The 144179-nt window shown below is 39.7% G+C and overlaps 2 pseudogenes; one reads left to right on the top strand and one right to left on the bottom strand.

Moving 5' to 3' along the window:
- Positions 1-27047: 27047 nt before the first annotated feature.
- LOC149261252 (potassium channel SKOR pseudogene) lies at positions 27048-27978 on the bottom strand (annotated as a pseudogene).
- An 8993-nt stretch (positions 27979-36971) lies between these two features.
- LOC149261251 (WAT1-related protein At2g39510-like) lies at positions 36972-98935 on the top strand (annotated as a pseudogene).
- Positions 98936-144179: the final 45244 nt, after the last annotated feature.

Genomic DNA, 144179 nt, shown 5'->3' with positions numbered 1-144179 from the left:
ATTAAGACCACCAATCATAGACACATCAAGTAACCTGCAAGTGAATTAATAAGGATGCAACCATATAGCTCAAGCAACTCATATTGATTGTAGATACACAAGTTAGTTGATCAACCAAAACTATATAATAATTAAACATTCTTACATAAACATTACACGATTACTCATTAGTCATCCATGGCACAAATATTTACAAGATTTAACAACCCTAGCGAAAATTCCATGTAATAAAAGTTAAAAACAATAACCACGGTTGATGGGACACTTATCCAAGCTGAATGTTGGGCAAGACATCCTAGGGGGGTGTTCATTTGGTTATTTATGGCTAAGGAAATTGGCAAAGGCAATGGCTAAGGCTTTGGAAAAGAAAAATGGCATTTTTGGCACAATTGTTTATGAAAATAATGGAAATTAGGAGAAAAGGAAGGTGAAAGGTCACATGTCGCAAGTGAGGAGGAAAATGAAGGAAAATAATGGAAAATGAAGAAAATAAAGGCCTCATACATAAAAAGGCTTCTAAGGATCATTTGGTAACCTTTTTGTCATTTGAGTCTTAGAGCTCTCTCATTACTCTCTCTCTCTCTCCCTCTCTCTTGGACACTTAGAGTTTTTTGTAACACTTGGGAATTGGAGCAAGAAAGCAAGAGGAAGGAATGATCAAGCAGGGAAAGACAGGATCAAGTAGCTACAACAGGCTTCATTGCAGGTATCAACTTGCATGTGTATTTTCCTTGCTAGATTTGGCATGCATGGGATTGCATGTGTTTCTTTTCTACCATGGCATGGGTTTTGCGAGGTGTGAAAGTGTTTTCAACTTAGCCTTTCCATTTCCTAATAGCTTTGATGAGATGGGTTCTCTCATTCGGTTTATGTGGGATGGCCGGATTGGATTTGAAATTGAGTGGGGTGGATCTATGAATTAACAAACACATGGTCTGAGTGGTCCCTGAACCAGACTGAGGATCACGAAGCCATTGGCCAAGTAACCCCTGAATTGGACTATGGGTTGTGATAAAGCCAGATTGTGTGCCTCAGTGGGCCTAGGAATCCTTGTCGGTGAATGGAAGGATATACGGTAAAGCCAAGAGGTGGATTTTCTCCTAGTGATCCCGGGATGGGATGCATGGTAAATCGTGGAGAGTATGTCTCGGTGTAGGGCCTAGTGGTCCTTGGATCGAACTATGGATGCACGGTAAAGCCTAAGAGACTAGGATGCACTCAAATTCCTCACAGTGTAGGCGGGGAACTGTAGTGGCATTCATGTTTATTGGTGTTTTTTATGTGTTCTATGAGTCCCACATTCATACTTGGAATATGGCATGGGGGTGATTGGCTGAAGAGAGACTTGGCTCAACCAATCTATTATTGGGTGGAATGTGGTAGTCCCATCTCCGGTATGTTCATTGCATTCATTAATGAGAAATTCATTCCCTTAATTTTTGTAGAAATTCCCACTGTAGATCACCTAGTAATGCAATGTACTAAAGCAAAACACTTGATATACTTCTACAAACAATTTAACGGAAGCTTAATCGAACATGACCAATATCAAGCATGAACTGATATAACTGAGAATGAGAAGTAATCAACCATAACACAAAAGATATATCACTGGGGAAAGCACCAGCCTAAAACCCCAACTCTGTATTATCATACAAGTGGAAATCTTGTTCAAGTTACAAAAAGAATCAACTCTCAAGCTATCCTGCTCCCTTTGTACCCAAACAATACAACTCACAGACTCAATAGACATAGAATAGATCTTCCTCAAGCCCTCCAAGCCTCCTATTTCCTTGCGCATTTTTGATTGGGGTCCAATGATATCACGTGTGTGAATTGGCCTCATCACACTCACTGTAACCTCAGGTCCAACTGTGCAATCCATAAGGAATAATATTCCTGCCGCATGCAAGGAATATCCTAGCAACTGATAGTACATTGTCCTTCCATCTGATCTCAATTGGGTCTTTGATTGAACTGACATGCATGAGTTATCCATGAGTGAATCTTCAATTATCTGAATTACAGTCGTTACATGCATGCAAGCATTAACTAACTGAACTTTCATTAATTTAACAAACTGTTAAATTAATCTAGTTGGACTTGACTAAGTTAAACTAAGTCAACTAATTACAACTCATCCTTATCTCTTTAACTGAAGGTTAAATTCCTCAATCAAAGGAGAAACTGTTGCATGTCCTCACATAAACTTCAAGTTTGATTTTCCTTAACTAATTAACTCAATATGAATTAATTAATTAATTTCCAAATTGCTGTTGATATCAAATTCAAATTTTACTTTTTATGTTTAGTCCACGGACTGACTAAAATAAGAAGGGATCCCGAAATGCTATTTTTAGAAAAGCTATTTTTAGCACTTTCACTTTTCACCCATTGTTGTTAAGATCTCCAATGGCTGAATTGCTATTTATAGCAATGTTATTTTTAGCATTTCTTGTTGCAAATCTCAACACTCCCTCTCAACAAGAAAGGAATTATCAGCAACCCCGATCTTGTCTCTGTGGAACTCAAACTTGCATTTTGACAATGCCTTTGTCAGAATATCTGCATCCTGCTCCTCGGTCGAAACATACTGCAACATCATGATCCTTTTGACCACACAGTCCCATAGATGATGGTAACAGATATCTATATGCTTGGACCTATCATGAAACACTGGATTCTCAGGGAGTTTTATGCAACTATGATTATCACAGTGTATCACTGTAGGATCCATCATCTGACCAAACAATCCCATTAGAATCTTCCGCATCCAAATGGCCTCGCATGCTACCTGACTGGCGGCCATGTATTCAGCCTCTGCTGAGCTAAGTGCAACTGATCTTTGTTTCCTGCTATACCAAGAAATTGCAGCTGAACCAAGGTTGAAGATTCCTCCAAAAGTGTTCTTCTGGTCTGATGGACTACCTACCCAATCCGCATCCGTGAAGTCTTGCAACTTCATTCCCTCTGTCCGTTTGTACCATAATTTGTACTATGTAGTTCCTCTGAGATATCTCAGCACATGCTTCGCTACCTTCCAAAACAGCTTGGTAGGCTGAACCATTGCTTGACTCAGCTAGTTCACCGCAAAGCATAAGTCGGGTCGTGTGTTCACCAGATACATGAGTGAACCCACCAGTTGCTGATAAACAGTAGCAGCTACTACTTCACCTGAAGTAGCATCCTCCTTCCTCTAGTTCCCAACTAGAGGAGTCTGCATGGGTTTGCACTTATCCATGTGAAAGTGCTTGAGTATCTCATTGGCATACTTGCCTTGAGACACAAATACTTCCCCATCTTTCTGCCACACTTCCATGCCTAGAAAGTAGTGCATGAGGCCCATGTCTTTCATCTCGAACTCTCTTGCAAGGTCCTCCTTGCTAGACTGTATCAGCTGCTCATCACCTGTCAAAATCAGATCATCGACACAAAGTACAATAATCAATGGCTTACCATCTACCATGATGTGGTATAGGTTCACATCTGCTTCACTCTTGGTGAAGCCTGATGGGTCCAGCCCTCGTAACCCATGTAATCTGTTAATAATTAATATATTGATTAACCCGATAATTACATTCACAAATGCTTTGGATATTTGGTGGTTGATTCGTTTGATTGTGTAATTAATTAAATGGTACAGGTGGTTGGTGTGAGGGGGACACTTGTCCCAGCCTCGAACTTCGTTCACCCACCTGTTGCTCTTACGCCCTAAACCCTCGTTTCATTTGGCATTTGCGACATTTGTTTGTTGTTACTGTGAGGGTTGTTACTTTGTTTGTCTGTGGTTCTGATAGTGGTTTAATGGCGCTCTGTCTGCGCTCGGCCACGGGCTCTGCTCTGCCTGGTAGTATGGCAACTCTGTTTGTGATTGCCTGCTTGCTGGTTCTCCCATCGATTTTGAACCTCAGCGCTGTGGTCGCTATTTTGTTGGCTCCTATGGAGGGTTTCCTCCATTCCACAAATGGTGTTGATTACCCTCTCGAGGGCACTGTTTCTGCTGGTGTTGATTCAGGTTTCTCTGAGTGTGTTTACTATTTTGAATCTTCAGTTCTCTGTACGGTCGTTTCTCTGTTTAAGTGGTTGTTTTTATACCGTCTCAGGTTGTGGCCACAAGGTGACCCGATCCTCGTCTATAGCTAGTCAATTTGGTAAGGTAAGCCTTGATTCAACTCCATGTTTTTATTTAGTATATTTGCTAAAAGATCTTGCTCCTTCTAAGCAGGGGTCCTTGGTGGTTCATGGTCTGTCGAGGTCTTCTGCAATTCGGCTCCTCCTTTGGTAAGTATGAGCCAGCGAACCCTTGCTTTGTTCCTTAAATCCTTCAAAGTGTAATCTTTTCTTCCTAATTTTTCGGGCAATTTCTGTAAGCTTTTAGCAACGATTCTATATGCGGAAAAACTTAAAGAATCGTAAAACTTAATACCCAGAAATATAAATTACCTCCAGCCATTGGTGACGTTCTTGATGCAAACCACAGTCCACTTGCTTCTTGATGCAAACCACGCTCCAGCTTCTATCCAAGAAAAAGAATGCAGAAACTCTGAAGGCACTTCCAAGCTCTGCTCTCTCAGCTAGATGGTGTAAAAAAAAAACTGAAGGGGATTGAGATACAAGCTTGGGGACCAAACAGATAAATTTATAGCCAAGCTTCCATCAAGCTTCTGATGGCTATGTGTCAGGTGTTCCACAGATCAAGGTAGAGAACTCCAGATGGAGTAATGGACCACTTCAGAAGCTCCCAACAAGAAAATTAATTAACTGCAGTTGATTTCCTTAATTTAAGGAAATTACTGCAGTTGGTTTCCAGAAATTAAGGAAAGACTGCAGTTGGCTTCCACAATTGTAGGCAGCAGTTGGTAAAGAACTTAATGGAGCTTAACATTCTCCTAGTTGGTCCATACTTCCAAACTTAATGTCTCAACTTAAAACCCATTGTTAATCTGTATTAAGTAATAGATACATGAATCATGGCGATAAGTCCTATAAAGACGAGTATTATCTTCCATGTATTACTATGTATTTATTCTTATTATAGTTTATGTGGAAACAATTTCTTAATGAATAAACCTTATGTTTATTCTTGGTCCTTCTTAAATGAATTTTCTCAAATCAACTTAAGGTGCACATAAATATGAGAAAAAACATCACAATAATTAAGAATTTCATTAAAATAACATTGTCCATACAATGAGAAACTACATAATGGAACCAAGTCCCATATTCATTACATGATCCTTGAATTTAAATGGTGGCATGCCCTTATTCAAAGGATCAGCAATCATCAACTCAGTGCTGACGTGCTCAATGACCACTTTCTTTTATTTAACATGTTCCCTTATAGCTAAATACTTAATGTCGATGTGTTTATTTCGACTCCCACTTTTGTTGTTTTTAGCCATAAAAATAGCAGCTGAATTATCACAATATATTCTCAACGGCTTAGAGATAGAATCCATAATTCTAAGCCCAGAAATGAAACTCTTAAGCCATACACCATGTAAATTAGCCTCAAAACAGGAGACGAACTCGGCTTCCATAGTGGAAGTGGCAATCAAGGTCTGCTTGGCACTCCTCCATGATACAGCTCCACCGGCCATCATAAAAATGTAACCTGATGTTGATTTACGTGAATCAACACATCCAGCAAAGTCAGAATCTGAGTAGCCAATTACTTCCAAGTTGTCCGTCCGTCTATACATAAGAATGTAGTCTTTGGTTCCTTGAAGGTACCTCATTACTTTCTTTGCAGCTCTCCAGTGGTCTAAACCTGGATCACTCTGATATCGTCCCAACATTCCCACAACAAATGCAATGTCAGGTCTTGTGCAGACTTGAGCATACATTAGGCTTCTGACAGCAGAAGCATATGGAATGTACTTCATTTGTTCCCTTTCAAGGTCGTTCTTCTGGCATTGGTTCAAATTGAACCTATCACCCTTCACAATGGGAGCTACACTTGGTGAACAATCCTTCATCCAAAATCTCTCTAAAATTTTATTAATATAGGTTTCCTGTGACAGACTCAAGATGCCTCGAAATCTGTCTCTATGGATCTTAATGCTAATGACATAAGATGCCTCACCCATATCCTTCATATCAAAATTTTTAGAGAGGAATTATTTCACCTCATGTAGCAAACCCTTATCATTGGTTGCTAGCAAAATGTCATCCACATATAAAACAAGAAAACAAATTTTACTCCCACTAACTTTCAGGTATATACATTGATCCATAATGTTTTCTACAAAACCAAAAGAAGAAATTACGTTATGGAATTTCAAATACCATTGGCGGAATGCTTGTTTTAAACCATATAATGACTTCTTGAGCTTGCAAACCAATTGCTCACCATCACTAGAGGGGAATCCTTCAGGTTGTTTCATGTAAACTTCCTCCTTTAGATCTCCATTAAGAAAAGTCGTTTTCACATCCATTTGTTGCAACTCCAAGTCAAAATGGGCTACTAATGCCATAATTATGGGCAAGGAATCTTTCTTAGATACAAGAGAAAAAGTCTCCATGTAGTCGATTCCTTCTTTCTGAGTGAATCCCTTAGCAACAAGTCTTGCCTTGTATCTCTCAATGTTGCCCAATGAGTCTTTCTTTGTCTTAAAGACCCATTTACATCCAATGGCTTTTGCACCATTAGGCAACTCAACAAGATCCCAGACTTCGTTACTCTTTATGGAATTCATCTCTTCCTTCATGGCATTGTACCATAGTTCTGATTCTTTGCAACTCATGGCTTGTGAAAATGACTCGGGATCACTTTCGGCTCCAATGTTGTAGTCAGATTCTTGTAGATACACAACATAATCATTAGGAATTGCTGATCTCTTTGGTCTAGTAGATCTTCTTAATGTTGTACCATCATCTTCCTGAGAAGTATGTGGTTCAACTTGTTGTTCAAAAGTTTTTGGCAACTCTTGAACTCCTTGATCTACTGGAATATCGTCAACAGCTTGTGGAACTTCAACAGTTGGTTGTTCAACACCAGTTTGTACTTGAGGGGTGTTATGAATAATAACCAATCTATCACTTGAAGTGGAAGGTTGAGATTCTGAATGATCCTTCTCAAAAACTATGTTTCTGGTTTGATCGCTCCCACTGATCAAGTCATTTTCAAGAAACTTTGCATTTCTTGATTCCACAATCCTAGTGCTGTGAGATGGACAGTAAAATCTGTAACCTTTAGACCTTTCAGCATATCCAATGAAATACCCACTAATGGTCCTTGGGTCCAGCTTCTTCTCTTGTGGATTATAAATTCTCACTTCAGATGAGCATCCCCAAACGCGCATATGTCGCAAACTCGGTTTCCAACCTTTCCATAATTCAAATGGCGTTTTAGGAACCGCCTTGGTTGGAACTCGGTTTAATATATACAATGCCGTCTTAAGTGCTTCATTACACAAGGATTTAGGAATATTGGAGTTGCTAAGCATACTCCGCGTCATGTCCAATAATGTTCGATTTCTTCTTTCTGCTACACCATTCTGGTCGGGTGAACCAGACATGGTGTATTGGGCAACGATCCCATGCTCTTGAAGAAATTTAGCAAATGGCCCAGGTGCTTGTCCATCTTCTGTGTATCTACCATAATATTCTCCACCTCTATCTGATCTCACGATCTTAATTTGCTTTTCGCATGTTTCTCTACTTCAGCCTTAAAGATCTTAAAGGCATCTAATGCTTCGCTCTTTTTATGAAGCATGTAGAGATACATATACATATATCGTAAGTAATCATCTATAAAGGAGATGAAGTATCTCTGACCATGTGAGTCCATGTTTGGACTACATATATTAGTATGTATGATTTCTAATATGTCCGAACTCTTATTGGCACATTTCTTTGACTTGTTGGTCTGCTTTCCCTTTATGCAGTCCACACAAGTCTCAAAATCAGTAAAATCTAGAGTATTAAGTATTCCTTCATTTACCAATCTTTTAATTCTATTTATGGAGATATGACCTAGTCTCCGGTGCCATAATTTAGAGGAATTTTCATTAATAACACATCTTTTAGTGCCAGTGTGAACATGCATTGAATCATAAGTGACATTGTTTTGTAAATTAATGCAGTAAAGACCATTAGACAAAATACCATTCCCAACATAATCAGATTTATAGAATAGACTGAAAGACTTTTTTGAAAAGTTTAAGGAATATCCAAAAGGTACAAGCCTTGAAACTGAAATCAAGTTTCTAGAAAAACTTGGAACATAAAAGGTCTTCTCTAATTCCAAAACAAAACCACTACTTAAAGTTAAATAACATGTTCCTATAGCTTCCACATGCGAGCCCATCTTGTTTCCTGATAAGATGCTTTGCTCACTTCCCACTGGCTTCCTTAGGTTTTGCAAACCCTGCAAGGAATTCGAAATGTGAATTGTTGATCCAGAATCAATCCACCATGTGTTAATATTAACATTAACCATATTAGATTCATAACAAACAAATGAGATTAAATTACCTTTGTCCGCAAGCCATTTCTAAAATTTGGCGCATTCCTTCTTCATGTGTCCCTTCTTTTTACAGAAGAAACACTTGGAATCCTTCTTGATATCGGCTTGGGGAGGTACTTTACCTTTCCTTTTCCGATTGGCTTGAGATTTTCCCTTTCCACGCGTTGCCAGCATTGCACTCTCTCCTAGTTTCATCACCAGTCTCTCTTCCTCTTGAACACACATGGTCATGAGTTCATTAATTGACCATTTATCTTTATGTGTGTTGTATGAGATTTTGAAAGGTCCATATTGGTGCGGAAGGGTGTTCAGGATGTAGTGCACTAGGAAGGACTCCAATATATCAACCTCGAGTTTCTTCAATTGAGCCACAGTGTCCCTCATCTGCATGATGTGCTCGCGCACACCTTTCACACTGGTGAGCCTTAGGGATGAGAACTTCATGATTAGGGTGCTTGCTAGTGCCTTGTCTGAAGTGACGAATTGATCATCAATGGCCTTCAACAAGTCTCAGACCTTTTCATGCTGATCAATGGAACCACGAATACCAACTGAAATTTTAGTCTTAATGAACATCATGCTTAGACGATTGGATCGCTCCCATCGTTCATAAAGCGTGATGTCCGCTGCAGTGCTGGTATTAGTGAGTGCCGATGGTTCATCTTTCCTAATAGCATAATCTATGTCCATCCACCCTAAATGAAGGAGAATCCTCTCCTTCCAAATCTTATAGTTATCTCCCTTAAGTTCGGGAATGTTACAATGAATTCAGAGAAATTTGCAGGTTGTACTATTGCATCAAAATAAAGAATCACATGCTTATGTTAAAATTGAGGCTTAATAAACTTTCATGTTTTACCAATGTAAATCATGCTCAAAAATTGAATCTAATGACATAAAAATTGCATGTGGGCTAAATTTTCAATTCAAACAGATTCAATAAAACTTTATAATAAAACTTATTAATTCATAACTCCTGTGGGTAGGTTATAAAATTTTATCCTAATTAATTACATAAATATAATAAAAATTCCTGTGGGATAAAATTTATTATATTTAGTCTAATTAATTACAATTTAATGTCTAAATAATCTTTATGTGATCTAACCAATCAAAATATATAATTTTATTTAATTAAAGATGTTGTGGCTATTCTCTAATTAATTAAAATTATATGGATCACTAGACATTATTATTATTATTAATTATTTTGCATAAACAAAACTTAACCAGAGAGGAAAAATAATGTTTACTGAAAGGAGTAAGTCAAAATGACATTTTAAATAAACTCCATATAACTATAATAATTATTCACAAAATCAAAATTAAGGTTAAAGCAGTCAGCATTACCGTAAATGACTGCAAATTGATTGTTCAATTTATAAACAAAACAAAAAAATAGACCAGCAAACAAGCTATTTTATTTCACAGATCTCTGAACCATGATATATATCAACAACAACCTTTATTCACATGTATCCCAACACACAAAATATTGCAAATAAAAAGGCAAAACAATGAATGCAATTAACTTGTTTAAAGTTAATCGCCATCTCATAAATAATAACCAACAATCGTAACCTATGTATAAAACTTTCCTCCAAGGTAAGGAACATTCGTCTCTAAATGAACCTCCATAACCTGTTTCTATTTTTTATTGGTGGTGCGAATCCTCACTTCAGAAAATGACAGAATGTAATCGAAAACGACATGTTAGAAAATTTATTTGGTTGGTTATCTACTTAAAATTTCGTATTTGTAATTATTAAAGAGTTGTTGCAGGAATTTCTCTGCCTCTATTTTGCGGGGATATGCCATAATATTTCACACGCCCGTGGTTCGAATCGAAACCACCACTCTCTGAAAACCCGCCATACATGTCATCATATCCAACGCTCAGCTAATTTTGTGGGGACTGTCTCTGGTTTTATTTATTCCGTCAATTTTACAGTCAAAAGACAGAATATTAAATTAACCGGAATTACAACGATAAAAATCTAACAGTAACTGATCCGACTTCCAACAATAGAAATTAATAGTAACCGCCATTGGATTAGCACCAAAAACTGTTTTGATTATGATAACAATGGTAAATCAAAACTGTGTGAGGGCCGCGAGGATGAACCATGGTGGAACCCTAGCTAGGGTTTGTTACAGGGTCCCTGTTTCATGGCGGTTGGCACCTGGAGCTACTTGGGACCGACAACATTGACCGCTTGAACACCGACAGAGGTTTCGATTTTCACGGATTTCTTTTTGTCTTCTACGCTGCGGTCCCCTCCCCGTTTACTTTCTGGCGCATTGACCTCCGTTCTTCTCGCTGGACGGTCCCCGGCTCGATCTCTGTTTCTGGCGCTATACTCCGACAACAACAATGGGTGACGAAGACTTAGTGGATTATGAGGCGGACCCCATGCCCCACCAGGAAATCTGGGCACACACTAGTAGGCCTCTCTTGATACCGAGGAGTGTAGCGCTCGGGGTCGCGACAGGTGCTTCTTCGCGGCACCCGCACTTGCCGCTCAAAGGGAAGGATAAATCCCCCGAGTATACTCTCGCGGACGCCACCCCGCTGGATTGCCCGCCGTTATCTCCTGCCACACTACAGATTCTGGGCTCTTGTTTCCAAACCTCGCCATCTCTGGACGCCCCGCTTCAGCTCCACAACAGGCCTGACTTCCCTCCACCCCCGCCGCCTCCGCCCCCATCTAGCTCTCACTCTCCCTCAGTCTCCTTTATGCCGCAGACCCAACGGCTCCCCCCCCACTCCTCCCTACCCTTCCTTCCGGGTACTAGTACCTCGGCTCCCCGCTCCCCTATTCGTTCTGGCTGTTTCACGACTCCGCTGATACCTGCTTGCTCTGCGGGCTCCGCTCAGAACAGCTCCTCGGACCCTTGTCGCAAACTTCTGAAGGAGACCCCCTTTGGCAAGCGCTCTGAGAAGGTGACGAAAGGCAGATGCCTATGTGCTATTGAATCTGATTTCAGTGTTATCTTTGGGCCTGAAGCCCCACTGCTAGACGTGATGGACGCCACTCGCAAGGTCCTGGTTGGTAGGGTCCGTGGACGCACCTACACGGCAGAACGATTAAAGCTCTGGGTGGAGGAGATATGGGGCTCACTTCTTAAGGAATTACCAGAGGTTATGGTCCTCACAAGGGGCTGGTTTGCCTTACACTTTAGTCGGCCTGATCTCACCCAGTGGATTTTTTCACAATATTGGCACATTGAGCTAGCTCCAGTCATGCTCAAGCGATGGGATCCTTTATTTGATCTTGAACGAGAACAATTGGGGGCCGGCCCCATCTGGGTTCGTCTACCTGGTCTGCCATGGTAATTTTGGAGCACGTATGCATTCAAGAGGATTGGGAACACTCTGGGCACATACTTGGAGCACGACCGATCATATGAGAATACGGGCAATAGGACCATGGCTCGAATTCTTGTACACCTGGATACCAAACCTGGCCTAGCGGAGAAAATCACTCTGCACCACGGCCATGTTTCCCGGAAACAGCTACTGGATTATGAAGGCGTCCCCTTCCGCTGTCGCAGATGCCATAAAATTGGCCACCTGTATAAGGATTGCCCATTGGTTACAGGGGTGAAATCGGAGGAACCCAAAGGACCTCGACAGCAGGCTTCTGTGGACCGAAATGCCGGAGATAACATACCTTCTGAAGGTGGACTGGCTCATCAGGAGATTCCAACAAAACAGCCGGGTGATAGTGCAAAAAAGAGTACTCAAAGAAAGGCATTGTCTTCCTCAGAGCCGCCGCGTACATGCTCTAAGACTGCAGAGGCTGCACCAAAGTCGGCGGAGGCAGCACCTACTCATTCGGGTAATGCTTCCACCCCTATCTGTAATCCATTTTTTTCTGATGAATTGCAATCTTTTATGCACTCTTCCTTTCGGACCTCCTTCACTGAAAATGTCTCCCTTCCCTCCATTCTGTGTCCCATTGCCCCTCCTCCGCCCACCTTCTCTACTACCCCCCCCTCCCACAATCCTGCCTTGGATTGGCCTGACTCCCCTCCCTCCTCGGTTGTCTCTGGAGCACATCATTACCACCTACGGTCGCGGGCTCGCACCAAAGTTCTGGGCCTGGGCTCATCCCCTGGCCGTCACCGCAAGCAGAAGCGCGGTCGACCATCTCATATCTCTTCGGCAAAGCTTAATGCGGTTGCGGATGTCGCCATGGGACGACAGTTTACTATTGAACGGGCACTTAGAGCAAATGAGCCCCTGACCTGTGTTACCCCATGATCTGGCTCTCCTTCAACTGCAGGGGACTAGCCAACCCCAAAAAGCGACTGGCTCTGAAGCGGCTCATTCAAGAATCTAGATGTGACATTATCTTCCTACAGGAAACCCTCTGCACCGCTGAGTTGGCGGTGAAAACTCTTCAAGCTATGCTCCCTGGATGGGTCTTACATGGGTTGGATGCCTGTGGAAGATCTGGTGGACTACTTATCGGTTTAAACCCTAGAAAAAGCAGGCCTCTCTCGGCATGGGGGGGCTGTGGATTTCTTGGGATGGACATTATTATGGGAGAGCTCGACATCCCAATCAGAATAATTAATATTTATGGGCCAAACCAGAACAAATTAACTTTTTGGCAACATTTCCTATCCGGCCACCATATCACTCAGAACACTGTCATTGGGGGCGATTTCAATTTCTCTCCGGGGGCTGGGGAAACCTGGGGTCATCAGGCGCAGAGTGATCCTCTTGCGGAGCAGATGAGCATGTTACTTGATGCTCACCACCTCGTGGATATCCCCATGAACAAGAAGCTTCCCACTTGGCACAACCAAAGAACTGGAGAGGCTGCTCTTGGAAGGCGACTGGACAGATATATGATGCATGAAGATCTGATACAGATGTTCCCCTTATACAGACAGTGGGTCTGCACTGGGGGCCTCTCTGATCACCACCCGATTCTTCTACAGATTAGTGACAACAATCCCAAGCCGCGCTCTCCCTTCAAATTTTTTGCTGGTTATCTCCAAGAACCAGAATATATCAAGCTGGTCACGGATTTCTGGGCATCTCAACCCCCATTGAGAGAGCAGAGGAAAGCGATGGATTTTTGCGAAAGGCTAAAGAATCTCAAATCTATGACTGAGATATGGGCAAGGTCAAAACGGAATAGAGATGATCAGATTCTGAAGGATACGGAAGAACAGATTGCTAAACTGACTGATGAGAGAGGAGCTGGATTTCAATCCGATGCCACAAAAACACTTCTATGCCAGTTGTTTGAGCAAAAATCGAAGTTATTGCAAGAAAAGGAGGAACTATGGAGACTCAAAAGCAGGGCCATCTGGCTCAAAGCCGGGGACAGTAATACAAAGTATTTTCATAATCTTGCAAACGGCAGAAAGGCATCCAATACCATTTGGAAGCTACCAAAGGAACCAGATGGATGGGCTACCACACACCAACAACTTGCTAGATTGGGGGTTGATCACTTCAAGAGACTCTTCACGGCCCCAAACAACGTCAATCTGCCAGATATTATCAGACTTGCTGGAAAGTTCCCTAGATTTGTAGGGCAGGAAGACAGAGAAGAACTCAGTCAACCGGTCACAACTCAAGAGCTGGAAAGTACTCTCAAATGGTTTAAGAAGGATAAGAGTCCAGGGCCAGATGGATGGCCAGTGGAGTTCTACCTGGCCTTCTATGATCTGTTGGGAGATGACTTATTGGCTGTCGTCGAGGAAAGCAGGATCTCAGGGCACATTCATCCTCCTATGAACCAGACCTTCATTGCCTTGATACCTAAATCAGATGACCCCACATCCGTCAATGATTTTCGCCCTATCTCCCTCTGCAACTGCCTTTATAAAATTATCGCCAAAATCATTGCTAATCGCATCAAGCCTATCCTATCCTCGCATATCTCGGCTGAACAATTTGCTTTCCTCCGCAACCGGCACATCCACGAGGCCATTGGCACTGCCCAGGAAGCCTTACACTCCATAAAACTGAAGAATCTCAAAGGTATCTCATTAAATATTGATCTTGCAAAGGCTTTTGATAAAGTTAATTGGCTCTATCTCAAGATGATTCTTACACATCTGGGATTCCCTCACCTTCTTATTAACTGGATTATGGGATGTGTCTCCTCTGTTTCCTTTGCTATTCTTATCAATGGTGCAGCCTCGGACAGATTTAATATCAATAGGGGGATCAGGCAAGGATGCCCCCTCTCCCCACTACTCTTTCTCATTGTCATGGAGGGTTTGAGTAGGCTCATAGCGGAAGCTAAAAGGAATGGTGATATCAGCGGTCTCAAAATCACTGAACAGTTTTCACTTACCCATTTATTGTTTGTTGATGACATATTAATCTTCCTTAATGGAAGTGTCCGAGACATTATTGCTTTAAATGATATTCTGCTGCTCTTTTGTAAAGCCACGGGCATGGAAATAAACAAGGACAAATCCACCAGATCTTTGATGCGTTGCTCTCAACAGGAAACTCTGCTGGCTGCTCAGCACTTTCCCTTCTTGGAAAGCCAGTTGATGGATGGCATAAAATACCTTGGCTTCAGATTAAGGCCGGATGGTTACAAAGTGGCGCACTGGACATGGCTCGTAAATAAAATTGAAAAGAGGATTATTGGCTGGCAACACCGTCTACTGTCAAAAGCGGGCAGACTTCTATTGATCAAATCAGTGCTCGAGGCTACTCCTGTCTATTGGATGTCGCTTACTTGGATTCCAAAAGGAATACTACAAAAAATTCAACAAATATGCAATAGATTCCTGTGGAATGGCAACAAAAAGGGTAAGATTTTCGCTTGGACCAGATGGTCTCTTGTTTCCATGCCAAAGAGATGGGGAGGATGGGGGATTAAAACACTGTCAGCTTTTGCACAAGCCTTAACTGCAAAGCAGGGTTGGTCACTCATTAAGATGGACAGCTTATGGGCGGAAGTTGTACACCACAAATACATATGGCCTTCCAGCATTACGGAATGGCTCCGCAGACCTAATTGGAACCTCCTAGGCATATCCTCAATCTGGAGGGCCACTTTAAAAGATATGCCTCTAATTCGCGATAACCTGCTATGGAAAATAGGGAATGGTGCACAGGTTCGCATTGGTTTAGATCCATGGCCTGGCTCAGGGAATGCTCATCTACTGCCTGAAGGATTAATCCAACATCTCAACTACAGAGGCATCAAATATTTGGCACAGATCGGTGACCCCCAACGATCAACTATATTTACACAAGCTTGGGTCACGGATCAGCAATGGCATCTGCCAGAGGCTTGGTCTGCACTTTGGCAAGGTTACATTCAGGCTCTTACTGAAACTCACATCAAGTTACAAGAGGAGGAAGATGAACTAATTTGGGCACCAGCCAAATCCGGTTCATATGCACCAAAGCTCGGCTACTTAAAGTTAATCGAAGAGAAGAAGCCGGACATTCTTAAAAGCTGGTGGAGAGATGTCTGGCAGCTACAAGCACAGCCCCGTGCCAGACTTCTGATGTGGAACATCATAGCTGATAAGCTTCCAACAGGTGTCACTCTTAGGAAGCGGACTTTCTCAGGACCATCTTGGTGCGTCCTCTGTAAAAATGAGGAGGAATCGACGGCCCATCTTTTCCTTCACTGCGAAGTTACAAAGAACATATGGTTTCAAGTCACACAGGCGCTCAATATTAACACTGTCTGGCAGGGTGTTGATATACCCTCTGCCTGGGATCAATGGTGGTCTGCGGTGTCCTCCGAAAAGGCCAGGAACCTTCCTCCGGTGGTGTCCTGGTTCATTTGGAACAACCGCAATGCCATTATTTTTGAGGATTATAGAGTAAACTGGAATCATCTTCCGCCATCTATCTGCGCGGCCTACACTGAAATTCCTTTTGAGCATAAAACTAATGTTCCTAGGAACATCCAGCCTGAAATCATCAACAAGGAAATACCTTGGGCTTTTTTTGACGGGGCTGCGCCTCTACAAGGATGTGGGGGGGGTATTGTTTTTCATCTAACAGATTCTCATTATTTTCACCTGAGAATGGGATTAGGGACAGGCTCAAATAACTTTGCTGAGCTAATCACTTTGAGACATCTCCTCTACTTTGCTCTTACCAAACATTGCAGACAAATACAAATTTTTGGGGATTCAAAGATTGTGATTGATTGGGCAAACAATAAAACTTTATGCCATGCATATTCTTTGAAACATATCTTGGAAGAAATTGTTTTTCTAAAAACACATTTTGACCAGATCACTGTTTCTCACATCTACAGGGAAAGAAATGTGCTTGCTGACCGGATCTCGAAAGAAGCGGCGGATCGGCCTATAGGAGACTGGCAGATTGAAGAGTACACTCCAGAAGGCATGCACAGATTCTACCACCGCCCATACATCGACGGCCTGCAACAGGGGGATCCCCCCTTTACTTAGAAATTTTTGATCTACATGTTCATATTTTGTATATATCAGCTATGCACTATTTCGGCACTATATCTATCTTTCTTTGCAGGAGGATGTTATGCCTCAGTTACCTGTCTATTTACCGATACATGATACACTGTTATTCTGGTTTCTTTTTGTGTTGGATACTGAACACAGTATCTACAGTTTTGGACATTTCAGGATGTTATTTTGTAACCTTTTGATCAGTGGTTTATACCACATTACAGCATATGCTTCGGCATCAACAACATGTAATCTCTGTTATCTTTTTAATAGAAATTACGAACTCTATTTCCTTGGAAAAAAGCACCAAAAACTGTTTTTCCCGAATTTAAATGCATAGATAAATTTGGCGCATTGGCCTGTCTAACCACAGTTGCGCATTAGTTTAGTAAGATTGGATTTATTGTGGCTCACCAAGATTCGGAGATTGAATCTGGTATTTTTTTATTTTTTTTTATCCACCATAGAAATTTAAATTTAGAGATCGCACACCAAAGCAGAGATGAGATTGAATCTGGTATTTTTCAATATCTCCATAGAAATTTAAATTTAGAGATCGCACACCAAAGCAGAGATAAATGTTTATGCTCTGATACCAATGTAAGCTTTTAGCAACAATTCTATATGCAGAAAAACTTAAAGAATCGTAAAACTTAATACCCAGAAATATAAATTACCTCCAGCCATTGGTGACGTTCTTGATGCAAACCACGTTCCAGCGTCTATCCAAGAAAAATAATGCAGAAAGTCTGAAGGCACTTCCAAGCTCTGCTCTCTCAGCTAGATGGTGTAAAAAACTGAAGGGGATTGAGATACAAGCTTGGGGACCAAACAGATAAATTTATAGCCAAGCTTCCATCAAGCTTCTGATGGCTATGTGTCAGGTGTTCCACAGATCAAGGTAGAGAACTCCAGATGGAGTAATGGACCACTTCAGAAGTTCCGAACAAGAAAATTAATTAACTGCAGTTGATTTCCTTAATTTAAGGAAATTATTGCAGTTGGTTTCCAGAAATTAAGGAAAGACTGCAGTTGGCTTCCACAATTGTAGGCAGCAGTTGGTAAAGAACTTAATGGAGCTTAACAATTTCTGGATCTAAACTTCTATAGTTCACCAGCTCGTGTTATATCTTTAATTAAAACTTTACATAGGAATTACATGGCAATTCATATTTTCAATGCAAAATGTCATTCAGTTGTCTTACTCATTTGAAGAGAGACGACAACTTTAGTATTCCTCTGCAACGCCAACGTTACGAAGCACACTCCACCCACACGATTCTATTGCAGCAACAAAGTCCAAGAAACAACAACACAAGACACTAAGCTTCCATAAAATATGAAATTCGCAAGCATGCAAGTGTTCTCATCATCCACGATGATGGGAACCCACCCCACCTGCTTTAGCATCACAATAATCACTAAAGGCTTCTCCAAGTAGTTACCTTAGTCGAGAAATAGAGGAGTGGAGATAATAATGTTTTTTTTTCAAATTATCTATTCTAGCAATAACCTTTCCTTTCATTAACCTTTAGTAAAAAAAATTAACTTTTAATAACTTTTACCGACTATAATTATTTTGGTGATTTTATAATTAGTTTTTCCATACAATTAAACAAATTAAAATATCTAAAAATGAAGAAGTTTTTATTCATAATCATATTTTTTATTTATTATAAATTAACATTTAATTTTCAATTCTAGTATGTTGTTATAAATTATAAATTATTTTTTTAAAGGCCGAGTCTAATTGGAATGCTCTCTCGGAGGTATTCAGCGTTATTGAATTCATCAACTAACTTTTAAAATGTGTTTGGAAACATTTCCAAAGTAAATCTTGCCACGTGTCTCCTTCTTTGCTTTTCCCTTTTGGTAGTAGACGAAGAATATGTTTGGCATATTCGCTCTTCATGAAATCCGATTATCAATAATAATAAAAAACAAAATTCAACCAACCCTCCTCCACCGAAAGTTCACATATTTTTTTGCTTTTCCCTTTTGGCAGTAGTCCATTAAACACTCACACGAAGAATATGTTTGGCACATTGGTTCTTCATGAAATCTGATTATCAATAAAAAACAAAATTCAACCAACCCTCTTCCACCGAAAGTTCACATATATATGCCTATCGGCGAATTAATAATTAGCCTTAGGCTTCCTATTTCAACTTAACGTGGATGAGGATTTGTTGACCTTTTTTAATTTTTTTAATTTAGGACCTAGATTGATTCTCAAGGGAATATGCTCAGCATATGCTTTGTCTGAATTATTATCAATGGCTATAGTGTGTTAGAGAGTTTGTTAGGTTGCATTGACTTCAAATAAATTTTAAAAATTTGATGTCTGAATGACCACCAATTTCCTAGTGATTTTCAAAGCATACCTAATTTTAGAAAAACCACCTTATATCTTGGTTGTAAAGGTTAGAAACTCTTCAACACTTTCGTTTTTTATCAAGACTTGGGATTCTTAAGGTTAAGTAAAATCAATGTTGATAATAATATTTTGTTGCAATAGTTAATAATAATATTTTTGTTACAATACTTTATTTTGTTTTATATTTATCAAAAATAAATTCAAATGAAACTTTTGACTATATCAACCACATTAAATAATAAATATAAATACACTTCCAACCTAAAAAATATAAATATAAATAAACTTCTTACATTTCATCAAAAACATACCAAAATATTCTTCAGATTATTCACTGCCATATAAATTGGGTCGCAAAACAATGAATTCATGCAATACACGAGGTGCAAAAAGCAAAAAATTCATGTATGTTGTAAAAAGCTTTGACTCATTCGGATAGCTACAAATACACGTGGCATTACCAGAATGGATTCCAATTCGGGGAAGGGACGGTGTCCACCACTACTTAATGGCCATTGCTGCAAAAAATTCGCACTAAACATGTGAACGGTAAAAACGGAGTCCACAACTTTCGCGTGACCTCCTCGGAGTACCGGTCCTCTTCACAACAAAATTATGTGAAACCTAACTGGCTATTCACGACAAATTTATGAGAGAGTTGAGACCAACTGGGAACTTGCAACTATCCTCTACAGGTAACAGTCCAATACACCGAGAATGATAAACCGTGTCACGTGTGTAAAGCGTGAAAACTAAAATCGGTAACTGCTTAGAAAAAATGACCCAGTTTTCCACTTCCAACACAAAATGATATCTATATTTTTGCGTTGACTCAAAATTTTTGTACCAACGATTATGATGTGATTCACTAAACTCAGGTATGGACTAGAATGTTTTTAATAAGCATAGTATGTTTTTAATATTTTGCTGGCCAGGTGTCACGCTAATAATGTGCTACATCAACATTCTAGTCAAACTTTGTAAGTGACAACCACCTTAGGTCCCTAAATCACTCTTATACATCCCAATAGATTTGGCTCTAGTTCCACATCTAGCCCCATGCCAATCTTTCCCTAGTGGGGCCCATCTCAAATACACTTCTCTCAAATAACATCCACCTTTACGAAATTTTACACCATGCATTGCCTCCCAGAACTCTCTGACCTTGGATTTGCTTACCCATATGAATTAACAACCAACTCACTGAAGTATTTCTGTGAGCGTTGACAACCTGACCACCGAGATGCCTGAATGCAATTTTCACTTGGGGAATGTATTTCGCTCAAACACTTATCCAACGCTTCTCCCAACTAGCAAATGCGTTGATTACCTAGATGTCCATGTATATGGAGGAATCCACTAGACAACGATGTATCTGACTCCTCCAACCTCAGATACAAGTGTAGAACCCCTATTATACTTAAAAAATAAGAAACTTTGGGAATTCTTCCAAAATTCCTTCAAAATAGGGCTTTGCCGAGAACACAAAACATTCAATAATAGGGTCCAGATTCGAAGGTAGATATTTTTAAGAGACTCTATCATACTCAGGGAAGGGTAATTGATGTCTACCACCAACCATAACAAGATAATAAAGAAGACTAAGCAAAAGCTCTAGAAAACATATTTCCTTAGGAAACCTCACAAATCATGCTTCCTTTGAGCAACTACAACATAGCTTCATTGTAAAACCTAGTTACTTTCTCCTCCCAAGATAGAGGTTATAACCTTTAGCAAGGTTATTATCCATGTCACTTATAGCACATCAAATAACACAGTGATAGACCATAATTGGTTTAACTACAAACATATCGTACAACCATACAACTCATGGATATCTTTCATAATTTGCTAAGTGATTTACACTCTCAAATAGGGAAAAGAGGCATCAAAATTCACAAACACATTAGATGATGAAATCACATGTTATATCATGCCACTGTGGAATATGAAAAACCATGTATATCCATGTAAATAACTTTGTATCTCATGCAAATAACAACAAACACAAAGGTCAACGAGCCCCACATAACCATGAGAATATACTAGCAAGCATTCCTCAATATAGCAACAGGCATTCCTCATAGACATACAAAGTTATCAGTGGTTCCTTCAGTGGTGGAGAAAGTCCACTCACACAACATATAAACTAAACTACTCATGAGACAACCCAGAAACATGCCAATAGGGATCTGCCTCAAATTCATAAACATAGGAAATAGCTAAAACATGCAAAATAATAGGTCAATTATGATTTATTTAAGACCACAAATCATAGACACATCAGTTAACTTGTAAGTGAATTAATAAGGATGCAACCATATAGCTCAAGCAACTCATATTGATCGTAGATACACAAGTTAGTTGATCAACCAAAACTATATAATAAATCAAACATTCTTACATAAACATTACACGATTACTCATTAGTCATCCATGGCACAAATATTTACAAGATGTAATAGCCTTGGTGAAAATTCCATGTAATAAAAGTTAAAAACAATAACCATGGTTGATGGGACACTTATTCCAAGCTGAATGTTGGGCAAGACATTCTAGGGGGTGTGATATTTATGGCTAAGGAGATTGGCTTTCCCTGATCATAATATCGTAGTTGGGGGTCATTATGTATCTATGCTAAGTCAAAGTTGCAGTGGGAATTGAAACTAATGAAGGAAAACTATGCTACAGGTTTTCTACATGCGTGCTTGTAATGCTACAGGAGGGCATTCGAGTGGTTTTTAAAGGTAAAAACATTGTCTTGAGGGTATGGAGAGGTGGATGGTAGTTGAATAAAATGAAAGGAGGTTGGTTTAAGCCCCTAGCCAAGCTCAGGACCTCTTGGAGGTCTGTCTTGCACTAGTATGAGTGGTCTCGGTGACCTAGGAAGACTGGGTTATAAAACATGGTTTTTGGACAAAGTTTGGAAGTGGGAGGAGAAGATGAAGGACATTAGGATGGAAGTGGTGAAGGTGCCCTTCCCTGTAGATCAACTAACCCTGCAAGTAATCACATTCATGCATCCATTTATCATTAACAAAATGAAATAAACTATGATGGAAAAGATGAGTTGAATTTAAATAATATCTAATTCATGCAATACCACTGATCTAATCACTAAACTGACTTGTAAACTACAAAAAGAAAATGTAAAACAAGACAAATAACACTAATATATTTCCTCTATTTATGATATGGTTGTGAATCCTTCCACTCGTTCTCCCACAAGAGAGGTGACGTAGAGGATGCAACCACATGATTTTATAGGTTAATATCTACTGAAATGCAAAAAACCATTAACTGCTTGGAATTAAGAAGAAACATAATACAAGAAGAGGGACCAAAGCCTCTGGGTTGGGCCCAAACCCAAGGGTCTTAACCCTCTAAAACTAAGATGCAACTCAAAATATAACTTCTCATTATCAAAAAGTGGAGGTTTAATACATCACATAAAAGTTGAAAATAACAATGTCAAGCTTGAAGCTCAATAGCTACACCTAGTTGAACAAAAAATTCGAATCCTAATGAGCTCTTCTTCTAGTTTATTTATACAAAAGGGCAGCTGAAGCAACTCCCTTGAAAGTAGGAATGGTTCCCTCCTTGATCTTGAAAATGGTGGATCTTGTCCCTCTTGATCTTCACTTAGACTAGGAGTCACTCGGTTGCCAACGAACTCAACCTAGTGAGAGGATATGGAGATCCCAAGCCGAGTTTAGGGACTTAAGGAGGTGGACAAACCCCTAGATTCTCTCCTAGTTGTCTCCATTAAGCCCATGCATAGTAATAACCTAAAAAATGCCTCATTTTCCTGCAATTAAACCACATTAGGCCACATACTATGACAAACACCTTTTTATCCTCTTATTAAGCATAATATAACAAAAAATGTGATCTAATGTAAGAGAATGATAGTTTTAAGGCTGGAGGATGGCATATTGATATTCAAAATGTACCTATTGATGGGACTTATCAATGATGATGAAGAATACTGTAAGTGTTCATATTGTAACTCTAGTTAGGAATTGTAGGAGTCAGACCTAAACATTAGTTGTCTATCAGGTTGTGTTATAACTAGGTCACTAGGAGGAAAAGGGGTATATTCTCTTTTAGTGCATATTGTTCCATAGACGACCATATTATTCGAGAGGGGTAGAGAGAGAGAAAATAGAGAGTATTTGTGCACTATAGTAGCCCATGGGCCATAGGCCTTATGTCTTTGTACTCACAACCATTTTCTATTTAGAGAAAGAAAGCAAAGCAACCTCACCTTCCAACTGGGTTTTCTCCTATAAGGGTTTCCAAGGTTATATCTTGTGTCAATCATGAGTTGTGAATTTTTATTTCATTGTTATCTATGTTCTACATAATTATATTTTGCATGCATATGCAATAAACAATAATTTGCATATCCAAAAATCTAAATAAACCCTCGTAGGGTGTATTTTGGTTTAAGTATGTTTTCTCATATTTGTTGTGATGAATTTCCCAGTGGAATATCTACAAAAATTTATCGATAAAAAATTCTCCTTTGCACAAGTATGAATAAATACCTGATCCAGGTGGATATTGGTGGCCACCTGCCAAGTCCACCTAGACCCCCACCATTGTTTTTCTCAGCATTTTCAGTTTCCTTAATTGTAGCACAACTTACTATTTTTAGCAGTTTTTCGGGTCCTGAACTTCCGGAGCCGTTTTGAGGCCCTAAACGACATTTTTTGGGAAATCCGGGGGCAACAAGGATGGACCAATGTTTCCCGTTCCAACAATGGTAGTGCTCGGATAGATCTTTCTAACGAGCTATTGTATGCGTCAAACGGAGATCATATGCCAAAGTTACGACCCCGCATAGTTGATGTACCAATTTACCCCAAACGGGGCCCATAGTTTGGCGTTTCATCTCCTAGGGTTAGGTTCTGGAATGTTAAGGGTTTTCCATTGTTTCTCAACAATAAATAGGTCTTCGAGCCTCATTGTAACACAGTTCAGAGGCATGTAGCCACCACACCTCTTCTCAGAGATAAGCTACCATCGCCCTCGCTGGTTTATTTCCATTTCTGGTTGTAAGCATATTTCAGTATTTTCCATTAATGAAATGAAGTATTATTTCCGCTGCATCTTTGTGTATATGGTTATCTCTGTAATTTGTTGCGTTCCTGTTTAAATCCGGACCAATACCTTCAATTTCGTAGTTGGCATTTAGGATCTGGATATCCAACCATGAATGTTCAAGTTTAGATTTGATCCCTCTTGAGACGTGATAACTTCAGAGTTAATATATATGTATGTTTTATAAAACAAAGTGAGTTTGAACTATGAGAAGATGCCTTAACAAAATGAACCTAAAAACCAAACTAAGGTGTATATTTATTAAGTGAAAATATCTTTTCATAACTTGATAATGGATATGTGGATGCAGGTAAGAGAAAATTTTATATTTCCCCTAGAAACTTTGATATCAAAATTCTAGATATTATAAGATGATTGCTTAAAAACATTGTAGGATTTCCTTGTGGTATTAGGATTATTCCAAGGTGATTGGATTTTATATTCCATATAAGAGGTAAGGATATTAAAATATATATAGTATTAAATGGATTTTAGTAACAAGCATTTACAAGTAACATGTACCATGAATGTGTTAAAATCTTGTGAAGATATTACTTTGCCATTAAATATGGGGAAACTCAAATGACCATCAATTATAGCACATATTGAGTGAGCAACATATTCTTTGATTTTCATGCACTCCAAACTATTGATTCTATCTCACCCATTTTTTTCACTAAAACTTTGCATTGGAAACATGGTGTATTTCACTGCCCTCAATCAAAGCCCTACCCTTTTGTACTTTAAATGATGGGGTTGTGCAAGATGTGAAGATAAAGAAGTCACGTTAGCAATGTTTATCCATGTAGACAAAAAAGATAATCTTGCCTCTTCTATAAGGCCTTGTCATATTTATTCCATTTAACATCTCTCTAGCAATATGCTAGTGTCTTCCATGATTTCTACCTATACAATCTTGCTACATTGTAATCTCACAAGTACGTAAATGGATTAAGATGAAGAGACTTTTTGAATCCATAAAATTGTTGAAACTAAGTATGGAATTTTTGGGTTGGTGATCGAAACAATCTTAACTTATGCTATTGTGCATGGTTAGGCTTATAATGAGATAAATAATACAGCCCATAAACATACAGAAATCCATCATGAAGATAAGTATAGCGAGGCTTTGAAGGAGTCTTTGTTGAGTTCCCATGGCTCAGGTAACTGGGTCTCCTAAAAGAGGGCACAAATCTTTTGATAAATAAAGAAATTGATTTCAAGGAAAATAATAGGTGGGGGTGTGTTCATTATCTACAATTGTGATGCATGACGTGTATTCATAGAAGGGTTTCACTTTGTTGACTAATAAATTTCATGTCCATTCATAGAAGATTTTTTTAAATAGTGATAAATAAAGTCAAATATATTGCAAATATTGGGAGGGGGCATTGGAGGTACAAAATAATTTATAGGTATTTGGGGCTATAAAAAAGGGTATATACTAAAAATGAGAGGTTTTTTTAATTGGAAAAATGTATTTGGAAGGTGGTCCAACAAAAGGATTTTGGGAGATATTTATCACTATCTAGTAAAATCAGGCGTATTTTCTAAGTTTTATATTTTTAATGGGAAAGATGTATTCGGAAGGGGATTCAACAAAAATATTTTGGGAGATATTTATAAATATTTAGTAAAATGAGAGATATTTTCTAATATTGGATGAACCTACTTGCTATGTCACAAGTTCAATGAGTAAAGACATCATGTGCAATCATTTTTATTTTTATTTTTTAATTTTTAATTTTTATTTTAATTTTATTTTTTTATCTATTAGATTAATCTAAGTACCCACGGGGGATTTGAACCGGTGACCTATCGCAAGGAGTGCCTTAACAACACACTCATTCACCGTCAATCCAAAGACCCATGGGCTTCATGTGCAATCATTACTTACCATGCTAAATTACAATTAAGTTGCCTATCTATAATTTTTATAAATTGCTTTGTAATTAGAAATTACTATATCATTAAATTCACAATTTTCATATTATTTTTAAAATATTTGTATTTGATTTTTTCCCAACTAATTTTTTTTTTTTGTTTACAAATTTCTCTTTATGTATATATTTAAAATTTTCCCAACTAACATATATATATAGATTAATTCCCAACTAATATATATATATATATATATATATATATATATATATATATATAAATTAAATGAAATTTTATTTATTTCCTCCCTACATATTCATATAATATCATATAATAGCCATACAAGATAAAATAAATTGTCCATAATCATTTAATTAAAAAGATTAACCTCACATTCAGACTTTTAATTAAAAAGATCAATCACATATTGAATATATAGATTAAATGAAATTTTATTTATTTTCTGCATACATATTCATATAATATCATATAATAGCCATACAAGATAAAAATAAATGGTCCATAATCATTTAATTAAAAAGATTAACCTCACATTCAATTCAGACTTTTAATTAAAAAGATCAATCACATATTGAATTGAGATAAAATTAAGATAAAGAAATGACTTTTTAAATATGAAATTACATTGAATTCATACTTCTTCCAACTCTCGATATAAGTGAGATTTCAATAAAAACCATGCCAACGTATCCTTCATATTGTCACCAGTTCAATGAGTAAATACCTCATGTGCAATCATTATTGACCATGCTAAATTACAATTAAGTTCACTATCTTTAATTCTTTGGCTAACAATCTCTTTAACAGCTCTGCATTCCCATCTGCTATGGCTTTACGGAGAAGACTACCAGCATCTTCAAAGCCCAGAGTTGCTCCATTATGTTTAAGTATAGAAGCAATATTATCATGCCCAGCCTTAACAGCCTCCAACAATGGCGTATTTCCAAATTTGTCTATAGCATTGATTTCTGCTCCAGCTTGAATGAGAAAAACTGTGATATCTTCATATCCTTTACATGCAGCTAAATGCAAAGCTCTCCTTCCATCATAGTCAGTCCCATTTGGATCTGCACCAGATCTAATCAAGTTCTTCAAACTGTATATATCACCATAATAAGTTGCACTGTTAACTCTCAAGGCTAACTCAGCTTCTTGGTTTCCAATAAGAAGACTGATGTCAGATTCTAGCTGTTTAATTCTCAAATCTGTATCCTTTCCCTCAAGAAGATTAGTGAGGATTTGCCTTCCATCCTTGAAGTAAATTTGTATAATGTTTGCAAAATAGTGTTTATCTAGTCTCAGCAGCTTGCAGAGATCACGAACACGAACATTATATGGCTGAGGTATGTTACACAACACAACGATTTCACCAAAGATACCATAGGGTTCAATCTGTGCAATGATCTCCTCATACCCATCCTCTCCAACAATTACCTCTTCCAGAGACCCATGAGAAACAATGTAGAGCTGATCTATGCATTTCCTTGTTCCATTATCACAAGGAAAAACTCTTCTTTCAATCTAGTGACAATCTGGCTTGAATTCAGCAAAGAGGAACCTGTGCAACTTCTGACATATGTAATGACTCTGAAACCTTTGCCCTAATAGAAACTGGAATATCTTCTAGAACACTAGCTTCACCATAGCTACTCTCATACTGCAACCTAACATGACCTCTCATGTCAGGTTGCAGTATGAGAGTAGGTATGGTGAAGCTAATGTTCTAGAAGATATTCCAATTTTTATCAGGGCTAAAGTTTCAGAGTCTTTACATATTTCAGAAATTGTAGAGGTTCCAGTGGTGAATTCATAAGCCAGATTGTCACTAGATTGAAAAAAGAGTTTTTCCTTCCTCTTTTCAAGGATTGCAGTGCTGAATTCATAAGCCAGATTGTCACTAGATTGAAAGAAGAACTTTTCCTTCCTGGTGAGGTGATAATAAAACAAGGAAATGCAGTAGATCAGCTCTATATTGTTTCAAAGACGGAGTCCACCACTCTTGAGTGACTGGTACTCCTCAGAGTACTGGACCTCACAACAAAACTATGTGAAACCTAACTTCCTGTCACTCCTCAGAGTACTAGACCTCACAACAAAACTATGTGAAACCTAACTTCCTGTCACTCCTCAGAGTACTAGACCTCACAACAAAATTATGTGAAACCTAACTTCCTGTTCACATCTGATTTTATGGGAGAGTTGAGAACAAGTGGAAACTTGCAAGTCACGTCTACAGGTAACAGTCCAATACACCGAGACTGGTAAGCCGTGTCACGTGTCTAAATCGTGAAAATTAAAATCGGTAACTGCTCAGAAAAAATACTCGAGTTTCCTCTTCCAAGAGCAAAATGATATCTATACTTTTGCGTGGACTCAAAAATTTTGTAAAACGAATATGATGTGATTCACTAAACTCAGGAATGGATTAGAATGTTTTTAATGAGCCTAGTATGTTTTCATTTTTTTCTCACCCAATATTTTTAATAAATTAATATATTTTATTAAATATGTTTTCATTTTTTCTTGATCAATATTTTTAATAAATTAATATATTTTATTAAAAATAATTAGGAATATATCCATAAAGAGTAGTTTAATGAGGTCATAACTTAGTTTCGAAAATAGTGGAAATTTTAATATGATTTTTGTCAAAATTTTGTAAAAAAATTGGGAAATTTAGATTACATTTGTCAAATTTTAGGATTTTGGGTGCCTAGGGGGTTTTTGATGGAACGGAACCCAAAATGATTCAAACACTTCTATGATCAGATTTTTGAAAAATAAATCACTTGACGAATAAATAAATAAATAAATAAATAAATAAAATAAAATAAATATTTCTTTAGCAAATTTGTGGCCCTAGTAGGCAACGCCCTAAATAAATATTTTTTAAAATTAACATAATTATATAAATTAAATGGTTGTTAAAGATATTGGTTTGATGACACATTTTACATTGCCAATATTCAAAACATCATAAAAATGAACTAAATTATAATTTTATTTTTAAATTATTATTATTAATTATAAAATCAATTAATATATGAGTTAAAAATATGTAACAAGATTCTTAACCATGGCAATTCACTCCCACCTTATCATGAGAGTTTTAACTAGGCTCAGTTACAATTTCAAGGGCCAATACTATGGCTTATTATAATGCTCTCTCCCACCCCTTTGTACTTGGGTTGTAGAAGGTGTTACATTTAATTAACCTCACTTCCATGGTCTCATTATGAAGATGGGGTTACAGAATTTCCTTCTTCTCCAAGCTTCTAGAATTAACTTTCGATAAGACCATCACATTCAACTCATTGAGAGCTTTCCAACGATATAAATTTTACCTCAATTTGACTCTCAAATTGAAAGTTATGGTCCATTTAAGATTATTTAATTAACCCTTGCCACATTAGCTAGTTATTTCCACGTGGAAACCATGTGGTAGCAAACATGGCTTTGCCACATCACCGTACCTTCACTACATCTTGTTGATGTCACAATGATGTCAAGGTGAGATCATCTTACCATGTGGCATCATTTGGTAGTATCATGTATCATCCAAAAACCATCCCCCCTGGCCCTCCAAAAAAGTTGTTCTTGCTTGCCATGTGTCACGCTAATAGTGTGCTACGTCAACATTCTAGCCACATCATACAATCCATGTCATTTAGAATCCTCGCATGGCTTTCATACGGCCCAAAGTCAAGTACTTGTGGCACTTACCACCTCAGCGTAACTCGTGGGTCACATAGAGCCCTACTTCTTTGTGCAATGCAAAGAATTCATTTGCAACTAACATTTGGGGTAATTTGGGTGTGCCCAAACTTTGTAAGTGACAACCACCCTCGGTCCCTAGATCATTCTCATACATCCCTATAGATTTCGCTTTGGTTCCACATCTGGCCCCATGACAATCTTTCCTTAGTGGGGCCCATCTCAGATACACTTCTCTCAAATAACATACAACTTTATGGAATTTTCCACCATACATTGACTCACAGAGCTCTCAGACCTTGGATTTGCTTACCCATATGAATTAACAACCGACTCACTGAAGTATTTCTCTGAGCGTTGACAGCTTGACCGCCTAGATACCTAAATGCAATTTTCGCTTGGGGAATGTATTTGGCTCAAACACTTATCCAACGCTTCTCCCAACTAGCAAATGCGTTGATTACCTAGATATCCATGCATATGGAGGAATCCACTAGAAAACGATGTATTTGGCTCCTCCAACCTCAGATACAAGTGTAGAACCCCTATTATACTTAAAAAATAAGAAACTTTGGGAATTCTTCCAAAATTCCTTCAAAACAGGGCTTTGCCTAGAACACAAAACATTCAATAACAGGGTCCAGATTCGAAGGTAGATATTTTTAAGAGACTCGATCATACTCAAGGAAGGGTAATTGATGTCCACCACCAACGATAACATGATCATAAAAAGGACTGAGCAAAAGATCTAGCAAACATATTTCCTTAGGAAATCTCATAAATCATGCTTCCTTTGAGCAACTCTATACAACATAGCTTCATTGTAACACCTAGTTACTTTCTCCTCCCAAGATAGAGGTTATAACCTTTAGCAAGGTTATTATCCATGTCACTTATAACGCATCAAATAACCCAGTCATAGACCATAATTGGTTTAACTACAAACATATCATACAACCATACAACTCATGAATATCTTTCATAATCTGCTAAGTGCTTTACATTCTCAAACAGGGAAAATAGGAATCAAACTTCACAAACACATTAGATGATGAAATCACATGTTATATCATGCAACTGTGGACTATGAAAAACCATGTATATTCATGTAAATAAATTTGCATCTCATGCAAATGACAACAAACACAAAGGTCCATGAGCCCCACATAACCATGAGAATATATATACCAACAAACATTCTTCAATATAGCACCAGGCATTCCTCATGGGCATACACAGTTATCAGTAGTTCCTTCAGTGGTGGAGAAAGTCCACTCACACAACATATAAACTAAACTACTCACGAAACAACCCACAAATATGCTAATAGGGATCCGCCTCAAATTCATAAAAATAGGAGATAGCTAAAACATGCAAAGTAATAGGTCAATTATGATTGCTTTAAGACCACCAATCATAGAAACATCAGATAACCTGCAAGTGAATTAATAAGGATGCAACCATATAGCTCAGGCAACTCATATTGACCGTAGATACACAAGTTATTTGATCAACCAAAACTATATAATAATTCAAATATTCTTACATAAACATTATACGATTACTCATTAGTCATCCATGGCACAAATATATACAAGATATAACATCCTTGGTGAAAATTCTATGTAATAAAAGTTAAAAACAATAACCATGGTTGATGGGACACTTATTCCAAGTTGAATGTTGGATAAGACATCCTATGGGGTGTGATATTTATGGCTAAGGAAATTGGCAAAGGCAATGGTGATGAGCCCCAAGAATGGATAATTATTTGGGCTCATTCAACCTCCTAATTCGACTTAATCCACCATTCTCATTATTTTATTGCATGTTTTTTATTATATTTATGCTAATAGAGTGAATTGGGTTAGTCATTATGCCAACAAGTTTAATGTGTGCTTTGTGTAGCCTTTTTGGTCATCTTGGAGACAAAATTGAAGGTCTTAATGAGCACTTGGCAGCCAAATTCGTGGGAGAACAAGGGAGAGGATTTGTAGGAAGGTGTCCCCTTCATTTATGGGCCCTTACCTCGAATTCTCCACCATCAGCTTGGAGTTCAAGGGCCACCAAATCAATCAGCACAAGGACAGCCAAGCAAGTCAAGTAGGACTGCTGTTAACTGCAAGTTTTGGGCAGCCAAGTCCCTAAAGTTTAGGAGGACTGTTGGGGTCCTAAATTTGTATAAATAAGAAGGCTTAGGGTCTCATTTTGGTTAGCTAGTGGTTAGTCAATTTGTAGCTAGTAGTTAGTCATTTTATAGTCATTTTGCAGTTCGATTTTTAGGCAATAGATTAGCTTTGCTTTCAGCTCAGTTTCAAAGTCTCATTGTGGACAGTTTTGATGTAACTCTTCATTTCTTGATCAATAAAGATGAATCCAGCTTTGCACCAGCTCTAAATCTCTCTTAGGAGGCTGTAGCTCTTGGGGTTGGGCCCATCTCAAGCACCCAGTACCTCCTTTGTTTACCTTTATGTGTCTTTGCTGCATTCTTAGAATAAAATCTGCCATTTAGATCTAAATCTTGTTTTGTTATTTAGGTTGCTTTTGATGATTAAAGTAGATTTTCATATTCAGATTGATTTGATAGGTTAATAACATAAAGGATCCTTGGAAAAAGGGCTCAAGCACCTCTGATCTTACCTCTCCCTCAGTGGGATCGTGAGTTGGGACAAAGGTGACCTTGCTGCCCAACAAAAACACTAGTTTGCTTGTCCATGCAATCTTTGGTGTAATGTTTTCATTTGTAGGATTTAATCATGCGTTCAGGCCTTTTGAAATGCTTCTTTTCTTAAGTGTTGTACATGGTTCTCTTTATGAATAAAGTTGTTGTTCATTTGTTTCATTGACAGTTAGACTAGATTAGCTAAGATTTCGATTGTGTGCAGGACTTAGTTGATTCAGTTAAGTGTACACCGTGCAGGGCATCTCCATCTCTCTCTCATTCACCCAAGCTTCGTCCAGGCCAGATGCTCCATCTCCTAGTTAGGTTCCTCGTCTCACAACTGTCTTTTTGCCCACGTAACCCTACCTTATTGCTCCTCCATTGTCTTAGCCTTCTTTAAGTCAAGCCAGCTTTCCACACCCTCTCACCACTCCAACCATCAGTCCTTGGGTCATTTCAGGCCCCTACTCTGCCTCCCTATCCATTCATGCACCTTACCTCACTCACCCATCCTCCAAAATCCAATTTTTAAACATCCTGTAGAAAAATTACAGAACATCCTGTAGAAATCCTAAACATCCTGTAGAACCCCTGCAGACTTCTTGTAGAAGCTCACAAATGAGGTTTCTTGATAGCCAAACTCTGTGAAACTCTCTGGAAGGGTGTTACGGACCCCTTAGGCCCTCTCTGTACCATCCCAACCTTTTCCAAGCATTTCTCCTCCTTGATCCACCTCTGCACAGTGAAAAGCCAGTTAAAAGCACATGCATGATAATTCTAATAACTTAGTCAAAAATACAAAAAGATGTTTTCTTCAGCTAGAGGCAGTGTAGACACATGTATTTTACCTTCATAGAAGTAATGACATCTCTTTCAGTAGTTTGCATGCTCTCCTTTGCGTCAGTAGGACTAGCTGGTAGAATTAGGGTTTGTTAGGGTTTGCGTTTCTTTTTTGGCTTTCAGTTTCTTTTTGCAATTAGATTAGCTTCCTTCAGGTTAGCTTTCATCCATCAATTAAAAAGCTTCTTCTAAGAGCTCATAGAAGTTGGCTTAAGCTCCTAGTGGACTTGTGCCAGCTGACCAAGTGACAGCTGCGGCAAGAGCTAGTACTTGTGCATACAGCACCGTCGCTTCCAAGTTTGTTACGAACTACCGGGTTGATAAAATTAAAGAAGGGAGTTCCAGGAGTTGTAGCATTATTGCTACAATACTGGAGCCCACCATCTTTTTGGCGCCATTTTCGGGGAAGCGTCAGAGTATTAGTAATTGTTGCTTTTCTTCTATTTTCCACTACAACCTTCTGCTGAGTAGTTTATTTCATTTCCATTATGCAATTTCGTTTTTGCAAAAGTAGATTAGAATTTCCCGCTTTCATAGATTAGCATTTCAATTCCGCAATTTCATTTCTGCAAGAGTAGATTAGCATTTCAATTCTGCAAGCGTAGACTAGCATTTCATTCTTGCAATTTCATTTGGGCAAAATAGATTAGTCCTTTCCTGCTTTCATTTCAATTTCGCATTTTCATTTTAGCAAGATAGTTAGTTGCAGTTCAATCTATTTCAGTTTTGCAGGTAGAAGTAGAAAAAAGCAAAAATCAACCTAAAAGATTTCATTTCATGCCTTGTAGGAGTAGAGGTAATTTAGAAAAATATTTGCACAACACCCCCCACTGCTTACACAGCCAACCTTTTCTCTTCTTCGATGGCTGTGATTAAGAAGAAGCCCTAGGTGGACATCAAGGCATCTTTAAAGAACCTCTAGGGGAGAAGAAGAAAAAAACATTCCTCTGGAGCGAATGGCTACAAGCAGAAATGTTGGGAGCAGTACCTTATCCAAAAATGAATTTGCAAATCAGATCGAAGATTTCAAGAGTGATATGAGGCAGTTTCTTGCCATGCAACTGGATACCTTGCGGGTCCAAAAGAAGCAAGAAGAAGCCAAGAGGGCTTTGGCCATTTTTTGTCCTAGGTGCACTAGAAAGCATCCTAGGAACGAATGTCCATTGTACTCCATAGAAGTGTGTTTTGTCTGTGAAGAATACCATCCTACAGATCAGTGCCCTTCCTTACCCAGAATCAAAGCTGCATATCAGAGAGCCAAAGGAGCCACTGAATCACTCTATTATATGAACCAAAGGAGGCCACATAGACCTAGATCTTACCAGCAGGAGCTGCAAGGGACACCCGAGACCTATTATGACCCCTATCAAGCCACTTTCATGCCTTCTTGGGGTCCCCCTGCTCATCTTTCCTGGTTCACACCTCCTCCGTGTTCCTTCATAGATCCATATTATGCCCAACCAGTTGCTCATTCGTTTCACTCTTATGCTCAGCCACAGCCTCAGTGGAATGCACCTCATCAGGGGTGGAGGCCCCAGTACAACACTCCTCCCACTTCTTTTCCTCCACCACCTGCTCATCCACAACCATCACCTCCTCCTCCACCAAGGCAACCCCAAATGCCTACCCAACCACAACCCCATCCACATCCATCTCAAATCTACACCTCCACTCAACTACCCGTACCACCATTTGCAAAACCATACCATGGAGCAACTCAACCCAATTGCAAAGCTGAGGCACAACATGTCCAAACAACTGCTCTTGAGCTCAATGATCTTCACCATAGCTCAGGAAGAGTATTGCAAAAAAGAGACTATATTGAAAGCATTGAAGGACCACATCAGGCAAAAGAAGATTCAAAAGAGGAAATCAAAGAACCATGGGCTTTACTTGATGAAGAGAAGACATCAGAAGTAGAGATAAAGAAAGATCCTTCATGGTTACCATCAAATCTTCCATGTATTCAAGAGAAAGATCAGCAAAAAGAGGAAGATGAGGAAGTCATAGTAGAAAGTGACATGAAACATGACCCAGATCAGCAAAAGGACCAAGGATATCAAAGCTATATTGAGATATGGTTCCAGACAGTCATTAAGTTGCAACAGTACTCTCTTCCTCAGCTATGTTTGATCCCTTCAAAGTCAGATCATTTTGTCTCTGAAATCTGGATCGCTGTCAAAGCATGCATTTCGAACCTTCACATCATCTTGTCTCTAATCTCGATGTGCACATGGCTCCATTGGAAGTATTCTTATACTTGAAAAGGATTTTGTTTTTCAAGTAGGGTAGGGTAGAAAAAAGGAAAAAAGAAAAAAATGAAAATAAGAAGAAAAATAAAAATCTAAGGTGAAAACCTCCTCGGAGGTGCCTTAGATTGGCTCATTGATTGAAAACCTCCATGAGGCGGTCAATGGGTTGGGAAAAAAGAGAAAAAAGAATAAGATCTTTGGGTGAAAACCTCCCTTGGAGGCGCCTAGGGCAGGCAATTAGGGTGAAAACCTCCATGAGGCGCCCTAGTTGTTTAAAAAAAAAAAAAAAGGAGAAAAAGAAAAAGAAAAATAAAGCTAATTTCCATTGAATAATTTCATGTTGCAGCAATGACATTGCAGGTCAGGAGGATCACTCAAAACAAAGACAAAGGAGTTTTTGTGCCTTCTAGAGGAGGTTCTATATTTCTACAGGAAACATCCTGTAGAACCTTCAAGCGAGCCAGATTCAATTTTGGAAGGGGATCTAAAGCTTGGAATCCATTGGTTATGCCTGCAAGCATCCATGTTCCCATTCCTCACCCTTTTCCATCATCTTTTCCACCTCATTGTGCTTCTACAGGAAGTTCCTGTAGAAATTGTAGGGAGCTAGAAATGGATTTCAAAAAGGTGGTTTGGCGAACATGGTAGCTTCCTCAAGGGTTCAAAAGTCCTCCTGCAATCTTCAAACTCCTCCTCCATCATCTCCATACCTGCATCACAGCCCAAACTCAGTTTTTTTTTCCATGCAAAAACTTGCAAAATGCTTTGAAGAGAAAACACATAGAACAGAATTTGTTTTTGCCCTAACTTGAAAACCATGCATCCATTTGAAAATCCATTTTATGGGGAATTGTATAGGGGTGATGGCAACATGCCTGAGAAGTTTCAGCCAATTCCGGTGCACGGTTTCCAAGAAATCAGCCTCCATCACCATCAGCCATTTTTGCATTTTCTCCATATCCGTGCATCCGTTTCAAAACCTGTTTCATGGGGATATGCATATAGGTGATAGTAGCCTACCCAAGCAGTTTCAGCCAATTCTGATGCACGGTTTCCGAGAAATTGATCTCTGAAATCTTCAGCCATTTTCCATTTTTCTCGAAATCTGTGCATCCATTGATCGTAATTTTGCTATGGGAGATGCATAATGATGATAGGAACGTGCTCAACAAGTTTCAGATCGATCCGGTTTACCGTTTGGGAGCAATGGCGAAAACAAGTTCTGGTCTTGTGAAAATTCAGCAGTAGCAGCTTGAATGTGCAGATTTGAACGTGGAAACAAATGCCTGGAGCTTAGATCTGGCCAAAGGACACCTGCAAAAGAGAAAACAACCAAAAAAATCAGCATCCAAGCCACATGCAATCACAAAAACAAATGCATGCAGCAAATGAAAGATCTCAGCACTTCACAACAACCACACACGACTTGCAGGTACGTGACTAAACTCGTTCCTCTATTTGCATGAATGTAATTCGTAAACAGCATGAGCAATGAGATGGTTGGGATTAAAAAAATCGGTGGCCAGCTAACTGGCCACCCTCGTCCAGTTCGAACAACGCTCGGTGGGTGAAATCAACACGTGTGCTCAGCCATCTCAAGAAGAAAATTGAAAACAGGTAGTGGTGGTTGTTTAAAATCCAACGTAATTGATGGAAGTGAATACAGGCAGAGAACTACAGTTCATAATTACACTACAGTGGGGACCAATGGTTTGCATGGGGCCAACGTGCACTTAGCCAGCTCACCCTCCATCAGTGGAAGCCTCCATAAACAGCCAATCGAACTCATCCTTGAAATGCTCTCACCATTCGCTGATTAATTTGCATTTGCAACATTCTTAGCTGAGATTGCAGTTCAAGTCTGCCTGGTCGGCATGAATATCATTACCAGAGTTGCTCTGGACGAAGGAATGAGTCATTTTTTTTCGTAGCTTACACCCTGGCTGTTGCTACAGTAGTTATTTCTCCTTTTGTTTTTTTCTTGAAATAAACCAACGCCCTGCAAAGACCTGTGCCATCTTCTGGCAGATCTTTGTGCTTGCACTGGCTGGGTAAGACCACTCTATTTCAGAATTTCTACTTTGCTGGCCTAGATTACACCTCCGCTACATTTGCTTCTGCAACGTCAAACCTGGTTCCTGTTGTCACATTTGGGATGGCCACAGCTTTTAGACTGGAGAAAGTTGATATCAGGAGTAAATATGGCCAAGCCAAAGTTGTAGGAACCATTATATGTGTGGGTGGTGCAATGATTATGACCTTCTACAAGGGCCCTGTTCTCATTAGGCTCAATAGGGTTCTTCATAACACATGGCTGCTTGGAGCACTGATGCTGTTTGCCGGCTGTTTATTTTGGTCTGGATGGCTTACCTTTCAGGCTCCAGTTGTTAAGAAATATCCAGCAGAAATTTCATTAACAGCTCTCACGATGCTGCAAGGAACTCTACAGTGCACTGTGGTGGCTTTAATTTTTGAGCCAAAGGCCTCTGCTTGGAGGCTAAAGTGGGACATTCAGCTTCTCAGCATCATATACTCTGTGAGCACCGCATCTTCGTTTTAATAATGTGCAGAAATTCTTAACATCGTCATTGATCATATTGGCCCATAATATGCAGGGAGTATTATGCTTTGCATTTGCCTTCTTTGTACAGACTTACTATATTCGTCTGAAGGGACCTGTCTTTGCTGCAATGTTCAATCCAACTTCAACCATAATTGTTGCAGTGTTGGAACAGCTAATCCTTCATGTGAAATATTATCTGGGAAGTCTGCTGGGGAGCAATTCTAGTAATAGCAGGACTGTATATTGTACTATGGGGCAAGGCAAATGATGACAAGTTGGTGACAAGCCCAGAAAAGCACAACCCTGTAGATGTATCCAACAACATTAGTGATTGGAACATTGGCATTAAACCAAGCTGCCAAAACAGAGGGGGACAAAACCACACTAACACCCAGGGAGAAAAGACTACAGAGTAGAATGGAAAGGACTGAAAAAGTCCACGTCAGTGAGGGCACCTCTAAGGTAGCCACAGCCAAGCTAAAAGGAAAATCACCCACAGCCAAGCAGGATACAGTGGTGCTGTCTGTTTCTACAGGAAGCCAGAACTCAGCTACAAGACTTTCTACAGGAAGTTCTGTATTTTTACCAGAAACATCCTGTAGAAGCCTTTGGGTAGGCTAGAATCAATTATGGAGAGGGATTTGAAGCTTGAAGACTGTTGAGGAGACATGCAACCACTCTTTTCTTCCATCCTCCACTGGTTTCATCTCCTTTCGCCACCATTGCTGCCATCAGATTGAATATACTTGCACAATCATACCAAAGCTGAGAATTCTTTAGGAAAAGGAGCAAGTAGTGGGAAGAAGCAAAGAAGCATGGTTTCATGACAGAGAAGAGGACATCACTTCAGAAGCTTGGCATGACAGGGAGGCCACCAGGGCCATCAAAGATGAGGAGATAGATTGGTTGCTCAGAGGATGAGCAACACTTTCAGTAGGGGGGTGATGATGAGCCCCAAAAATGGATAATTATTTGGGCTCATTCAACCTCCTAATTCGACTTAATCCACCATTCTCATTAGTTTATTGCATGTTTTTGATTATATTTATGCTAATAGAGTGAATTGGGTTAGTCATTATGCCAACAAGTCTAATGTGTGCTTTGTGTAGCCTTTTTGGTCAACTTGGAGACAAAATTGAAGGTCTTAATGAGCACTTGGCAGCCAAATTCGTGGGAGAACAAGGGAGAGGATTTGTAGGAAGGTGTCCCCTTCATTTATGGGCCCTTACCTCGAATTCTCCACCATCAGCTCGGAGTTCAAGGGCCACCAAATCAATCAGCACAAGGGCAGCCAAGCAAGTCAAGTAGGACTGTTGTTAACTGCAAGTTTTGGGCAGCCAAGTCCCTAAAGTTTAGGAGGACTGTTGGGGTCCTCAATTTGTATAAATAAGAAGGCTTAGGGCCTCATTTTGGTTAGCTAGTGGTTAGTCAATTTGTAGCTAGTAGTTAGTCATTTTATAGTCATTTTGCAGTTCGATTTTTAGGCAATAGATTAGCTTTGCTTTCAGCTTAGTTTCAAAGTCTCCTTGTGGACAATTTTGATGTAACTCTTCATTTCTTGATCAATAAAGATGAATCCAGCTTTGCACCAGCTCTAAATCTCTCTTAGGAGGCTGTAGCTCTTGGGGTTGGGCCCATCTCAAGCGCCCAATACCTCCTTTGTTTACCTTTATGTGTCTTTGCTGCATTCTTAGAATAAAATCTGCCATTTAGATCTAAATCTTGTTTTGTTATTTAGGTTGCTTTTGATGATTAAAGTAGATTTTCATATTCAGATTGATTTGATAGGTTAATAACATAAAGGATCCTTGGAAAAAGGGCTCAAGCACCTCTGATCTTACCTCTCCCTCAGTGGGATCGTGAGTTGGGACAAAGGTGACCTTGCTGCCCAACAAAAACACTAGTTTGCTTGTCCATGCAATCTTTGGTGTAATGTTTTCATTTGTAGGATTTAATCATGCGTTCAGGCCTTTTGAAATGCTTCTTTGCTTAAGTGTTGTACATGGTTCTCTTTATGAATAAAGCTGTTGTTCATTTGTTTCATTGACAGTTAGACTAGATTAGCTAAGATTTCGATTGTGTGCAGGACTTAGTTGATTCAGTTAAGTGTACACCGTGCAGGGCATCTCCATCTCTCTCTCATTCACCCAAGCTTCGTCCAGGCCAGCTGCTCCATCTCCTAGTTAGGGTCCTCATCTCACAACTGTCTTTTTGCCCACGTAACCCTACCTTATTTCTCCTCCATTGTCTTAGCCTTCTTTAAGTCAAGCCAGCTTTCCACACCCTCTCACCACTCCAACCATCAGTCCTTGGGTCATTTCAGGCCCCTACTCTGCCTCCCTATCCATTCATGCACCTTACCTCACTCACCCATCCTCCAAAATCCAATTTTTAAACATCCTGTAGAAAAATTACAGAACATCTTGTAGAAATCCTAAACATCCTGTAGAACCCCTGCAGACTTCCTGTAGAAGCTCACGAATGAGGTTTCTTGATAGCCAAACTCTATGAAACTCTCTGGAAGGGTGTTACAGACCCCTTAGGCCCTCTCTGTACCATCCCAACCTTTTCCAAGCATTTCTCCTCCTTGATCCACCCCTGCACAGTGAAAAGCCAGTTAAAAGCACATGCATTATAATTCTAATAACTTAGTCAAAAATACAAAAAGATGTTTTCTTCAGCTAGAGGCAGTGTAGACACATGTATTTTACCTTCATAGAAGTAATGGCATCTCTTTCAGTAGTTTTCATGCTATCCTTTGCGTCAGTAGGACTAGCTGGTAGAATTAGGGTTTGTTAGGGTTTACGTTTCTTTTTTGGCTTTCAATTTCTTTTTGCAATTAGATTAGCTTCCTTCGAGTTAGCTTTCATCCATCAATTAAAAAGCTTCTTCTAAGAGGTCATAGAAGTTGGCTTAAGCTCCTAGTGGACTTATGCCAGCTGACCAAGTTACGGCTGCGGCAAGAGCTAGTACTTGTGCATACAGCACCGTCGCTTCCAAGTTTGTTATGAACTACCGGGTTGATAAAATTAAAGAAGGGAGTTCCAGGAGTTGTAGCATTATTGCTACAATACTGGAGCCCACCAAATGGCGAAGGCTTTGGAAAGACAAAATGGCATTTTTGGCACAATTGTTTATGAAAATAATGGAAATTAAGAGAAAAGGAAGGTGAAAGGTCACAAGTTGCACGTGAGGAGGAAAGTGAAGGAAAATAATGGAAAATGAAGAAAATAGAGGCTTCATACATAAAAATGCTTTTGAGGATCAGTTGGTAACCTTTTTTGTCAATTGAGTCTTGAAGCTCTCTCATTATTCTCTCTCTCTCTCACTCTCTCTTGGACACTTAGAGTTTCTTGGAGCACTTGGGCATTGGAGCAAGAAAGACAAAGAAAGCAAGAGGAAGCAAAGATCAAGCATGGAAAGGCAGGATCAAGTAGCTACAACAGGCTTCATTGTAGGTATCGACTTGCATGTGTATTTTCCTTGCCAGATTTGGCATGCATGGGATTGCATGTGTTTCTTTTATACCATGGAATGGGTTTTTCTAGGTGTGATAGTAATTTTAGCCTAGCCTTGCTATTCCTAATAGCTTTGATGAGATGGGTTCTCTCATTCGGTTTATGTAGAATGGTTGGATTGGATTTGAAGTTGATTGGGGTGGATATCTGAATTGACAAACACATGGTCTGAGTGGTCCCTGAACTAGACTGAGGATCATGAAGCCACTAGCCAAGTAACCCCTGAACCGGACTATGGGTTGCAGTATAGCCAGATTTTGTGCCTCAGTGGGCCTAGGAATCCTTGTCAGTGAATGACAGGATATACGGTAAACTAAGAGGTGGATTTTCTCTCCGTTGGGCCTAGTGATCCCGAGATGGGATGCACGGTAAAACTTGGAGAGTATGTCTCGGTGTAGGGCATAGTGATCCCTGGATCGAACTGTGGATGCACGGTAAAGCTTGAGAGACTAGGAGGCACTTAAATTCCTCTCGGTGTAGGCAGAGAACTCCAGTGCCATCCATGTTAATTGGTGTTTTTGATGTGTTCTATGAGTCCCAAATTCATGCTTGGAATATGGCATGAGGGTGATTGGGTGAAGAAAGACATGGCTCAACCAATCTATTGTCGGGTGGAACGTGGTAGTCCCATCTCTAGTTAGTTCATTTCATTCATTAATGAGAAATTAATTCCCTTAATTTTCATGTGTAAATGTATTGATGTAGATGTGGATTTTGATGGCTGATATGTTTATGGTATTTATGTTCCTATTATGTTAGTTATATGTACATTTTATGACAACAACTATGTATGGATCTGAACATGTTTTTACTTGTATATGAATGGCTAATGTGTCTATGACCTAACAGAGGATAATGTAGCAATTGACATGAGGAAACATTGGCTCATAGCATTTCTCAGATAAGTATGAGATCCCTACACTTAATTATGTTGTTTACACCTGTAGGTTACATATTGGTGATGTGTTTGACGAAATTCATGTCATGGCTAGTGGGGGTATGGTCATGGTCTTGTTCAGTTTATTGATTTTGCATCATTGTTTCCCTCTATTTTGACTGATTCTAAGCTATCACTCCATTCTAGGAAATGGCCTGGGCTCTAGGCATGAAAAAGTGACTTAAATCATGGGTCGCTGGCAGGAAAGCCTGTGAGAGAAACTTTAGGTTGTTGGACTCTCCCTTGCCCATAGCATGATAATGAATATGGCCTAAGAGATCCAAAACAATAGTGGGACCCAGGGACAGGCTGTCTGAGTGGTTGACTTGTCTCCTGAGGGTTATGTTGATGATGATTGGATGACTGTGTGTGATGTTCTGTCAATTCCACTTCCTTAAGGTCACATAGGAGCTCGAATTGATCATAATAGCCTCTCGTCTCATGTTTACCCCAGTTGGCATGGTTACTTGGGTGGATGTGGGAGGAGGCTGTTACAGAGTTGTATCAAAGCATGCTTCAACTCTCGGACTGGATGGGTGGTGTGTGTTGGTCACACATGTATGCCAGTTGCATGTGTGTCTCTTACACTTGCATTTCATGTGCTTGTTGCATGTGCTTGATGATGTATTATGATTATAGGATGGTTGATATGGAGAATTTGATATTGATCTTTTGGAATGTATTTTTTATGAGTATGTGACTGGGTGCATATGGTTACATGTCGCTTACATGTTGATTTTATGTCGCATACTTACATCCTTGTATGTTAGGTTACATTCTTGTATGTTTTGATTACATGTATCAGTCTTGTAGGTTGATTACAAGAATTGATTGCTTATGCCCAACTACATGCATTTATGCGTATGTGTAGTTGACGAGGCATTGCTTATGCATATTGTTGGTTGCATGTGGCAATGTGTATAATGGAGTAATGGTTGTTGTCATGCATGAGGTCATAACATGCATTGTTGATATGGCCTTGCATTGATGACTGGACCCTAACTAGATTGATGTTTAAGTGTTGATACATTTATTTTCATATGTTTATATGTTGTTATGATTATGTTATACATGTATCACAGTGATTTGGTGATCTTGCAGACAAGATAACGTGCCCAAGCTATACTAAGGTACGTCGATTTATTGTGATTTGGTTTATCTTACATATTATGCATTGTAGGAAGAAATATAAAATGGCTAGCAAGAGGGTTGACTACAAAGGATCTCCCTATGAATCTAAAGAGTAGTATGGAATTGGAAATCCTTCAGATTTGGTAGTTACACTGAGGATCTTAAAGGAAGAGATAACGAGTTGTAAGGCAGATAATGACCAGATCATACAGGCACAAGAGAAGAAAGCAAAGGTTAATGCTATACTTCTTCAGAGTTTGTCGGAATTGTAGTGACAAGGGCCGCTTCGGATCAGCCATGGACATGAGGATGGAACTAATGGGGCATATGGTAGTAGGTCTCCTGGTAGACACAGGTCAGATAGATCTGACACAGTGAGAGATGGCAGGTTGTTGGACACTCCAGATAGGAGGGGCGATGAGTATAGGTACTATTCTAGTTCTGGTTCTGATAGACATCATGATCATCATTGCTATCATCCTTACAGGAGGAATGATAGGGGATACTTGCTAGATGAATTCAAGAAAGCAAAACCACCTACTTTTGATGGAGATGTGAAGAAGTCGAAAGAGGTAGAGGCTTGGATACTTGGGATGAACAAATTCTTTGAGTTGCATGAGTACACAGATAACATGAAGGTCCGAATAGCTAACTTCAGTTTGAAAGGTAAAGAAGACATCTGGTGGGAAGATGTTAAGTGGTTCAGAGATATTAGGACGGATGACTTGAGTTGGCGGAAGTTCAAGAGGCGTTTCAGGAAGAAGCACTTGTCAAAAAGATACTACGACAGTAAGGCTAAATAATTATATGAGCTAAAGATGGGATCAATGACAAATGAAGAGTACATGACCAAGTTCCTGGAGCTATTGAGGTATGTACCGTATCTTACTGATGAGAAGGCTAAAGCTCAGAGATTTGTCAATGGTTTTCCATTAGAATTTAGAGATTGGATTGAGTATGATGAGCCTCGGTCACTTGAGGAAGTCATTGGGAAATTGAAGCATTGCTATGAGTATTCAAAGTGTAAGAATGAATCTTAGCATGGATGGAAAGGACACGAGTCACAACAACAACAACATAGAGGTGAGGGCACTGGTTGGTTGGAGTGTTGGACATGTGGTGAGAAACACCTTAGGAGAGATGGTCAGCAGCATCAGGGTGGAAGGCCTAAGATATACAGTGCATGCTAAGAAATTTACTGCATAACATAAATAAATACTGAGAGGAATAAATATAAAATTTACCAACAATAACCATAAACACATAAATACACATGTTTATCCAGGAAAACCCCAAATCCAGGGAAAAACCCAATCATAATGAAATTTCATTATCCTTGGCCAAAACCCTGGCCAATCCGGCCAAGTGAGCCTTCACCGCACACCTCCAGGCCTTTTCATTACAATGAAGTCCTTCCAGCCTTTTATAGGCTCCATTACATATAATACCACGGGCATAATACCATGGGTGCACAATACCATGTGCCCCAAAACCATCACTGTTTACCCTGGTCAACTTTTGACTCTATCCCGAGTCAAGTTTACCTAGAAATTCCCCCCTTAAACTTGACTTGGGGTTCCTTGACTAACTCCAGCCAAACCTGCTAAGTGAGCTAATCCCACTCACTCTAGCTCTTACCCCCCTTAGAGTTTTTACCCAGGGTATTGTTAACCCGACATCCCCCCTACCACCTAGGTCTAACCCAGACTTTATCGGTGATCACCCAGGGGTACACATGCCTTACCAGGTCTTAAAGTAGTATGCCCACTTACATGCAATAATTTTGACTTCATTAATTTTTTTTTTTCGTTTCTTGCTGCTGCGATTCTGATCCATCCTCTCTCAATTTGATTTGCTCAAAAACTTCTATCAAACTGCTCCAACTACGAGCCTGATGAGAACCTTATAGATTCTAGCACCAGTGGCCTCATGTAGCAGAAAATGAACAATTTTTGAAGCTGCATGAACCCTGAACAATTCGTCAAAATGTTCCAAACCGGTAAATATCGCAAATGCACTGCGATCCCTGGCGGTTATGGCACTATCTTCCGCACATTCTCCTCGAGGTTCTTCCGCGTACGATTGTTCCACCATTATTTTCCAGACCCAGATCTGGAAAAATGCTGCATTAATCTCATCAGGCACTATAAACCCCTGGCATCAAAGAATCCCTTTGAAGCCAATATCTGGCTCTGATACCAATTGTTAAGAAATTTACTGCATAACATAAATAAATACTGAGAGGAATAAATATAAAATTTACCAGCAATAACCATAAACACATAAATACACATGTTTATCCAGGAAAACCCCAAATCCGGGGAAAAACCCAATCATAATGAAATTTCATTATCCTTGGCCAAAACCCTGGCCAATCCGGCCAAGTGAGCCTTCACCGCACACCTCCAGGCCTTTTCATTACAATGAAGTCCTTCCAGCCTTTTATAGGCTCCATTACATATAATACCACGGGCATAATACCATGTGCCCCAAAACCATCACTGTTTACCCTGGTCAACTTTTGACTCTATCCCGAGTCAAGTTTACCTAACAGTGCACATGAAGCGCAGATAGTTGGGGATGTTGGTCAGAGTATTCCACGTATCTATGCGGCAGTGGACAACAGATGGGAAGAACACCAAGAATCTATCATTGGGATGGACAGTAATCTTTGTGATCAAGTTATTTCTATTTTGATTGACCCTGGATTTAGTTATAGCTATTTTAGTCTTGACTTGGTGGATAGGTGTGTTTTGAGTGAGGAATTGCATGTAGAGTCTTGGTTAGTGTAGTTGGCTACAAGTACAAGTGAGTTCATCATTCGGTAAGGGATTGCGCATTTGATTTGAATGGTATGCCTACAACCTCACATTTAAATTTACTACCATTGGGATCATACAATAAGTTGTTGGGCATGGATTGGTTGTATCTTCATAGAACCAAGGTACACTACTATGACAAAGCCATTGAGTTTGTTGATGACAATGGGGAACCAAGAGTCTTGTAGAGTAAGAAGAAAGCCACACCAGTTAGGATGGTGACAGCTATGCAAGAAAAGCATAGACGCTAGAAGGGGTGCAAGATATTTGCAATACACAATTCTAGTGATAAGGGTAAGGAGGTTGAGGATACAAATGTGTTGAAAAGGTACCTAGTTTTGCAGCAATTTTAGGATGTATTTCCTGAGGACATTACAAAGTTACCACATCACAGGGAGGTAGAATTTCTATTGAGTTATTGCCAAGGGTAGCTCCAACATCAAAATCACCTTACAGGATGAGCACACCTGAGTTGGTTGAGTTAAAATTGCAGTTGAAGGAAATGATGGACAAGAGATACATTATGCCAAGTGTATCACCTTGGGGCGCACTAGTATTGTTCGTGAAGAAGAAAGATGGTACTCTCAGATTACGCATTGATTACAGGAAGTTGAATAAGGTGACTATAGAGAATAGGTACCCTTTTCTAAAGATTGATGACTTGTTCGATCAACTGAAGGGAGACTCAGTGTTCTCCAAGATTGATGTGAGATATGGATACCATCAGGTATGCATCAAAGATGAGGAAATTTACAAGACTGCGTTCAGGACCAGGTATGGGCATTATGAGGTTGTTGTTGTTCCATTTGGCTTAACTAATGCTCCAACTACATTCATATGTTTGATGAATAGTGTGTTGTGTCCATATTTGGATAAGTTTGTTATTGTGTTCATTGATGATATATTGGTATATTCTAAAAATGAGGAAGATCATGTCGAGCATTTAACAGTCGTGTTGAGGTTGTTGAGAGAGCTTGAATTGTATGCTAAGCTCAACAAGTGTAGCTTTTTTCAGAGTGAGGTACACAACTTGGGACATGTTGTCTCCAAGGAGGGCATTGTAGTACATCCAAAGAAGATAAGGGCCATCACAGAGTGGATAGCTCCTAAGAGTGTGGATGAGGTAAGATATTTCATGGGTCTGGCAAGCTATTAAAGGAGGTTCATCAGGAACTTCTCGCAGATTTCTTATCCCATTACATCATTGCAAAGGAAAGGTAAGAAGTTTGAATGGACAGAGGAGTGCAAGGTTGGATTTGAGAAGCTTAAGGAGTTGTTGGCACATGCACCAGTGCTACAGATTGCAGATCCAGACAAAGAGTTTGTGTTATGTACAGATACTTGTGAGAGAGGGCTTGGTGGAGTCCTTATGCAAGATCAACAAGTGGTATGTTATGAGTCCCGGAAACTAAACGAGCATGAGCATAAATACCCGACACATGACCTTGAGTTGGTAACGATTATACATGCATTGAAGCTGTGGAGGCACTATCTTCTTGGCAGGAGGTTTGTACTGATGTGTGATCATATTGGGTTGAGGTATTTTTTTGACCCTCCGAATTTGAACGCCAGGCAGGCTAGATGGTTGGCCACAATCAGTGAGTTTGATTTTGAGATCAAGTACATCAAAGGTAAAAAGAACAGTGTGGCAGATGGTCTCAGTAGACTGCTACATGTACATCACTTGGCAGCTATGAGCTCCTATGGAACAAACTTACAGGATAGGACCTTGCAAGTAGGTCAGTAGGATGTCAAGTATATGGAGATTGTGCATAGGTTGCAATAGGGTGCTGGTATAGGTACATGTGATATTATAGGTACAAGCACGGGTGTAGGTATAGGTACATGTAGTGGTACAGGTATAGGTGGCAGTACAGGCACAGGTGCAGGTGCACATGGTATGGACTATTGTCTTACAACAGATGGATTGGTTAGGTTCCAAGACAAGATATATGTACCCGAATTCAGTGAGCTCAAGAAGGTGATATTGAGGGAGTTTCATGTGAAACCTTATTTAGGTCACATAGGTTATCAGAAGACACTGACAACAATGAAGAAACTCTACTATTGGTCAAATTTGAAGAGGAATGTAGGAGAGTTTGTGGCAATATGTTTTGACTGTCAGCAAGTGAAAGTTGAGTGTAAACATCTAGGTTGACTACTACAACTGCTTGCGATTCCAGAGTGGAAATGGGATAATTTCCATGGATTTCATCAGAGGGTTGCCGAAGATAATGAAACAACATGATTCCATCATGGTCATTGTAGATAGGTTAGAAAAGGTTGCACAATTCATTCCGATGTAGTCTACGTACCCAGCTAGTGATGTGGCACAGGTATTCATCAGAGATGTAGTTAGACTGCATGGTGTTCCAAAGAAGATTGTGTCAGACAGGGATGCGAAGTTCACTTCCAAGTTTTGGAAGGAGTTATTTATAGGTTTGGGCATAGAGTTGGCCTTCAACACAACTTATCATTCGTAGACATATGGAAAAACAGAGAGGGTCAACAGGATATTGGTGGACATGTTGAGGATGTATGTGATGCATTAGCAGCATAAGTGGGAAGAGTATCTTCCTTTGCGAGAGTTCACATACAACAATGGTTCTCAGGAGTCATTGAGGATGAGTCATTTTGAGGCTTTGTATGGGTGATGTTGTAACACTCTCATCAGTTGGATTGATCTGATTAGCAGGGTATTGATTGGACCAGATATGTTGGCAGACATGGAACATGAAATGCAGGTTATAAAGAAAAATCTGAAGGCATCACATGATAGGTAGAAAAGATATGCAGATCGGAATAGGTTGTTCAAGGAGTTCCAGGTTGGGGAACATGTGTACTTTCACATCAAACTAAATAAGAGCTCCTTGCGGATTAGATCATGTGCTAAGTTGGTACCATGGTTTATGGACCCTTTAGTATTATTGAGAGGATTGGGTCAGTATCCTATCTACTTGCATTGCCTCTGGCAGTGAAAGTCCATGATGTTTTCCATTAGTCTTTGCTTAAGAAGTATGTTAAGGATGTTGATCATGTGATTGATGGGTTTGTATTGCAGGTGGAACTAGATGGAGAATTCTGGTCAGATCCTCAGTGAATATTGTAGAAAAGGGTGCTTATGCTCCAGAATCGAGAAATCAAGCAAGTTAAAGTGCAATGGAAGCACTTTGGGCTCGATGAAGTTGCATGTGAGGAGGAAAATGAAGGAAAATAATGGAAAATGAACAAAATAGAGGCCTCATTCATAAAAAGGCTTATGACGATCAGTTGGTAACCTTTTTTGTTAGTTGGGTCTTAGAGTTCTCTCATTATTCTCTTTATCCCCCCCCCCTCTCTCTCTCTCTTGGACAGTTAGAGTTTCTTGGAGCACTTGGGAATTGGAGAAAGAAAGGCAAAGAAGGCAGGAGGAAGAAAATATCAAGCAGGGAAAGGCATAATCAAGTAGCTACAACAGTCTTCATTGCAGGTATCGACTTGCATGTGTATTTTCCTTTCTATATTTGGCATGTATGGGATTGCATGTGTTTCTTTGCTACCATGGCATGGGTTTTTCTAGGTGTGATAGTATTTTCAGCCTAGCCTTGTCATTTCTTGATAGCTTTGATGAAATCAGTTCTCTCATTCGGTTTATGCGGGATTGCTAGATTGGATTTGAAGCTAAGTGGGGTGGATCTCCGAATTGACAAACACATGGTTTGAGTGGTCCCTAAACTAGACTGAGGATCACGAATCCACTGGCCTAGTAACCTGTGAATTAGACTATGGGTTGCGGTAAATCCAAATTGTGTGCCTTAGTGGGCCTAGGAATCCTTGTCGGTGAGTGGCAGGATATACAGTAAAACCAAGAGGTGGATTTTATCTCCGTTGGGTCTAGTGATCCTGAGATGGGATGCATGGTAAAGCTTTGAGAATATGTCTTGGTGTAGGGCCTAGTGATCCCTGGATTAGACTGTGGATGCATGGTAAAGCTTGAGAGACTAGGAGGCACTCAAATTCCTCACGTGTAGGTGGAGAACTCCTATGGATTCCATGTTGATTGTTGTTTTTGACGTGTTCTATTAGTCCCACATTCATGATGGAATATGGCACAGGGGTGATTGGTTGAAGAGATACTTGGCTCAACTAATCTATGGTCAGGTGGAACGTGGTGGTCCCATCACCGGTTGGTTCATTGCATTCATTAATAAGAAATTAATTCCCTTGATTTTCATGTGTAAATGTATTGATGTATATGTTGATTTGATGGCTGATATGTTTATGGTATTTTTGTTCCTATTATGTTGGTTATATGTGCATTTTATGACAACAACTATGTATGGCTATCAACATGTTTTTACTTGTATATGAATGGATGATGTGTCTATGACCTAATAGAGGATATTGCAGCAATTGATATGAGGGAACAATGGATCATAGTGATTCTCAGATAAGTATGAGATCCCTACACTTAATTATGCTTTTTACAAATGTAGGTTATATGTTGGTGTTGTGTTTGAAAAAATGCATGTTATGGCTAGTAGGGGTTTGGTTATGGCCTTGTTTAGTTTATTTCTTTTGCATCATTATTTCCCTGTATTTTCACTGATTCTAAGCTATCACTCCATTTTGGGCAATGGTCTGGGTTCTGGGCCTGCAAAAGTGGCTAAAATCTCAAGATCGCTGGCACAGAACTGGAAATTTTAGTCTCTGGCTGTAGGCAGGTAGGTCTGTGAGAGCGACTTTAGGTTGTTGGTCACTCCCTTGTCCATAGCATGAGAGTGACTATGGCCTAAGAGATATAGAACAAAAGTGGGACCCAGGGACAGGTTGTCTGAGTGGGTGACTTGTCTCTTGAGGGTTCCGTTGATGATGATTGGATGACTGTGTGTGATGTTCTGTTGATTCCACTTCCTTAAGGTGACATAGGAGGTCGAATCTGATCATAGCAGCCTCTCATCTCATGTTTACTCCGATTGGCATGGTTACTTGGGTGGATGTGGGAGGAGGCTGTTCCACAAGAATAAATACTTATTTGATTAACTTGTGTGGTTGGCAACTATAGGAGGGAATTCAACTCTCTAACAAACCAAAGGCAAGCTTCATTGTATTTTCTTTTGCAGATGACCACCCTGAGTCAGATTCAGAGTTTGAGGAGTTAAGTGCTCAAGCATATTCACACCAATAATTAGTCAAACATGTAATCAAGAGGAGTAGTCCAATATCAAGGTGGAGTATTAACTACTCCCAAGCAGCAAGTACCCTTGTGACTCACTCTATCTTTTAGAAATCAAACACAAAGACTCAAACAAGATTCAAGGAAATTTATCTTAGTCGAGGAGTATTATCTCACTCAATTGGTGGTTTTATTGGCCTCAAGGAAAAAAAAAAGTGAATTAATATCTCCCATGAGTCTACTGGCCAGCCAAATCCAACACCAATACACACAATAGTTCACACCAGATTTCAAGGAATGGTGTCCCAAACACACCACCAAGGGTTTTCTACAACATTGTTTCTCCTGATCTCCCCTGCTCCTACACGTGCTCCTCTTTTCACCACTCTCTTTTATCATGTGATGACCTTGCATCCATCCACTCACGTCGTGGGGAAAAACAATCATGGACACTCCCTACCCAATCACTCCTAGCCAATATTTTATAGCATGGAGCATTTCATCCTTCCAGCAAAACATTTCAACTCCACTCCTTTTTGCCTCACTTTCTTCACGTCCCTTATCTTGCGTGTTTACTTCCTCAACACATCCCACAAGAATAGGGATAACACGAACTTGTCTTTTACTGCATGCTTCCCATACACAACTTCAATGCCTGCACAGGTGAACCATTTAATTTGTTAGGGATCTAGCTAGGGGAATAAATGAAGTGAATTTCATTTACACTCAAGACAAGAAATTCCTCCTCCTCAGTCTCTAAATCTATGTCATCTCCTTTAGCCTAAATAATTATTTATATTTCCACACTATTTACATGAATTAATGTACACAATGACATTTACAAGAGAGGTAGAAGAAGGGTTTTCATACTTACTAATACTACATGCCCAAAAAAACATAATTCAAGTTCATATGAAACATGTTTATATGACATTCTTTTAGTTGACCAATTTAATTAAAAGGGAAAAAATGACATAACTACTTTTGAGATAAATCTCAACTTTAGATTTGACAATGACTACTACTAAGAATTTTATAAAATATGATGTGGAGGTTAAATCCCTACCATCCACTTGATAATTATGATGTTAGTTTATGGGCATAGACCATTCTTCATATGATTCCAACAATTAATTCCATTTATCTTCTTTTTCTTCCATCAACATATCAGGACTATTTACTTGTGTGGCTTTTTCTTCCATTTTTTTATCCATTTTGTGAGTAGATATCTCAATCAAACTAGGTCTACTATCGGTTGTTTGGACAAACACTTGAGTTTCTCTTTTGTAGGTTTGAGTTGTCTCTCTTGCTTCGAGGAGAGGTTCCCCTATAGCAAGGATCCCTGCTGCCTGGGAAAGGTAGTCTTGTTTCTCAAATGATCTTTCCTCCCTAAGTTCATGTCTCAATAATTTTATGGTGGTATAAATTTATCTACTTTTTCTTCTCTAACATATTATTCTCGTTTAAAAGGGATGCATATAAGGACATGAGACAAGGAGAAATTATTGCTTTATGCCTCATGATTTTGGATGTCCTCTTCAATTTTGGGGCAATTTTGGCCTCTTTTGTGGGCAAGTTAGGAGTGGCAACTTCTTCTTCTTCTTCTTCTTCTTTTGTGTATACCTCTATAATTGTAACAAGACCTTCTCTTAGAATTTCCCTTACTAGCTTTGATGTTGCAGTAAGGATTTATGCCCCAATTTATTCATCAAGTGTATACCGAACAAAATATTGACCATCTCCCATCACTCTTGTTGATTCTTGTGTATCAGTAGGGTGTCTTTCTTTAGTTAACCCTACTGGTTCTTGTGGAGTTACAGGGGTTTCTCCTTGTGCTACAACTCCTTTTTATTTTTCCACCCTTTTTGGTTCTTGTGTAGTTGCAAGGGCTTCTTCTTGTGTTTGTTGAGTTGCAACAATGAGGGTATACCTAGTCATTTTCTTCTTTAGAATGGGTACATACACTAGCCTCTTTGTCATTCATCTCAATATCTTGGTTGTGGGTTTGCTCCCTATTATCTTGAAATCATTGTCATGACTACTCTCATTTTTCTACAAAGTTGCAGTAGAAACCTTAGGGATTTATTCCTCAATTGGAATCCTAAGGTATTATTTAGGTAGTAGAGTTTCAATAATGTATTCTTTTATTGCAAATGTAGGAGTTACAACACTTGCAACCTCTACAACTGCAATGACATTGTCTCAAGGTGAAGTTGTAGTAGTTGAATCTCCTCCAAGCAGATTCAAAGAAATTAAAATCTCTGTTGTTTCTATTTCTACCTCAGCCCACACCCGACCTTCTCAGTGCAATGTGCACTCAAACAAAACATTTATGATCCCGTGATGTGAAATGGCATGCCTAGGTCATCCATATTTCTACATAAGTGAAGTCATAGTCTGCAACATACTCAAAAGGAAAAATAACATGTTAATGAAGTTTCCATGCCACAAGTGGTCCATTAACTTGAGGTATTATAAATACACAACCTATGGTGGCCTTGACAAGTTATATACCTCTACACCACCATAACAACATCTCCCCATGGAGACGATAATGATTGTCTATCAAACCTGGTCCCTTTCCTTACTGGAGATTCTCCTGGCTAAAGAAACTATTCCATGATCTCAAGTTTTGGCCTCCAATGACATTACCATAAATCTCTTACATGATCAAGTCTTATTACTTCATCCATAACATCCCCTAACACTTGCACCACAGTTCCTGCCACGACAGACCTATCCTCCCTAAAATTCATGGAAAATTCAGGGGCCACCTCATCATCATACCCATGTATTTTGTGTACATATTCTATCTAACCTCCCCATTGAAAGATATCCCATATATGGTCATATGCTTATAGTAACAATGTCTCTTTAGGTTCATTACGGTTCAATGAAGTTCACATTTTTCTTTCTTCTCAGAGCTCATGCAAACTTTGATTACAAATGGAATAAAATGATTTGGTAGTTGGAGATTTCCTTATATGGAAGGGGATGATTTTGTGATGAGGTGATCATGTCATTGGTTGATGGAGGTAGTGAGTGACGCAAGTGAATTTAAATCAGAGTCCAATTCAATAAATTCCAATCAATGTTATTCATCATGTGATTTTTGGGAAATGTACCTCTTTGACTTACCATAAGTGATTGTCATGACTTATACCTTTGTTGCACTACCATGTTGGTCATAAAAAATATATCAAATATGTATTAGCATTCGAGTTGAAACGTAATTACTAAGTTGTAGCAATAGAGTTCTAGATATATAGAAATGGCGCTGACCATAGTTGCAACTCGGCCTTGTCCTAGTTTCTCAGTAGGATCATCGTCACTTGTTCTAGCAATTAGAATTATGGGAGTGGATTTACAGTAAAAACACTCTAGAGTTGCAGCAACTGGGTTTTCATTAATCATTTGTAGCTTCAGAGTTACAACAACTTCATTACAACCATAGAGTTGCAATGATGGTGGTTTATTGATAAAGTTGCAGTAATGGGGGTTCAACGATAGAGTTTTAGCAATGCAGTTGTACAATGGATCTACAACAACAAAAACATCCTATCCTGCATATCCTGAAAAAAATTATTAGCGGAAAAATTATAAAGAAATTGTAAGTGCCATCCATCACCAATTTTCCTTAAGAAGGATTACTTTGATAGGGGTCTGTGATATAACCAAATCTCATGTCCATTTTCCATTAGGGGAATTCTCTCTTCATCAATGGTATGAAATTTGATTGCTTCATTATCATACACAATGTATATCTCATAGGGACCAAGCCATCAAATACAAAAATTTCTTTGGAAATCCTTAAACTTGGAATCAAATAACGAAGTCCAATCTCCAACGTCAAATTTCTTCTTCTTGATGAAATTTTCATCCCACCGTGTTTTGTGCTGTTGTATAACTGATGCACAGTGTAAGGAAACTTGACGTAGCTCATCAAGCTTATTTACCTAGAGGATTCTTTTATTTTTAGCTTTAGATAGGTCCATTCCAAATTATATTATTATTTTGAGTGTTCAAATCACTGTCTCGATTGAAAAAAATACTCTCCTCCTATACACTAATTCATACATAATGTATCTAGTAATAATTATCCATGTAGTCTAGTAGGCCCATTATTGAGGGAGTTGATCAACCCAATTCTTGAGGTGTAGTCTTTTATTATTGGTCATAGTAGCCTCAAAAATATTATTTCTACCTTCCACCTATCCATTGGCTTATGGATGGTATAGTTTTGTCAATATGTGCTTGATCTTGTATGTCTTTATTATATTTTTCCCAAGCATTGAAATGGATTTATCTCCTTCTTCAGTAACCATTTCTCAAGGAATCCTGAACCGGGTGAAGATCTCCTTGCGTAGAAACTCTACAACTACTTATTTAGTTTCAACCGAGAATGCCTTGACTTCCATCCATTTTGTGACTTAATATCTCTCTCTCTCTCTCTCTCTATATATATATATATCTCTCTCTCTCTCTCTCTCTCTCTCTCTCTCTCTCTCTCTCTCTCTCTCTCTCTCTCTCTATATATATATATATATATATAGATATATATATTAGGATGTAGTAGTTGTAACGAGAAGGAGGATTAATAGGTCCCACAAAATCAAGGGCTTGTTCGTTTAAGGGCTTTAGTACCATCTATGGATGTAATGGTATCTCGTCTAACTATCCCAATCTTCCCATATGCTGAAAACTCTCACATATCTTCATATATTGCTTGGCATATTTGAAGATAATGGGGAAATAGTAGCCCTGATGAGGTACTTCGTACCCAATCTATTTTATGTGGAGTGGCCCCCACAAGGACGATAATGGCATACCTTCAATATCTTGTATATCTCATCTTCTCATACACATATATGGATAATAAGATTTGGTCTTGTATAGAAGAGACACCCTTCGATCCATGAGAATATCTAACTCTATTTACTAATATTTTTCAGTTCCTTTGGAGACAAGTGATGATGAATTTTTCCTGCAATCAAGACTCAAGTTTATCAAGGAAAGAGTCTTCTACATGAGGCTCTTTCTCATTTGATGTTAGCAGTGAAAGACAAGTAGCCACTACATTGTCCTTCCCTAGTTTATTTAGGATGATTATGTCAAAATTTTGCAATAATAATAACAACCTAGTTACTCTACCATTTATGATTGGTTTATTCATTAAGTATTTTAGGGAATCATGGTTAGTGTGAAAAATTACTAGATAACTATTGTATAATATTGACATTTTTATTTCATGTATCACTGCAATAAAATATTTTCTATCAACATATAATTTAGTTATGTAGGTGAGAGATTTTTTCTAATAAAATAAATAGCATATGGAGAATTTCCTTCTTATTGTCCTAAGAAAAAGCTAATGGAAGCATGTGATGTATCCATGGATATATGGAACAACATGGACTAATTGGGCCCTCTTAAAACAAGATCTTTTGACACTCAATATTTCAATGCTTCAAAGGAAAGTTGATAGCTCTCTACTCACACAAATTCATTTTTTTAAGTAGAGGAATGAAGGGGTGAGATCACTGTGAAATTATTCAATGAAATGATTTTAGTAACCACTATGTTCTAGAAACATTTGTACCTCTTTTTGAGTTCATGGAATCGACAAGTTTAATACTACCTTAATCTTCATGGGATCCAGTTAAATTCATCTTTCTGAGATGTGGTGCCCTAGTACTATGCTTTCAATTAACATTATGTGAAATTTTTTATTACTAAGGGAAACATGGCTTTCCTTATGTCTTATTAAAACATGTTCTAGATTGCCCATGGATATATCAAATATATCACCATATTTTTGTAAATCATCCATATATATTTCTGCACAATTGTAAATTAGACTAGATAATATCTTAATTATGGATCACTAGAAAGTGGTTGGATCATTACAAAGCCTAAAGGGTAGAACATGATAAGAGAATTTTCCCTAAGGATAGGTGAATGTAGTCTTGTCTTGGCGTTCTCGAGCGATTTGGATCCATTAAGGAAAGGAAAATATTTCTTCCTTGCCAATATATTTAGGACTTGGTCAGTGAATGTAAATGGGAAATGGTATTTATGTGTTGCTTTATTAAGCTCACAATAATTGCCATATATTTTCTATTTACCATTCTTCTTTGGTACAATGATAAAAGGGGATACCCACTAACCATTAGAAATGGGATAGATAAAGTTGGTTTATAACAATTTTGCATCTCCTCTTTAAGTACATCCCTCGGTGTCAAATTCATTGATTGTTGAGGCTAGTGAATGGGTCTTGAACCTTCTTTTATATAGATATGATGAGTGCATATGTCAAGATGGATTCCCTTCATATAAGTGTATTCCTAAGCGAAAGCATCACTACGCCTCTATAGGACTTCAATCAATAAATCCTTTTTTTTGTTTGGTTAGCCCTTGATTGATTTTGAAGGTCTTTCTAGGGATAATTTCTATAGTCTCTAGGGTTTGTTCTGTCTCTTTAGTGGTAGAGGGTTCATGTGCTATTGATGTTTCATTCGATGCAAAATAAAAGCCTAGACTTCTAGGTTCATGATGTGAGTAATATCATGTGTGTCAATTGAATATGAGGATGAAGCTATGAAGTAACTAATTTCCTTGTCCTTAGTTTTATCTCATTTGGCCAGATATTGGTTAATAGTGAGAAACAAATAGGCAACTTCCTCTCATCACTTTATTGGTTGTTAGTCCAAAATGGTGTCTCAAGATCTATACCGAGTTTGGTGGGAGGATATAGATTAATTTTTTTTATTGATGTCGCATGGGAAATGGCCATGTTACTTGACATAATAGGATGTGTACTTTGTTGTACCAACAATCCTAGTAACAGGAAACATGGCCTATATCATCCCTTACTTGTACCCACTCATTTTGGGAAATCATTTCCACGAACTTTATCGGAGGTTTATCAGAAACCATGAAGGGACATGACTACCTATTCATGGTAGTTGATAAGTTCTACATTCTATTCCGACGCCATATAAATATACCATTAGCAGGAAAGAAGAATTAAAATTATTATTTGGATAGATCTTGGTGCACTTTGGGATACCATGGAGGATTTTTTCAAATAGGGACACAAGATTTCTTAATGCAATTTCAACTGCATTGTGGGAGAAGATGGAAACAGTTGAATAGGTCTACAACATTCCATCCATAGAAAAATGCATAGAGAGAAACAGTCAATATGACTTTGATGCGACTTTTGAGGGGTTACAATTAGAATCATCCAAAGACATGGGATAAAAATATGGTATATATATAACACTCTTATAATAGATCAATTGACACATCTACTTGTAAGTCCCCATTTGAAACTTGTTTTTGGATATTTTTTACTTTCACCTTTTGATATTGCATATGGGAAACAAGGAAGAGAGTGGGAGGATCTTACAGGGGAAGCCTTGAGGGCTAAAAAATGAGAAGATAACGAAAATCCATATACAAGTACATGAGACATTGCAGAAGTCACAACAAAAATACAAGGCTAGGCATGATCAACATAGAACATATAAGTCATTCAAGATGAGAGACAGAGTATGGTTATAGTATAACAATGAGAGGCTAGAGGGTCTTGGTAAGAAAATTAATAATTTGTGGCATGGTCCCTTTGAGATATTGAAAAAGGTGGGAGATAATTCCCGTACTTCTTCTATCCCCGTACATGTACATTTACTCAAATTATTGTGAATGTAGAGAATATGAAACTCTACGATCCTTCCATGCTCGATCATGAAGAGGAATAATTCATGCATTCGGTAGATGATTTGACACCAAATGCTTAGGTAGAGTTGAAAGAAGATATAATTTTTCAAAATAGGTTTAGAACTACAAGACAAGGGAAACATGGCCTTTCACAGATTGGGTTAAAAGAACAACTTTCAAGCAAGGCTAAATGGTACACTCAAGAGAAGGTGGATAAAAATTTTCCTCACCTCATTCAGTAGACAATTTTGGGGACCAGAATACTCCCAAAATGGGGTGGTGATCATCCATATTGGATCATTATATTTTTTTTCACCTGTCTTGATTCTTTTAGAGTGGAAAAAGTGATTGAATTGGCTCACATGACCATTTTACTAGCAGAAGCTAGTTTGACAAATTAGGGTTTGAAACTTTCCAGGAGCATTTTGATGCATTAGAAAAAAAAATTTGTGGTAAAAAATCTCCACCATAATGTGGTAGTTTTTTTCCCCATCTACACTTTTAGATCTTTCCAACGTTACAAGAATCACCTCAATAACAATTTGTATGCAAAATTTATCCCACTCAGACTTTGGTCTTCTTGTTTAGACCACCATAATTTGAGGGGATGCTACGTCATATCCAATTACTCATGGAAAAGGGGATATCCATGTGATAATTATAAATAAGACTCTAGAAGAGTACATATTGTAACTCTAGTTAAGAGTTGAAGGAGTCAAACCTAACCACTAGTAGGCTATAAGGCTATATTAAAATTGGGCCATGAGAAGGAAACAATGTTCCATTTTTCTCAAATGCATCTTGTTCCATAGACATGTAGAGTAGCTGAAAGGGATAGGGAGAGAGAACACTGAGAGGATTTTTGCACTATAATATCCCATGAGCCATAGGCCTTACTTCTTTGTACTTGCAGATATTTTTTATTCAAAGAAAGAGAGCAAAGCAACCACACCTTTTAGTTGGGTTTTCTCCAAAAAGGGTTCTCAAATTATATCTTGTGTCAATTATGGTTTGTGAGTTTCCATTTATTTTCTCTCCATGTTCTACATAATTATAAATTTTATGCATATGCCATCAAAAATAATTTGTAGATCTAAAAATCTAAAGAGAAATAGACCCTCATAGTGTAGATTTTAGATATTTAAATATAATTTATCATATATGTTGTGAAAAACTATATAATGAAATATCCATGGATTTTTCTGGATCATATTGTTATTAGGGCAAGTTTCTTTGGGTATATTGTGGATATTTGCATGGGATATATATTAGCTAAGCCAAAAGTTGCAAAACCCTAATCATATCCGACGAATCTGTGAATAACGCTCTTGATCATGTAGATGAAAGGTTTTCATTTCTAAAAGCACAATCTGTAGATATAAACCATAACATGAACCTCCTAAAGGAAGATATTACTAATAAGGTTGGGATATTCAGAAAGGAAATTGGTTCTAATGTAGAGCTACTATTAGAGGGGGGATTAAGAGATCAAGAAGAAATTGAGGATCCAAAGAAAGAACCATAAAAAGATACACCTAGTTCAAGTGTCATGAGCCATTCACAATCCCTATTCAAAATGTAAGATAAGGTAGATATCAAGCCATATGGAGGTGAGATCGAATCTATGAAACTAAATCACTAGTTTCAACAATTAGAAGTTTATTTTAGTGTTCATCATTGAGAGGAAGAATGAAAAATTTCATTGGTGTGGTTGAAATTAGAGGGCCATGCCTTGACATAGTAGGAAAGAAACATAAATACTTTAAGGTTGGAGGGATATCCTCTAGTGACTTAGTGGGAGGAATTTAAAACTATCATAAAGTCACAAAATTTTACCCTATTAAAGTTTGAAAATGCCACATCTAGAGAAAAGGCATCCTTAGAGAGGTGTACAAAGAAATATAAACAATAATAGAAGAATTTCCATAGGAATATAGGGATGTGTTCCAAGATCCTAGAGGGATACCACCCAAGAGAGAAGTGGAGCATGTGATCCAACTATTTCCAGACTCCCCATTGCCAAATATTAGACTATATAGTTTTTTATTATAGAAGCAAGTGAGGTGAATAAATAGTTACAGAAACTACTGGAATAGAGTGTGATTCGACCAAGTACATCACCATGTGGGTCACCCATCATAATTGTATGAAAGAAGTATGTGACTTAGTGAATGTGAATATATTACAAGGAATGGAATAAAATTACGGTCAAGAACAGGTACCCCTGACCATAATAGATGACTTGTTAGATCAGTTGCTGCAAGTGAAATACTTCATCTAGCTAGAATTAAAGTTTGAATATCACCAAATTCGAGTTAGAGAAGAAAATAATTGGAAGGCCACATTTAAAATTAGGCAAGGTTTGTATGAGTGGTTAGCCGTGTCATTGTTCTATGTAATACACTAGCTAGCTTTATGAGGATAATGAATGATATAATGCACCCTTTTGTAGATTCATTTTATATTTTATATTTGGAGTATATATTGGTATAAAATGCTACCTGAGAGGAGCACATCTCACATTTGATGCAGGTCCTGGAGACATTAAAGAAGCCCCAACTGCTAGAAAATATCAAGAAGTGTGAGTTTTCACAATAGCCTTAAGATGGAGGCCATCATGAAATGGATGATACCTACTAATGTTCATGAGTCTAGGAGTTTTGTTATGGAAACACAATACGTGACGAAATTCATAGCCTCATTTTCAGTAGTAGTAGAATCATTCTATGTAATAATGCAAGTGGTAAGATTTTATAGTGGGGAAAGGTTCAACAAATAGTATTTGAGGAGCTAAAGAAGAATATTATTCAAGCACCAATTATGAAATTATTGAACTTGTGACAACCCTTCAAAGTGGATATAGATGCGAGTGGGTATGTCATGGGAGCAATAATGATGCAAGGAGGATGGCCTGTATGATACCATTCTGAAGTATTTCATGGGGAAATTATTAACTAGCCTACCTATAACAAGGAACTCTATGCCCTAGTGCAAGTTGTGAAGAAGTGGAAGATCTATTTGATGGGAAATGATATAATAATCCATACATATCACTATCCATGATAATACCTTAAAGATGAAAGTAAGCTACAAAAAACTAGATATTGCAAGTGGATGGGGTTTTTACAACAATTTCATTTAGTGATCACATATAAGAAGGGAAACATAAACATGCTAGTCGACATGCTTTCAAGTCCACACAGATAAATGATTACAACTTCAGGAACTTTGATGCACATGGATCCATTTACCCATGTTGTATAAAAAGAGGTATATTTAGAGGAAGTGACTTCAGGGAGGTGTTTCAATAGTTGCGTAGGTAGATTCATGTGCACGACAATGACAAGACAATTGAATTTCATCTCTAGGAGGTGTTACTCTACATCATGGATAAGTTATGTGCTCCTTTAGGTGGGTGATTGAAAATGATTAGATAGGTTCACACATTCCATGGTCCAGACAAAAAAACGCATGTAGTCTTGGAAAGGGCCCACTCTAATGTCTGTCAACCTTTCTCGACAACCTCCACTACCAGACACAAATATTTTGTCATTTTTATTGATGATTTATCACAAAAGTGTTGGATCTTCTTCATGCAGAAGAAATATGAGAAAAGGTGAAGGTTTTCAGGAGTGATAATGGAGGTAAGTGTCAAATGAATTCAAAAAAAATTGTACAAAAGAAGGCATTCGACGAGAGACGACAGCACCCCACAACCCACAACAAAATGAGGTGGTTAAGAGAAAGAATCGTATCATTGTGGGAGTTGGGAGGGATGTGTTGAATGACCAAGGACTACCACTGCACTTGTGGGAAGATTCTTGCAACACAACAATCTATTTGTAGAACTAGAGTCCTCATCAGATTCTCGGTATTATTACATCATTGGAGGCTTTCTCGAGGAGAAATACAAATGTGTCACACTTCGAGATTTTTTGAGCCTCTGTTTACTTCCTTGTCTCCAAAGAATCAAGGAAGAATCTTGAGATGACAACAAAGTTGGGAGTATTTGTGGGTTACAAAGAAACTCCTCACAACTACTGTGTGTAGTTTCCATCCCTCAAAATGACAATTGTGCGAAGGGATGTAAAATTTGATCATGAGAAAGAGATGTAGTGCTTTATTGAGATGGAGGTTCAAATCCGACCAGAAAAGGAGCTTAGATCCAAAGGAGGAGCCTCAGGAAGTTGTGGAGCAGACACAAATTTAGGAATAGAGAGTGGAGACATCCGCTCAAGCACAACTATATAAAGAAGGTAGAAAAAGGACCAGGGAAGCTAATAGAATTGTGCAGGATGAGATGGAAAATGTGGTAGCTCCTTCAAATTTGCACAGGCACATAAGAGGAAAAATTGTTGCAAAAATTAGAGGAATCGGAGACGAATTTGTAGGATGGTGCCGAATTTTGGGGAAATTGAGGTGAAATTAGTAGAAATACTTGGGGAAGCCATAACTTCTTCAGTTTTTTACCAAATTAGGAGAAGAAAGAGTCTAGATAGGTATTTTTGGTCATTCTGGAGCCATTGGAATAAGTTTTAGAGCTATCTAAGTATTGAAAACTGATGTAATCACACTTTTGAGAATAATAGAGAGGGACAAGCCATTGGATGTTGGACCAAGGAGACGTAGCCCAGGCCGGGTGAACTCCTTCATCATGTGCTGTTACGATACTGTTTTGGTGATGTTCATGTCTGTTATATGTTGTTATTCAATCATTTGTTTATGTTAATTTGTACATGAAATTTACATAAAAACATTCAAAAAATCATGTTTAGACTTGCAAATAACCTCATGAATCCTTAAACACTTTTACATATTCTAAAGAGGAATTTAGCACAACAAAACTATTTTTCTCATTCAGATCAGTCACCTAAACGATACAATGGCTACATGGCTCTAATGACTAAGCTTGTAGAGATTGAGCCGTCCTCTTTCAAAGAAGCAGTAGAGCAACCTATATGGGCTGATGCAATAGTGGAAGAGTATGAATCCAATGTAAAGAAAAATGTTTAGGAAGTGGTCCCAAGACCAACAGATAAATCAGTTTTGGGTTTGAGATGGATCTTCAAGGTTAAGAAAGTAGTAGACGGAAGCATAGTGAAATATAAGGCTAGATTTGTGGCCAAGGGATACTCTCAAGTTGAGGGAATTGACTATGAGGAGACCTTTTCTCGTGTAGCAAGGTACTTATCCATTGTATCAATTCTTACTCTAGTTGTGCAGATGGGGTGGAAGATCCACCATATGGATACAAAAACAACATTTTTCAATGGGGTTATTGAGGAGGAGGTGTATATCGAGCAACCAGAAGGTTTTGAGACATTTGATCAAGAGTCTCATGTGTGCAAACTCAAGAAAGCATTGTACGATCTCAAACAAGCACCCCATGCTTGGTGCGCCAGGATTGATAACTATCTCATTAGTTTGGGCTTCACAAAAAGTGAAGTGGATGCAAACCTCTATCACATCTTGGTAGAAGGTAAATTTCTTATTATTGTCTTATATGTTGATTATTTGATTTTAACTGGTGATGAACAGGATATCAAATCCTACAAGGAGGACCTTGAAAGGGAATTTGAAATGAAGGACATGGGTCTCATGCACTACTTGCTCGGGTTGGAAGTATGGAAAAGCGATGTGGAACTATTTGTGTCTCAAGGAAAGTATGCAAATGAGATACTATAGAGATTCCACATGGATACTTTTAAACCCATGGAGACACCTCTAGCGACCAACTGGAGGAAGAAGGATGCCACTTCTTGTGAAGAAGTCGATGCTACCATTTATGGGTAGCTAGTGGGTTCACTGATGTATCATGTGAAAACACAACTAGATATGTGTTATGAAGTCAACCAGCTGGGCAAATATATGGTTAGGCTAACTAAATTATATTGGAAGGCAGCTAATCATGTTTTACAGTACCTCAAAGGTACCACCTAGTTTTGATTATGTACAAACGGACAAAGGGAGTGAAGTTGTGTGGCTTCAAAAATACAGATTGGGTGGGGGATCCATTAGACCGAAAGAATACATCACGTGGAATTTTTAGTGTTGAGTTCACAGTTGTTTCCTAGTGCAATAGGAAGCAAAGATCTGTGGCGCTTAGCTCGGTAGAAGAAGAATACATGGCTGCAAGTCAAGCAACATGTGAGGCGATCTCGACGAGAAAGATACTTGTGGGATTATTTGGTCAGATGATGGATCCAACTATGATAATAAAAGTTACATAAAGCTCTATAAGAATATTATTTTTCACGATCGATCCAAGCATATAGATATTCGGTATCACCATTTACGAGATTGTGTGCAAAGGCAGATAATGTTGCTACAGTACATTCTGACAAAGGAACAAGATGTTGGCATTTTGACAAAGGCCTTGTCAAGGGGGAAGTTTGAGTTCCACAGGTGTAGGATAGGGGTGGTATATAATGAGTGTTGAAAAATGCAACAAGAAATTCTCAATTTGATTTTTCCTTGATTAAATTGAGAAAATTTGAATTTCCACATCAACAGACAACTTGGATGCAGTTAACTGAGGTGACACGACTCTTTTCACCCAGTTAGCTCAGTAAATTTGAGTTAGAGGAGTTAGAGTTCAGTAGAGCATGTGTGATTTCTAATTTGTAGCAAACAAGGTCAATTATTTCAAATTAGTTTTAGTTAAACTAGTTCTAACTATTGGAGGAACTAGTGGAAGGTTAGTTGTGGCACTTTGACAACAGGGAGATGGCCAACCCTATGAAAGCAATTGTGGCATTATCTTCCCCTTGAGAGTGCAATTCCATGGAAAATTCATGGGCAAGATCATCATCATATCAATTCAGTAGCTCAAAGAAACCCAACCCCCAGTGATTTTTGAAGCTGTCAACTACAGGAGGGTGTTGGTGAATTCTCTTGGTGTCTGAGGGTTCCCTTATGTTAAATATTCCCTCCATATCTTCTCTATTACTCCTTGATGCTATGTAGGTGTGGAATTCAAAAAAAGTCAAGCAGTCTTAGTGGTGAAATAGTGGCATAAAAAGTGGTGAAACAGTGACACAATGCTTAGTAATTGTGAGGAAGAAGGGTGCTCGAATTGATATCAACCAAAGTATTTTCTTTCATATTAACCACAAAAAATTCCAAAAGGATCCCTTACTGATAAATTAACTATTATAGGATCTTAATTTCAAGCATACTGCCCATGAAATTGGGTGTAACAAAGGAGGGTATCACTTACTTCTTATCAGAGAAATTTTGGGTGTGCATGAAGGTTTTGAGATAGTATCGAGCCACTGTGACTCCTTTTCCTCATCTCAAATCCTCTTGTATCTCCTGTCATCCCTCTTGTAGCAATTGTAGGCCTTCTTGTAGCATTCTCCTATAACACTGTGCATAGAGGGTTCAAAACTCCTCAGTGGCAATCTAGGCTATTCGATGCACTAGCTCATCCTTCATCTACTGATTTTTGTGAATGAGTAATGGTGCAAATGAAGTCAAGCCAACACATAATATCATTTTTTGGTTAAAATCTTGGAGCACTATAGTGACTTGGAATTAACACGAGTATCCTCTTTTGGACCACAGTCCCCATTAATTGTAATCATCTCTCCGTCCTCATGATTATCACCCCATTCTTTGAGGACACCACTTCATTTTGAGTTGACAATTGCACATTGCATGGGTGACTTAAATCACACTTGATTTTACTAATCGAGGGTGGCCAAGTTCACTAGCCATCTCCAGTGTATTAAAACACCTTTTCTCGTTTAAAACACATTTTTGTCATTTTTATGCAGATGGAGGAGGTTACGTTTTCCATACTTCAGTCTACCTCTGGATCAAACTGTTGTAGAGGTTTTCATGATGGAGTTGGACCATACATCATTATGATCATGGGAGTTGACCTCTGAGTTATTTCTTATGCATGTCTTCATTTTTCATGCTACCTTAACTTTTGTTGTTGTTGTGTGTTTGTAGGTACCTCTTCTAATATCCAAGCTATTGTTGTTGGTGGAAATCGTCCTTGAGAACTAGGTGTCTCTTCATAGATGCAAACATAACTTCAACATACCTTCTATTGGTGGAAAAAAACATAATATCAGTGATTACTGTGTGGTTCTACAAGCTGCTACAAGAGGAGTTTCTTCCTATAGCAATCTTTTGTTCTCCCCTTGAATTCTTCAATTTTTATGAGGGAGATGAGGGAGATGATGATGAGTTATGAGGATAGGGTTAGAGTCATGGAGGAGTAGTGTAGACAAATTGGATAATTTTGAGCAAATTGTTGGTGAAACGATGGATGGATGATGGATGGGTGATGGAAAAGTCATAGGAGGACATTCTTTATCATTTCTCAGAGTCAGGATGGTCTTTTGGATTGTTTTCCTCCTCGGATCTCTCTAATGTAGCTCCATAAGCTCCTCCTGTAGCATTACAGGACCTTAATGTAGCAATATAGGTCCTTCCTGTAGCATCATAGAGAAGAGGTGAATTTTGGATTTCTTGATGATGGGATGGTGGAGAGAGATAATAATGTGAATAGAGAGGATGGATATGAGGTGTATGGATAGAGGAATGGATGGTATAAAGGTTATAAAATATGATATAAGATTAGACTTCTTTATTCTCTTTTTTTTTATTTGTTTATTCTCTTTTTCTTGAGACACAGACTTCCTCAGAGGAGGTTTTCAACCTACATGCCTTTCCTATGTGCCTCAAGGGAGGTTCTCACCTAGGGATCTTTATTATTTTTTCCCCTTATTTTTGCTCCTGGGCTACCTCACAGAGGTTTTCAACCCTAGAATTGGCCTTAGATGCCTCATAGAGTTTTTCATCCGGGCCTTTTATTTTTTATTTTTATATTTTTTAAATTTCTAGGAGCATTGTGGACTAGAAGCTATGAAATTCCCAATCACATTCAATTCTTTGTTGACTGAACTAATAAATTCATCCTTGGAAAGAGGTATTCTATATAACTTCAACCTATAACCATTTACAAGCAAGGGAATTCCTTCCTCATCAATGGTTCTAATCTAGATAGATCCATTTTCATGACACTTTTCCACTAGGTATGGGCCCAACCATCTTGTCATTAGCTTCCCTTTAAAATCTTTGAACCTAGAATCATATAACATGGCCCAATCCCCTTCTTGAAAAGTATTTTCCTTGATATGCTTGTCATGCCATACCTTCCTTTGCAGCTACATGACTTCAGTGTGTAAGAGAGCTTGCATTCTAAACTCATCTAAACCATTCAGTTGGAGCAGCCTTTCTTGTTGTGTGGTGGTGATATCTAAGACCAAATTAGTTTTTGTTCTCAAAGTGTTATATTCAAACTCAATAGAAAGCATATCCTTCTTCCCATAAACCAAATCATATGGAGTGAATCCAGTGGTGGTTTCCAAGTGGTATTGTAGGCTAAAGTGGCCTATACTAGTCTCTCTGCCCAATATTTCCTCCTGCTACTAATAACCTTGGTGAGGATTCTCTCTAGTGCTCCTTTTGTGACCTCTACTTGCCCATTTTCTTGAGGATGATAGGTAGTGGATGTCTTCTACTTGATATGGTGCCGTCTCATGAGATCCTAAACCACATTGGATGTGAATTGTGCTCCTTGATTAGTGAATACCTCCATTCGATACCCAAATTTGTAGAATATGTTTTCTCTTAAACAGTGTGCCATTTTATGCTCACTTGCTACTTTGACTGCCTTTGTCTAAGCTCACTTTGTCAAGTAGCCATTGCACACAATGATGTACTTTTTATGCCCTAATGGTGGATCAATTGGCCCAATTAAATCCATGCCCCACTTGTCAAATGGATCTAAGGCCACTTGAGGTTGTAGGGGAATTTCATCCCTGGGTGTGGGTTTGCCCATCCTTTGGAATTGATCACATCTAGTGGCATATCTCCTTGTATCTTGATGTAACGTGGGCCAATAGTAACCAACCTGTAAAATTTTAAAGGTTGTCCTTTTTGTAACAAAATTACCTCCACAAGGACCATCATGACATGTTGAGATGATGTCAAAGACCTCCTCCTCTCTTACACATATTCTCAAGATTTTATCTAGTCCCAATCTAAAACGATTACCCCCAATCCTAGTGAAAGGAGAGCTTTTCCTTACAATATTTCTTTTCTCCTTGGATGATAGATTAGGAGCGAACCTCCTAGTAACCAAGTATTTTGGTATGTCAGAAAACCAAGGAGAAAGCATTGAGACAACAAAGAGGTGCTCATCTGGCAGTTAATCATCCAACATCTCTTCATTACTTGCAGGCAAGGTTAACCTGCACAAAAAATCTGCAGCCGTATTTTATTTTCCCGATTTGTCAATAATAGTCAAATCAAAATATTGTAACAATAACAACCACCTAATTGTCCTAGAATTAACATCATACTTTTTCAGCAAATATATAATGGCTGCATGATCAGTATGAACAAAAATTTAGTACCCAGTGATATAGTGCCTAAATTTGTTTAAAGAATGTACTACAACTAAGAGCTCTTTTTCAGTGATAGTTTAATTCAACTCAACTTTAGACAAATTCTTACTAATGAGGTAAATAAAATAGGCAAATTATCCTCTACTTGCCACAAATCTCACCCCCCCCCACACACCCACATCTTTATCTGATGCATCAATATGGATATGGAAAGGTAATACCCAGTTGGGACCTGTTAGGATGGGTGCATTGGCCAAATTTTCTTTCAACACTTCAAGGGCCTCTTAACAACTGTTGGTCCAATAGAAATATGGATCTTTGGCTAGTAAGCAAACAAAGGTGAAGCCACTTTACTAAAGTCTTGGATGAATCTCCTATAATACCCCGCTAGTCCCAAGAAGCTCCTGACATCCCTTTGCTTCTGAGGGGTAGGGACCCTTTTGATGATGGCAATTTTGTTTGGGTCTACCTGTATCCCTTCCATGGATATTGAATGACCAGGGAAAGTCTCCTCATTCATCAAGAACTCACATTTCTTAGGGGTTAGAGAGAGATTCATTTCAATGCATTTCTTCAAAACCTTGCATAGATTGGAGATAGCTTCATGGAAGTCACATCATACGGAGTGAAATCATCCATGTATATTTCAACAAAATCATGAACCAATTTAGCAAAAATACTCAAAACAACCTTTTGAAAAGTAGCAGGGGCATTTCACAAACCAAATGGAAGAACTCTATAAGCAAAGGCACCCCAAGGAAATGTGAATGTGGTCTTGTCTTAGTTTGCAGGGCTAATCTGGATTTGATTGTATCAACTAAATCCATCTAGGAAGGAGAAGAATTTATTGCCTACAAGGCCATCTAGGACTTGGTCAATGAATGACAATGGAAAATGGTCCTTATTTGAAGCCTTGTTGAGTTCCTGATAATACACATAGAATATCCACTTTCCATTCTTCTTAGGAACTAACACAAGAGGTGACACCCACTCACTATCTGAAATGGGGTATATGAACCCTACATTGAGTATTTTTTACAGTTCTTATTTCACAATGTCCTTAAGATCTAGGTTCATCATCCTCTGGGGTTCGCGCATAGGATTTCATCCCTCCTTGATGTAAATATGGTGAGTACAGATTAAGGGATGCACACCTTTCATTTCCTTATAACCCCAAGCAAAATCATCCAGGTGTTGCCTCAACACTTTGCACAATTGTTCTTCCTGTTTGGACGAGAGAGAAGGGTTGATCTTTAAGGTTCTAGATGGTCCAAAATATACAATCTTGACATGGTATGGACTTGAGTCAATAGGGCATAAGTTAGCCCAAGGGTTACTCTCAGATCCTTTCAGCAACTCATCAATGGGTATGGGAGTGGGAGGTTGATTATGAAGGATATAGTCAATGAGATCATCTTCATTAGATTGTCCCCCTCTCGTAATGATGTCCATAGTGCATATTGGGTGGGGGGTGGTGTGATACATTTCATATTATTCCTCCTCTTATATCCACAAGGGTAATTCATGCTCAATAGAAGGTTGAGCAAGAGGATATAATACCAATTGTTTAGAAAAATGTCCATTCTTAATGGTCATATTCCCAACCCTACAACTAATTGTTGAGAATGCATCAAGATGATGGAGCTTAGTGGAAAGGAGTTGCCTTCACTAAGTGGGCCCACAGGCTATTTTTGGCGCAAAGTCTATTTTTAGACATATGGATCATGGTCTATGAGTTGCAGGATGCTATTTGTGGATGATTGGTCATGTTGGTAAAAATAGATGGACTTCTATTTTTAGAAATATGGGCGGTTTCTATTTTTAGACTGCCAGGCTAAAAATAGAACAATCGAATATTATTGTCTCATAATAATATTTGGACTATAAACATTATCTTATCCTCTTGGAGCACTTCAGTTTGAGCTACAGATGTGGCACATGCAGCTGTCAGAAGGAAATATGCTTTTCTTGTGGGTCAGTTGAGCTATTGCATGCAGGACTTTAGTTAGAACTCATGTGGTTGAGTTTCGGTGGAGTTGATTGTGGAGTTGATGGAGTTGTGTTCAGTTTGACTTGGTTGAACTAGTTGTTATTTAGTCTAACTAAAGAATACACTAGTGATGAGTTGTGTGAATTAAATATTAATTAATTCACTAATTATTAACTCATAAAGCAACTGAAGAATACATCAATTAACTTAGTGCATGTACAGTTCAGTGGAGACATGTGTTAGAGGTTGAGATTGCTATCAGTTGTGACTATAGTTGTGCATGAGATTTGCACATGCATGGATGGAGATTGCCAATGATGGCTTGCATAGTATACCAAGGGAATTCATTTTTACAGAGTGGATGATTTCTCTTGCAGATTGCGCAGTGGAGGCAGGCAAAGCAGTGGAGGAGATTTGAGCTGTGATTGATCAGATCTGAGCTAGTTTTGTGTGTAACAGGTGGAGATAGTGCTGGATACTTGAGAGGAGTATTGTACTTTGTATTGTTACATGTTATCTATCATTATAATATACAGATAGTGTGGGGTTTTCAGCTGTATGCTTTCCCTGGGTTACATACTGTGTTAATGTGTGCATGCGATTGATGTTTCATGGTTTTTAATGCTGCTAAATTGATGATCAACGTAGAGGAGATTATGTATTGTGCATTTATTCTGCAATAGTGTATAATCAGGATAATCTTTGTGAATAAGTGTTTATTATTCAAAATTTCTACATGGTACCAGAGTTGTTGATCATCAGATCTACTATTCAGAAAGTGTTTACATTTTATTTCTTCAGGCAGAGTTTGTAATCGGGCCAGGTAGCCTCTCGATTCATCCTTCCTTTGGAAGGTGAGATATCCGGTAAAAGCCCATACAGTCAATCTCTATATGAGAAATACTTTGTTCTCACAAATTCTAGATCAAAGGCGGTTGAGTTTTGAGCTAGTGGAATTCGAATTTGTAACAGTGTTTTCTTGGTGTCAACGTGGCAATGTCTTTCAACGGATTGTGATTGGAGTATGCTCTTGAGGGCAGCTCGAACTATATTGCATGGAAGGATAGGATGGAGGCAGTATTAGATGATAATGGGCTGAAGGAGTTCATAGAGGCTAAGGTCCCAAAGCCTATTGATGCTGCCGAAGCTAAGGTTTGGCAAAAGAAGACAGCAAAGTGTCGAAGGATTCTGTTGGAGGGCATGAAGGATCACATTGTGTCCAGCATGCATGGAAAGGCTTCTCCATACTTGATGTGGAAAGTGTTGACAGATCTATTCCAAATCAAGAGCGATCAGAGGAAGCTGGCGCTTAAGGATAAACTCAGAAACATTAAATGCGAGAAGGGAGACAGTATGCCCAAGTATCTCACGAAGTTCACTCAGTGCAGGGATGAGCTGGGAAGTGTGGGGGTGATTGTCGATGATGAGGACTTGGTGAGATTGGATCTCCTTGGTCTTCCGAAGAGTTGGCATTCCTATCAGGACTCTGTCAATGGTCGGGAGAAATTGCCAGGATGGGAGAGACTTTGGTCAGATCTTGTGCAGGAGGAGATCAGGCGGAATACAAGGGACGGATCTTCATCAAAGGTACCTGATGAAGAAAATTGCGCTTTGGCTGCCAAAGCAAAGAAGGGGAAGAATAAGAAAGCTTCTCATTCTGGTGCAAAAGGCAAGAAGTAGGACATGTCCAAGGTGAAGTGCTTTCACTGTCACCAACACGGACACTATGCCACTAATTGTCCGCAGAAGAAGAGGAAGAAGCAAGCTGCTGGATCTACAGCAGGAGAGGCTCTAGCCTCACAGTTTGAGCTTGATTTTTCATTGATCGCATGCTTGGTTTCAAGTGTGATGGGATTGATGTGGTTCTTGGACAGTGGTGCATCTTTTCACATGACAGGAGATCGAGATTTGTTTTCTGATCTGGAGGAGAAAGATCTTGGAGTGCACATCGAGATGGGCGATGATGGTAGATACAGTGTGACCGGTATCAGTACCATTTCCTTTGAGGGGGAGTCTGGTAAGCCCTTCGTATTGAAGGAAGTGATGCATGTTACAGGATTGAAGAAGAATCTTATCTTTGTGGCGATGTTAGAAGACAAGGGATATGATTTTGTTTTCAGTGAGGGAAAGGCTTTCCTGCGCAGTAAGACAACTGGAGAAACCCAAAAGATAGGGGTTCGACTTAGGAACCTTTATCAGTTGCATGTAGATGGCTGCGCAACAATGGCATGCAAGGCAGAAGGATTGGTGATTCGGGATGATGGCGAGCTGTGGCATAGGAGATTGGGTCACCTTCACCATGGAGCCTTGAAGATACTGTAGCAGATCACTACTGGGCTTCGTAAAGGCACTCTTGCGTAGTCAGATCAGTGCAAGGGGTGTACTTTGGGAAAGTTTGTGAAAGCCACCTTTCACGAGAAGGATAGTCACGCCACGTTGATCCTTGAGAGAATTCGAACAGATGTGTGTGGACCTTTCTCAGTAGCTTCGACAACAGAACACAGGTATTATGTGATCTTTGTTGATGATTTCTCTCGTAAGTGTTGGATCTTTTTCATGCAGAAGAAGAGCGAGACATACTTAAAGTTCTGTGAGTTCAAAGCACTGGTCGAGAAGGAGTCGGGGAAGAAGGTGAAGGCCCTGGTGAATACATCTCTGGTGAGTTCAAGGACTTTTTCAGTGCAGAAGGGATTCGAAGAGAGCTCATAGCTCCCCATAACCCACAACAAAATGGGGTTGCTGAGCAGAAGAACAGAATGATCGTCGGTGATGCACAGACGATGTTGTATGATCAGGGCCTACCCGTTCATTTGTGGGCGGAAGCATGCAATACTACAGTATATGTGCAGAACCGTTGTCCTCACAGGATACTTGGCATGAGTGCACCCGAGGAGGCTTATTCTAGTAAGAAGCCTGATCTTTCTCATTTGAGGATTTTTGGTGCTAACATTTACATGCATGTGACGAAGGATGCCAGGAAGAAGCTAGATCTGACCGCAGAGGTTGGAATATTTGTGGGGTACAATGATATGCCCCACAACTATCGTGTGTATTTGCTAGACAGTGGCAAGACTGTTGTGCGACGGGATATAAAATTTCAGGAGGAGAAAGCCATGAAGTGTTCGCTTGAGAGGGAGCCACACTTGCATGCATATGAGGAGCTATTAGTTCCTAAATATGAGCTTCAAGACGTGGATCAGCCACGGGACGAAGTTGATGGAGTGGAAGAGACCACTCATGCAGTGCCAACCATCAGAGGGCGAAAGCGCTTGACAGAAGCTGAGCGACTAGCTCAAGACGCAGAGAAAGTTGTAGAACCACCTACAGCTCAACGTAGACAGAGACAATCACCCGATCGGTACACTGGATACATGGCACTTGTGAGAAAATGTGTTGTGACTGAGCCATCCTCTTTCGAGGAAGCTATGGAGGATCCCACATGGGTAGATGCCATGGTGGAAGAGTATGATTCGATTGTCAGAAACAATGCATGGGAGATTGTCCCAAGACCGGAAGGGAAATCAGTGGTGGGTTCGAGATGGATCTACAAAGTTAAGCAGGCAGCTAACGGGAGTGTAGAGAAGTACAAGGCAAGATTTGTTGCCTAAGGCTTTTCACAGATAGAGGGGATTGATTATGAGGAGACCTTTGCACTTGTCGCAGGTATTCTTCCATACGGACGATTCTTTCTCTCTCAGCACAGATGGGGTGGCACATTCATCAGATGGATGTGAAGACTGCGTTCCTCAATGGAGTCATTAAGGAGGAGGAGGAGGAGATCTTCAGCAGCGAGTCGCATGTGTGCAAGCTCAAGAGAGCGTTGTATGGGTTGAAACAAGCACCACGTGCTTGGTACACACGGATAGAGAGTTATTTCATCGAACTTGGATTCTCTAAGAGTGAGGCGGATCCTAACCTATACCAGATTGTGGTGGAGGGTAAGTTGCTTATCATTGTACTTTATGTAGATGATTTGATTCTAACAGGTGATGAGCTGTTGATACTTTCATGCAAGGATGATCTTGCTAAGGATTTTGAGATGAAGGACTTGGGCCTCCTTCATTATTTCCTGGGATTGGAAATCTGGCAGCGTAGTGATGGACTATTTGTTTCTCAGGGTAAGTATGCTCGGGAGATACTGGAGAAGTTCAACATGCATGGCTACAAGCCTGTTGATATTCCTCTTCCTAGAGGTTGGAGGAAGGAGGATGCCACTTCAACAAAAGAAGTGGATGCCACTATTTATAGACAGTTGGTGGGGTCGCTTATGTATCTGGTCAATACATGACCGGATATATGCTATGCTGTTAACCAACTTTCACAAGCTATGGTTAAGCCAACCAAACTCTTCTGGAAGGCAGGCAAGCATGTATTGCATTATCTCAGAGGCACATCGGGATATGGTTTGTGGTACAGACAGGAGGATGAGGTGAAGCTATGTGGCTTCACGGATGCAGATTGGGCAGGGAGCCCAACAGATAGAAAGAGCACATCAGGAGGGGTCTTCAATATTGGGTCGACAGCAGTTTCTTGGTACAACAGGAAGCAGAGATCCGTGGCACTCAGTTCAGCAGAGGCTGAGTATATGGCAGCAAGTTTGGTTGCATGTGAGGCTATATGGATGAGGAAGATCCTGGTCAGGTTGTTCGGTTCATACTTGGAGCCTACTGTGATTTACTGTGATAACCAGAGTTGCATTAAACTCTCGGCTAATCCAGTGTTTCATGATAGATCTAAGCACATTGACATCAGGTACCATCATATCAGAGATTGTGTGCAGTGGAGAGTCATGTTACTTTCATACATTCCAACGGAGGATCAGGATGCTGATATCTTGACGGAGGCGCTCACTAGGAGCAAATTCGAATACCACCGAGGCAAGATAGGGGTTGCTGATAATCCATATCTTGTTGAGAGGGAGTGTTGAGAATGCAACAATATGATGGAGCTTAGTGGAAGGGAGTCGCCTTCACTAAGTGGGCCCGTAGGCTATTTTTGGCGCAAAGTCTATTTTTAGAAATATGGATCATGGTCTATGAGTTGCACGATGCTATTTGTGGATAATTGGTCATGTTGGTAAAAATAGACGGACTTCTATTTTTAGACATATGGGCGGTTTCTATTTTTAGACTGCCAGGCTAAAAATAGAACAGTCGAATATTATTGTTTCATAATAATATTTGGACTATAAACATTATCTTATCCTCTTGGAGCACTTCAGTTTGAGCTACAAATGTGGCACATGCAGCTGTCAGAAGGAAATACACTTTTCTTGTGGGTCAGTTGAGCTATTGCATGCAAGACTTCAGTTAGAACTCATGTGGTTGAGTTTCGGTGGAGTTGATGGAGTTGTGTTCAGTTTGACTTGGTTGAACTAGTTGTATTTTAGTATAACTAAAGTGATGAGTTGTGTGAATTAAATATTAATTAATTCACTAATTATTAACTCATAAAGCAACTGAAGAATACATCAGTTAACTCAGTGCATGTACAGTTCAGTGGAGACAAGTGTTAGTGGTTGAGATTGCTATCAGTTGTGACTATATTTGTGGATGAGATTTGCACATGCATGGATGGAGATTGCCAATGATGGCTTGCGTAGTATACCAATGGAATTCGTTTTTATAGAGTGGATGATTTCTCTTGCAGATTTCGCAGTGGAGGCAGGAAAAGCAGTGGAGGAGATTTGAGCTGTGATTGATCAGATCTGAGCTAGTTTTGTGTGTAACAGGTGGAGATAGTGCTGGATACTTGAGAGGAGTATTGTACTATGTATTGTTACATGTTCTCTATCATTATAATATATAGATAGTGTGGGGTTTTCAGTTGCATGCTTTTCCCCAGTTACATACTATGTTAATGTGTGCATGCGATTGATGTTTCATGGTTTTTAATGCTGCTAAATTGATGATCAACGTAGAGGAGATTATGTATTGTGCATGTATTCCGCAATAGTGTATAATCGGGATAATCTCTATGAATAAGTGTTCATTATTAAAAATTTCTACAATAATATAAGCATCAACAGTGCTTAACCATGGCCTTCCCAAGTTGGGAGGATAGCCATTAAACTTAATTTGGGTTGGAGAATGAGGAAATCAATATATATTCCCAAGAGTTAATGGAGACCATAACACCTCACCACTGTGGTGGTCTTTCTCAAATCCTCTTGGAGGTTTAGCTTTAGCATGGTTTCCTTAGTCATCACATTGATTTCAACCCCAAGATCAATCAGGGTGTTAGGGACTATAAAGCCATAAATGTGCACATACACTACAGGGTTTCTAGGGTCTAGATATTTCGGGAAGATCACCCTCCCAAGCATCAAATAAGATAATTTCCCAACAACATATATGGAGGGGGTATCTTTTTCTTCTCTTGGGATTTTTAAAACATTTCTCCTTGTTGATCTTATTATATATGGGAACATCTTTAATAGCTTGGAGAAGGGGTATTCTAGCGCACAAATTTTTTAATTCTCCCAAAAGTTCAACCTCTTCTTGGGTGTGCTGGCTAGGGTGGATCTGTTAGAAAATTATATATTATAGAGCAATGGAACACATAAAATATATTGCAGAAATGGAAACACAGAAAACACATAAAACAAGAGAGACACAGATATACGTGGTTCACCCAATTTGGGCTACGTCCATAGAGAAATAACTAGTCCTTCCTTTTATATTATCCAACAAAATGAAGAGATACAACCTACAGCAAATCCGCTGTAATTCCCTCTTCGCTCTCACACAGTCTCCTCTCTCTTTCTCACTCAGAATATAGATCTACATAGATGTAGTACAATTCCCTCATATATAGCAAGGGGTTGCCTTCTAGGGAAAAAAAAAGCCCTAAATTAAACATAACTTCCACCGTCAGATCTCCTTGTAATGAACGGCCTAGATTGACTACGAAATTACAACATTTTATAAGGCAATTTTACATGAATTTTTAGCTTCGGGGGCGCTACCCCCGATCCCCTGCTTGGACCCCCCTTGCAGTGAAAATATTACGGGCGGCATTGCCGCCACCTTACGAACTGGGGTCCAATGCGGTGATACCTCTGAATAAAGAAGATAATCAGGCTCCACACCCAACAGGATCAACCTCTCAGGAAAAGGAGGTTGATTGACTTGAGGAACACTCTCTTCTTTCTCTTCTTCAAGATCTTCCGGTGGAGAAGGTGGGTGGTTATCTAGAAGCACTCTCCTAGACCGAAGGTTGATCTCTTGGATTTCCATAACATAAGGAGGATAAGATGTCTCTCCACTGTAGACCTATTGTGCTTGCTTGTTGTTATTGGGATAGGGTCCCCTGAGTCAATTTTAGGGAAAAAACCTAAGTTTTATGTAAAAATATGGAAAGTCTCTGCAAATTGTGGTCTTGGAGTGTGTAGTTAAGTAAAGAGTCAAAAAAGGTTTTTACCCTCTTTTATTTAAGTTAAGTCGGCATTGTGAAGATATACCCATGGTCCACGGACCATGTGATTGTATAAATAGGTGTGTCTTAGAGATTCTAAGGCATGATAATAGAAGAATAGAAGTTGTCTATGGGTCTGACAAAAGGATTCTAAGTTAGCGCATAAGGTAGAAGAAAGGCTCTGCAACTGTGTGCGCAGAGGCCTAGAGTAATGTCTGCATCTGAGTGCGTGGACGCCTGTAGCTAAGTGCACAGGGAAGTCTTGATTCTGTAAGCTTAACTGATTATCAATAAAGAAGATTATTACAGAAATTCCTGTGTTTATCCATTTACTTCTGTTATAGTGCACTTTATGCTGTGATGAATGACAGGTTTATGAAATAATGTTGTATTGATGTATGACTTTACTTGATCTATATTGTTATGTGAACACAATTGATGTCAAGTCTTTACGCGAAGATTATACCATTGCATGTTAAAGTTATCTAAGACTTAAGCAGATCTGAATAAATATTGCGTTAAGAATAATCTTGGATGTGCGTAAGTAGTTGATTAGCCTATTCAAGGCTCGTAAAATCTAGTCATAGACCTTCGCAGAGGTCTAGAAGATGATTAAAGGGAGTTCCATCGATAAGCCATAAAGGCTTATTGATCTGCGTGGAGGCAAATCTAGATCAAAAAAAGACATCACACTAGTCTCTTGGTGTGGAAACTTGGTTCCAACACCCCCCCATACTGCTTTGGGTGAGACTTCAATCCGCGCTCCGTGGATTGATGCCGAAAGGGCTAGTAGTGTAGGGATTTGTTTGGCACAACTAACTTTGAACCTGGATCAAGACCCACTAAGCCAACAAATGGTTCCATTGTTGGGACTGGGATCTAGATAAAGAGATGTGTGATGTCACATCACTGGACTCTGACCAAGAAGGAAATTGAGAAGTGGTTGAATAGAAAGATCCGTGAATTTGCGGTGTAAGAAAACCAAAATCCACGCCTAAAGAAAGAATAGTGGTTGGACAGATATTTGTACACAGAAATACACGAGATCTTCTTCTGCACCTTTCTAATCAAACTATAAGAGTGGATCGCAAAATTAGCAGACAAACAAGGAAGGTGGATGCTTGATGGTCCGATTGTGTGGACCCCAGAGATCATGCAGAGGTTGGAAGCTTTTGAAGATAAGATGACATGCGAAATTGATCACTGGCTTGATCGAGTCATTGGAGGATTTGTTACAGACTTCACAGTTGATACCTCAGTCAATTACAGTGAAGCAGAGCGACGCCTTCAAGGGGCCGTAAGGTAAGTATTTAAAATCTTTGAATACTTAGATTAATATGCTCTTGTATGAAAAGGGGTTATGCCATTACCTTGATATTTGGATCAACACGAAGCGGACAAAGTTTTAGAAATTAAGTGTTGGGTAGTAGAGGGCCCACGCAATAGTTTTGGGGCTCAAATCCCACAATTTTGGGAAAAGTATGGTAAAGACTCTACGAAGTGCGTGGGGTGTGAATTGTAAATAAATCAAGTCAAAGCGTTGTCCACCCAAGAAATAATATATAAGAATAGGAAGTAAGTCGGCTTGCCCATGGTATGCGGACCATGGGAATGTATAAATAGAGCAAGGCTCTATGGGTTGAAGGTAGCTTTTGATAGGTAATTTTGGATCTGAAATGTAATGGGTTGTTGAGGAGCAAAGTCTTGAAGGGTCTGTAAGTCCGAGTCAAGGGTGTTGGTAGGTAGATAGAGGCTCTGCAGCTGTGTGCGCAAAGGCCTAGTAGAGTCTACAACTATGTGCGTGGACCCCTGCAGCTAAGTGCGTAGGGCAGATCTGGATGTATTGGTGAAAAGAATTAAATAAATATAAGTTGATTCTGAAATTTTGTGTTAAATTTGAATTATTGTGGATCTGGCTAAATTGTGGATAATATAAATTGTTCGATCTATGCGCGTATGTTTATGGTATAAGTTTATGCAAATCTGTATCTTTTCTAAGTTCGCGAATTGGTTATTCTTGTTAAATGTTTGCTTAAAGACCATTACAAGTAGATGTGATCTATAACAACGCATTAGTAAGTACTAAGGTGTTTTTTGGGTCCAGATCTGCGTGAAGCAAAGTGGCATGAAGCCACAGAATGGTGCGCGAAACCTCCAGACCACATCAAGACATCCCAAGGGTGCGGAAACCTGGTTCCAGCACCCTCCCCTGCTACTTCAGGTGAGACCTCAGTCCGCGCTCCGCGGGCTGTTGCTGAAAGGGCCGGTAGCTGCAAGATTTGTTTGGCTAAATAACTCTTCTGAACCTAGGTCAGGCCCATATAAGCCAACAAATGGTTCCGTTGCTGGGATTGGGATCTGCCTAAGGGGTCTTTGATGTCAGAACATTGGAATCCTACAAGGAAAGAGCTTGAAGATTGATTGGATCAGGAGCAATACGATTTTATAGGACATCGACGTGCAAGCCAAAGGTCAAGAATGACGAGTGCAATCTAGCTACCAGTATTCAAAGGAGTAGGAAGCGAAGATCTAGAACAATTTTGGTTCGTGGTAGCGGAAATATGGGAAGCGCATGGAGTTATGGATGATAACATCAAGAAGGATACCTTAGTTAGCGTGTTGCAGGACTGAGTGTTGACATGGTATATAAAGTACTCAAGCGATAACCTGAATGCAGGGACAGTGAAGATTTAGACCGAATTAAAAAAAGAGATGAGCCGGCCGAAATCAGAAACACAGTCGATCATAGGGTTCAAGGAAATCACGATGATGCCTGGCGAAACTTCGTGGGATTTAGATCAGAGATTGAAAAGTACAATCAGTGAGGCGAACATGACATTGTCGGATGCGCAACATTGCACGTGGTTTGTGGCGTCACTAACACCACATCTAAAGACGACACTATCACAACAAAAGATCTCAACCCAAGCCGAAGCATTAGAGACCACGATGAGGTTGTACAAAACTCTGATACAGGATCCAGGGTTGGGAGTTCATCAAATCCATGCGCAAATACAAAACCTATGTTTGGAAATGCAGAAGTTAAAACAAGAACAAGCACCCCGCCAAGGAGCCCGGGAGGAAGTATGGTGTATAAAGTGTAGGAGCCAGGGTCATGATAAAGATCACTGTCCAGTCTTTGCGAAATATTTGGTAGTAGGGGGACCAATGCTGTTGCGGCTAGAGGCATAGGCAGGGCCAAGCTCGGCGCCCGCACTATAGTGCACATATGTCAGGAGGGAGGAAAGCATGCCACGGACAACTGCCATCTATTACAGAACATGAGACAACCACCCCCCCTAGTGGCTATTTTGCAACTTTTGTAGATCGGTGGGCCATGAGGAACGAGACTGCCGTAGTTATCAATTATTGATGGACCAGTCACCTACTTACAAAATGCAGACTGAAGTGCGAGGTCAGGATCCAGCTGCGGTGATAGCGCACAGTGGATTCCAGGGGCGTGGACGAGGATGGGGAATGGGGCCAGGAAGGGGTCACAGACAACTCATCTGTTACAATTGTGGAGGACCAGTCACTACGCGCGGGACTATACCAATCCAACTAGAATATCATGCCCTTATTGCGAACAATTCAATCACAAACTGATAGATTGCCCCACACTGATAGCACAGATTCGTGAGAAAAAGGCAACACAATCTATGATGACACAGAATGTCCAGATGATGAGGGCTGAACCATGCGAGGAAGATCCCACCATAAATATGGTGCTTAGAAGTGGCACGGTCACAAGAAAGGATAAGGGAAAACCAACCAAGGAGGATGCAGGAGTCCGCAAGGAGATAGGTCTAGAAGCTAGGGAGAGCTTCGCGGAGGTCTCTACCCCAGGTAGTAGGGATCAATCTGAGCTAGAAAGGTATCCCTCGATGTTGAATACCTTTTTAGAGACATGCATGAAATTGCTTCGTGACAATAGAGTGGTCAAGGGCTTGCAAGAATTGATAAATAGGTGTGCAGGGTCAAGTGAACCTCGCGTGATCCGAAAATTGGGAAAACATGCGTCGCGGACTAGGCGGGAAATGTGGTTAACAACACAGATTGGTGACTATGAGATGGATCAAATCATTATGGACCTAGGCTCAGATGCAAATGTACTACCTAGATAGACATGGGAGCGCATGGGCAAGCCCACGCTGCAATGGTCTCCTATTCAATTGAGGATGGCAAATCAACAGAAGATTTTTCCCATGGGAAGACTGCAAGGGATTATGGTAGATATAGAAGGCGCGAGCACCCAAACGGACTTCGAGGTAATCGAAATTGTGGATGAAAGTAGCCCTTACCCTGCGTTATTAGGAATAGACTGGGCCACTGACATGAATGGAGTTATTAATTTAAAGAAGCGGAAAATGATATTTGAGAAGAAGTCGCTCTGCGTAGTCATTCCACTAGACCCGACTAAAGGGGGGAGCATGCAGACTTCGACACTGAAGATTCAGATGAAGAAGATGAGTGATGGCATAACCGGATGAAAGGGGTAACCACGTTAAACTGCAATATGGTGACTAAATCATTGTGTTGCGTTAAAGCTTAGGATTGAGAACTACCGATGTATGATGGGTTAATAGTAGTAGATGAATTCTTGATCGAATTTGAAAGCACAGTACTAGAGCACTAGCGGTTCGATGCATTAAAATGGGCATTGCGTGCGACGCCTGCACGTTGGTGGGACACACATGAAGGAACCTTCAAAAATTGGCACGAATGTAGGCGCATGATGCATATAAGATTTGGAAGGCCAGAACTACACATAATGGAGAAATGTGATGGACGTGATGATTCGTGCATGCACCTAACCAAATGGGTACAAGCCTATGGAGAGGAGCCTCAACAGGAGTGGGTACACTTATTTTATCATACCCTAGATGCCATCCCAAGGAATTGGTATACTGAAACAGAGCTCCGACATGGAACAAGCGAATGGGATATCTTGCGCGAAGGGTTTCTGTCAACTTTCCTATTTGAGGATGAATGGATGGATACTATGGATGACGTGTTGTATACTATGGATGATGTGTTGTAGGTGGTAAAGGCCACTATCTTCAAAATACCATCATAACCAGAAGAAATCATGCAACCAAACTGGTCGCGACAGTTGAGCCAAGCCATGGAATGTTACAATGTGCAGGTAGAAGATGATGAGGATGACCCTAGAAACATCAATATTCCAGAAACAGAGGGGAGTCGCGAGGTGTGCGGACCAGCAATCGAGGATCCAGACATCACCACGCCACTAAAAATGAAACAAGTAAACATCAAAACAGAGGAAGAGCCGAAGTATGCAATGCTAGGAGACTATTGGGACGATGCCACGGTGGAAAAGGTGGTTGAGTTGCTTCGAGAATATCAAGATTTATTCCCCACAAAAATCACGGAGTTAAAAGGGATCCTCAATGACCTGGGAATGATGAAGATAACCCTAAAGCCGGATGCAAAGCCAGTTAAGCAGCAGCCTTACCGGTTGAATCCAAAATACAAAGCGAAGGTCTACGAAGAGTTAGACAAGATGCATGCGGCAAGAATAATTGAACCAGTAGAAGAGTCCGATTGGGTGAGTCCTATGGTTTTGAAAGAAAAGAAACAAAAGGGTGAAATTTGCATTTGCGTCAATCTCAGAAAGCTCAATGATGCATGTGTCAACGATCCCTTTCCGACGCCATTTACAGATGAAGTACTGGAGAATGTGGGAGGACAGAAAGCCTACTCCTTCATAGACGGTTTTTCGGGTTACCACCAGATCAAGATCGCGCCAGAAGACAGAAGTAAGACAACATTCACCACTGAATGGGGATGTCTTCAGTATACGGTGATGCCCTTTGGACTAAATAATGCATCGGCGATATTCTCTTGCGTGGTGGTAGTTGCATTCAAGGAATTTATACACAAGTTCTTAGAGGTATATCTTATTGATTGGACCATATTTGGGCTAGTTAAGAAACATACCGCGAGCCTAAAATTAATGCTAGATACTTCCCGAAAGCACCATATCACGCTAAATCTGAAGAAGTGTACTTTCCTGATCCCCTTTGGGAACTTTCTTGGCCATGTGGTTTGTAAGTAAGGTATGATGGCCGATCCAGCGAAGATCGTTGTCATACTCAATCTGCAAGCACCAGGAAGTGTCAAACAACTGCGCGCCACACTGGGACACACTAGTTACTATCGGAAGTTCATAAAAAGCTACACACAGATCACGACACCAATGGAACAGTTGCTGAAGAAGGATGCTAATTATTTTTGGAATGAGGAATGCAACAAAAGTCTGGAAATGCTCAAGGAAAAGATGGCATCAACCCCTATATTTATCTTTCTGAAATGGGACATCGAATTTCATGTGCACATTGACGCGTCGTGTATCGCGTTTGGCGTGGTACTCACTCAAGAAGGAGCAGAGGGAATTGATCATTTGATTGCGTTCGCAAGTCGATGATTGTCAAAAGCTAAGAAGAACTACTCTAGTACTGAGTGAGAAGGATTGGCGATGGTATATACACTCCAGAAATACTGCCACTATCTGCTCGGAGGACACTTTAAGATGTATACTGACCACTCTGCGCTAAAATACCTAGTGAATAAGCCTGTGTTGGGGGGGCGCATTTGTAGGTGGTTGTTATTATTTCAAGAATATGACTTCGAAGTCGTCGTAAAGCCAGGATGTTTGAACGCAGGACCAGACCACCTATCTTGCATTGAGAACTTCGAAGAGCCCACGAACTTGGAGGAAGGATAACTGGATGCACAATTGTAAGCAGTATGTGTCGCGGATGGCCATTTTGAGGACATAATCCATTTCTTAACCACAAGAACTGCTTCGCAAGGATATTCTGTTCAACAGAAAAAAGAATTGGTGATACACATAGCAGACTTTACTGTTATTGCAGGACACCTCTACAAGATGGGCAACTATGAAATATTATGTAGATATGTACTTGAATTCAAGCGAGGACAGATCCTGGCTGAAGAACATGGAGAGGTTGCTGGAGGACATTATGTTGGTTGCACCACAACATAGAAGATTCTTTGTGCAGGACTATGGTGGCCAACTCTACATCAAGACTCGAAAGCATACTGTTGGGCTTACGACGTATGCCAACGGAATAGGAAACCATTACGAAGGGATGAAATGCCGCTCAATCCACAGATGATGCTGCAACCATTCGAGAAGTGGGCAATTGAATTCGTGGGACCTATTGCACCTCAAGGGAAGATGGGTGCGTGCTATATCATCACCGCGACAGAATATTTGACCTGGTGGGTAGAAGCACAGCCGGTTAAGGACTGCACGGCTACCACAGTGGTGAAATTTTTGTTTGAGAACGTGTTGACACGGTTTGGATGTCCCAAAATTCTAATGAGTGACTAGGGAACACACTTTCTGAATGAAATGATTAGCGCACTCACTGAGGAATTTTGGATATATCATCAACAGAGTACGCCATACCATCCGCAAGTGAATGGGACTGTCGAAGCATTCAACAAAATTTTGGAGACTGTGTTGACTAAGGTCTGTAATGCACAGCGAAATGATTGGGACTTGCGCATCCCTGTTGTGCTATGGGCTTACCAAACCACGTGCAAGAAGTTGACGGGCTAGACACCTTTTCGGTTAGTCTATGGTAAGGAAGTTGTTATACCCATGGAGTATATTGTACCTAGTTTGTGAATCATGGAAATAACAGGCATGATTGACCGGGGGCTTTGGAGGAACGACTCGCACAACTAGAGGAACCTGAGGAGGAACGGTTTTTGGCCGGATTCCATCAGCAAGTACAAAAACAATGAGAGAAAGCGTGGCATGATTGCCATATCAAGGTGTGCACTTTCAAGGAGAATGACCTAGTATTACTATATGACAGCAAGTTTGAGAAATTTCCTGACAAAATCCGAATGCATTGGTTGGGTCCTTATGTAGTCAAAGAAGTTACAGATGGAGGCGTGGTCCAGCTGGCCAAGCTCAATGGAGACCCCTTCCCAGGAAGAGTAAATGGCAGTCGCCTGAAGCTCTACATGGGTGGCCCGACCGCCTGACTAATCAACCGAAGGACAGTCTCATTGCTCTAGCTAGTTGAAAGAGAGTGCTGGATGATAAAGCAGTCTGGGGGGTAGCTGCGTGACCACAGGGGTGCGCGTGGATATGGCCTGTCATAAGGGTCACGGTTGCGTGGAAAGGGATGCGTTGCTACATTGGCAAGTAGCAAGGTGACCGTTATTGTCACTATTCATGACAAGATGTCTGCGTTATGGCAAAAGGGAGTGGGTGACGGGCAATTAAGAGACAAGGTACGAGTCGGATCTGGAACGATCTGCCACAGGCTTAACATGAGGACACTGGAAAAGGTGGGAGCCCACGAATTTGAATTTCGAAACACTTATAAATCATTGGGGGGCCTCTATCGAAAAGGCTATGCTTTTGAGAACCTTAAGCTGTTGTGCTTTCCCACTGCTATGGAACTCTTCATTATCTACGCTCAAGGAGTAAGGCCGAGAGTTACGATATGGCCAAAACTGTAGGGCTTTCTGAAAAATATGGTGTGGACAATTGCGGGCATGATGTAGAGTTCAGCATCGACGGGAAGGGATGTGCCAGAAAATTGTAGACACGAAGCAGAACTGGTTCAGATGTCGTTGCCTTACCCATGGGCTGGTCAGTGAACCATAAAGGATAGAGGAAAAGCTGTAAGTATGGAGCCAAAGGTGGACTTGCAGTTAACAAGTCGTCTCTATTGTATCTTGAAGATTGGGATCTCACAGACAGCAACAAGGGTCTTGCAAAATTGCAACACACGCTATAGCAGATAGTGCAAAGAGAAGAGACGAACTTAGTAATTCGCTGCATTGGTATGAAGAGGTCTCGTATGTGGCACCCAACTAGAGCTAAAATCCTAGGAGGGGGTGTTCTATGTTAACCGAGCAGAGTATAATGAGTATTATCGATTGCAAGAATTGGTAGAAACAACGAATCATGAGTTGGAAGAAGCATTGCAGGAGACGAAGAGGGAGCAGCAGAATAAAGGATATCACTCACATGGAGGTGAACCACGGAGCCTAGGCAATGTGTCTCGCCGCACCGACATGTGACTTGGGACAAGTCACGATGATTATGTTTGGGGACTGTTGGGTAGCAGAGGGCTTGTGCAACAGTTTTGGGGCTCAAAGCTCGCAATTTTGGGAAAGGTATGGTAAAGACTCTGCGATGTGCGCGGAGCGCAAATTGTAAATAAATCAAGTCAAAGGGTTGTCCGCCAAAGAAATAAAATAGAAGAATAAGAAGTAAGTCAGCTTATCCATGGTCCGCGGACCATGGGAATGTATAAATAGAGCGAGGCTCTATGGGTAGAACGTAGCTTTTGATAGGTAATTTTGGATCTGAAATGTAATGGGTTGTTGAGGAGCAAAGTCTTGAAGCATCTGTAAGTCCGAGTCAAGGGTGTTGGTAGGTAGATAGAGGCTCTGCAGCTGTGTGCGCAGAGGCCTAGTAGAGTCCGCAGCTATGTGCGTGGACCCCTACAGCTAAGTGCACAAGGTGGATCTGGATGTATTGGTGAAAAGAATTGAATAAAGATAAGTTGATTTTGAAATTCTGTGTTAAATCTGAATTATTGCGGATCTGGCTAAATTGTGGATAATATAAACTTTTTGATCTATGCGCGTATGTCTAAGGTATAAGTTTATACAAATTATATCTTTTCTAAGTACACGAACTGGTTATTCTTGATAAATGTTTGCTTAAAGACCGTTACAAGTAGATCTGATCTATAACAATGCATTAATAAGTACTAAGGAGTCTTTTGGTCCAGATTACATGAAGCAGAGTGGTGTGAAGCCACAAAACAGTGCGTGAAAACTCCAGACCACATCAAGACATCCCAAGGGTGTGGAAACCTGGTTCCAACATCCTCCCCTGCTACTTTGGGTGAGACCTCAGTCCACGCTCCACGGGCTGTTGCTGAAAGGGTTGGTAGTTGCGGGATTTGTTTGGTTAAATAACTCTTCCGAACCTGGGTCAGGCGCATATAAGCCAACATCAAGGGAGAACAGGTCCTGAATATAGTCCATTGATTGGACCTCCTTCAGGTGACAACGAGGGAGCAATACAGGCTTCACCGCAAAGCGTTGTCCAGTTGATAAGTCAGGGATTTCCACAGATACCTCATCCACCCACACCACCTCCACAACATACACCTTCACCCACACCACCACCACCTCTGTTGTTGGTCAACATGTCGAATACAATGAAGTTATTGGTTTTCAAGGGCTTAGGAAGTGAGGATCCAGATCAGTTTTGGTTTGTCACGAAGGCTATGTGGACAACACAACAAATTACGAATGGCAATATAAAGAAGGTACAATTGGTTACCTCTCTACAGGATCACATGCTGACATGGTACATTAAGTACTCCATCGATAACCTGCTGGCACCATTAGCAGATAGACAAACCACTCTGAACAAAGAATTCAGCAAGCCTAAGTCTAAATCGCTATCAGTAATTGGATTCAAGGAAATCATGATGAGGCCCGACGAAACGCCCTGGGAATCAAATCAAATATTGAATTGCCAGATCCGCGAAGCTAACATGAATCTCACAAATAGTCAGCACCACAAATGGTTTGTAGCCTCGCTCCTGCCCCACCTAAGGGTTTCTTTATCACAAAAAAAGATAAGAACTCAGGCGGAAGCCTTGGAAATTGCGATGAGATTACATGAAGTGCCTATTCAGGATGCTTCTTTGGGGGTTCAACAAATTCATGCGGAATTACATAACCTTTGCTTGGAGTTGCAGAGTTTGAAGAAGGAAAAAGTGGCTTGGCTGGAGGTGCACGAAGAGGTTTGGTGCCTTAAGTGTAAAATGCATGGGCATGATAAAGATCAGTGCCCTATCTTCGCAACTTATATTACAAGGGGAAGGCCAATGCCCCTAAGGCAAGAAGCTCCATCAGGATCAAGTACGAGGCCCGTGCTATGGTGCGCTATCTATCAAGTGGCTGGAAAACATGTAATGTACAATTGCCACTTGTTGAAAAAATTTGTGCAAACACCCCAACAATTATTTTACGATTTCTATAAATTGGTGGGCCATGATGAATGCCATTTCCGTAGCTACGAACTAATGATGGACAAAATCCTCACATATCTAATGCAAGCATAAACTTGGCCTTTAGATCAGCGCACTGGGGAAGCGCACAGAGGATATCAGAACCGCGGATGAGGCTGAGGAGGAGGAGGACCTGGGAGAGGTCGAGGGCAAGTTATTTGCTATAATTGTGAAACACTAGGACACTATGCACGTGAGTGTACATACCAAACATGCCATCATGTCGATACTGCACTTAGTTTGACCACGCAATAGCAGAATTCCCTATATTGATAGCTAAAATGAAGGAGAAGAAGGCGCAGCCTTAGCAACCTACCCAAAACTTACAGATGATGAGGGCCGAGCCCCGCGAAGAGGATCCAAATGTGAATATTGTGTTGTGAAGCAAAATGATGATTGGTGATGATAAAGGGAAACAACCTGAAGAAATTGAGTGGGTCTGTAAGGCTTCAGAAAAGGAGTTTGGGTTTGATCTGGAGCATGTGAAGGAAACATTCATGGAAGCAAAGAAAAGATTTGCTGAGGCCTCTACCTCAGGAAGTCAGAACAAACAGTCAGATACCAGCACGCCTAGAGAGACTGACCCCTCTATGCTTACCACATTCTTGGAGGCTTGTATGAAACTATTGCATGACAACAAGGCTATAAAAGGGCTACAAGAGTTGATCAACAAATGTGCCAGTAAGGACAATTCTTCTGATGGACCCGGCGTAGTCAGAAAGATCGGTAAGCATAAGGCAATAATAAGGCACAAGATGAGGCTTACTGCGTAAATAGGAGACTATGAGATGGACCAGGTTATTCTAGATTTGGGGTCTGACGTGAACATATTTCCTAAGAAAACCTAGGAGATGATGGGAAGACATAGATATAAAAGGTGTGAGCATGCTCGTTGATTTTGAAGTAATAGAGATTGTTAATGATAGAAATCCATACCCCACACTCCTAGGAATTGATCGGGCTATCGATATGAATGGGGTCATCAATTTTAAGAAGCAGATAATGCCATTTGAAAGGAAATTTCTCTACGTCGTAGTACCATTGGACCTTGCAGAAGGACTGTGCTATACCGAACCGTCCACGAATATTAGGAGAGTGATGATGATTTGGATCAGATCTATAAAATCACTGCGCGAGTACAAGACTGGGTTAATCCGATAGCTGATCAACGAATTTCATGGGACTGTGAAAGTTCCTGTACTTCGGATTCAGACGAAGAGTTGGAACATTGGAAAAACAGGCTACATGAAGTATCCACATTACACTGCAACATGATGACCAAATCGTTTAACTAACATGGATAAATTTTTGGATGCTTTTTAAAGAGAAGTTACATAGGGTTACCATTTTCAGGCATTGGACTGGGCATTGCGCGCTACGCCCACTCGGTGGTGGCGTATGCATAAAGACAAATTGATGAGTGGCACGATTACATAAGAAAGATGAGAACACGGTTTTGTCGGCCTAAAGTACGGGTAACTGAGAAGTATGATGGGAAGAATGATCCACGCGATCACTTGGCTAAATGTACTAAGGTATATGGAACGGAGTCGTAGCTAGAATGGGTGCATCTATTTTGTCACACTTTGGATGTAATCCCTATGAACTAGTATTTGGAGACGGAGCTTCGCCACGACACCGTGGAATGGGATGTCTTAAGAGAAGGGTTTGTGAGGACATTTAGCTTTGAATATGGGTTCGAAAGCATTAATGAGGCACTATAGGAGGTTGAGACAATGATCTTTAGAATACCGCAGGATCCTTTGGAATTGATTCAACCAGATTGGAGCACCCAACTGCGCCATGCATTGGCGTGATATAATGTGACTGCTGAAGGAGAGGATGTAGATTCGAGGGATATTAACATTCTAGAAATAGAAGGCCACCGCGAGGTATAGGGACCAACGATAGAGAATCCAAACATCACTACGCCATTGAAAACTAGAAAAGTAAACATAGGCACAAAGGCAGAGCCAACGTTTGCGAAGATTGGGGATTACTAGGATGATGCTACAGTAGATAAAGTCACTGAGTTACTCTGCAAATATCAGGACTTTTTCCCTACAAAATTTTCGAACTTGAAAGGCATCATGGATGATTTGGGAGTGATGAAAATAATTCTGAAACTAGATGTGAAGCCTGTTAAGTAGAGGCCATATCGCCTTAATCCCAAATACAAGGAAAAGGTCCGCTTGGAGTTGGACAAGATGCTTGAAGCAGGTATTATTAAACCCATGGACAAATCTGATTGGGTGAGTCCAATGGTAGTTCAGGAAAAGAAACATAAGGACGAAATAAGGATTTGCGTAGATCTTAGAAAGCTTAATGATACCTGCATCCATGATCCTTTCCGACACCGTTTATTGATGAAGTACTAGAAAATGTGGGAGGACAAGAAGCGTATTCCTTCACTGATGGGTTCTCTAGGTACCATCAGATTAAGATCGTGCCATAGGATAGGAGTAAGAAAAACTTTGTGACAGAATGGGGTTGTTTCCAGTATACAGTAATGTTGTTTGGACTTAAGAATGCGCAAAAATATTCTCTCGTGTAGTCATCGTGGCATTCAACGAGTTCATTCAAAAATTCTTGGAGGTCTATTTTGATGACTAGACAGTGTTTGGGCTAGTCAAGCGCCATGTAGACAATCTGTGCTTAATGTTGGATACGTGCCGAAGGTATCAGATTGTGCTGAACCTAAAAAAGTTCTTGTTTTGTGTCCCCTTTGGGATTTTGTTGGGTCATGTGGTATGCAGGCAAGGACTCATGGTGGACCCTGCCAAGATCACAGTAATAATCAATTTGGAAGCCCCAAGGAGTGTTAAACACCTGCGCGCAACACTGGGCCATATCAGATATTATCGAAAGTTCATCAAGGCTTATACTTAGAGTACCGCGATTGTTGAGAGATTTAAATGGTCAGATTAAATCCCTTAATATTAATTGTCAACCTGGGGTTTGTAAGCACGAATTGCCTTCCACTCTCTTTGTTAAGGTCTAGGTCAGAGTTTAATCATTTCCTTTTTACAATTTATGGGATAATAACTATTTGTAAATCAAATCATCTAATTGTCAAGAGAAAACCCAACAATTAAATTTAATCTAAAACCTTCACAAATTCCAGTATTCAAATCTGTACTCAACTATGTATCTCTAGACAACAGACTTTTATCCACACCAAACAGTATCAATCAAATCTTTGAATGTTGGTACCATAATTTCTATGTGAAAAACCACTCAATCATTCTTCAACAAGCATCCTCTGATGATGGCAGTTCTTACTCGAAATAATCAAACAAACTATACTAATAACTACTCAACTTATTAAAATCTTGATGTAAATAACAATTTATTCCTGCAGCAATTTATAACCATCCAACTCGTAAGAAAATGAGTAATCTATCCCAGTAGCACTTTGATCAAACAATCGTTCTGTACTTAATGGTTCATTCCATTATCAAGACTCATAAGTTAAGTACTAATTTGGAGGATTTACTCTTTCTTACTCCATCACTTACTTAGTTATTGTTCTATCTTCAAATCAACTACTTACAGGATTTGATTAATGAAAGCAATCTTAACACTGATTCTGCTTAACACCTAGCTATGTAATCACACAAATTCAAGGAACTTTACTTAAATATTTTCTGGGATCACACCAATCGTGACTTATGAATATCCTTACTCACAACCAATATGATGTTGCAAATTTAAGCAATGATTTAACTACAAAGTGGATAATCAGAACCTTATGAACCAAGAGAAAGATCAATCATTCAAATGAGGCTAATTATTGCACAAAAATAGGGCAAAGCAATCATCTCAATCGAATAATGAAATTGGCAATTGCATGAATAGGGAAGGAAAACTAAAGAATTGGTCTTCGGTAGCTAATCACACACAAATCGTTCCTATAACCCACAATGCATTAATCTGATAGTCTGTGGAATGAAATGAAGTGAAATGAAATCCAACCAATCATCTGTGTAAATAATGCATCTTCATGCCTTGGTCACTAATCCAATTCATTCCAACCAAATACGTTATAACATCTGAATAGTCAATGCAACATTTGCCTATTTTGTGTTGCCTACACAATACTATAGTTTAGTCAAGGGATTGATTTGAATCAGCCCTCTCAGAGAAACAGAGGTAGATTTGGTGAATAAACCAAGCATATTCTTAGTCAATTAATATCGTGTTAAAGATTTTAAAGACTTATTCTGGCATCATCCATAGGTACTGATTCAATCTACTCAGCAAGTGACCAAATGATGTATCTGAGATGAGAGTAAGTCAAGGTAATGGCACAGTTCTAGTTTGGAAGGCACAAAAAGTTCACACCAAAATCTAATTGCCACTATGTCAATAAAAAGAACCTCGCAATCATTCACACACCTATATGCACTAACCAATAAAACAAAACAACACAATTAAACTGACTGATAATGGAAAAGGGAACTAACTGTACTAGTTTCGCAGTGACACTGTTAATGAAAATATAGAGAAAACCTAGATGGGTGGTCCCGGCCACACCTGGGGGATTTTAAACTTACAGTAACGAAATGGTGGTGTTTTTGGGAAAATTAGTGTCTTGTTGAACGACTAACCCTCTAGGTTTGGTAGCTAACCTAGAAACAACAGTTTAAAGCAATTCAATGATCTTTCCTATGAATGATAGATAAGGGAAAGATTGTAGAGGACCAACCTAGAACTTTCGCTTGATCCTCGCTTGATCTCCCTTTCCTTTTACTGATCCTGTAACTCCTCCCCGTACTTAACACACTTGAAGAGTACTTGCACAGCTATAGCAACAAAGAACTGTCAAAGCATCGTGATCTATCATAACATAAACATTATAGAATCAGAGATATAATGAACATATGAAAGCATTTACAATTAACACAATCAATTGGGAAAAATATTGAAGAAATTTATTGATAATAAGGAGAATTACAACCCAGTTGTCTGATCCAATGCCATCCTCCCAGCTTCAATCCTTCTTCACCTCATGAATTAGCAAGAACACACCAACAGTAATGCAATGCTCTCTCCTCAATACTGAAACTAGCAGCACTTCCTTACAATTCACAACAATTCAGCCTCCTGATCTCTTGGATGGGAGATCCTTTTATAGATGATTGCAAGAGGGTGAGTCATCATTGGGGATGATGAATTCCATTCCATTTGTTGAAACTAGTTCCACAAGAGAGGGGAATTGGAGATGGTTTCCTAGTTACCTTAGTCATACTTGGGCGAATTCGGAGAGGCAAGTGGCATAGGAGAAGTTTCTAGAAGATTCCATGAGCAACCAACTAACAAAATATCCCGGAAATAGGTCCAACCTCGCCCATCGCACTTACTAAAGGGATAAACTGTGATGCATATTGTTTTGACAGTGTAGCAGGTGAGATGCATCTCACCCTAACACAAGGCCTTCAGATATGGTTTAGTTCTAGGCACTTTTTGGATGATTTCTGAGATGAAACTTTTGGGGAATGAGGCATTCGGATGACTAAGTTTCTTTAGGGTATAAAACAACTCTTTTAGGGATTTGTGAGCCCTAATATCATCGACATATGAGTTTTGGGTTGATGTGCCCCAATATGTCTATAACAATTGCCCCCTAAAGCATGAGGTCATAAATGTTCACGTCGGGTGAAATGCTTTATCATGAGGATCAGAAGTTTCAAACTAGAAGGTGACCTGCATAAATTACAATATAATACATCATAATAATATGATTTTTCATGAACTAGCCGAGGGAGGCATTCCCATGCTCAGCTTTATAAATTTTCATTTCATGTACATAGATCAGATAGTAGTTTGCAAATATAGACTTGTGATTCTACAGATATAGAGTCGTAATCCATGATTTTGATGACCATCTGTGTAAAGTCTTTGTACATTTGACATCTTCATATCCCTAAATATATCATAGCCCAGATGGATGAAACTAGATCCAGGGTCTTCAAACTTGTTCAAATCTTCACTCGATGTACAAGTCAAACCATGTGAAGAGATGTCCTGAGGTCAAACATGGAAAGACATCGCCTGATTACCAGCTAATGATGCGAGCTGTTAATAGATGCGAGAGGGATCACCGATAATGATAATGATCATCAAGGTACTAAAGTACATTTCACATGGTTTGAATACATGATCCGATGTCCAACACCATGCAAAATCTTTCAGTCGAAGGCCGTTGATGTCAACCTGTCACCGGAAGAGAGAAACTTGCCATTGATGCAAACAAGCTAAAGCACTGGAAGGGTGTTTCTAAGTCAACTTCTTGGATAATGAGCTGATGTCAACAAGAAGCGACTCATCGTAGGAAGGCCTTGATGTATCCCATGAAGGAAATGATTTCTGGAGGTGAAAATGAACTGACGACACAAGGTTAAGGAATGGCGGTCATGAAAAAATGAAGGTTGGAGGTATTGTAGTTTATGAGACATTAACTAGATGAATTCTCTTGAACATGTCGGCGAAACTGAGATGAATTGGTAGTGTTAACCCCAAAAATATGGACGGTATGAAAGACCAATGGTATGATGACCGGTGAATGGAATAACCCAACCCAACTCGATCATGGACTTGACCAGTACCTCTTTATTTTGTCAAGCTTGAGGAGGATAACATATGCTTGTTCTATAATTCGCCCTTCAGGCAAACCTATCGCTATTTGATGTTTTAACGAGTCTAGCGACAATGAAACTCGGTCTCATCTAGATGGACAAGTTTTTTGCTATTATTTTAACGAGTTTAACGACAAGGATAACTTGGTCCTTTTCATGTTTAGAGAGTTTGAAAAAGAGACAAAAAGAAAACTCTATAAGTTGTTTTTTGTAAAGTAATCCCTCAGGTTTGAAAAAGGATAAAATAATACAAGAGGGATAACGTTTCCAATACTTTAACGAGATGTAAAAGACAAGCTCTCGATGATATTTTCATGTTTAGAGAGTCTGAAAATGGTTTAAAGAGGACTCTATAGTTTTCTTTTCATTTTTGAATCAAAGCTCGAAAAGAAGAAAAAAAGTTTGCTTGGTGGTCAAAGATGCTCAATTCACCATTTAACACATCACATTCTATTAATAGTTGTTCAACTTGCTCAAAACTCCATCAAATTGATTAAAAATACATATTCACGAACGAAAAATGAACTAAAACTGACATTTACTTGAAGTACATGGAAAACTAAACATAAAAGTAGTTTTAACATTTCATTTTCACCATTTCATTTCAAATTTTGGATTTTGGAGCTCTGAAGCGGTTTTCCCCTCCAAATTTCACCAGTCGATTGCGAGAGATTCCGTGGACCATTTCCCGCACCATCAGGATTAGGTTGAGCTATCCTTATGCTCTTCAGTTTCATTCCATCTTTTTTCAGTTCTGGGCAAGTTTTCTCATCTTTCTGGGCCATAGGGGTTTGAAAAATTCTCTCTCCAATCATCACACTTTTCCTATATCAAAAAGTGTGATGCATACTGGGTTTCCAACAGGCCACTCAATATGCATCTCACCTTGCTCAAGAGCTAAGTGTGATGGGCGCAGAAGGGCAAGTTTGTATAGTGTTTTTTCATCAAATTTTGAACTATTTTTTGCCAAAAAGGGATCTTAACTCACCTAATGTTTGCATTTTAGATATTTGTTGGATCAAGATGGTAGTTTCATGCTAAGAACGAGAACATGAAGAGGAGGATATGATTGCTTTACATGACCAGGGCACAGTGGATGCATTAAGGAACTGTGGTTTACTGAAGTTCTTCTGCTTATCTAGCATGAGACAATAGATAAGTTTGCTGCAATATCTTCTTCATGCTTGGGATCCTATTGACCAGGTATTCCAGATCAGGGGTAAATCTATTCCCTTCACGGTCGAGGATATTTATTTTCTGATGGGTTTGTTGAGATGTGGCGCCCCTCTTTCACTATCAGGATTCGCTCGTGGGGGCGAATCGGTGAAAGATTACATTCGTCAGTTCTGCAGAGATGGATCCGAACCTAGCAAAGATGGCAAGATTAATATCTGGGATGTTACTGATAAGCCTTTGAGGACCATTCTTTTTGCCCTTGCTATATTGGTTGGCAGCGTGGCCTTACACTTAGCAAATAGATCCTACATGCAGTATGCCTTGGAATGCCTGGAACCGAAGGTGTTCAACTGCTGCAAGGTGATACTTCCCATCATGAAAGATCAACTGTCCAAAGTAAAGACTGGAAGAACCAATAATTTTCATTATGGATCCATTTTGACTGCTTTTGCTTTAGAAAGAATCCCACTTATGCAACCTCAGAACATTTCACTGGGAGTTCCAGGACCAAGAGAACCACGGATGCAGAGATGGGTGGACCTTATGGCTAGGCATGCTAGCCAGTAACAGGTCTCATTCTCATCTACCTTTTTCAAGTGGTTTGACCACCAGGAGATGGTGTTCGTAGAGTATACATATGTAAGGATGGACTTTCGAGGTGACCCGGATTTGGCATTACCAATTGGTGAGCAGTGGAGTGCTATAGGTAAAATGATTTGAACACATCTTTTTTTTTATTTTTCTATTGTTTTTGTATTTTTTGATTGTTTACCAAGACTAAATAAACTCATATGTTTGTGCAGATATCGGACCAGTTCGACCAGTGGCACGCCCATGGGAGGAAGATGTTCTAGCTGGTGAAGCTGTAGGGAGAGCAGTCCTTAGGGACCTGGACATAGCGGAGACCCTTGCATAGTTGCAGGATCAGATAGAGGGATTGACTCTTGGCATTCCAGATGTCCGGACTGACGAACTACCTATGAGGCTACAACACCATACTACTGGTGTATCGAGTCGTTGGACTAGGCTCTTGCACATGATAGCACAGGCGATGACCTGTTATCACCAACATCACTAGTCTAGGATGTTTTCTGCATTCATTTTGAGTTTTTGGGTTAGATGACCAATTTTGTCTTGGACACAAAAAAATTTGTGAAAACTTATAAACAACTATCTATTTTGACTTTCAGAGTTTTATTTTGGCTAAGTGATGAAATCCTATGCAAATGTTGATGTGAAATGATTTCTTTACATATGTTGCAAATGTTTATTTAAAACATAGTTTTCTAATGAATCAGTCAATGTGTTTAAGTTTCTAGAAAGGTTTTGATATTGAATGAAATCAAAATGTCTTTCCAAAATTCTAACTCTTAGGAACATGCGATGAATAGTTGGGTTCTGGATGAAACAAACACCAGTAAGTTGTAGAATGACAAGTTGTGAATCTAGCCTGACAATGATTCGCTGTATGCCATGTGAAATGGCATCAGAGAGAAGTTCAATCAATGCACTATATTCAGCAATGTTGTTTGTTGATCAACCAATACATATCCCCTTGAAACTTACTAACTCGTCGCTTGGAGCGAAAATGGCCTAGGTTGCAGAAGATAGGTTCTGCGTGCTACAACTAGCTCCGTCGGCATACCCAACAAATGGTTCCAAAAAGTTTGACATCTTCAACAAATGTGAAGTGGATTACCTAACAAAAATGACAACTCTAGAAGAAAACACACAAAAAATGCAATGAAAGCATATGTACAGTGAATTTTACTAGACTCAATCAAGCATAGTAACATTTGAGATACAACCCATTTGAGTGTTGCAACAGTGGAATCGCATCATAATCGACTAGCTCGTAGGCTCCTTTTGTCAACACACATTTAACGATGTAAAGGCCCATCCATAATCGTTCAAATTTCCCTGCTCCTAATTTGTCAGAATCCTGATCGTAGAGCAAGACTAGGTCACCTTCTAAGAAGACACGAGGCTTAACATTTTTGTCATATTGTGCCTTGATGCATTTCTTATGTGCTTCGTTAGCCAATGCGGCGTCACGACAAGTTTCATCCAAATGGATTAATTCCAAGAAACAAGATTCTTCTTCAGAATTTTTGGGTAGTAGGTCAATTGCGAGCTTGAGGGATGAGATTTCACACTGAATTGGTAAGACTGCTTCTAGACCATACACCAACTGAAAAGGCGTAAATCCGGTCGCATTTCTCACCAAGGTCTGGTATGCCCACAGAGTTGAGTACATGATTAAATTCCAATTCTGTTTATGGACTCTAATCATTCTTTGCAGCATGCACTTAAGGAATTTGTTGATTGCTTCAACTTGTTCGTTAGCCTGCGGATAATATGGAGTAGAACTATCATGGGACAGTCCTAATTTGGTAGTTAACTCGATCATCATGTGATTGCGAAAATGCGACCCATTATCTGTGACTATAGCCTGTGGCACTCTGAATATAGAAACTACATGATTGAAAAAAAAGAGAACAGCCATTTCGTCGCTATTGTTCAATGTAGGCATCGCCTCGGCCCATTTTGTAAAGTAGTTGACAACGACTATAATATATCCATGCCCCTCGGCCGAGGTGGGATTACATGTCATGAAATCAATGCCCCATTTTGCAAATGAGACAACAACAATGACTAGATGCAGTGGTGCAGGTGGTATCTGGTTTTACAATTGAAAATCTGACAAGCATGGCACTTTCTGACTGCAAGTATACAATCTTTGAATATGGTTGGCCAAAAGTAACCAGCTCATAAGATTTTTTGTGCAGTTGCATAACCAGATAGATTCCCCCCACAAGCACCTAAATGACATTCATTAAAAGCCTTTTCAGCCTCCTCATGCGTAAGGCACCTTTGTAAAATTGTATCGACACCACGATGATAAAGTGTATCACCGACGATCAGATAATCTTTGGCTTGGTATCGAATACATCACTGTTCAGAGCAAGAGGTGTTAGGCCTAAAAGCTTGGGTCTGGAGATAGACCATTATATCCCCATACCACGGGTCACTTGATGATATAAGAAACAAAGACTCATCCATGATTGATGCTTCTGATGTTAAATCGTTGGAGGACGAGGGAAGGTCGCAAAGTAACTCTGAAAAGATGAGATATTTCTTTGATTTGGATTTGATGAATTCCAGATCAAACTCCTGCAAGATGACTATCCATTTGGAATATTTCCCCCCCAGCAATTGACGTGACAGGATGTATGTCATAAGGTTGCAATCTAACACAATGGTAGTTTTGCGAAGGAGAATATAATGGCGAAATCTCTGTATCACTTGGACAGCTACTAAAGCCAACTTTTCAATGTAAGAGTACTTTCTTTCTGTATCATTAAGATTGCAACTTACATAATATATAAGATGTTCAATTCCGTCATCTTCTTGCACTAAAACCATACCGATGGTTGTATTTGCAGCGATGAGATACAGGTAAAAGTCTCTTTGATAGTTGGGGGCATACATTAATGATGCTTTTATCAGGGAATCTTTGAGAGCATCAAAGGAAGCTTGCACAACCTGATCCCAATGGAAGGGTACCCCTTTCTTCAAAAGACGTGTATAACCTTTAGTGAGCTCAACATAATTTGGAATGAACCTCCTCAAAAAGTTTACCTTCCCTTGAACATGACACTTTCACTACATTCACCTAAGAGTTTATGGCAGCAAGTCGCTCTTGAACATGACACTTTCACTTCATCTCCATGATTGAGTTGGGTTGGGTTATTCCATTCGCCGGTGATCATACCATTGGTCTTTCATACCGTTCATCTCAGTGTCACCGACATGTTCAAGAGAAGTCATCCAGTTAATGTCTCATACACTGCAATACCTCCAACCTTCATTTTCTCATGACCGCAATTCCTGAACCTTGTGTCATCAGTTCATTTTCACCTCCAGAAATCATTTTCTTCGTTTCGTGTCATAGATGTGGGATACAAGTTTGAAGGTGGAGGCATCAATTATCTTATGACACCTACCCCTCAAACAATTTGACTTGACACTACTTTTCCCAGAAACAAATTGGCGACTCTACTGGGGAACCAGATGATTGTTTGTTGCTATTTGTTGTTCTATGTTGAATTATATAAACTATAGACAGAGTCTGAAGCTAGCCAGTTTCGAACCACTCTTGTTATGCAGTGTCACCGACATGTTCAAGAGAAGTCATCCAGTTAATGTCTCATACACTGCAATACCTCCAACCTTCATTTTTTCATGACCGCCATTCCTGAACCTTGTGTCATCAGTTCATTTTCACCTCCAAAAATCATTTGCTTCTTTTTGTGTCGTAGATGTGGGATACAAGTTTGAAGGTGGAGGCATCAATTCTCCTATGACACGTGCCCCTCAAAAAATTTGACTTGACACTAATTTTCCCATAAACAAATTGGCGACTCCGTTAGGGAACCAGATGATTGTTTGTTGCTATTTGTTGTTCTATGTTGAATTATATAAACTATAGATAGAGTCTGAAGCTAGCCATGAAGCTTTCGAACCGATCTTGTTATGCAATTGTGTAGTAGATAAATGCTGCTTCAATCAATCCCTGGTTTTTTTGCTATTTGTTGTTCTTATTAGCTAGCCTCTTCACATCAATCAACATGTTTTGAGAAGTTCCAACATCATTGGAACCAGTTGCTACCCTAGACACCACTCGTTCCTCAAAATAGAGTCCTCTTTAAACTCTTTTCAGACTCTCTAAATAAGAAAATATTGTCGAGCATTTGTCTTTTCCAACTCATTAAAGTATTGGAAACGACATCCCTCTTTTATTATTTTATCCTTTTTCGGACTTGAGGGAAACTTCTCCTATGACACCTGCCCCTCTAAATTCACCCAAAGATGACCAAGGGAACTAGGAAACCATCTCCATTTCCCCTCTATCATGGAACTAATTTCTACACATGGAATGACACTCATCATCCCCATTGATGACTCACCATCTTGCAATCATCTATAAAAGGATATCCTATCCAAGAGATCAGGGGCTAAATTGTTGTGAATTGTAAGGAAGTGCTGCTAGTTTCAATATTGAGAAGAGAGAATTTTATTCTTGTTGGTGTGTTTTCCTGATTCATGAAGTGAAGGAGGAAATGAAGCTAGGAGGATGGCGCTGGATCAGACAATTGGGTTTTAATTCTCCTTATTATCAATAAAGTTCTTTGAGATTTTTCCCAATTGATTGTGTTGACTGTAAATGCTCTCATTTTTTCATTATATTTCTGATTCTATAATGTTTATGCTGTGATAAGTCACGACAGGTTTTTGTTGCTATAGCTGTGCAGGTACTCTCCAAGCATGTTAAGTACGGGGGAGGAGTTACGAGATCAGCCAAAGGAAAGGGAGATCAGGCAAGGGATTAAGCGAAAGTTCTAGGTTGGTCCACTACTATCTTTATCTTATCTATCACTCATAGGAAATATCATTGAATTGCTTTAAACTGTTGTTTCTAGGTTAGCTACGAAACCTAGAGGGTTAGTCATTTGACAAGACACTAATTTTCCTGGAAAAAAATTGGCGACTCCGCCGGGGAACCAAATGATTATTTGTTGCTATTTTTTGTTCTATGTTGAATTATATAAACTATAGACAAAGTTTGAAGCTAACCAGGAAGCTTTTGAACCGCTCTTGTTATGCAATTTCGTAGTAGATAAATGCTGCTTCAGTCAATCTCTCATTTAGTTTATGAATTAAACATTTGACTTGAAAATACATCTATATGCCCTTTTGGTAGCTCAGTAACCTCTCATGACATTCCATCATACTTTTCTTATCATTGTTCATCAAAACCAAGCTTAATCCATTGAAAACTACTGCAAATTTGAGCCAAAACACTTTCAGAAATCGCTCCCTGGACCATCGCACTGTCTTCCACTGTGACTCAGTATGCATCTCACTTCCCGAATGGGAAAAGTGAGATGCATCTCACCCTCTTCAAAGGCCAAGTGTGATGATTGACTAAACTCAATTTCCCATCGAGGAGTTGAGGGTTTTTGACCAGCTTTCAGTTTTGTTTGGTTGTTTGCTAAATATAAATAATGTCTCATCACTGAAGCCCACTTACATCACTCAGATCAGCCTTAGTTTAGATTAGGATTAGTAAATGTTTTTGTTTATTTGTTTCTCATTTACAATGAATTTTCAAAATTAGTGTTAATTGATTTGTCATTTCGATAGAAAATGTTTCGTAAAATTGTCAGTTTTTGTCGAAAAGTGAAGTGTCGTGAATTCTTCCTTCATTTAATAATCGATTAAACTATTTTTTGTTGCATTTGATTTGATTTGTTTACATTCAAAGTGTCAAAAGCACATTTCTTCAAACTTGAAAGTGTCGTTTTGAGTCTTCCTTTCTCTCTTTGAAGAATTTTTTTTGAAAATTGTCATTTTATGTGAAACATTTTGACTCATTGCTGCATTTAGTTTTCCTTTTTGAATCATTCACATTAAGGAGAACTGAAAACAAATACATACATTTTGCATTTTGCATATTAAGGTTTGTGAATGCTTGATAGGAATAGCTAGGGAAATTTCATTAGATGTGCTCTTGGCTCTTTGTCAAAGATCTGATTCCTCTATCCTTTAGTAGCTAAGGTTTTCATCGTTCAAACTAAATAAAAAGTTTGTTTATCATGATAGTTCCATTTTAGGAATTGCGAACATACATCATGTGGTGAACCTTCAAAGGAAAATTTTAAGCAAGATCAACTTTAAAATGAACCTCAATGAACTTAACAATGCTTTGGAATCTAACGCAACACATTTAGAGGTCTAGGCTAGAGACGTGATCCAGCGTCGTTAAAACTAGTGGCTATCATTTTCATTGAAGGTTGGGTGATTCCCCTCTTTGATACGACAAGTGCTAGCACAGACTTGTGCTCCCCGTACCGTCGCATATATATTGGGAGACCCCAGTAGGCTTAAATCCTTTATCCATAGGAAACTGAGTCTGTTGCCTTATCGATCGCAATGCACTAAACACAGCATTCGGGAAGATTGACTGTCGTATGTCAAGTCCTTGGTAATTTCTCTTTAATTTACCACCAAGGTGTATATTGCAGTTTTGCGATTGGTCTCGTAAACTTTTTTTCTCTAGATTCTCCAGAGTAGTCACTTTCGTTCCTTTTCAACTCTTTAAAAGAAAAGGTCCATCTAAGCACTTGTCCTTTCAGGATCATTAAAAATCGAATGCGATTAGAGTCATCTTTAGCTTCTTCTTGACTCTTTAAAACTAAAAAATCAAAGTTGCATCTAAACTGACCATGAATAACATCCCTTTTCCTTAGTTTATCTCAGGTTGAAACATATGGTGACAAATCTGGAGTCCACTGATCAAGGAATCCCTTTTGATGGGAATCCTAGTCCTTTTCCTTCTTTCGGAAATATTGGCGCTCCTTACATGGCTACATTGTCCCTTTCGGGATTTACCATTGGCTTGCTAGTATGGTTGTTTTCAACCTCCTTGGTTCAAAATGTCGAGATTTCTTTGTAATCGAGTACACCTCCAACTGGACAAAATCAACCTCCAGTGGATCCTAAAGTTGACCCTTTTCCTTCTTCCTCATTTGTTTCTTCCTCCCCTTCGTCCTCTTCGCTTGGTGAAAGTATTGGTACTAGTAACCAAGTGGCTAAGAAGAAGAAGAAAGGGAAGAAGAAGAAGAAGAAGAAGAAGCAAATTCAGCAAAAAGGCAACCAAGAAACCATTGCTCTGAATACAACCGCTGATGAGAAACCATCCGTTAAGCCACATAAAGTTTGATATCCAAGCAAAATTTGTGCGAGAGACAATCTTCTTCGAAATTGTCCTCACATTCCTTAGATCTTAGAAGAATGGTCTTCCCGTTCACATCATCCTATGTCATCAACTTCTAGAGATCATGTTGGTGGCACACCATCAACTAATGGCATTAAAGATCATGGAAAGAAGGGAATGGTTAAGTTTCCCTGTAGGTTATGTGAAGGGAATCACCCCATTCACCTTTGTCCCTATCTGGATGAAGCCAAGAAAGTGTTGGATAATCGTCCTGCTTCACCACAGTGACTTCCATCTGGTTACAGGAAACTGTCCCTAAATCCTTCACTAGTTGATGAATTGACTGACTCAAATCAAATGCTAGTCAGATCCACTCTCTCTGAAAGTGAATCCTATGAGTCTATACCTGACCAAAATCAACAAATCGAGGTAACTGTTGACCCGATTTCACCTTCGGTAAATCGTACCTTTTTCGAAGAGAGTGAACACCATACCACTTAGGTTCTTTTTATTTCGTCAGATTCAAATGAGCTTGGGGGAAATCCAGCTATTCTATCAAGACAAGAGGAAAATCCTCTAGTTCTCGTAACTCAAGGGGTTAATTCTCCCGTTTCTATGGTACCCCCTCCAAGTAGTCTAGTCACTTCCTTTGATTGGAATCGACTGGTAGGATTCTGCCTTCCTTCTTATGTGCCTTTCCAGATCATAGTACAAGTTTGTAAAATGATTGTATCTGGCACTATTATAGATGAAGGTGCATCAGTGAGTATCCTTTCCTCAACTACTTGGCAAGCACTTGTGCCTGCTACAAAAAATCTATTAGGCTTTAATAGAGGAGCCAGTCGACCGTTAGGGATCCCTCCTCAGTTACCTATTACATTGGGAAGGAAAATTGTTTATCTGAACGTGATGGTAGTCCCAGGCCCTTTAGATTACAATTTACTTCTTGGGTGCGACTATGTTTATGACATGGGAGCTATTGTTTCAACACTCTTTCGAGTGATTTGTTTTCTGCATGAAGGAAAAATTGTCACCTTGACCAGCTTTCATTTCCTGGTCCAAATATAGCTCCTAGTTAGCCATTGTCCCTAAATGGCCCATTTATATCAATGGTATCATCCCCGCCATAGGTTAATAATGTGGCAACCTGTTCCACACTTACATCGACTAATGATCAATTCAGTGATGTTGTACATCATGCACTGGGGGCATTGGAACCAAATCTCTCCTTAATGACCTCTTATGGGTTGTGACAAGGGAGTCGAAGGATAGTTTGTGGTCTTGTGTCAACCTCGTTAAAAAATGAAACAAGGATTCCGAGGATAGTTCGTGGTCTTGTGTCAACCTCATTAAAAAATGAAACAAGGATTTTGAGGATAGTTCTTTTACTGTGTCAACCTCGTTAAAAAATGAAACATCTCCCCTTAGGATGGTTCGTTGTCTTGTGTCAACCTCGTTAAAAAATGAAACAAGGATCTTTGAGGATAGTTCTTTTACTGTGTCAACCTCGTTAAAAAATGAAACAAGCCAATGAGCATAGTTCCTTATCTTGTGTCAAGCTCATTAAAAAATGAAACAAGGAATCTGAGTAGAATTTATTGTCTTGTGTCGAGCTCATTTTAAAATGAAACAAGGTCCCAATTTCCAAGTCGAGTCTCTGATTAGATCTCGTAAAATCCCAGTCGAGTTTTTCACTTGATCTCATAAAAGAACGTTCATTCCATCCACCTGATAGCCACGAGTATTCTACTTAGGTGAATGTAATGAAGCTTGGGGGGCATGCACCTAATGGTAAAGTTAAGTTTCCCTATAGGTTATGTGAATGGAACCACCCCATTCACCTTTTTCTATCTAGACGAAACCAAAAATATGTTGGATAATCGTCTATCTTCATCGCAGTGATTTCCATCCAATTACAGGAGACTCTCCCTTTCATCATGCTGGGGGCATGCAAACTAATCTCAAGCATAGTTTTTCTTTTTAAGCTTGTGTAAAAATGAAACTAAATTCAAGCATAGTTTTTCGTTTCAAGCTTATATAAACATGAAACTTAATCCAAGCATAGTTCCATATGGTTCACGCTTGCGTAAAAATGAAGTCATTTCCATTTTTAACCCTATTGATTGCCATTCTATCAGCCTCTTTCATCAGATGAGTCTTGTTTGTTTTCATCCCATTGCCACCATCCCATTGGACGATCATACACTTTCACTTGGTTGTTTACCCTTTTTGTGGAACAGTTGCAATGAGTGGTCTTATTAGCCAGCCTCTTCACATCAATCAACATGTTTTGAGAAGTTCCAACATCACTGGAAATAGTTTCCACCCTAGACGCCACTCGTTCCTCAAAATAGAGTCCTCTTTAAACTCTTTTCAGACTCTCTAAATAAGAAAATATTGTCAAGCATTTGTCTTTTCCAGCTCGTTAAAGTATTGGAAACGACATCCCTCTTGTATTATTTTATCCTTTTTCGGACTTGATGGATTACTTTATGAAAAAGAACTTATGGATTTTTCTTTTCGTCCCTGTTCAAACTCTCTAAACATGAAAAGGACCGAGTTATCATTGTCGTTAAACTTGTTAAAATAATAGCGACAAACTTGTCCATCTAGACAAGATCAAGTTTCACTGTCGCTAGACTCATTAAAACATCAAATAGCGACGGGTTTGCCTGAAGGGTGAATTATAGAACAAGCATATGTTATCCTCCTCAAGCTTGACAAAAATAAAGAGGTACTGGTAAGCAATAACTAGGGAAAAAGGGGAAAAATCTTGAAGAACTTATGGTAGCAAGTCGCTCTTGAACATGACACTTTCACTTCATCTTCGTGATTGAGTTGGGTTGGTTTATTCCGTTCACCGGTCATCATACCATTGGTTTATCATACCATCCATATTTTGGGGTTAACGCTACCAATTCATCTCAATTTCATCGATATGTTCAAGAGAAGTCATCCAGTTAATGTCTCATACACTGTAATACTCCCAACGTTCATTTTTCATGACTACCATTCCTGAACCTTGTGTCATCAGTTCGTTTTCACCTCCAGAGATCATTTGCTTTGTTTCATGTCGTAGATGTGAGATACATTAAGGCCCTCCTACGACGAGTCACTTCTTGTCGACATCAGTTCATTATCCAAGAAGTTGACTTAGAAACACCCTTTCAGTGCTTTGAAGCCTACATACATCAATGGCAAGTTTCTCTCTTCCGATGACAGGTTGACATCAATGGCCTTCGACCGAAATATTTTGTGTTGTGTTCGACATCAAATCATCTATTCACACCATGTAAAATGTACTGTAGTACCTTGAGGATCATCATCATTATCGGTGATCCCTCTCACATCTGTTAACAACTTACATCATTGGCTGGTAATGAGGCGATGTCTCTCCATGTTCGACCTCAGAACATCTTTTCACATGGTTTGACTTGTACATTGAGTGAAGATTGAACGAGTTTGAAGACCCCAAATCTAGTTTCATCTATTTGAGCTACGATATATTCAGGAGTACAAAAACATCAAATGTACAAAGGCTTTACACATATGGTCATCCAATCATAGATTACGACTCTATATCTATAGAATCACAAGTCTGTATCTGTAGATGACTATCTGATCTATGTACATGAAATGAAAATTTATAAAGCTGAGCATGGGAATGCCTCCCTCAGCTAGTTCATGAAAAATCATATTATCATGATGTATTGTATTGTAATTTATGCAGTTCACCTTCTAGTTCGAAACTTCTGATCCTCATGATAAAGCATTTCACTCGACATGAACATTTACAGCCTCGTGCTTTAGGGGGAAACTATTATAGAAATATTTGGGCACATCAACCCCAAACTCATATGTCGATGATATTAGGGCTCATCAACCCCTAAAATAGTTGTTATATGCCCTAAATGAACTAAGTCATCTGAATGCTTCATTCCCCAAAAGTTCCATCTCAGAAAACATCCAGAAAGTGCCTAAACTGAACCATATCTAAAAGCCCTATGTTAGGGTGAGATGCATCTCACCTACTACATTGTTTAATTGAGATGAATCACACTTAGGCCTTCTATAGGGTGCGATGGGCAAGGTAGGACAAAATTCCAGGACAGTTTGAGAGTTGGTTGCTCATGGAAACTTCTAGAAACTTCTCCTGCGACACCTGCCCCTCTGAAGCCACCCAAGGATGACCAAGGGAACTAGGAAACCATCTCCATTTCCCCTCTATCATGGAACTAATTTCTCCACATGGAATGACACTCATCATCCCCATTGATGACTCACCCTCTTGCAATCATCTATAAAAGGATCTCCCATCCAAGAGATCAGGGGGTTGAATTATTGTGAATTGTAAGGAAGTGCTACTAGTTTCAATATTGAGGAGAGAGCATTGTATTTTTGTTGGTGTGTTTTGCTAATTCATGAGGTGAAGGAGGAATTGAAGTTAGGAGGATGGTGCTGGATCAGACAACTAGGTTGTAATTCTCCTTATTATCAATAAAGTTCTTTAAGATTTTTCCCAGTTGATTGTGTTGATTGTAAATGCTCTCATTTGTTCATTATATTTTTGATTCTATAATGTTTATGTTGTAATAGATCATGATGCTTTGATAGGTTTTTGTTGCTGTAGCTATGCAAGTACCCCCCAAGTGTGTCAAGTACGGGAAGGAGTTACGAGATTTGCCAAAGGAGAGGGAGATTGGGTAAGGGATTAAGCGAAAGTTCCAGGTTAGTCCTCTACTATCTTTCTCTTATCTATCACTCATAGGAAAGATATTCGAATTGCTTTGACTATTGTTTCTAGGTTAGATGCCAAGCCTAGAGGGCTAGCATCTCTTAGAGATACTAGTTTTCCCAGAAACAAATTGGCTACTCCGTTGGGGAACCAAATGATTATGGAGGCATCAAATTTGAATCTGTAGAAAATTTGAAGGTGGAGACATGTCAAGAATTGCCTAAACCTTTATTGGATCGAGTCGAATTCCGTACTTGGAAACTATAAAATGAAGCAGTCGACTAGAGCCAACACAAAACACACATTTGTGCAGATTGAGCCTTATTTTGTAGTGTCAGAAACGTAGAAATATGGCTCTCAAATGTTGCAGATGATCAGTCTGTTTTCGTGAATGAGCAGGCAGATCATCAAGATATCGCTGAACTATGTGTTTGATGTCATCAAAAGCATAATTCATTGCCCTCTGAAAAGTTGCCCCTATGTTCTTCAAACCGAAAGGTAATTTATGATATGCGAATGTGCCCCACGGACATATAAATGCAGTTTTTGATTGGTCCTATGGGCGGATATTGATTTGATTGTATCCAAAAAATCCATCCATGAATGAAAAGATTTTGCATCCGGCACATTCATTAACAATCTGATCGATAAAGGGTGTAGGATAGTTGTCCTTTGGACATGCTTGGTTTACATCCCTATAATCAACCCACACTCTTATCGTTCCTTGTTTTTTCATCACAGGAATAATATTCCATACCCAATTAGTGAGAGGCACAAGGTAAATGAAGCCAGCATACAAAAGTTTTTCAACCTTTGCTTTAATGGTAGCGGCTTTATTTGGATGAACAGGTCGAAGTCGTTGACGTACTGGTTTGACATTAGGATACATCTTGATTTCATGCTCAACAGTGCTTGAGTCAATGTCTGGCATCTTCTCATAAGACCAAGAAAAGACATCTCTGAATTCGTGAAAAAGAGCACAATAATTTTCTAGTTCTGATGGAGAACAAGATTTGCTGACGTGAATATTTTCTACAACATTGGGTTTGGTCGAAATATTTATGGAAATAGTTTCTTTGATGTTAGACAGATTTCAATCAGAATCGACTGTATTTACATAATTGAATAAAAATCAACAATTGAGGGGTGATTGAGTTCTTGTGAATAATCTTCATTTTCATCTCGAAGGTGGAAATGATGATGATAATCTTCCCACGATGTCTCTTCTATCATCATTGATTGGATGATTCCTTCGTCTGTAGAATGTATATGAGACCAAGGATCAGAAGAGGTGACATATTCTAAAGACCTATCTACCCAAACACTTGTTGAGTGTGGATTCGGGTTTGCCACACAAGCCCAATAGAATGATTGCTACAAAGATTCGATGGGGCTTGGAGGCAACGCCTCATGATGATCATCACTAAAATAGTTGGAACTCTTCTTAAACTCAGATGATGTAGAAGAGATCATGTTGCAGGTTTCCACTGTGGCCACTTCCGCGAAACCAGATGGAGACGGGAGGGAAAAATTACCCATTAAGAAAGTATCTTTTAGGAGACCTACTCCAACATTTTGAAGTGATTGTGAATTTCCATGTATTAATGGAATGCTTCCAGTAGCTTGTGAACTATTAGCAAAAAAGGCTAGTTGGTCGATGAGTGTAATTCCACCTTTGAAGGGAAACGTAATCATTTGAAAGTAAGTGGACACAGTCGTAGCCATAACATAAACCCAAGGCCTTCCTAGTAAAATATTGTAATCAAAGAGTCCATCAACGACCTCGACTTCAATATCTACTGTTTTTCCCCCTAGTTCTACTTGCAAGCTACTTAAAATCCCGTATGGAGTGTACATTCTTCCATCGAAAGCTTTTAGTGTTGTTGGTGATCGTGACAAGGGTGGTGAACCAAGAGTTTTCCAACAACTCATTGACATAATACAGGTAGATGCCCCCTCATCAATAATGGTTCGATGAACATTTTTGTTGAGGGCTTTTACCTGTATAAGGAAAGCTAGTTGTGCTGGTAACTATGGTGTATATCCTGTATGATTAAAGACCACAAGATTGGAATCCGTAGGATCGATCCCACCTATCGCTGATAACAAAGCCTGCTTTTGGGAGGGACAATGTTGCAATACCTCAAGTGTCGACATAGCAGAAGGTGACTAAGCCAGATCCTCCACTATATTATAATTTTGGGCTGCTCGAGCATGAGGATTAAATGTCGATTTATGTACAACTCCCTTCGGTGGCTTAATTGTTAATTCAGGAATAATGGGTGGAACAAATTTTGGTGAAGTCATGGTCGAAGTACTAGGTTGATCAGTAGCCTGGTTGTTCGACGACGATGGATTCCCATAATCTTTATTCCTTGTTGATACCAAAACATCATTTTGCTTATTTGTGATGGATAGCATTAGCACTTGGGATGTGGAAGCATTATCAGTGGCAACCAAATGTGTTTCTGGGTTCAGAAACAGATCTGTCAACACCATTGAGGTATTCGAAGCTTTTAAAAGTTTCGAAACCTCGGATCAATGTGGAAAATCTCTCATAAAATGCTCGTCATTGCATATTAAACATAGTTAACGAGGTTTCCTTGCCGTAGTAGGGGTTTCCGATGATTTTTCAGGAGTGGAATTCTCTTATTTCTTCTTATTATTCTTCCCTTTTTTGTTGCCTCCTGGTTGCTTTGGATTTTTTCCCTTGTCAGATGACATGGCATTAATCTTAGAGGCAAGAGTGTTTTCAGATGAATTTTCATTTTGACTGGAAATAGCAAGAGCTTGACCAGATGGTCCTCTCGCCATTTGTGTGCTCGAGGAATCGATCACGCCGTCACCGACATGAGAGTCCCTACTCGATTTTGGAGGGGGTGGAATGGTAAAAGTTGGTCTAGGAGCGTCAGGAATTTTGTCATAGAGTGTGCCTGATTGTGTATAAATGAGATCCAAATATTGGGCATGAGCAATGACTTGCTCTTTTGTGACAAATCCTCCTTTCGCCACATTCTCAGTGATAAATGGAAATAAGGACTTTATAAACCACTTAGCTTAAGCTGATCAGGAACATATGTCTTTACCATTCAATGACGACGCTGCCACTCATGAATATGATTAGATATGTGAGTGGAGGTAGTCTATTTAAAGTTTGTAAGAAGTTCTGTTCTAGTTTCATACCTGATAGGCAATTGAAAGTGGGTTAGAAAGGTAGTGGCAAGAATGGTGAAGTTATCAAAATAAGATCTAGGCAATTCAATATACCATTTTGCTGCTGGAGCAGTGAGTGTTCTCTAGAAAAGATGAAGTCTAATCGAATCATCATTCTGTATGTTGGACGAACACCATAAATGAAAAGTCATTACATGATTCGATGGGTCTTCTCCTGGATTTCCATTGAACTTTGGAATGTCAGATGGGAGTTTATGTGGAATCGCCAGCCACCAAGGGGTGTATGCAATTGGATCATTAGTAAGCCGGTTCAAATCTGGTAGTTCTAGAGTTGCGACAAATGGCAACTGTTGATTCAGGTTGGGTGGAGCATACCCAGGATAAGATGGAATCGCTTGAGCAATAGGTCTTTGTATACCAGCATATGGCATCTACATCTGGTAACCTTGATAACCAATATAAGGTAGTTGTTGATAACCAGTTTGGAAATGTGGTTGCCAATACCCTGCAAAGCCTTGTTGCCAAGATCCTTGGTATGTTTGATATTGTCCCATACTAGCTTGAGTTAGGGAACCAAGTCCAAAATGAGGTTGGGACTGCTAGAATTGAGGTTGTCCAGTACTGGAAGATTGACCAAGTTGTGGATTAATGGTATCTGTGTATGCGTGAGTCGTTCCGGATAAAGGAACAATAACTTGAGGTTGCGGTTGAGCCCCAAAAACAAGTGGTTGTTGTACAAAAACCTGAGAAACTTGAGCCCTTTGCCTTGAAATGTGAGGTTGTGAGGAAGAAGGAATAGGTTGAGGTTGAGAAACAACAGGTTGTGCTTGTGATTGCGGCACAGCTGTAACAGTAGGTGTAGTGGGAATATTCGACACAGGTTGGATTGGTTGTGTTGGATATACAACCCTTGGTTGCTCTGGCAGTACTGGTTTCCAACCACTAGCTCTAATTCCAATTTGACCTGAATACTGTGGGAAACTCTCATATGGTTGTCCCCTGGAAAAAGGAGGAAACAGTGAGTAAGCATATTGCTCCACATATGGCGGCAGTCCAGTGTTTAAAGGATACATCGGTCTCTGATAACTAGCTTGCCCAAATTGATACTGATATGCAAGATCAAATTGTTGAGTTTCCATGTGAGAAAAACCAGGTTGAAATCTGGACGAATAAATGGGAGTTGACCATGGTGCCGAAGCAACCCCTGAGTGGGTTCCAGCTAGTGATTGGTAACCAACCGGAACTGATGATACGCCATATAAATGTGACTCAGGTTTACTAGAAAACATTGAAGGATTAGCAGCAAAAGATTCTGCCACAACTGCATCAAATGATACATTCCTAGATGTTGATGGTTGTTTAGACATGGTTAAATTATCCAAAAGCTCTCCTAACGATTTGGCAGGAACTCACGATGAAGCAGGATTAAAGGAAACAAACTCAGGAGTAGTGGGATATAAATGAATCCCAATTCCAAAATGAAACGGGGTGTCAGATGGAGGATCCTCTACTATCTCCTCTATAACAATCAGACCAAGTGAAAGAGGTTGACCATCAGGTCCGTAAAAGATTTCGGGAGCTGAAGAAGGTGTAGTTTCTGTAGTGACAGATGCTGGAGGGGTTACAACTTCTGGATACTAAAATTCAAAGTCCAAATGTTCAGGTAAATGAACTTCAGTCTCAACGGGAGGTTCTTGAACAACTCCTAGTTCAAATGTAACCTTGGTTTGAACTGGAATGGGTTCTGGACCAACTCTACATGGAGTTGTTTCAGGTTCAAAAGTGTTTACCATTACACTAGGATCAGTTCTAATGTCCTCTGGTAACTGCAAAACTTTCTCTTTAAAGGTGGATGTACCAGAAATAATTGGAGTAACTGAAGTCTCTGAAGATGTTGAAACGAATGTTCCAAATAACCCAAATGAACTAGACTCAGTTAAACGAGACTGCTTTGTCCGAATTGGTTTCATTTCTAGAGGCAAAGACGATTGACTCGCTAATCTCCACGAATTTTGAGGTTTTGATTGAATTTCTTCCATGATTGTGGATTACTTGATCAACTTAAAAATCAAATAAGGGAAAGTGATGTTATTTTGTGGCAATTTATTTTAACGAAACTTGGATACAACTTTGATTTTTCAGTTTTAAAGAGTCAAGAAAAAGCTAAAGATGACTCTAGTCGCCTTCGATTTTTAATGAGCCTGAAAGGACAAGTGCTCAGATGGACCTTTCCTTTTAGATAGTTGAAAAGGAACGAAAGTGACTACTCTGAAGAATCTAGACAAAAGGTTTACCAGACCAATCACAAAACTACAATATACACCTTGGTGATAAATTAAAGAGAAATTACCAAGGACTTATGTACGACAGTCAATCTTCCCTAATGTTGTGTTCAGTGCATTATGATCAATAAGGCGACAGACTTAGTTTCCTATGGATAAAGGATTTAAGCCTATTGTGGTCTCCCAATATATACGTGACGGTATGGGGAGCACAATTCCGTGCTAGCACTTGTCGTATAAAAGAGGAGGAATTACCCAACCTTTAATGAAAACGATAGCCACTAGGTTTAACGACGTCGGAACACGTCTCTAGCCTAGACCTCTAAATGTGTTGCATTAGATTCCAAAGCGTTGTTAAGTTCATTGAAGTTCATTTTAAAGTTGATCTTTCTTAAAAGTTTGCCTTTGATGGTTCACCACGTGATGTATGATCTGAAATTCCTAAAGATGCAATCTACAATGATAAACAATCTTTTCATTTATTTAACCAATGAAAATCCTAACTACAAAGGATAGAGCATATAAGCGCTTTTAAATCAAACAGCAAAGAGCACTCACTAATGAAATTTTCCTAAATCCTCTTTTTTCACACAAACCAAAATGCTAAATGCAAATGCATGTATTTTTTTTCAGCTATCCTTAATGTGAATGATTCAAGAAGGAAAACTAAACGCAGCAATGACTCAAAATGTTTTACTCAGAATGACAATTTTCGGCAATTTTTCTTCAAAGAGGGAAAGGAAGACTCAAAATGAAACTTTCAAACTTGAAGAAATATCTTTCCAACACTTTGAAAAAACTCAAATCAAATTAAATGCATCAAAATAGTTTAATCAATAAGCTAATTAAGGAGGATTTTGTGACACTTCACTTTTCGATGAAAATGGAAGACTTTACGACACTTTTTCTATCGAAAACGACAAATCGACTATCACCACTTTTGATAATGGATTGTAAACGAAGAACAAACACACAAAAGCATTCACTAATCCTACTGTAAATAGAGGCTGATATAAGTGATGTAAGTTGGCTTCAGTGATGAGGTATTGGTCAAATTTAGAAAACAACCAAACAAGTCTGAAAACAAGTCAAAAACCCTCAACTCCTAGATGGGAGACTGAGTTCAGTCAATCGTCGCACCTGGCCTTTGCAGATAGTTAGATGCATCGCACTTTGCACACTCGGGAGGTGAGATGCATATTAAGTCACAGTGGAAGACATTGTGATGGTCAGGGAGCATTTCTGAAAATGGTTTTGGCTCAAATTTGCAGCAGTTTTCAATGGATCAAGCTTGGTTTTGATGAACAATGATAAGAAAAGTATGATGGAATGTCCTAAGAGGTTAATAAGCTACCAAAAGGGCATCTAGATGTGTTTTCAAGTCAAATGTTTAATTCATAAACTAAACCATAGATTGACTGAAGCAGTGTTTATCTACTACACAATTGCATAACAAGAGCGGTTCGAAAGCTTCTTGGCTGGCTTCAGACTCTGTCTATAGTTTATATAATTAAACATAGAACAAAAAATAGCAACAAACAATAATCTAGTTCCCCAGTGGAGTCACCAATTTTTTTATGGGAAAATTAGTGTCTTGTCAAAGGACTAACCCTCTAGGTTTGGTAGCTAACCTAGAAACAATAGTTTAAAGCAATTCAATGATCTTTCCTATGGATGATAGATAAGAGAAATGTTGTAGAGGACCAACCTGGAACTTTCAATTGATTCTTGCTTGATCTCCCTCTCCTTTGACTGATCTTGTAACTCCTCCCTGTACTTAACACGCTTGGAGAGTACCTGCAAAACTACAATAACAAAGAATTGTCAAAGCATCATGATCTATCATAATATAAACATTATAGAATCATAGATATAATGAACATATGAAAGCATTTACAATTAACACAATCAACTGGGAAAAATCTTGAAGAACTTTATTGATAATAAGGAGAATTACAACCCAGTTGTCTGATCCAATGCCATACTCCCAGCTTCAATCCTTCTTCACCTCATGAACTAGCAAGAACACACCAACAATAATGCAATACACTCTCCTCAATATTGAAACTAGCAGCACTTCCTTACAATTCACAACAATTCAACCTCTTGATCTCTTGGATGGGAGATCCTTTTATAGATGATTGCAAGAGGGTGAGTCATCATTGGGGATGATGAATGCCATTCCATTTGTTGAAATTAGTTCCACAAGAGAGGGGAATTGGAGATGGTTTCCTAGTTCCCTTAGTCATCCTTGGGCGAATTCAGAGAGGAAAGTGGCATAGGAGAAGTTTCTAGAAGATTCGATGAGAAACAAAATCACAAACTGTCCCAAAAATATGACCAACCTTGCCCATCACACTTACTAAAGGGCTAAACTACGATGCATATTGTTTTGACAATGTAGCAGGTGTGATGCAACTCGCCCTAACACAAGGCCTTCAGATATGGTTCAGTTTTAGGCACTTTCTGGATGATTTCTGAGATGAAACTTTTGAGGAATGAGGCATTCAGATGACTAAGTTTCTTTAGGGTATAAAACAACTCTTTTAGGGGTTGATGAGCCCTAATATCACCGACATATGAGTTTGGGTTTGATGCGCCCAAATATGTCTATAACAGGTGGCGATCACAGTTAAAACATGAGCGTCAACATCCCATTCAAAATATTCAACTAGAATTCAGAGCAAGAGCATCATAACTGTCTTCTATTAAAACTTAAGTCATGATTACACAGCAAAATACTTCAAAGGTTCAACATGCTTCCTGACATATTACATCCCCACCTTTTATGGGCATTTGATTACAATTAGACTTTAAACTTAAAAATAGAAATTTATAACCGTTGAACAACATTATTCCTTCAAAACAAGTTGGTTTGAACAACTGTCTCGAATTGATGAACAACCTTGTAACCAAACCCCAACTTAGTGTATGTTGTATCCAAAGGAAGAAGAGTGAAGATCTTGGGATCAGATGCATTCTTCTCATGGTTGGCTCGATCTCCTCATCTAGAAGTGCACGATTCCTTGCCCATTGTGTTGTTTGAGTGCCAATCCGCATGTAGACTTTGAGTACTGAAATAGAGAGTCATGGTACCTCAACTGCTTCTTCTGGTATCGTCCTGCACATTTTGTTGAGAAGTCTACACTCGATTACAAGAATGAGTTAGTTTAAGAATATGCTACCTATATTCACTTAAATCTACCAACAAACAACCAAATGCAATCAAAAGAAGATTTACCTCGAATGGGGATTGGGACTAGATTAGGACAGTAAAATTAGCAAAGAAGTAGGTTCCATAGTGCCAAAAAGAGGTCAAAATGGGGATTGAACTGATAGTAATAGGGACAAAATAGGGGATCAACATCCTCCCACGCTTAACCTGATGCATGCCCTCATGCATCCAACAAAAGAATACTGCCAGCTGAAGGAGACTGTTGTCAAAGACTAGTAGTCTTGATTAAGACTTCGATCCCTTGCCCAATAGGTGGCGAGCACTTTTGGAATTGCAATGCTAGGCCCCTAGTACTCAACCATTTCATAGGCTTGTTGCGGGCTGCCTTCCAACGTAGAAGGTGCTTGTTCTTTCGTACCAAAGCATCATTCTGAACATACAGTTTCATATTGGAATCCCTTACTTGTTGATTTACGTCCTTTACAAAATGAAACAAGACCTTGTATTTGTTTGCATATTCTCTAAGCTTGGTAATTGTTTTCTGTAGCTTCACAAGCCTAATTTTTAAATTCTCCTCAGCATCCAGTGTAGGGCTTTTAGTCGGGGTCATTGATTATTGCGAGATACTTCCTCCCGGCGATTTTCCTCTATTCTCCTTAGAAGATGACGAATGATGGGTGCTCTTTGTAGTGTTCCTACTTGCTATTGGTTCAATAGGGGACAAGGCTTCCATATCCCATGTAATATCCACCGGGATTTGGAGCTTAGTCACGAGAGTGGGCTCCTTTGCTATGGGCATTTGGGACTGCGGAAGACTGGTCTCATGGGAGGACAAAATAGGGATATGGACAATGCTAGGTCCTTCAATAGTGTTCTACGGGGTAAGACCATACTGCGGGTCCGATGACATCCTTGAGCCGAAGTTTCAGCCATAGAAATTGGGAAAGTTTTGGAAGGGGATCTGGGTTTCCGATGTTTAGCCTTAGGAGTGGTGCTTTTAGGGTTGAAGGAAGGCTCTGCTAGAGGCTCTGGGGCATCACTTTCTCTCATGAGACTTAGGTCAAGTTGGGTAAGTTTTTTCCTTTTTTGTGGTGAGCTCATGGGGATTTCCACCAGAGTTTTTTGTGTGCCATCTTTCGAGCTACTCGCGGCTGTAGGAGGAGGTGCAGACACCAGATTAGGGGAATGGGTAGGCTCAGATTCAGATGGGGGAGTTGCTTCTTCGTTTCTTAAGGATCGGCCCACTGTACATTGTCTACCTTTAGTTTGTGTTTCTTGTCCAGGAAACGCCTCTATGAGGAAGTCTTCCCATGACCGTTTCCATTTCTTCAGCACAACAACCAATAAAATCTTGATCAAATTGTGATGATATAATGTAGTTTCGGGCTTTTTTCTATGGGACTGAATTCCCTTTGCCATTTTATGCAAGCTTAACCTTAGGAAGTAAGGGATATTGAAGTGCCTACCTTCTATAAAATGGACCATGAGCTGAATATGATAGAGAATAACAACAACAAACCTCCCTTCACAAGTCACAAAGCACTGCAACATTGTGAGGAGTGGATGCCATTGCTCCTCAATATGGTCATGAAGCACTCCCTTTGTCCAACTAATGGATCTATAGGTTGGTTTCAGGAACTGATGAGCCCCAAAAATGGATTATTATATGGGCTCATTCAACCTCCTAATTCGACTTAATCCACGATTCTCATTAGTTTATTGCATGTTTTTTATTATATTTATGCTAATAGAGTGAAATGGGTTAGTCATTATGCCAACAACTCTAATGGGTGCTTTGTGCAGAGTTTTAGTCAATTTGAGACAAAATCAAAGGTTTTAATGAGCACTTGGCAGCCAAATTCGTGGGAGAACAAGGGAGAGGATTTGTAGGAAGGTGTCCCCTTCATTTATGGGCCTTTACCTCGAATTCTCCACCATCATCTCGGAGTTCAAGGGCCACCAAATCGATCATCACAAGGGCAGCCGAGCAAGTGCTAGTAAAAGTGCTGTTAACTACAAGTTTTGGCAGCCGAGTTCCTAAAGTTTAGGAGGGTTGTTGGGGTCCTCAAATTGTATAAATAAGAGGGCTTAGGGCCTCATTTTAGTTAGTCACTTTGTAGGCATAAGTTAGCTAGTTTGTAGTTCGATTTTAGTCATTTTTTAGGCAGTAGATTAGCTCTGCATTTCAGCACATTTTCAAGTTTTCCTTGTGGACAATTTTTGGAATGTAACTATTCTTTTGATCAATAAAGATGAATCCAGCTTTGCACGAGCTCTAAATCTCTCTTAGGAGGCTGTAGCTCTTGGGGTCGGGCCCATGTCAAGTGCCCAATACCTCCTTTGTTTACTTTTATGTGTTTTTGCTGCATTCTTAGAATAAAATCTGCTATTTAGATTTAAATCTTGCTTTGTTATTTAGATTGCTTTTGATGATTAAAAAGGATTTTTATGTTCAGATTTAGTTGATAGGTTAATAATAGGGAAAAGCTTCAAAAAAAGGGCCATCAAACACCTCTAATTTCACCTCTCCATCAGTGGGATCAGGAGCTGGGATCAATGTGACCTTGCTGCCCACAAAACACTGACTTTGCTTTGCCATGCAATCACTAGTGTTTGATTTTCATTTGTAGAAGTTGGTTACATGTTCAGATTTTTGTTTGCTTAATTGCATAAGGTATTACACATGGTTTCATTGTAGTTCAAACTCCTGTTCATTCTCTTTACTGTCAGGTAGATCGGATTAGGTCAATGTAACTAGGTCTTTGATTTTACAAGTCTTCATTGGTTCAGTTGGAAAAACAACTTGCAGAGCACCTGTACCACTTCTCTACCTGCCCATCCTCCATCAAACACATCTACTCCATCCCTCAACTCAGCTTCTTGCCTTACGTTTTCCATTTGCTCACATAACCCTAGTTTTTGTGCATCATTACTTCAGTCCTCCTTGAACAAATCCAGCTATCTACATCTTTCCTCAACTCCATCCACCAAGTCCTGGACCACCTCCAACCCTTATCCTACCTCCATACCCACTCCTTCATCTTTCTTCCTCCATCCATCCTCCAAAATCCCATTTCTGAACATCCTATAGAAAAATTACAGACATCCTGTAGAAATTCCAGAACATCCTGTAGAACCCCTGCAGACTTCCTGTAGAAGCTCACGAATGAGGTTTCTTGATAGAAAAACTCTGTGAAACTCTCTAAAAGGGTGTTAGGGACCCCTTAGTCCCTCTCTATACCTTCCTGACCTCCTCCAAGCATTTCCTCTCGCCAATCCACCTCTGCACAGTCAAAAACAGTTAAAGCACATGCATGATAATTCTAACAACTTATTCAAAAATACAAAAAGACGTTTCTTTTCAGATGTTACTATAGAAGTAGCTTAGACACATGGATTTTACCTTCCTAGAAGTCAATGGCATCTCTTTCAGTAGCTGCATCCTCTTTCTTGCATTAGTAGGGCTAGCTGGTAAAATTAGGGTTTGCTAGGGTTTGCATTTCCTTTCAGCTTTCTAGTTTCTTTCTGCAAGTAGATTAGCCTTCTTTGAGTTAGCTTTCGTCTATCAGTTAAAAGGCTTCTTCTAAGAGTTCATAGAAGTTGGCTTAAGCTCCTAGCGGACTTGTGCCAGCTGATCAAGTGACAGTCGCGGCAAGAGCTAGTACTTGTGCATACAGCACTCTCGCTTCCAAGTTTGTTACGAACTACCGGGTTGATAAAATTAAAGAAAGGAGTCCCAGGAGTTGCAACATTATTGCTGCAATACTGGGGCTCACCATTCTTTTTGGCGCCATTGCCGGAGAAGCGTCAGAGTATTGGTGATTGCTGCTATTCTTCTATTTTCTACTACAACCTTCTGCTAAGTAGTTTATTTCATTTCCATTATGCAATTTCATTTCTGCAAAAGTAGATTAGACATTTCCTGCTTTCATAGATTAGCATTTCAATTCTGCAAGCGTAGATTAGCATTTCAATTCTGCAAGCATAGAATAGCATTTCATTCCTACAATTTCATTTGAGCAAAACAGATTAGTCCTTTCCTGCTTTCCTTTCAATTCCACATTTTCATTTCAGCAAGATAGTTAGTTGCAGTTCAATCTATTTTAGTTTTGTAGGTACAAGCAGAAAAAAGCAAAATCAACCAAAAAGATTTCCTTTCATGCCTTGTAGGAGTAGAGATAACTCAGAAAAATGATTGCACAACACCCCCACTGCTTCACACGACCAACCTTCTCTCTTCTTCGATGGCTGTGATTAAAGAACCCTTAGATGGATAACAAGACATATTTGAAGAACCTCAAGGGAAGAAGAAGAAGAAAACATTCCTCTGGAGCAAATGGCTACAAGCATAAATGTTGGGAGTAGTACCTTATCCGAAAATGAATTTGCAAATCAGATGGAAGATTCCAAGAACGAGATGAGGCAGTTTCTTGCCATGCAACTAGATACCTTACAGATCCAAAGGAAGCAAGAGGAAGCCAAGAGGGCTTTGGACATCTTTTGTCCTAAGTGCACTAGAAAGCATCCTAGGAACGAATGTCCAATGCACTCCTTAGAAGTGTGTTTAGTTTGTGAAGGATACCATCCTACGAATCAGTGCCCTTCCTTGCCTGGACTTAAAGTTGCATATCAAAGAGCCAAAGGAGCCACTGCATCACTCTATTATCTAAACCAAAGGAGGCTACATGGACCCATACCTTACCAGCAGGGAATGCAAGGGACATCCCAGACCTATTACGACCCCTATCCAGCCACTTCGATGCCTTCTTGGGGTCCCCCTGCTCATCCTTCCTGGTCCACACCCCCTCCTTGGTCGGATCCATCTCCATATTATGCCCAACCAGCTGCTCATTCATTTCACTCTTATGCTCAGCCACAACCTCAGTGGAATGCACCTCATCAAAGGTGGAGGCCCCAATACAACTCTCCTCCCACTCCTTTGCCTCCACCACCTACTCAACCGCAACCATCGCCTCCTCCTCCACCAAGGCAGCCCCAAATTCCTGCCCAACCATAAACCCATCCACATCCATCTCAAAAATACACCCCCAATCAACTACCCGTACCACCATCTACAAACCCGCACATTGGAATAGCTCAACCCAATTGCAGAGCTGAGGCACAACATGTCCAAATGACTCCTCATGAGCTCAATGATCTTCACCATAACTTAGGAAGAGTGTTGCAAAACAGAGATTATATTGACAACATTGAAGGACCAATGGCAAAAGAAGATTCCAAAGGGGAGATCACAGCACCATGGGCTGCACTTGATGAAGAGAAAAGATCAGAAGCAGAAATCAAGAAAGCTCCCTCATGGTTACCATCAAATCCTCCATGTACTCAAAAGAAAAATCAGCAAAAAGAGGAAGATGAGAAGGTCATGATAGAAGGTGACATGAAGAATGATCCAGATCAGCAAGAGGACCAAGGATATCAGAGCTATATTGAGATATGGTTTCAGACGGTCACTAAGTTGCAGCGGTACTCTCTTCCTCAGCTATGTTTGATCCCTTCAAAGTCAAATCATTTGGTCTCTAAATTCCGGATCGCTGTGAAAGCATGCATTTCAAGCCTCCACATCATTTTGTCTCTAATCTCGATGTGCACATGGCTCCATTGGAAGTATTCTTATACTTGAAAATGATTTTGTTTTTCAAGTAGGGTAGGGTAGAAAAAAAGATTAAAAAAAAAATGAAAATAGGAGGAAAATAAAAATCTAAGGTGAAAACCTCTTCTGAGGCACCTTAGATTGGCTCATTGATTGAAAACCTCCATGAGGCGGTCAGTGGGTTGGGAAAAAAAGAGAAAAGAGAATAAGATCTATGGGTGAAAACCTCCCTTGGAGGCACCCAAGGCAGGAAATTAGGGTGAAAACCTCCCTGAGGTGCCCTATTTGTCTTCCAAAGAAAAAAGATAAAAGAAAAAAAAAAAAAAAAGAAAAAAGAAAGCAGGACTAATCTCTGTGAAAAGTTGCAGGTTGTAGTGAATACTTTGCAAGAAAAGAGGGGCGCGAAAAACGAGGACAAAAGTTCGTACCAGGCTCCAGGACATCCCTTCGGACACTCCCTCCATGGCCACTCACCTCTCCTAGGATTTGGTCACATTCAGGTCAAGGTTAGGTTTTCTACAGGAAGTTCCAGGCGTGTCTACAGGAAGTTTTGAATTTCTACAGGAAACATCCTGTAGAACCTTTGGACGAGCCAAATTCAATTTTGAAAGGGAATCTGATGGTTGGGATCAGTTTGTTAGGCCTACAACCACACCTTTATGCAATCCAACACCATGTGGCGCCTTGTTCCATCTATTTCCACCTCCATTGCACCCACCTGGTTATGTGTTCCTGCGCTGTCATACAAGAAACCCTGTTTGCCTCAGATTGACAGCAAGAATTCTTAAGTGACAAGTCAAGCAAAAAAGTCTCACACGCTCTACCTAGCCAAGCTCCGTCTAGACTCTGCATCAATGAATTCCAAGTTTTCATTATAGCCCAAGCTCATTTTTCTTACCATGCGACAAAATTGCAGAATGCCTTGAAGCAAAAATACCTAGTGCTGAAATTTATTTTTTCCATAACTTGAAAACCGCGCATCCATTTACAAAACCGTTTTATAGGGAGTTGTACAGGGATGATGGAAACATGCCTAAGCTGTTTCAACCAATTCCGGTTCACGGTTTCCAGGAAATCAACCTCCATCACCTTCAGCCATTTTTTCATTTTCTCCATATCTGTGCATCCGTTTCAAAACCTGTTTCATGGGGAGATGAACATGGGTGATAGTAGCCTACCCAAGCAGTTTCAGCCGATTCTGATGCATGGTTTCCGAGAAATTGATCTTTGTAATCTTCAGCCATTTTCCATTTTTCTTGAAATCTGTGCATCCATTGATCGCAATTTTGCTATGGGAGGTGCATCATGATGATAGGAACATGCTCAATAAGTTTTAGATCGATTTGATCTATCGTTCAAGAGAAATGGCGAAAACAAGTTTCTGTCCTGTGGAAAATCAACATCAACAACTTGAGGGTGTAGATTTGAACGTGGAAGCTAGCTCTTGCAGTGTCTATCTGACCTGAGGATACCTGCACAAGAAAATAGCCATGAATCAGCAGCCAAGCCATCATGCAACCACCGAAACAAATGCATGCAGCAGCAAAAATCACCTCACAACAACCATTCGACTTCCAGGTACGTGACTAAACTCGTTCCTCTGATTGCATGAATGTAATTTGAAAACTGCATGAGTAATGAGATAGTTGTGATTAAAAAAATCGATGGCCAGCTAACTGGCCACCCTCATCTAGTTCTCTAGCGCTCAGGCAAAAATCACGCAGCATACGTGTATAGTCATTCACGTGAAATTTGAAAAACACAGGTAGTGGTAGACGTGTTGAACTCCAGCGCACAGGACATCAAATGATTAACAGATAGAAGAGAACATACAGTTCATAACATCACTGTAGTTCGAATAAAGACAACAAACATTTTGCCACCTCATCCCCTCGCCACGAATTGCGCCGTAATTCAAAATGCTCAGCTAAAGACTCACGTTAACTGTTGTTCATTTGCACCTGCAAACCTCTTCAGCCGAAGTATGCATCCTCTGCCTCTGAATTCTATTAAACCGACATCCTTCGCCAAGTTTTTCAGCCTGTTAAAAATTCTCCCGCATACCAAGATCGTTTAGAGGCGCAGAGAAATCCTACAGAAGCTGGCCAGCGTTCTACAGGAAGAATTTCTACAGGAAAGTACAGTAAAGCCTTCCAGAGTAGAAAAGCCTAGATTTTTCTTCGACAAATTGGGAGTCCCGAAAGAGGTAGGCTTGAAAAACACCATTCTCATGCATGATATTTCGAAATTTGGTGAATTAGACTATCTGGAGTAGGAGAATTAGAAGCAAATCTGCCTGTGGGTCAAGAATAATAGTTCCCCTGTGTGATACATGGAGTTTTTCCAGTTGGTTCTACGTCACATTCTCCTCCACGGTTCTTGTTAACAAATTCTTCCTATAAGACACGATAAACCACTGTAAGGGCTAACCTGTGCATAAAAAAATGTGACTTTTATGTGGTTGGGGATAAAAATCAAGCTCTGCACTCTGTCTGTGAGAGCCTAATTCCCTTTTGACAGTCGAGTTTTGGGCAGCAACAACATTCTAACCAGGGATTTGGTGCAAAGTGAAATATAAACACCTGAGGGATACTGTCTTCCAAGTTCTGGGGAGGAAACCATACACAGAATTCCCCTTCTGATCAGAGCACAAGCCAAAACAGAGCATTTTCAACATGCCAGGAGGGTTTATCAGAAAGGAACCCTCAGATTCCAACAAATTGTGGGAAACTTAGGACAGACCACCACAGAGAGAACAAGAAAAGAAACGAGGAAAAGCCCAAGCTGCTGAGCCCAAAATTGTGGGTGGAATAAAGGCACAAACGCCAAGGGAGAAATGGTTGCAAATCAGGGCAGAAAGGACTGAAAAAGTCCAAGCAAGTGAGGGCACATCCAAGGAAACCACATAAAAATTGAATAAGAAGACACCCCCAGCCAAGTAGGCCAAAATAATTAAAACTGTTTCTACAGGAAGCCCGAAAACTGCTTCTACAAGAAGATAGAAAACAGTCAGCATAGGAATTTCTACAGGAAGTCTGAAGACAGAGCAACAGAGGGAAAAATCACCGAAAATTTTAGCTATGGAGGTAGCAGCTGTGCTAGCCACCCTAAACACATCTCCCAAGCAGAAGGAAAAGCGAAAGAGGGAGCCTCCCATGTATTTTAAGGCAAGAAGGAGTGTGAGGATTAAGACTGGCAGACCTTAGCCTCAGTCAAAAGAGCCAATTACAATGGTAGACACCCCAGCTACACAAAAGGAGAGGTCTCCCTCAAAGGCATCCATCACCTATGAACGGGGAAGCCAGAAGACATCCACCTGGAGAGAAAGAATGAAAATGTTAGACATAAAGGCCTCTCTACAGGATGCTGAGACAGTTCTACAGGAAGCTGAGAATTCTCTAGGAAAAGGAGCACAGGCAGTGGGAAGAAGCAGAGAGAAAATCATGGCTTCATGACCGAGAAGAGGAAATCACTTCAGAAGCTTGGCATGACAGGGAGGCCACCAGGGCCATCAAAGATGAGGAGATAGATTAGTTGCTCAGAGGATGAGCAACACTTTCAGTAGGGGGTGATGATGAGCCCCAAAATGGATAATTATATGGGCTCATTCAACCTCCTAATTCGACTTAATCCACCATTATCATTAGTTTATTGCATGTTTTTTATTATATTTATGCTAATAGAGTGAATTGGGTTAGTCATTATGCCAACAACTCTAATGGGTGCTTTGTGCAGATTTTTAGTCAATTTTGAGACAAAATCAAAGGTTTTAATGAGCACTTGGCAGCCAAATTCGTGGGAGAACAAGGGAGAGGATTTGTAGGAAGGTGTCCCCTTCATTTATGGGCCTTTACCTCGAATTCTCCACCATCATCTCGGAGTTCAAGGGCCACCAAATCGATCATCACAAGGGCAGCCAAGCAAGTGCTAGTAAAAGTGTTGTTAACTACAAGTTTTGGTAGCCAAGTTCCTAAAGTTTAGGAGGGCTGTTGGGGTCCTCAATTTGTATAAATAAGAGGGCTTAGGGCCTCATTTCAGTTAGTCACTTTGTAGGCAGAAGTTAGCTAGTTTGTAGTTCAATTTTAGTCATTTTTTAGGCAGTAGATTAGCTCTGCATTTCAGCACATTTTCAAGTTTTCCTTGTGGACAGTTTTTGGAATGTAACTATTCTTTTGATCAATAAAGATGAATCCAGCTTTGCACCAGCTCTAAATCTCTCTTAGGAGGCTGTAGCTCTTGGGGTTGGGCCCATCTCAAGTGCCCAGTACCTCCTTTGTTTACTTTTATGTGTTTTTGCTGCATTCTTAGAATAAAATCTGCTATTTAGATTTAAATCTTGCTTTGTTATTTATATTGCTTTTGATGATTAAAAAGGATTTTTATGTTTAGATTTAGTTCATAGGTTAATAACAGGGAAAAGATTCAAAGAAAGGGTCATCAAACGCCTCTGATTTCACCTCTCCCTCAGTGGGATCAGGAGATGGGATCAAGGTGACCTTGCTGCCCACAAAACACTAACTTTGCTTTGCCATGCAATCACTAGTGTTTGATTTTCATTTGTAGAAGTTGGTTACATGTTCAGATTTTTGCTTGCTTAGTTGCATAAGGTAGTATACATGGTTTCATTGCATTTCAAACTCCTGTTCATTCTCTTTACTGTAAGCTAGATCAGATTAGGTCAACATAACTAGGTCTTTGATTTTACAAGTCTTCGTTGGTTCAGTTGGAAAAACAACTTGCAGAGCACCTGTACCACTTCTCTACCTGCCTATACTCCATCAAACACATCTTCTCCATCCCTCAACTCAGCTTCTTTCCTTACATTTTCCATTTGCTCACATAACCCTAGTTTTTGTGCATCAATGCTTCAGTCCTCCTTGAACAAATCCAACCATCTACATCTTTCCTCAACTCCATCCACCAAGTCCTGGACCACCTCCAACCCTTATCCTACCTCCATACCCACTCCTTCATCTTTATTCCTCCATCCATCCTCCAAAATCCCATTTCTGAACATCCTGTAGAAAAATTACAGACATCCTGTAGAAATTCCAGAACATCCTGTAGAACCCCTGGAGACTTCCTGTAGAATCTCACGAATGAGGTTTCTTGATAGCCAAACTCTGTGAAACTCTCTGGAAGGGCGTTAGGGACCTCTTAGGCCCTCTCTGAACCTTCTTGACCTCCTCCAAGCATTTCCTCTCGCCAATCCACCTCTACACAGTAAAAAACAATTAAAGCACATGCATGATAATTCTAACAACTTATTCAAAAATACAAAAAGATGTTTCTTTTCAGATGTTACTGTAGAAGTAGATTAGACACATGCATTTTACCTTCCTAGAAGTCAATGGCATCTCTTTCAGTAGCTGCATCCTCTTTCTTGCATCAGTAGGGCTAGCTAGTAAAATTAGGGTTTGCTAGGGTTTGTGTTTCCTTTCAGCTTTCTAGTTTCTTTCTGCAAGTAGATTAGCCTTCTTTGAGTTAGCTTTCGTCCATTAGTTAAAAAGGTTCTTCTAAGAGCTCATAGAAGTTGGCTTAAGCTCCTAGCGGACTTGTGTCAGCTGATCAAGTGACAACCACGGCAAGAGCTAGTACTTGTGCATACAGCACCGTCGCTTCCAAGTTTGTTATGAACTACCGGTTGATAAAATTAAAGAAAGGAGTCCCAGGAGTTGCAACATTATTGCTGCAATACTGGGGCTCACCAGGAACATAGTGTAATTCGATACCTCTAACTAAGCACCTTTGAAAAATTTCTCACCATCAGCTAGTAGTCCAATAGCCCTACTCACTAAATCATCTGTGATCCTGAAGTTGAGGTTACCAACTTGGGTGTTTTCACCATCGAAGCTCTGAGCGAATGTGAGCGCCACCTGATCATTATAGCCTTGGATTTTTGGAGAAAAGGCATCCAACCTTTCTCTTCCAAACTCGCCTTACATCATTCATACTCTGGGCTACGTGAGAACTGAACGAAGGTAGGTTCATGTCTATTCTCTCCCATGGTTCCTATGGATTAGCTGCAATCACCTACACTGTCGGTCTTTGGTTAATTATACACCCCTGTCCACAATCGAACTCCGTTTTATTTGCAACTGGATGCCCATCGTGATGATGGATCAAATACAATGGATTGATTTCATGATGGTAATCATGCCACCTTCTTTGATTAGGAGCGTCGAAACTTAAGTGTAAGGTGTGATCTAGGGATGGAATGTGCGAGCATCCCTGCTATGAGGTGGCGTGTTACTGAAAGTCATCTCAGAATGATGGTCGAGCGGCAAGCGGTCTTCATGACATAACAAGGATAAATCGTAGGTGATGGCAGAGATATAACATGTTGGAGGATAATTGTCATGAAATTGGGACTGGACAAGCGAGGCGTGGGATATATGGTATAGGATAGATTCTGAGGCATACTTCAATGATTAACACTTTAACTATCTATCAGTAAAATTCAAGAGAAATACAAGTGCATACCTCAACCACTTGAATGATTTGTGTCGAGTGTGCGATCCACGTGCTTAAGCAATGACTCCTACAAATGTGTGTTGGGTGCCTGGATTTTGGAAGATTAACATGCTATGCCTTTGGAAAATAGAGTATTGTTTCTAGGAATCTGTTCTTAACTCTGAGTGATACGGTAGTTCTGATCATTCCCCCACTGCATATGAAGACAGGCCCTACTTCTTCAAAACCTATTAACACAGACAAAATAATGCAGAATGGTCTCGTGTGTATGTTTTGGTAGTAGCTGAGGGATTTATAGGACCCCAGTTTAAGAAAAATCTCAGGCCCTCATGTACAATATGAGATGCATTTCTGGAAAGAGTATAGAACATAGACCCTTCAAGCACAGCATGAAACAGAGGTGATCAAACATAAGACACAATTATTTAAATGGGGTCATGTAGAATCATATTCTGAGGTCCTCATGAAAAACAACTGAAGTTGGATAGTGAGTAAGGCATAGATCATTTTCTATCCTCTTGGAATCTTTAGATTCCATATCATAGACCAGGTTGCTCATTATTTCAGTAAAGGAAACTGCTTACCAATCCATGGATTTTAACCATGCCTGGAATGGTGATTGCCTGGCACATTTCTGTTTTGGGAGCTGGAAATGGCCAAAAAGATAGCTCCAGGGGGGATTCTTTTACTTACTTATTCCTTTGGACCCAAAAAAGAATAATTCACAGTCTAGAGGATCCCTATGCTACTACTACCTTATTATTTTAACAAGCCTAAAGTAGTTAGTGCTTGAGGCATTCTTATTTAGAGAGTCTGAATTGCCCAAAGTAAACTCCACAAGTTTCCTTTCTGTAATCATTTCCTTGAGCCCAAAAAAGAACAATTCTGTACTCAAGGAATCCTTAAACTACTGCTGGTCCATTTCATTTACGAGCCTGGATCAACCATTGCTCGGGAGCTTCATATTTAGAAAGTTTAAAGGCTTCCAAACAAGACTCCACAAGTTCCTTTTCCATATGTAATCCACCAGGCCTGGGTAAAGGGATAAACTTCCTCTTGGTGAATTCCTCTTTTATTCTACATGGGCTGTGGGGAGGACCACCTATAGATAAAAAAAGTGACAACGCACTATTTTATATGTGTGTGTGTGTAAAATAGATAAAAATTAATTAACTAAACCAGCAAGGGGTTGGTCCTTTGCATGAATCAGCTCCAATCCTGGATCCTTTTGAATTTCTTGCAAAAACTGATCACGTGAGAGTGGCTTATGATAAACTTTTAGTCGATGACCATTTACCACAAAAGAAGTCCTATCATTATCAATAGTACATATGCGAATTGAGCCATGATAAAAAACTTCAATTACCACATATGGTCCTAACCATCTGGTAGAAAATTTACCTTTGAAATGCTTAAACTTACTATCGTATAATAAGGCCCAGTTTCCTGGATGAAAGACTTTCTTCTTAATGAATTTATTGTGCCATCAGATTCTTTGTTTCTGTACTAATGCAGTTCGGTGGTAGGCATCTTGTTAGATTTCATCTAGCTCGTTCAGTTGCATCAATCTTTGCTCTTGAGCCTCATTTAAATTCATGCCGAATTGAGTAGCTATTCTAAATGTTTTTACCTGAAACTCAATGGACAAAAGTACTTGTTTACCATAGACTAGCTCACAGGGAGTATGCCCAATCACATTCCTCCAAGTGATCCGATAAACCCAAAGTGCCTCTGGTAACTTTTCTGTCTAATCTCTGTGATGCAGTTGAATTGTCTTTGTAAGGATGGATTCCAACACCTTGTTCGTGGACTCCACTTACCCATTAGATTGTGGGTGGTAAGGAGTCGATTTGCGGTGCTTCACTTGATATTGCTCTGTAAGTTCCTTGACCAGTTTTGATGTAAATTGGGTTCCCTGGTTAGTGACAATTTCACGAGGGACCCCAAATCTTATGAAAATATCCTCGAACAAAAACTCCACTACCACCTTTTCTATGGAAACGTATAATGCTTTAGCCTCCATCCACTTGGTGACGTAATCAGTGCATACCAAAATATATTTTTTCTTATTTGAAATTGGGGAGATAGGCCCTACAAAGTCCAATGCCCATTTCTCAAAGGGTTCAATAACAATTTGTGGTTGAAGGGGAATTTCATCGGAGGCTACTAGTCTCCCCATTATTTGGCAAGCATCACAACTTTAAACAAACTTCTTGGCATCCTTGAAGAGTGTAGGCCAATAGTATCCAGTGCGAAGAACTTTATATGCCGTCCTCTTATCGGCATAATGGCCACCACAAGGCTCATTATGACTGATGCTTAGTATGTCATGCATTTCGTCTTCCCGTACACACCACCTCATAATCAAGTCTGGCCCTGTATAGAATAGATCTCCCTCAATCCATGAGTAATTAGCACTGCGTTGTACTATATTATGCCTTTCCCGAGCTGACATGTTCTGAGGTAGCTTTCTTGATACCAAATAATTGGCAACATTAGCGAACCAAGGGGTTATGGTAGAAATGGAAAATAAAGCTTCGTTTGGGAATTCGTTGAGCACTGGCGTTGGCATGCTTCCTTGCGTAAGATTCAAACGAGATAAGAAATTAGCTTCCAAATTATCCCTTCCAAGCCTATCGATTATAGTTATATTGAATTTTTGTAGAAGCAACAACCATCTAGTTATCCTACCATTAGTAATCAGTTTATTCATTAAAAATCTAACAACAGAATGATCCGTGTGAAAAAATGTCTCGTAACCAGTAATATAATGTATAAACTTTCCTATAGCATGTACAACTATCAATAGTTCTTTTTCAGTGACTGTATAATATAATTCATCGGGACAGAGATTTTTCTAACAAAATAAATGGCATAGGGAAAATTATCCTCCCTTTTTCCCAAAACTGCTCCCAATGCGGTGTTCGAAGCGTCTGTACAAATGTGAAAAGGTAAGGACCAATATGGTCTTCTTAGCACCGGAGCTGTGTACAATTTTTCCTTCAGCACCTGAAAAGCCTGTTGACAGTCAACATTCCATACAAAGTCAGCATCTTTAGTTAACAATTTAAATAATGGTGCTGCTATTATAGTGAAATTTTCAATGAATCGTCGATAATATCCTGTGTGCCCTAGAAAAATTCTTACCTCCTTTTGTGATCTCGGAATAGGGATACACAAAATTACCTCAATTTTTGTCGGGTCGACTTGAATTCCTTCAAATGATACATGGTGGCCTAAAACAATCCCCTTAGTTTGCATCATCCTACATTTATCACTACTAAGGGCTAGGTCAGCTTCTTAACAATGGATTAATACCTTCTCTAGATTTTCCAAGGCTTGCGGAAAGTCATCCCCATAGATTGTGAAGTCATCCATATAGACTTCTACACAGTCATGGATTAGGTCAGAAAAGATAGCAAGCACATCGCTTTGAAAGGTGGCAGGAGCGTTACAAAGATCAAAGGGAAGGACTTTATATGCATAAGTACCCCATGGGCATGTGAAGGTAGTCTTTTCCTGGTCTTCCTCAACTATTTGTATTTGATTGTACCCGCTATAGCCATCTAGAAAAGAAAAATATTTCTTACCTGCAAGTGTGTTGAGAACTTGGTCAATAAAAGGTAATGGAAAATAATCGCGCAGTGTGGCTTTGTTTAATTCTCTGTAATTGACGCAAATCTGCCATTTTTTGTTCTTCTTTAGGACTACCACTAGAGGTGATACCCACTTGCTATCGAAAATGGGGTAAATGAAATTTGCGCCAAACGTTTCTGAAGATCTTCTTTAACGATATCCTTCAATGTTGGGTACATCTACCTTTGTGGTTGTCGAACAGGTCTCATTTCTTCGTTTGTGTAAATATGATGGATGCAAGTGTCTGGATGTATACCCCTCATATCCACGTAATCCCATGTGAATGCTCTGGTTTGTTCTCGAATCATACTCATCAACTACTGCTTTTGTTCTGCAGTCAATCCTATGCCAATATGTAGAATTTTCCCTTCAAATATTGCCACAGGTTCTGTGGTTAGCTCTTGGATTTCCCCCATGGTTGCAAATGAGGCGAAGACAGCCATATGGCAAGTTTCCTAAAAATCATCACTAAACACATGCTGATAACCATTAAACGAGATGGGATAATTGATGCAAGAACTATCAGCTAGAAACTGCTGCAAAACATGCTCATCAGAATGTTCCTAGAGACCTCTAGACTGATCTAATGTTAATAATGGAAACATGCAGTCTTTGTCTCCATAAGGATTTTTGAGCCATACTGGTACTTCGGCAACTGTTTGAGAAGGTGGAAAGATGGACAACATTTGATTATGAGAACCATTTGAAATAATCATTTCCTCATTTCTGCATCTGATGACGACATCCATAGTTGCCAGCCATGGCCTTCCTAGGAACACAGGGTATGCAGGTCTAGAGGTTTTTGGATAAATGACTACAAAGTCTATAGGATATTTCCAGGAGGAAATAGTGACTACTATATCTTCCAAGGATCCTATTGGTTTGACAACAGATTTATCTGCCATCTCTAAAAGGATAGGGGTGGTTTTCAATCCAGGTAGCTGTAGTGACATCATTGTTTCATAAGTCATTGCATTTATTGCAGCCCCTAAATCTACAAGAGTATTTGGAAGAAGTACTCCATTTATTTCGATAGTGACAATGGATTCGCAAGGTCACTGTATTTGGCAGGCATATTAAAAATCATTGTGGACATTTGACTCATAATTTTGACATTTGGTTTCTATTCCCTTTTCTCCCAGTTTCTTGATGCAGAGATCCTTGACAATTTTAGTGTATATAGGGATGTCTCGTATTGCTTGTAAAAGTGGAATTTTAATACAGACATTCCTAAGCTCATTTTCCAGGTCATATTCAAGTGGGACCTCTTCTTTGTTTACTATTAGTCTCTCTGGGCATGGTGGTTCAATCAACTCTTTTTCCATTGTTTGTTAGTTTTCATTTTGTGAATGTTTTTTAGATGACGGGGAGGGCACCTGTTCTTGAATATCTACAGTAGATTTCCCTTTATTAACTATTTTTCTTGACCGCAACTAGATTTCGTTCATAGGAATGGTTGTGATCATGTATGTAGGAAAGGGCTGGATATCTATGTTTTGCACAGGTTGAGGTGTCCTGTTGTGATTTGGGTTAGGTACAGGTTGTGCAGGCAGCAGTGTAGGTCGTGGTGGGTTTATATTAGCTGGTGCCTATGGGGGGGGCAGGGGGGTGTTAGTAGGTGTAGGTAATAATTGATGTATGGGAGGTGTTGTGTAGGTAGGCACTGGTAATAATTGATGCAGAGGAGGTGGTAGTTATGTAGGTTAATGATACATATTAGGGCTATATGCCTGCTGATAAGTTTGCATAGTTGGATTATATCAAGTGCTTGACATATTTGGATAAGGCATGTAGAATTGGGATTGGGGTTGATAGTTGGTGATATAAGGACTCGTTCTCAAATTCTGGTTCCAAGCAGTACCTTGTGGTTGTGGAGCAACCCAAGAGGGGTAGGATGCAGGAAAGGTCCAAGGCTCGGTTTAGCTATATCCTTGAAAATTCGGGTCTGGGAACGAACTCTGACTCTGACCTTTCTAGGTGGGTCTTTTGGTTGTTTGATATTGGTCAAGGGTTTCGGTAATGCCTTTGTAAATGGCATGTATACTGAGAAGTGATGGGCACTTCTCGGTTGGGTGCTCTAGAGTGCAGATCCCACAGACTTCTATGGAATTCAGAGGACATTCCCTATCTGCATGTTTACACCTACACTTGGGACAAAAGATCACCATGGCTACCTTTTCAGCCTCATGATTTTGGTTGATTTTCATGGTGTCAAGCTGGTCGCTGATTGTATTCAAGATGTCAGTTTTGAAATTCTCTAATAGGTTCCCCAGCTCAACTCTGGTGACAACGTTAGCTGCAGTCTTCTTTTGCACATAGTCTTGAAGTTCACGAAGCTTTTTACCTACTTTATCTTGGCTTCTAGAGTAGCTACGACAAAGGTCAATGATTTCAGCAAAGGATTTCTTGTAAATGTCCTCACCACTAAGCAAGTTCAATGTTTCTATGAAACTGTCTCTGAGCCCTTTTAGGAACATAGTTCTGATGATTTTTTGATCTAGGGTGCTTCCATGGGATTTATGAAAGTTGTACAGGAATCTCTCAAGATACTCCTCTAGGTTTTCATCTTCAGTTTGCTGCATCCTAAGGATATCACTGATGTCCCTACTCTTACATAAATCTTGATATTTTTTAAGAAAAGTTGACCTCAAGTCATCCCATGTGTATATGGTATGCTGTCCTAGACTCATTAACCGCCTAAGGGCTGCATCTTTTAATGTGGTGGGAAATAATTTGATTTTATGTGCATCTTCATAGTAATTATAACTACGCCATAAAATATTGAATTCAAAGAGAAAAGAATCGGGATGTTCGGATGATTTACCATAGAATAGTGGTAGAGATGCCACCAGAATGTTCTTCATGTTGATGTCGCAAGTCACATCTAGGATAGGGAACCTGAAAGTGACTTCTTCTTCTTCTTGGTTTCCTCCAAACATGTTAACATTCTGTCTAGGGCCTTCCCCTTCTTCGTGGCGTTCGTCATGATTTCTGTCCTCACCATCTGTATGTTCCATATTTGCGATAGGTACCTGCTCGGGTTTGCTAATTATGGTGTGGACCGAGGGTATTGGAACACGATAGATGTTGGTGGACTGCTTGTCCAAGGGGTCTAGCTGTTCTACTAGTTCTTCTATAGGGTTGTCAAAGACAACTTGTTGAACGATCCTTCCTTCTCGATCAAAGAATTCCTGATCCGAAACCACGTTGGCATCAAAACTTCCTCCTTCTTGTCTTAGACCTGCATATCGATTAGTAGCAGTTAAAACAAGTATATTGACTGATCCAAAAGTTGTATGAAATTTAGAATTTGAAATAAATCTACCTTTACTGTCCCTAGGTCTACCTGTACTCCTACGCATAAAGGTTTATGGAAAATAGAAATCAAGAACAAGCAGTGATCAGTCAGACTTTGGAGAAACCCCAACAAAAGTGGATGTGTGGCTCTTCACTCACGTCTTATCGTACTCTCTCCGCCCTCTGACAGTCTTGCAAGATCTTGAAACTCTGATAATAATGGTTATCTGAATAAGAAATGAGAACTTCCCCGGCAACGGTGCCAAAATGTTGAGAGATTTAAATGGTCAGATTAAATCCCTTAATATTAATTGTCAACCTGGGGTTCATAAGCACGAATTGCCTTGCGCTCTCTTTGTTCAGGGCTAGGTCATAGTTTAATCATTTCCTTTTTACAATTTATGGAATAATAACTATTAGTAAATCAAATAATCTAATTGTCAAGAGCAAACGCAACAATCCAATTTAAACTAAAACCTTCAAAAATTCCAGTATTCAAATTTGTACTCAACTATGTATCTCTAGAAAACAGACTTTTATCCACACCAAACAGTATCAATCAAATCTCTTAATGTTGGTACCAGACTTTCTACGTGAAAAACCACTCAATCATTCTTCAACAAGCATCCTATGATGATGGCAGTTCTTACTCGAAATAATCAAATAACCTGTACTAATAACTACTCAACTTATTAAACTCTTGATGTAAATAACAATTCATTCCTGAAGCAATTTATAACCATCCAACTCGTAAGCAAATGAGTAATCTATCCCAGTAGCACTTTGATCAAACAATCGTTCTGTACTTAATGGTCCGTTCCCTTATCAAGACTCAGGAGTTAAGTACTAATTTGGAGGATTTACTCTGTCTTACTCTATCACTTACTTACTTATTGTTCTATATTCAAATCAACTACTTACAAGATTTGATTAATGAAAGTAATATTAACGCTTATTTTGGTCAACACCCAGCTATGTAATCACACAAATTCAAGGAACTGTACTTAAATATTTTCTGGGATCACACCAATCCTGACTTATGAATATCCTTACTCACAACCAATATGATGTTGCAAATTTAAGCAATGATTTAACAACAAAGTGGATAACTGGAACCTTATGAACCAAGAGAAATATCAATCATTCAAATGAGTCTAATTATTGCACAAAAATAGGGTAGAGCAATCGTCTCAATCGACTAATGAAATTGGAAATTGTATGAATATGGGAGGCAAACTAAAGAATTGGTCTTCGATAGTAATCACACACCAGTCGTTCCTGCAACCCACAACGCATTAATCCGATAGTCTGTGGAATGAAATGAAGCGAAATGAAATCCAACCAATCATCTATGTAAATAATGCATCTTCATGCCATGGTCACTAATCCAATTCATTCCAACAAAATACATTATAACATCTGAACTGTCAATGCAACGTTCACTTATTTTGTGTTGCCTACACAATGCTACAATTTATTCAAATCATCCCTCTCAGAGAAACAGAGGTAGATTTGGCGAATAAACCAAGCATGTTCTTAATCAATTAATATTGTGTTAAAGAGTTTAAAGACTTATTCCGGCATCATCCATAGGTACTGATTCAATCTACTCAGCAAGCGACCATAAGATGTATCCGAGATGAGAGTAAGTCAAGGTAATGACACAGTTCTAGTTTGGAAGGCACACAAAGTTCACACCAAAATCTAATTGCCACTATGTCAATAACAAGAACCTCGCAATCATTAACACACCTGTATGCACTAACCAATCAAACAAAACAACGCAATTAAACTGACTGATAATGGAAAAGGGAACTAACTGTACTAGTTTCACAGTGACACTGTCAATGAAAATACAGAGCAAACCCAGATGGGTGGGCCCCGGCCACACCTGGGGGATTTTAAACTTACAGTAACGAAACGGTGGTGATCACAGTTAAAACATGAGCATCAACATCCCATTCAACATATTCAACTGGAATTCAGAGCAAGAGCATCATAACAGTCTTCTATTAAAACTTAAGTCATGATTACACAACAAAATACTTCAAAGGTTCAGCATGCTGCCTGACATATTACATCCCCGCCTTTTATAGGAATTTGATTACAGTTAGACTTTAAACTTAAAAATAGCAATTTATAATAGTTGAACAACATTATTCCTTCAAAACAAGTTGGTTTGAACGGCTGGCTCGAATTGATGAACAACCTCGTAACCAAACCCCAACTTAGTGTATGTTGTATCTAAAGGAAGGAGAGCGAAGATCTTGGGATCAGATGCGTTCTTCTCATGGTTGGATCGATCTCCTCATCTAGAAGCATGCGATTCCTTGCCCATTGCGTTGTTTGAGTGCCAATCCACATGTAGACTTTGAGTACTGAAATAGAGTGTCATGGTACCTCAATTGTTTCTTCTGGTATCATCCTACACATTTTGTTGAGAAGTCTACACTCGATTACAAGAATGAGTTAGTTTAAGAATATGCTACCTATATTCACTTAAATCTACCAACAAACAGCGAAATGCAGTCAAAAGAAGATTTACCTCGAATGGGGATTGGGACTAGATTAGGACAGTAAACTTAGCAAAGAAGTAGGTTCCATAGTGCTAAAAAGAGGTCAAAATGGGGATTGAACTTATAGTAATAGGGAAAAAACAGGGGATCAATAGCGACCATGGAAAATTTGGTAAAGAAGGATGCTACATTCTGTTGGAATGAAGAATGTCAACACAATCTGGATGCCTTGAAGGAGAAAATGGTTACCGCGCCGATCTTGGTCTTCCAGGACTGGAAGAAAGAATTCCATGTGCACGTTGATGCCTCGTGTATTACATTGGGTGCAGTGCTAACATAGGCCGACGAAGGAGAACTGGATCCCCATATAGCATTTGCAAGCAAAAAATTGTCAAAAGCTAAGAAGAATTACTTGACGATAGAGCACGAAGGGCTGGCTGTGGTGTACGTGCTCCAAAAATTCATACATTACCTGCTAGGTGGACATTTCAAGATATAGACACACCATTCTGTATTGAAGTATCTAGTCAATAAGCTTGTGTTGTGGGGGAAAATATGCAGGTGGTTGCTGTTGTTTCAAGAATATGATTTTGAAGTAATTGTGAAGCTAGGAAGATTGAATCCAGGGGCCGACCATCTGTCGTGCATTGAGATAGGAGAAGAGCCTACCAATTTGGAGGAAGGGCTGCCCGACGTGTAGCTCTTCATGGTGCACATACCGGATAACCACTTCATGGATATTATCCATTTCTTGACTATAGGGATGGCTCCAGAAGGGTACACCAGTCAACAGAAGAAAGAGTTGGTAGTGCACGTGACATATTTCTCTGTAATTTCAAGCTATTTGTATAAGATGAGATCGGATGAGATACTTCGAAGATATGTGCCTAATTTTGAATGAAATAGTATCCTCACTAAAGCTCATGGAGGAGCTGTGGGAGGACATTATGAAAGAAAAGCAACAACGCAAAAGGTTTTGCGCATTGGGTTATGGTGGCCAACACTGCATAGGGATTCTAAAGCATATTGTAGGGCATGTGATGCATGTCAGAGGACGGGCAGGCTATCGTAGAGGGACGAGCTATCGTTGAGTCCATAGGTGTCATTGCAACCATTTGAGAAATGGGCAATTGATTTTGTAGGACCGATTCAGCCCCTAGGTAAGAAAACGAGTGTGCTCTACATCATCACCGCAACAAAGTATTTGACCAAGTGGGAGGAGGCACAACCTGTGAAAGGTTGTATAGGGGAAACAATGACAAAATTTTTGTTTCAATATGTGTTGACCAGGTTTGGTTGCCCAAAGGTATTGACTAGTGATCACGGTACACATTTTCTCAATGAAACGACTAACGCACTAATAGAAGAGCTCCAGGTTTACCACCAGAACAGTACACCATATCATCCTTAAGCCAATGGAATGGTTGAGGCTTTTAATAAGATATTGAAGAATGTGTTGACGAAGGTTTGTAACCCGCAACAAAATGATTGGGACATGCGCGTATCGAGAGTATTGTGGGCATACAGGACTACTTGCAAAATGCTCACAGGTCAGACACCTTTTAGGTTGGTCTATGGTGTAGAAGCTATGATGCCCATGGAGTATATCGTGCCTATTCTATGCATAATAGCCTTCACAAGAATGGCAGATTGCGGAGACTTAGAAGAATGACTCGTGCAGCTAATGGAGCTCGAAGAAGATAGGTTTTTGGTTGGATTCCATCATTAGGTTCAAAAGGAACGCGAAAAAGCTTGGCATGATTGACACATTAAACTGTGTACCTTCAATGTAAATGATTTAGTTTTACTATATGACAATAAGTTTGCTAAGTTTCTAGGGAAGTTTCAGATGCACTCGCTGGGGCCCTATGTCGTCAAAGAAATTACAGATGGTGGCATAGTTCTTCTTGCAAATTTGAATGGGGAACCATTTCCGGGAAGGGTAAATGGAAGCCGGTTGAAGCCATACACAGGGGATCCAGCCCAATGACTACACGACGACAGGATAGTCTTAGTGCTCTAGGCAGCTATAAGGGAGTGTGGGACTATAAAATACACTATCCCGTTTGTAGAGCTATGCGATAGGGGGCTATGCGAAAAAGGGGGATGTCATAGTACCAGAAGTGGCACGAAGGGAGCTTCGCTATAGAGGGAGGTACCGTGCAGCACAACCAAAAAATGGCTGTTACAGTCACTGTTCATGATTTGATAGCGAGGAGATGGTTAAGAGGAGCCCGGGGGGGAAGGCATTTAAGGCTGAAATCTTTGGAGATCTGCCACCAGATCAACATTTATGTACAGATTTTGGGGGGGACAGTTGCATTTGAATTCGAATTCACCTATAAATTACGCGTGGCCATCCAACCGAGAACACTTTGCATCCTTATAATTTTTGAGTTGTGTTGTCCATTGTTTATGAATCCTCAAGTTTTCATAGATTTAGACGCTAGCTCTGTATTTGGTAAATTACCCGAGGATACCTAGCGGTTTATTCTCAGCACGATGTCCAGACCAAGTAAAACGCAAGCACCGGAGGAACTGTTGCCTCTGAGGTAGATGCTCCAGAGGTTGTGAGAGAAGCCCCCAAGCCTAAGAAAGACAAGCAGAAGAGGCAATGCGGGTGTGCGAGTCACTGAGGAAGAATTCTACTACCTAGGCCCAGAAGAAAGACAAACCATCGGTAAAGGATAAGGGGAAAGTGGTAGATTTGGATATTGAAGAGGGTGCAAAGGATATAGATTCTAAGGGTGTGGAGCCTATCTCCAAGTTGTCAGATTATATCCCTCCGCGTAAGGGAAAAGTGAAGATAACCAAAGACCCAGACGTAGGGAAATTCCTCCTAAATACACCCCTACTGCTAGAAGGCACGACCTTTAAAGGTCCGCGCTTGGTGCGGATTCCCTATTTAAAGCTAGAAGACGGGGATTTGGTGGACCACGAGAGGTTCCCCCACCTTGCGATGAAGAATTATATGAAGAGGGTATATTACAAGGAATCCAATGGCACCACGTTAGAGCCAGTCGAGTGGATTCACGGAGTGAATCAGTTGGTGTTGTTGAACCTGTTGTGGGTGCCCCACTACCACCGCTACAACATCAACCTCATTTGTATCAAGTAGTTGCTGACCCTAG

Source organism: Pinus tabuliformis, chromosome 6 (assembly GCF_031772625.1).
Source record: "Pinus tabuliformis cultivar Carrire ecotype Pingquan chromosome 6, CPIR1, whole genome shotgun sequence".
Taxonomy (NCBI): Eukaryota; Viridiplantae; Streptophyta; class Pinopsida; order Pinales; family Pinaceae; genus Pinus; species Pinus tabuliformis.
This window is presented reverse-complemented; position numbering and strand designations above follow the sequence as displayed.